General features: G+C 50.5%; 6 protein-coding genes, 1 long non-coding RNA gene, 2 other non-coding genes and 1 pseudogene across 20 annotated transcripts; 5 read left to right on the top strand and 5 right to left on the bottom strand.

Moving 5' to 3' along the window:
* The first annotated feature begins 15729 nt into the window (after positions 1-15729).
* Positions 15730-20186, top strand: SHFL (shiftless antiviral inhibitor of ribosomal frameshifting). The gene is made up of 8 exons (XM_059696877.1): positions 15730-15995; positions 16465-16588; positions 16733-16782; positions 18314-18352; positions 18541-18690; positions 19119-19222; positions 19351-19505; positions 19889-20186. Exons 1-8 carry the CDS (start codon positions 15975-15977, stop codon positions 20107-20109), a joined length of 864 nt encoding a protein of 287 aa, XP_059552860.1. The 5' UTR covers positions 15730-15974; the 3' UTR covers positions 20110-20186.
* Positions 20145-27025, bottom strand: ANGPTL6 (angiopoietin like 6). Its single transcript, XM_059696878.1, has 7 exons — positions 26912-27025; positions 25762-25848; positions 23028-23595; positions 22193-22367; positions 21497-21684; positions 21152-21422; positions 20145-20571 (listed from the first exon to the last, which is right to left on the bottom strand). The coding sequence occupies exons 3-7, from the start codon at positions 23586-23588 to the stop codon at positions 20381-20383; spliced, it is 1386 nt and encodes a 461-aa protein (XP_059552861.1). The 5' UTR covers positions 23589-23595; positions 25762-25848; positions 26912-27025; the 3' UTR covers positions 20145-20380.
* A 1095-nt stretch (positions 27026-28120) lies between these two features.
* LOC132235079 (suppressor of SWI4 1 homolog) lies at positions 28121-34762 on the top strand. Of its 3 annotated transcripts, XM_059696875.1 has the most exons (13): positions 28121-28232; positions 28320-28490; positions 28985-29086; positions 29273-29323; positions 29426-29596; positions 30305-30381; positions 30571-30678; positions 30965-31088; positions 31170-31248; positions 31359-31488; positions 31559-31722; positions 31800-31883; positions 33556-34762. In XM_059696875.1, exons 1-13 carry the CDS (start codon positions 28215-28217, stop codon positions 34656-34658), a joined length of 2382 nt encoding a protein of 793 aa, XP_059552858.1. In that variant the 5' UTR covers positions 28121-28214; the 3' UTR covers positions 34659-34762. The 3 variants fall into 3 exon arrangements, with proteins under 3 accessions (XP_059552858.1, XP_059552856.1, XP_059552857.1); XM_059696873.1 differs by lacking the exon at positions 33556-34762 and having other exon boundaries at positions 28157-28237; positions 31800-32159; XM_059696874.1 differs by lacking the exons at positions 28121-28232; positions 28320-28490; positions 28985-29086; ... (7 more) ...; positions 31559-31722; positions 31800-31883 and adding an exon at positions 32016-32507.
* On the top strand, positions 29129-29209 carry LOC132236351 (small nucleolar RNA SNORD105). Its single transcript, XR_009453281.1, has one exon. It is a non-coding gene; the product is annotated as a small nucleolar RNA SNORD105 (small nucleolar RNA).
* Positions 30416-30495, top strand: LOC132236361 (small nucleolar RNA U105B). The gene has a single exon (XR_009453289.1). It is a non-coding gene; the product is annotated as a small nucleolar RNA U105B (small nucleolar RNA).
* A 153-nt stretch (positions 34763-34915) lies between the features above and the next one.
* EIF3G (eukaryotic translation initiation factor 3 subunit G) lies at positions 34916-39157 on the bottom strand. Its single transcript, XM_059696876.1, has 11 exons — positions 39057-39157; positions 38884-38930; positions 38273-38356; positions 38075-38163; positions 37882-37941; positions 37003-37107; positions 36723-36912; positions 35779-35886; positions 35515-35651; positions 35332-35438; positions 34916-35040 (listed from the first exon to the last, which is right to left on the bottom strand). Exons 1-11 carry the CDS (start codon positions 39074-39076, stop codon positions 35025-35027), a joined length of 963 nt encoding a protein of 320 aa, XP_059552859.1. The 5' UTR covers positions 39077-39157; the 3' UTR covers positions 34916-35024.
* Positions 39158-45748: 6591 nt separating this feature from the next.
* Positions 45749-87321, bottom strand: DNMT1 (DNA methyltransferase 1). 8 transcript variants are annotated; one of them, XM_059696868.1, is made up of 38 exons: positions 87163-87321; positions 80494-80530; positions 79696-79803; positions 79290-79509; positions 77853-77928; positions 75925-76003; positions 74725-74759; positions 74165-74231; positions 72288-72322; positions 71728-71794; positions 68790-68824; positions 68408-68453; positions 68233-68313; positions 68047-68156; positions 64672-64790; positions 64047-64139; positions 63207-63358; positions 62862-63049; positions 62579-62759; positions 60982-61079; positions 60628-60775; positions 59226-59341; positions 58831-59035; positions 58623-58756; positions 56863-57036; positions 56453-56674; positions 54415-54607; positions 53326-53410; positions 53038-53166; positions 52607-52889; positions 51906-52047; positions 50491-50657; positions 49971-50148; positions 48716-48911; positions 48241-48404; positions 47907-48023; positions 46787-46891; positions 45749-46106 (listed from the first exon to the last, which is right to left on the bottom strand). In XM_059696868.1, exons 1-38 carry the CDS (start codon positions 87240-87242, stop codon positions 46071-46073), a joined length of 4701 nt encoding a protein of 1566 aa, XP_059552851.1. In that variant the 5' UTR covers positions 87243-87321; the 3' UTR covers positions 45749-46070. The 8 variants fall into 8 exon arrangements, with proteins under 8 accessions (XP_059552851.1, XP_059552847.1, XP_059552848.1 ...); XM_059696864.1 differs by having other exon boundaries at positions 45749-46135; positions 46801-46891; XM_059696865.1 differs by having other exon boundaries at positions 45749-46135; positions 46801-46891; positions 71728-71791.
* LOC132236319 (U1 spliceosomal RNA) lies at positions 80261-80414 on the bottom strand (annotated as a pseudogene).
* Positions 87322-104078: 16757 nt separating the features above from the next.
* On the bottom strand, positions 104079-112200 carry S1PR2 (sphingosine-1-phosphate receptor 2). Of its 3 annotated transcripts, XM_059696862.1 has the most exons (3): positions 111975-112200; positions 109901-109978; positions 104079-106524 (listed from the first exon to the last, which is right to left on the bottom strand). In XM_059696862.1, exon 3 carries the CDS (start codon positions 106480-106482, stop codon positions 105424-105426), a length of 1059 nt encoding a protein of 352 aa, XP_059552845.1. In that variant the 5' UTR covers positions 106483-106524; positions 109901-109978; positions 111975-112200; the 3' UTR covers positions 104079-105423. The 3 variants fall into 3 exon arrangements, with proteins under 3 accessions (XP_059552845.1, XP_059552844.1, XP_059552846.1); XM_059696861.1 differs by lacking the exon at positions 109901-109978 and having other exon boundaries at positions 111975-112197; XM_059696863.1 differs by lacking the exons at positions 109901-109978; positions 111975-112200 and adding an exon at positions 111653-111870.
* Positions 111146-113106, top strand: LOC132235077 (uncharacterized). The gene is made up of 2 exons (XR_009452972.1): positions 111146-111311; positions 111475-113106. It is a non-coding gene; the product is annotated as an uncharacterized LOC132235077 (long non-coding RNA).
* Positions 113107-122513: the final 9407 nt, after the last annotated feature.

Raw genomic sequence — 122513 nt, 5'->3', positions numbered from 1 at the left:
CCAGTCAGGGCACATGCTTGGGTTTCAGGCACGATCCCCAGTAGGGGGTGTGCAAGAGGCAGTCGATCAATGATTCTCATCATTGATGTTTCTATCTCACCCTCTCCTTTCCTCTCTGAAATCAATGAAAATATAACACACACACACACACACACAGGAGGGAGGGAACTAAATAGTGGTTCTACATTCCACTTGAAGTGGTAAAATATTAATTCTAAGTAGACCATGCAAACTACAGTATGTATATTGTGGTCACTAGAGCTACCATTAAAGATAATAAAAACTCAATAGCTAAATTCATTCTAAAAATATTCAAATAATCCAAAAGGATGCAAGAAAAAAAGAGAGAGAGAAGAATAAAGCAAAGGAGATAAGCAGAAAATAAATAATAAAATGGTGGACCTACATTCAACCATATCCGTCGAACCTTGAGATGACAGCAGTCCTAGCTGCCACCACGGCTGCCACCGGTGAGAAACCTTAGCGCTGAGGCACTTTGCTAAGTAAGCTGTGCTCAGATTCCTGGCCCACGGGAACCACGCGGAAGTGACGGTTTGTTGTTTTCAGCTGCCGCCTTCGGGGATAACTTGTGACGCAGCAGTGGCTGATGAACACAGTGGCCATCTCTGGGAAACACAGCCGCCGCCACCTGGCCCGGCCAGCATTCCTGTGTGGCTGAGATATCTCAATGAGCCCGCATCAGTCTTCGCTCTCGTCGCAGGCCTGGTCTCTCTGCCCCGCTCAAGCATGGCGAAGCCTCACCCAGTGGCCCATGGTGAAAAGGTAAAGAGGGAGGATTTATTTCCAGACGGTTTTACCCCAGATCTCAGGGTCTGGTCACGTTGGCATGCACCTTACTTCTCCAAAAGGAGATGTCTTAAGAATGATAACCAGCCTTGGACGGTGTTTCCGGTTTGTTTGTTTGTTTGTTTTTGTTTTAAATATATTTTTATTGATTTTTTACAGAGAAGAAGGGAGAGGGATAGACAGAAACGTCGATGAGAGAGAAACATGGATCAGCTGCCTCCTGCACGCCCCCTACTGGGGATGGAGCCCGCAACCAAGGTACATGCCCTTGACCAGAATCGAACCCGGGACCCTTCAGTCCACAGGCCGACGCTTTATCCACTGAGCCAAACCCTGGTCAAGGGCATGTACCTGGGTTGCAGGTTGGATTCCCAGCCCTGGTCAAGACACCTTCAGGAGACAACCAATCCATGCATCTCTCTCACATCGATGTTTCTCTCTCTCCCTCCCTCCTTCCCTCCTTTGCACACTTTCTAAAAATCAATAAAAAAAATATATTCAGGTGAAGGTTAACCAAAAAAAAAAAAAGAAAGAAAGAAAAAGAATGCGAACCACAGTTTCCCTGTCTGCTGTCCACGTTCCCACACTGACTGCATTGCCCCACTGCCGCTCAGAAAGTCTCACCACTACTCTCTCCTCCATTGGAATGGCAGCTCCTGGTCTCTTTCCCGCTCCACCAGAGTAATTGTGGAGGAAGACTGTCCCATGACGTGGCCACTGCCAACCCTCAGGCCAGGTCCAGCACAGAGATTCTTTCCCATAAATCCCTTAGAGATCGTGTCTGACCCCTCCCCTCGGCCCCAGACACGCTGGTCCCGGGAACAGGCCCTGGCCCTGCCCCGGGCAAGTATGTAAGGCATTTTCTCCTTATGTTTTCCCCTTCTCTGGGGCAGCTCACGCCCCAGGCCCACATCCACCCTGCCCTGTCCTAATAGCCCCTTAGGACCCGCCACATGGCACCGAGGCTCTCCATGTCATGTTGCAGCCACCCAGGGCGGCCTCAGGTGGGGCTCCCGTAATAAACTCTCGATGTGATGATGGAGTGGCCGGCCTCTTTCTCTGGCCTCTCAGCCCTGGGACATTTTATGTCCCAGGAATGTCTGGCACTCAGCATTTACTGAATACAGGAGACCGGCCGTGGGGGGGGGGGGGGGGAGTGGAAAGTCCTGTTTTTCCTCCTTCTCCCACCCCAAGGCCAGGCCCGGAGGTTCTCGCACTCACACACCACCTCCTCTGCATACCGCCAGACGGCCCTCCACCCCACCAGGACGTCCCAGGGGGCCCTGTGATCTCTCCTTGATGCTCCTGGGAACTTGAAGCCAGAGTGGGTATCTCCTGGGTGTCCCGTTCTCTCCTCCAGCCCTACAACAGGCACAAGTGCTGTGGTCCCATTTTACAGGTGAGCAAACAAAGCCCTTCCGTGGTTCCGTCATGGACTCGGGGTCGTAAGTGGCAGAGAGGCATGTGGAACTCGATCTGAATCCTCCTCCCCCCTGCCTTAAAACAAAACTCAACACAAACTTTTTAAAAAGTATATCTTTTTATTGATTTCAGAGCGGGAGAAAGAGACAGAAATATCAATGATGAGAGAGACTCATCGATCGGCTGCTTCCTGCACGCCCCCTACTGGGAGTCGAGTCCGCAACCCAAGCACATGCCCTTGACTGGAATTGAACCTGCGACCCTTCAGTCCACAGGCCAATGCTCCATCCACTGAGCCAAACCAGCCAGGGGTCAACACAAACATGTATTGAGTACTTAAGCGCAGGCTCTGGTCTAAGCACTTCACACACATTAACGTCTTTTCTTCTCCCGGCAACTCCGTGAGGTGGGGGCTGCTGTGCCTCCCATTTTGTAAATGACAAGGCAGAGGCCCCGGAATGGAGCGCCCAGCAACAGTGATCCTCTTCTGATCCCAAACCCGCCTGCTCAGACACCTAGACATATTTTAAAGCTATTGTTGTTCTTTGAACAGCATTATCATGAAATCAGATAGAAAAATAAGTAGTTTAAAGAAAAATCGGGATGAGTATAGATCAAATTTAATGGGGATTAGCCCTGGCCAGTTCGGCTCAGTGGATAGAGCATCGGCCTGCAGACTGAAGGGTCCCAGGTTGGATTCCGGTGAAGGGCACCTACTTCGGTTGCAGGCTCAATCCCTGGCCCTGGTCGGGGCACATGTGGGAGGCAACTAATCGATATGTCTCTCTCACATCGATGTTTCTCTCTCTCTGTCTTTCCCCCTCCCTTCCACTCTCTCTCTAAAAATCAATGGAAAAATATCTTCAGGTGAGGATTAACAACAACAACAAAAATTAACAGGTGTTACCCCAGGGGCAAGGGCAATGAGATACCCTCTTCTATTATTATTATTATTATTATTATTATTAGTAGTAGTATTTATTATCATTATTATTTAAGAATACATGAAGAAATTCTAGCAAAAGAATTCCCCCAAAGGGAGACATATAGGAAAGAGAATGTGCCCCACCTTTCTCCTTCCTCAGGAACCAGAGCTGTCCACGATTTTCTCCCACATCCTGTGTCCCCTGGGCCCCCTGGTCACAGGCAAAACCATAACTTAATGCTTTCTTTTCCTGTGTATACACAGTTCCCCTTTCTAAATCAGACATTTCGTAATGTTTAACTTTTGCAATCAGGGAGGAAAAGGCAAAGGATCCTGTTGTTTTGTTTTGCGGGGAGGGAGCTATCCATGAATTTGAAATTGCAAAATTAAAATATAAAGAGATGAAAACGACCTGGCTATCCCAGCCCTCAGAGCTAAGGGGTTGGTGTGGGCACCTCATTCGCCTTCCCAGTACCTTTCCCTCGAGCTCTCTGGAATATAGGATCAAAGTTTAACTGTGGGCCCTGGCCGGCGTGCTCAGTGGTTAGAGCATTAGCCCATTCACCAGCATCATGGGTTCGATTCCCAGTCAAGGGCACGTACCTGTATTGCAGGTCAGGGTGCATGCAGGAGGCAACCAGTCGATGTGTCTCTCTTACATCAGTCTCTCTCTCTCTCTCTCTCTCTCTCTCTCACCCGCCCCCCACCTCCTTCCCTTCCACTCTCTCTGAAAAACAATGGGAAACATCCTCAGGTGAGGATTAACAACAAGAAGCAAGCACAGGTCCCTGATGGGTTGTTTGACGTCTCCTAAATCCAGTGTGTATTTGACACTAGCAGCACATCTGGATTAAGACCTGCCACATTCAAGGGCCCAGATGCCAATGGCGCCCCTGTCGGGTGGCACAGGCCCACAGGGTTTATCCATATCAGCTCCCGGCACCCTCACAGCAACTCTATTCCCATCTCAGATGGCAACACTGAGGCCCGGGAGGGTCAGGCACTTGCTCAGAGAGCCAGCCATGGACTCAAACCCCGGCTGCCTGGTTCCAAGTGCACCCTTGACCTCTGTATTTCTCATCTTCAGGTTCAGCTTGAAGGGGCATTGCAGTCAGGGGGCCACGCCACTTCTGAGCTGGTACCCTGCACTGATTGCTTCATCACTCTGAAACTCAGGTTCCTCGTCCGTGAAAGGGACAGTGGCACCTAAGAAAGAAGGCTTGATAGGCTCAAGCCTAGAGGACAACCCAGTCAGCCTGGCACCCAGCGAACCCTGGATACACTCGGGGTACTTTTGCTGCTGTGATTTCTCCACTCACCGAATTGATCTGAGCAGAGCCCCAGACGAGTTACCCCACTTGTGCACATAATGCATTCCTGGAAATGTGTTTGAAGCCGGTTTTGCAAAACTCGAACAACAGATCCCTGTGTTGTAAAGGGCATTCTATTTACTGAGCACTACGCAAATTATGAAATCCCAGATTACTTCTTACCAGTTAAGTGTCATTGTCAACGATACATTTCCATGCCCCGGCCAGTGTGGCTCGTTTGGATCGTCATCTCGTACACCAAGAGGTGGTGGGTTCAACTCTCAATCAGGGAACATACCCAGGTTTCAGGTTGGATCCCTGATCAGGGCCCATGTGGAGGCAACCAATCGATGTTTTTCCCTCATATGGATGTCTCTCTCTCTCAATCTCTCTCCCACTGCCTCTCTCTAAAATAAAATTTAAAAGTTATATTTTAAAAAAAACAAAAAACAATAACAAAAAAAGTTCTATTTCCAGGGTTTCAGACATGTTGTTTAAAAAATAATTGGATTAAAATAATAATAATAATGATAATTGGATTTATCATACTGTGCATATTTTGGTTCTAATTACAAAAGTGATGGAAGTTTGTTGCTGAAAATAATTCAATTGTTAGAGAACTATGCAATGTGGAAAGGACAGGTGGTGTGGAGACCCACATGCAGAAATGCCCACAGGTGGTTTATGGTGCCCAGGAAGGGACAGTGCCCCCAAGGTTGGCAAGGCCCCAGCTGTCAAAGTGTCGGAATACAGAAAGTGAAAGAAAGGGTTGGTTCCACATGTGCAATGCCTTCGTAGGTTTCGCCAAGTTGCCTCGCCAAAGGTTCTGCCAAGCATCCGGGCCGGAATGGCCCCAGTGAGGTCAAGACGGCCCCAGTGAGGTCGAGACGGCCCCAGTGAGGCCAAAACGGCCCGGGTGAGGTAGGAATGGCCCCCGGTAAGGTTGAGATGACATCTGGGGCCGGAATGGCATCAGTGAGGTCAAGATGGCACCGGTGAAGTCGGGATGGCCCCAGTGAGGTTGAAACGGCCCTGGTGAAGTTGGGACGGCCCCAGTGAGGTTGAAACGGCCCTGGTGAAGTTGGGACGGCCCCAGTGAGGTTGAAACGGCCCTGGTGAAGTTGGGACGGCCCCAGTGAGGTTGAAATGGCCCCAGTGAAGTTGGGACGGCCCCAGTGAGGTTGAAACGGCCCCGGTGAGGTCGAGATGGCCCCTTTGATGTCGGGACGGCCCCTTTGAGGTCGGGACGGCCCCTTTGAGATTGAAACGGCCCCGGGGAGGTTGGGATGGCTCCAGTGAGGTTGGGACAGATAATGGGGACCAGTATAGACTGATGAACAGGGGTAGATACAGAGGCAGAGCAGCATTGAACAGACTGTCAAACTACAGTGGGAAGCCTGGGGAGGGTTTGTGGGGGGGAGGGGGGTTAAGAGATCAACCCAAGGACTTATATGCATGCATATAAGAATAACCAATGGACACAAGACACTAGGGGGTAGGGGAGGCCGGGGGAATGTCAAAGAGGGGAAAAAGGAGACATATGTAATACTCTTTGTAATACTTCAAGAAATAAAAATTATTTAAGAAAAGAAAAAAAAAGGTTCTGCCAAGGGACACCCTCTTCAACACTTTGGAGCTTTTCCATTTCCCACACCTCCATTTCTGGCCGTTCCCAAGGTCTTCATTTGGTCAAACTGAGGGGGAAACGGACTAGATTGCAAATAGTCAGTTGTGTCCACTTCCTCCATAATTAAACAAATGGTCACCAGCTTAGACCTCTACGGGTTCAGCTGAAGAGTTGCTTTCGGGTCAAGATTTGCTGCTGTTGGCACGAGCTTTACCTCCCCCCCTTCTCCTTAGTCACACTGACCTTTAGCTTCCTGCAATGAACCAAATCCCTTCCCACCTCAGGACCTTTGCACATGCTGCTCCCTCTGCCATGAACGCCTTCACTTAGGTAACTCCTATTCACCCCTTGAGCAGATTATGGCAATTAGAAGGGGGAAAAAACCCCACTGTTTTTCCATTTGTAATAATACTAGAGGCCCGGTGGGGTCCCTCAGCCTGGCCTGCGGGGATTGGGCTGAAACCAGCTCTCTGACATCCCCCGAGGGGTCCCGTATTGTGAGAGGGTGCAGACCAGGCCGAGGGACCCCACCTGTGCACAATTGGGGCCAGAGAGGGACCATGGGAGGGCTCCAGGGCATGTCCAGTCCATCTCGCCCAGTCCCGATCGGCCAGACCCCAGCAGCAAGCTAACCTACCGGTTGGAGTGTCTGCCCCCTGGTGGTCAGTGCACATCATAGCAACTGGTTGAATGGTCCAATGAATGGTGGGACACTTAGCATATTAGCCTTTTATTTTATAGGATGACCAGCTTCATAGTGTTACTATGAGGATCAGAGGAGATACATAGTTTAAAACACTTGGCACAGTGTTTCAGAAAGTTTTAGGATTCAGCCGAACCGGTTTGGCTCAGTGGATAGAGCCTCGGCCTGCGGACTGAAGGGTCCCAGGTTTGATTCTGGTCAAGAGCATGTACCGTGGTTGTGGGCACATCCCCAGTAGGGGGCGTGCAGGAGGCAGCTGATCGATCTCTCTCATTGATGTTTCTAACTCTCTATTCCTCTCCCTTCTTCTCTATAAAAAATCAATAATATATATATATATATATATATATATATATATATATATATATATATATATATAAAGTTTTAGGATTCAAATCAAGAAGCACCTCCCCAATGAAGCCCTCCCTGACCACCCTACTCAGGTCAGGTTCCCATGTGTTATCCTTTCTCATGGATCTCTCCATTTGGGAAGGGGGGAATATACCATAAATATGATTAAATAACTGCTTGCAATATTATCTGCTTCATGTTTCTCTTTCCCATTAAGACCATGACTCTGGAAGGGCAGAAATGTGCCCAGCACCAAGCCCTCCCCGTCAGAAGCACTTGATACATTCTGTCAAATTAATGAGTAGCCCTAGCTGGTTTGGCTCAGTGGATAGAGAATCATCCTGCAGACTGAAGGGTCCCGGGTTTGATTCCGGTTAAGGGCATGTGCCCAGGTTGTGGGCTTGACCCCCAGGAGGAGGCATGCAGGAGGCAGCCAATCAATGCTTCTCTCTCATTATTGATGTTTCTAGCTCTCTCTCCCTCTCCCTTCCTCTCTGAAATCAATAAAAATATATTTTAAAACAAAAAAAATTAATGAATGCATGGATCAAATAAGCTGCATCTGTGACTCAATTATACTAAAGTGTCAGAGGCTACACTTCTTATCACTGTTATCAGCCTATCCATTTCCGCCCTTTCCACACCTTTTTATAAAGACAAAGGATAAAATGTCGAAATGCTCACACCACTGCACAAACAAGCCACATCTGGCCAGGCCAAGATGGCCCCAAATCTCAAAACAGAATTATTGGTGGGTAGGCAGCGCCCCCATGTGATCACTGGGAATGTTTGATTTTGTGTTTATTACAATGCTATTCTGTTTGTCCTTCTAGATCAGCTCTCCCCCTCCTCCCCCAAGTCTGTGCCTGAGAGGCTGACAGCGTGGGCTGCTCCCTTGCCGGCCTTGTTTTCTGATGCAATCACTGAGCTCCAGCAGGAGAGGGGAGGGTGGGAGGAAAGAGAGGGCATAGGCTGAATCTAGTGACTCAATTTTAGAGTTCAGAGGTGAAACCCTGTAACTTCCCAGGCTAGGTCATAAAAAGACACTACTTTTGCCCTAGCCGGTTTGCTCAGTGGCTAGAGTGCCAGCCTGCGGACTGAAGGGTCCCGGGTTCGATTCCGGTCAAGGGTACATGGTGGTGGGCTCCATCCCTAGTAGGGGGTGTGCAGGGGGCAGCCAATCAATGATTCTCTCTCATCATTGATGTTTCTCTCTCTCCCTCTCCCTTTCTCTCTGAAATCAATAAAAAATACTATTTTAAGAAAGAAAAGAAAAGAAAATTTAAAAAGATACAACTTTCACCTGGTTTTCCTTCTCTTGGATCGCTTGCTCTGGGGAGGCCCACTGCCAAAATGGGCGTATACCCAAACATCTCCAGAAGGGAGAAATTAAGGCATTCCACCAACAATCAGCATTCACCTGCCAACCATGTGATGAGCCACCTAGGGAGCAGATCCTTCAGATGACTGACCCCAGCCCTTCAGATGACTGCAGCCCCCACAGACACCTTGATTGCAACCCTGTGAGAGACCCTGAGCCAGAAAAGCTTGGGAAAGATGCTCCTGGATTCCTAACCCACGAAAACTGTATGAAATAACGCTTGGGGAAATTCGTTATGCAGCAGTAGAGAACAACTACAACCGCTAACAGTAGCCCCATGCTTCTGCACCAGGGCCTTTGCACTTGCTATTGGCTCTGTCTGGAACTCCCCCCCCCACACACACACACACCTCCTTCAGGTCTTCCCTCAGATGGTACTTCCCATCACCTTCCCTGACCCCCTTTCTCCATCTCCCTACGTCTGTCTCCCTCGCTAGAAGGCCAGCTCTTTCTTTTGTCCCATGCTCTGTCCACAGTACCTGAAACAGTGCCTGGCACAGAGTAAGCACTCCATGTGGTGGCCATTATTATGAGAATCTAACATTCCTGATTCTTGTCATAGTTAGATCAGTCTCCCACCTGTTTCCTGCCCACTGGGTGTCCACCCTAACCAGCTGTGACCTCCCCCTCCATTGGTTAAGTAGCAATTGGCAACGATAATAAGAAAACCCATCCATGTCTCCCCACCTCCCTCTGGTTAAAAATCCCAGGTCTTCCGTACAACCTACAGGCCCCCATCCCTGCCTTAAAATTCCACCGTCAGCCACACAGAATCCTGAACTGTTTTTACAATCACTAATAGTCTCCACATCCACAAAGCTTTGGGGATCAAGCAGAAAACATTAGAGTAGCTATTTTTTAAAATATGTTTTTATTGATTTCAGAGAGGAAGCGAGAGAAACATCAATGATGAGAATTATTGATTGACTGCCTCCTGCACACCCCACACCAGGGATGGAGCCCACAACCCGGGCATAAGCCCTTGACCGGAATTGAACCCGGGACCCTTCAGTCTGCAGGCTGACACTCTATCTGCTGAGCCAAACCGGCTAGGACAGAGTAGCTATTTTTTAATCTCATTTTTGTTTGCTAAAGAATATCTTTATTGTTATGCCCAGATTTCAAGATCCCCAAGGAAACCACACCAGGGAACCAGCCAGTCCGATGCAAAAGCAGAGGGTCTCCTATACAAGCTCGCTTGGTCCCCCCCTTGTCTCCATTACTGGGTGCAAGAGAGAGCCCCGAATCCCAAGAGAACAAAGAATTTATAGGGCTCGGGGTCGGGGGTTGGGGCAGGGTGCAGCTAGGGTCTGGTTACACAAAGACAGGGGGGTGGCCAGCATACTTTTGGCCTTGGGCTAGTTTCCCCCGCTTTCCCATTGGCCGAGATAAGGGCAGGCTGAGTAACTGATACACCCTGCGGCTCTTTCTTGAAAGAGGGGTTAAGGACACAGCCATTCGTCCTGCACTGTCCTTTCATTCCCCCCTTGTCTTGGAACTTCCGGCTCAATCATGAGACGGACTGCATTTCTATTTCACCGTTGCTAGAGGCCCGTACTGGGCACACAGAACTATCAACTGAACTATTTCTATCTATTGAAATAGGATTTTTCTTCTTAAAATTCCTCCATGGCTATTAAAAAGCCAAATCAAGATTAATTTATCTACTGTCCTGATGTTTGCATAAACACAACAAGAATGGTAACTGACTATCTTTGCTGGAATTTCATGGTTGAACCTTAATGTGCCCCGTAGGGCCAGGAAGCCAAGCCATCCAGATGCCATCAGGCCTGCCTGCAGTATCTGCTGAGTTAGGTGAATCCCTCACCTGTAGCAACTCCACCTGAGCCCACGCTCCAGGCTTTAAGGCCCATCTCAGTAGCCCTCCTACTCGTTGCGGCCCAGAGTGTGTGGGGGTTCCGCAGGGATGCAGAGTCATCTTTACGGCTCCCCTTTTACTCTTACCAACCGCCAGTGATGGTAGGGCATGGGCCTGACGCTACAGCGCCAGCCATCTTCAGGGCTTCCAAGCAGGATACCAGGCTTTCTTCGTGGCATTCTTAGTGGCTTCAAGTCTTTAGAGCTCAGATAGGGCTCTTCAAAACATGATACTCCAGTCAAAGTTTTCCGTTAATAAAACCACTATTAGGAACCAGTCTTACTGAATCTATGCAAAGAAATGTACTTACTTAGCATTGCCAGATTTTGGAGGAATTACATAAGGAGAAAAACATACTGATTTACTCTAAGATTTTCTGACTTTCCTTGCTAATTTCTTTTCATGGATTTAAAACAAAACAGTAATTGTTGGTATAAAACCTTCTTTCTATGCATAACCATGCCTCAGACTTTCTAGTCTAAACAGGCTTTTTCCAGCTTTACTACCCCTGACATGGGCATGGTCACGCAGGCCTGCAAGACAGTATTACAGGCTGTCAACTGTTAGCTGTCTCTCAATAGAGACCAAAACCTGATGGGCACCCTTCCCTGCCCAGTTGGGCACCTGCCCCCTTGGCAGCTAGGCACCCTTTACTTTTGGGGGTCACCCCACACAGCTCCCTTCCAGGACAGCCAACATACATTCAAACCTGCAAAGGAATCAAAGGTTAATATAACATATCAATACAATGAAACATAATATTGGCATCATGGCCGCTTCAGGTAGCCAAATATTCTACTAAACATGTGATTCTATAAATGGTCCTTGTCTTTTTGGAGCCATGTCCATGAAGATGCAGGCATTATCTAAGTGTATTACACAGTATTGTGGGGGATCCTGGTGACAGGAGCGATCGCGAGTCATGTTACCGGCATCAGGCAGGTCAAGCACTCCGTAGCTTGAGCTTGAGCAGGTTGGGTTGATCTCTATCGATCGATGCTCCATTTGGTGATGAAGTCTTTCCGGATGGACCCAGGTTGTGATGCCGTCTACCTTGAGAGCGGTGGGGGTCGTCAGCCCCATAATGTAGGGATCCTTCCAACGTGCCTCTAGGGTCTCCCGGCGGTGCCTTCTGATGTAGACCCAATCTCCTGGTCTGTGCTGATGAGGAGTTGGGGTTGGGCTGGTCTCATAGATGGTGCGGAGGCGTGGCCAATGTCCTCGTGCGCCCTCTGGAGCCCTCTCAAGGAAAGAGATAGTTAAAGAAAAGCGACCCAGTCCTCGCCAGTCTCTGAGTCAGATTCCTCCTCTCTTGGAGAACTTCAAAGTCCTGATGGCTTCTAGGTAACCCTGTTTATCAGTTACAGCGCTCTGCTTTCTTGCCTTTCTACCAGTTCCCTTTGTGGCAGAGCAGCAACCAGGCCTCTTTCAAGGGAGTGCGCTAGAAGGGGTACCAGCCCCTCCTTTGCTAGCAGCAACAGGTACCAAACCCTTTCAGTACATTTGACCAGCTTCATTCCTGCCCACCTTTACAGATTCTAAGGCCCATTGTTTTCCTTTAACCAGCAAGCTAAATGACACTGGCCTGTATTATTTAATTCAGCACAGGCAGGGGGGAGGGCCCATGGAATCTCTGCCCTGAGGAACTGTGAGCCTCACCTTTAAATGCCCCAATCAGACTAGAAAAGCCATAAATACCTTTTAAATCTACCCTAGAATTCCAAAATCCCAACCTAGCGCAGAATATACTTCCACACTTACATGAACAAATAATTATACCCAAGTAGACATATAAACACCAAATAAACATCCATACTTACATCCTTTCAGTGAACAAATACTTTTACAGTCTTGGGATCTTGAGCAGACAGGAACAGATGGGGAGGGCTTCCTTTCTCACATCCTAGGACAGGACTTTTGACCTATGTCTCATCCAGATAGAAACGGTCCACATTTATACCACAAAATACCAACAAATCAGTTTCAGTTGTGTAGCCAGTCTGAGTTTTGACTTCTCTCTGGAAGTCTCAGAGATGGTGAATACCATCTAGAAGCTATTAATCCATTCACACAGTCCCCCAAAAGTTAAAGAGGAAGGAAAGAATCATTCAATGTCACTCAAGAGGATTTCGGCGAAACAACAAAATTGACAGATTAAACACATTGGAAAACCAAGGCCAGAAGTACCCTCTGACGTTTCAGGGGTACCAAGGAAGGAGAAGTTAGGCCACAACCAGCCCTTCTCACAATCCACCATTAGTGACCAGTCCCAGCTCACTGGTATACCATTCATTTAATATTTCTTTTTTTTCTTCTATTATACCAAGGCCATGCTTTTCAGGTAGCTAGAACTTTTAGCCTTAATTCTTAGGTGATTAGCAATACATTTTAAGAGACACAGAAATTTCACTAGTTAAGCAGAGACAGCATGCAATTTAAACCACAGCTTTGGGTAAATATATTATAGGTTAAACTTAGGCATATATTAGCTGTTTATACCTTTTATAAACATTTTAAAGAATATCAATTAAGTTTAAACTGGTCCTTGCATCAAAAATCTTCAGTTGAGGTCACAAAATCAATCCTCTCTTCTCAATCAGATTAATAAGCAAAGGCATCTTCAATTAACAGATTAACTTAGGCATATTTAGATCAACATTTCAGTATTATAAATTTCAATGCTTTTAGATGATTTGCACTTAAAAGTTTTAAGTCTCCAGCCAATAAGCCTGACATAGCTGCTAAAATGGTCACAATTTTCCTGTTGGGGAAGTCAAGAAACGAAACCATAGCTATTCACATGTAAACTTGACTTTCAACTTCCTGGTGGTACTTGCCTCAGGGCGGGAAATTTCAAAAGAGCTACTTTAAATTGCCTTGGGAAACCTGTCTGCATTTCTTTCTCAGGTTCATCTTCACCGTTTTTAAGACCAAAACAGTCTTGGGTTTTTATTCTGTACACAGCAAAAAGTCAAGTCCAGCTCAAAACTATGCGCACTCGTTTTTAAACTGGCCTTTTCCCTTTACATGTGCACAGAAATCCCGGATGCATTTATAAATTTGTAAATGCTTTTCAATTACAAGAAGGATTTTAATTTTAGAATACTTGGGGAGGGGGTGACCTGTTTCCACAGACCCTCACTCAGGCGGCCGCCCGACCGCCACACAAAGGAGGGGTGAGAGCAGCCCCCCTCCCTCCACATTCATCCCCCAATCTCCTTGAAATTATTAATCCAGCAAATCCACAAAATAAAACGGAAACACAAACAACTAAAGGGCCCAAAGAAATACAGCCTTCCAACTCCATGGAAGCAAAAAAACAAAAAAACAAAACAAAACGAAAAGACAGACGTTGGCTGCGCGCCAACCAGCAGGAGCGACCTGCCTTTTCTCAGATTGAGGGGTTCCTACAGACCTTCCGACTCCGCGGAAGCAAAATTTCCCCTCTTCAGATGGAGGATCGGGGCGCCCCCCCGACTCCTGCCTGTCTCAGATTAAGGGGGTTCCTACAGACCTTCCGACTCCGCGGAAGCAAAGCTATACCCCTTCAGACGGAGGATCGAGGCGTCCCTCGGCTCCTCCCGCCCGTGGCCCCCCCAGTGCGTCCACCTTAGGCCATGTGGGCTATTACGATTACAGATTTCAGACGTGAGCTCACACCGGACAGATATAAAACATACAATGACATACAAACACCTACCGCGGTCAGTCAGGCGGGCCCTCCGGACTGGGGGGGTCCCTCAATGGTGCTGGGGATCCCGGCGAGCCCCCAAAATGTTATGCCCAGATTTCAAGATCCCCAAGGAAACCACACCAGGGAACCAGCCAGTCCGATGCAAAAGCAGAGGGTCTCCTATACAAGCTCGCTTGGTCCCCCCCTTGTCTCCATTACTGGGTGCAAGAGAGAGCCCCGAATCCCAAGAGAACAAAGAATTTATAGGGCTCGGGGTGGGGGGGGGGTTGGGGCAGGGTGCAGCTAGGGTCTGGTTACACAAAGACAGGGGGGTGGCCAGCATACTTTTGGCCTTGGGCTAGTTTCCCCCGCTTTTCCATTGGCCGAGATAAGGGCAGGCTGAGTAACTGATACACCCTGCGGCTCTTTCTTGAAAGAGGGGTTAAGGACACAGCCATTCGTCCTGCACTGTCCTTTCATTTATGTAATAAACATAGTATTATAAAATAATCTACAGAATTTATTGGTATAACTGTCCTTGTATATTATTTGTAAGTAAATATCCAACTGGGGGTGAAGCTTCAACATTTTTACTGATAGGGGTGCACAATTGGAAAACAAATTTAGAATCATTTATCCTAATGCAATTGCCCTCCGCCCCCTGACCCCCGCCCCCGTACCCCACCCCCCACCCAGGACATCTGGCATTGTCTGGAGACATTTTCAGTTGTCAACCACTGGGGGAGGGGTGCCCCTGGCATCTAAGGGTGGAGGCCAGGGATGCAGGTCAACATCCTACAGAGCAGGCTCCCGCACAAATAACTCTCCAGCCCAAAATGTCACTAGGAGGTTGAGAAGCCTGGCCTAAAGCACCAGACTCTCTCTTGATTCCGGCGTCTTTGCACCGGCTGCTTCCTTCTCCCCACTCTTCCTCATCTAGCTAAATTTACTGCTAAAACCTCAAAGCTCAAGCCGCCCCCTCCTCCAAGAAGCCATCCCTGCCGCCTATAAGCTGGGCCAGAGCCCCTCCTAAGGGCCCCTCCAGCCCCCTCTGCCGAGCGGGTAAGAATCAGCTTGGATCCAGGGAGTCTCAACCTTCAGATTTACAATGCAAATCCCTGCAGCCGCTGACCGCCGGGTTCGGCCGCCTGCTGGGACCAGGTGCTTTTCTCAAGCACCTCCCCCATGCCCCAAGGCCTGTCCCTGGGAACCCGCAGCGAGGCAGCCCGGTGCTAGTTCGCCTACTAGTTTGCATGCGAGGATTCCACCCGGGGTCTCAAATCCTGGCAAATATACACACGCGCGCGCGCACACACACGCACACGTAGGATGTAGTCACTATTTTCATCCCCATTTTACAGAGGAGTACACTGAGGTTCAGAGGGGACCTGGCCAGAGACTCAAGAAAGACGTAGGGGTCCAGGTCCTCATTAGCGCCTGATCCTGGGGGGAGGGGAGAGGGCGAGGCGCTGAGGGACCAGGAGCTCGAGGGGGCGGGGGCGCGCACACCCGCAGCGGCCTGGGGATGCGGCCCCGCCCCCACGAGGGACGTGAAGACGCGGACCCCGCGCAGCGTGGGGACATGTGACCGACCGCAGCGGCCGCGCCGCCTCCCCACCCCGAGGTCTGCGCGCTCCGCCGCCGGGTGCAGACCCCCGCCGCCCTCCGCGGTTTGGGGCGCAGAGCAGAGGCGGAGCCAGGGCGGGGCCAGCGCTTCATCCTCCCCTCGCCACCCACCACCCACCACCCACCCATCGAAAGCGAAAGGGAAGGAAGGGCGGGGCCTGCCGGAGCCCCTCCCCTGCTCTGCGCGCGGCTGGACCGCGGGGCTCGTCCCAGCCGGGGGGCGCGGAGCGCGCAGTGCGGACCCTCGCGGGCACCTGCGCGGCGGCCACCATGTCTCAGGAAGGTGTGGAGGTAGGAGAGGACTGCGGCGGGGCCGGGGACCCGCGAACGATGCCCGGGAGGGACCAGGGCCGCGGAGAGGGCTTCGCACTTCCTGGGGACACCCTCCGAAGCCCAGACCTTCCCCCGCTGGCGCTCGTCCCCACTCCCCACCCCCGCAGGAAGGAGAGTGGCGGCCCCCTCCCCCAGAGCGACAGGAGGCCTCCTCGACGAAAAGCGGGGGCCGCAGGGTCAAGGGTCAAAGGCCAGGGGCTACCTGGCCGGCCTCCCTCCGAGCCTGGGAAGCTTGCCCCAGTCCGCACCCTCCCCCAGTGTCCAGTGAGGACTTTGGCTTTTTCCAGGAAATGCCACGGAGGATGGAGATGGGAGGTTCGGAGGCCAAAGCTAAGGGTCAAGTTCAGGCGGGGAGAAGGGTGTCTAGAAATGGGGGGAGGGCAGTGGCTCTCCTCCCCCCATCGGAGCCCCCCTGTCCCCACCCCAGCTGGAGAAGAGCGTCCGGCGCCTCCGGGAGAAGTTTCATGGGAAGGTCTCCTCCAGGAAGGCGGGGACTCTGATGAGGAAATTTGGCAGCGACCACACCGGAGTGGGCCGCTCCATCGTGTACGGTGAGCGGGCGGCAGGCTGGGGGTAGGGGGCATGGTCAGGAAGGCAGGTACAGGCCTGAGATCCTCTCTTGGGAGGGTCTGGGGACCTGAAACTCCCACAAGGTCTTTCAAGGGTCCTTCACTTACACTTAGTCTCCCCACCAGGAGTAAAGCAGAAAGATGGGCAGGAACTGAGTCACGACCTGGATGCCCAGGTAAACTGCCTCCTGCTCCTCAAAGGACAGGGTAACGGGAGGGAGAGCAGGGGGAACCCGGCCCGTCCATGGCGAGCCCCTCGGGGCACTGCCACGTCACAACTCATGGTCCAACCACATGTACTCACTCCTCAGTTGCAGGGAGCCTGCAGACAGATGTCCATTACATGCTGATGCTATTAAATGGGGGAGAGACATGGAACTGGGCAGTGACGGGAGCCAGGAAGAATGTCGTCATAGAGGAGGCGAGAGGTCAGGGAGAGCTTCCTGGAGGGGGTGTTGCCAACTCTTCAAGGCTGGAGGCTAGTGATCCCTGGGCATGGAGGGGTCAGAAAGGGTCGACCTGGAAGAGGGAATGGCTGAGCGAAGGAATGCAAACAGGCTGGGATGAGCAGGAGAGGGGGCAGAGAGGGGGCAGAGGAGCTCATGTGTTGAATGAATGAATGAGTGAATGAATGAAAGGCTTTGAGGCACAGGAACGTCATGACCACTTTGCCCTGTGGTGGCTTTGGTAGCTGATGCACTGTGGGTTTTGCCTGCCTGAAAAGCCCCGCATAGAGCTGTTAAAGAGTATAATAAAGCATGTATTATATTCTTGCATTTATACCTATAAAGAGTATGATGAAACATAATAGCGAAGAGCCCTGGCTGGTGTGGCTCAGTTGACTGAGCGTTGCCCTGTGCACCAAAAGGTCTCCAGTTCAGTTCCCCCTCAGGGCACATGCCCAGGTTCCGTTCCCAGTCGTGGTGCATACGGGAGGCAACTGATTGATGTTTCTCTCTCACACATCAATGTTTCTCTCTCTTCCTCTCCTTTCCTCTCTCTAAAATGAATAAAAACCTATTTTTAAATAATAACAGTAAAGAGTAGCATTGATTGAGCACTTCCCTTGCAACAGGGCTCCAGGAATTTTACCTGTTGACTCATTTCATTGCCACAGTGGCCCCATGAGACAGGTCCTGTTATTTATTGTCGTTTTACGGATAAGGCAACGGAGACACAGAGTGATGAAGTCACTGGCCAGGATTACACAGCATGCAGGTGGCAGCTGGGATTTGAACCCCAGCCACCCAGTCAGGGTCTGAGCTCTGAGATACCCCTCATTAGGGACCCAGCTGAAAGTAATGGAGCCAGGGGGTGGTACCTGCTTCTGTCTGAGCCCAGCGCTGGAACACTTAGCCTAAAGCAGTGTGGCCTCAGAGGGGCCGCCTGTCCCAGTGCCAACAAGTGTGTGGCATTTGCGAGCAGGATGGGAGCATGGGGTCCAGGCCTGCGCCACTGCACTCTCGGGGTGATCCCAGGCAGGCTGTCTCCTGGCTCTGGGTCTCAGTGTCCCCATCTGAACAATGAGGATAACAAGTATGCTCACCTCCCAGAACTGTGTAAGGATAGCAGGGGTCACGCACCTGGCTCTCAGCTAGTGACTGCTGCTCCATCAGCTCCTTGTGAGTTAGGGACCCTCCCCCAACAAACGAGGTGAAAGAGGCCTGAGCTGAATCCCCAGCCTCTGCCCCTGGTATCTCCACCCAGGACCCACCGGAGGACATGAAGCAGGACCAAGACATCCAGGTGTGTCCAGTATCTGGGAATGGGGGAGGTGGAGCAGGGAGGACCCCCATGGGGGAGAGAGGGGTACATCCTAGGGAAACGAGGGGGCCCATCTGTTGGGAGTATGGAACTGACATATGTTTATGTTGTTGGAGGAGGGCTGACCACCCTCTCGTGCTCACCACCACCCCACCACCCCCGTTCCACAGGCAGTGGCAACCTCCCTCCTGCCGCTGACGCAAGCCAACCTACGCATGTTCCAACGTGCCCAGGAAGACCTTATCCCTGCCGTGGATCGGCAGTTTGCCTGCTCCTCCTGCGACCATGTGTGGTGGCGCCGTGTGCCCCAGCGGAAGGAGGTGACAACCCAACCCCGGGCCTTGACTCCTTGACTGTCGTGTCCCCCATCCTCAGCATCTGAAGCTCTGACTGCAGATGTTCGGCCTCTGAGAGTTCATCCCCAATTCCCCACCCTGAGCTGGACTTCTGACCTCCAACTCGAGCTCAGCCCTTACCCCAGAGCTCTGACTCCACAGTTTGACAGCTACCGCAGAAATCAAAGCTGACTCCGAAAACACAACCCCAAATCTGGCTTCTGAACCCCCCTGACCAGTGATGTGCTCCTGGCAAATGCTTAAGAACCAACTCTTGCAGCATAGGCCTGGGATGGAGCCTAGACTTGTAGTGTTTACCAATTTCCATGGTGTAAATATTCCCACTTTGGCCAATATCAAGCTACCAGAGTTCTCTTCTGAGAGTAAGCCCACACCCTTCTCCACACCCACAGGTGTCTCGGTGCAGGAAATGCCGAAAGCGCTATGAGCCAGTACCCGAGGACAAGATGTGGGGTGTGGCTGAGTTCCACTGCCCCAAGTGCAGGCACAAGTTCCGGTGAGGATGCTGACCCCCACCTCGCCCCTCAGCCCTGCCCCACCCCAGCCCTGCCCTCCCTGCCTTGGCCCCACTGCAGCCCAGCTTCACCCTCACCCTCAGACCCTCATGGCCCTGCCTGCCCACAGGGGCTGGGCACAGATGGGGTCCCCATCCCCTTGTTATGGGTGTGGCTTTCCGGTGTATCCGACACGGATCCTCCCTCCGCGCTGGGACCGGGACACGGATCACCGCAGCACCCACACCCACTCCTGCTCAGCTGCTGACTGCTTCAACCGGCGAGGTAAGGACCTGGCCTGGCCTCCCCCAACTCTGGGTGGGCTACTTGGCTTTTACTTCAGCCCCTTCTTCCATGTCTTCTCTGGCGCCCCGAGTCTCTGTGGCCTCCAACGCTACCTCCCATTGCATCAGCCACCTTCCATGGTCTCGCGCATGAGGCTCTGTATTCTTGGTTCCTGTTTTGTCTTCTGAAGTCTCAGGTGATGCCCATGTCCCTGGGTCTCCTGTGGCTTTGACACCTGTGACTTTCACGTCTGAATTTCCTGTAGCTCTGAGTCTGTATCCTCAGCCCCTTCCCTCCCCAGAGCGCCCTTGGCCTCAGCCCCCTTGTCCCCAGAGTCTCATGTGACTTCAAGCTCCAGGACCTCAGAACCCCTCCTTTCCCAGAGCCCCATGTGCCTGGGACATCCTGCGCACACCCCAAGAGCCGGAAGCAGAACCACCTGCCCAAAGTCCTGTACCCCAGCGACCTCCACATCAGCAGTGGCTCCACGGTGGGCACCTGCCTGAGCCAGGGGAGCCTCCTAGAACACCTGGACAACCTCATCCTGGAGGACCTGAAGGAGGAGGAGGAGGAAGAGGAGGAGGAGGGTGGGCCCCAGGAGTGACCCGTGCCAGGTGTGGATGCAAACCAGACACAGTCTGTAGATACTTTGTGTTGTTATAAAATACGAGCTCAAACCGAGATCTGAGTGCCCTTGGGGAGCCACACGGGCTGGAGATGTTGGCAGGGGGATTCCTGGGTCCTCCTTTCAGAGTCCTGGGGAGCAGATCCACAGTGGGAGGGTCTGTGGGACGGGGCTCACACCGAGCCATAAAGGAGGTGTGGCCAGGACAACTTGGGCTCCTGCTGACAGACATCCCCTGGGGGACAGATGGTCACAGCCTCAGGGGCCGGATCAGCATGGCCGCCTTCTTGAGAGAGTAAGCCCCGCCACGAAACTCAGCCCAGTAGACCCCGTCCTGGTAGCGGTTGCGGTAGTGGCCACCACGGTGCCACACACCATTGAGGTTGGAGTGGGCACAGGCATGGTACCACCAGCCTCCCCGGTGGTACAGGGCACAGTTACCTGAGGGGAGAGAGAGAGAGTCCACGTCCTCTCACCATAATAAAAGCTTCTACCAGTACCTCACTAGTGCAAGGCTTTAGCCAGGCATCCCCTTCCCCACTCCCCCGCCCCCGCCCCCCCCCCCCCCCCCCCCGCGGGCACTTTCTTCTTCAGAGTAATGGCCTTAATTCCTTCCCTATCCCCTTACCAAAGTACAAGTCACACTTTTCCTATCCTTTCTGCAAACGAGGATCTCTACCTCTCATTCCTTTACCAGGGAAAAAAATCTCTACTTTCTTTCTAAAACAGCGGTTCTCAACCTGTGGGTCGCGACCCCTTTGGCGGTCGAACGACCCTTTCACAGGGGCCGCCTAAGACCATCCTGCATATCAGATATTTACATGACGATTCATAACAGTAGCAACATGACAGCTATGAAGTAGCAACGAAAATAATTTTAAGTTTCTGTTCTCTTGCATACCCTTACCAAAGAGAAATCTTACCCATCCCTTCCGTTCTTTGACTAGAAGTACCATCTCCCTTACTCCCCACCCTCCCCTTCCCTCCACCCCCCCCCCACACCCCAATAAGAGCTCCTTACCAGAATAGGAGTCTCGATCCCTATCCACAGTGCTGAAAGGCTTGTCATTGTGCCAGGAAAGAGAGTCTCCCGCATCTCCATGGTACTGGCCCAGCCGTAGGCGGTAGTGGTCACTCTCGGGCTCCAGGGAGAAACCATCATAGTGGGCGCGTGCACCGCGGCCTCCCCAATCCTCCAGGAGCACCAGGAGCTCGTTGTCCCCACGGCTGGTCAGCTGATGCACCGGTTCAAGGCCCAACCAGTGTTCCCCATCAGGCTGCCCGAAGCCCGCCTGGCAGGAAAGTCAGGAAGTTAGGAGCAGGTCCCCTCCCCTGCCCAGCCCTGCCCCTGCCTACCTGCGCTCACCTTGTAGTGCTGCCAGGTAGTGAAAAAGTTGACTGAACCGTCTTGCCGCCTCTGGATCACCGTCCAGCCTCCACCCTCCAGCTGTTGCTCACACCATGCTGACACCACATGCCGGCCCAGTCGCAGCTCGTACACGCCACTCTGCCCATGGCCTGCCCGGTGTGCCTCTGCACAATCTTGCCATGGGCCTGTGGGCACAGAGATATGGAGTAAGTACAGCCTGGACCAACCAACCCCTTATTGAAATAAGAGTCCTAATTTGCACTGGTCCCCTCACCAGAATAGCAGTGTTCTCTCTTCCATTCTCTCCTCAGAATAAGTGCTCCAGTACCGATTTCCTTACCTGAATAAGACTGAGTCACTCTTCTCTCACGACAGCACATGTAGATCCTGGAGTTCTTAAATCCCGGTAAAATGGTCTCCTCACCAGAATAAGAGTCCTGAACATGGCCCTCTGAACGAGCTCAAATTCTCACCAAAGTAGCAGTCTTAAATTCCCTGACCCCTCACTAAAATAAAAGCGCCTCCTTCCCTGTTTTCATACCAGAGTAAGAATTTTGGTTTTTATCAGAATAAGAGCCACAGCCCCTCGTTCAGTCACCAGGGTAAAATTTCCTTCAGTCCTCTCACCGTGAGAGGAATATACCATAAAAATCCTGGCTCATCACACCCCCAGCAGCCCTGCCCTCATCTTACCTGCTGGCTTGGTGGGGACTGCAGGGTGCCCTGCAGGTAAGGGAAAGGCCAGGGTCCCCTGCTGTCTCAGGGTCTGGTCTCTCTGGGACTCTGGGGCTGGGTCTAACCTGCTGTTGTCACTGGTGCCACCCACCAGACTGACCGGAACCACCGGTACCAGGGGCGGTGGCAGGACCTGGGTGACCAAGAGAATCATGTGATTGCATTAACCCTCAGCCCAGGCCACCTTGGTCTCCTCCATCTCCATCTCTCAGCATCCAGATGGGTAGGAGGTCAGGCAGGGGCAGGAACTGATCCTCCCCAAATGCCCAATTCTAGCTTCAAGGACAGGCAGAGTTGAGCTTACATTCCCGCTCCAGTGTGCACGGCTTAACTAATCCGTGCCTCCAAATCCTTTCCTTTAAAGTGAAAATAATGAGTGCCTGCAACAATGAGGAATAACTTACTGAATGCTTTCAACAACCCTGTAAGGTAGGGACTGTCCCAGAGCAACAATCTCTTATTCAAAACCCAGGCCCAGACACGTTCCAGAATTCAGAATAATATGGCAGGAGTTAGGGACAGTAATACACAGCCTGTATTGTAACATTACATAACATCTCCATAACATGGGTCTTTGGTCTTTATCCACATAATGTGCTTGCTTGAAGGGTTCTAAGACTATTCATATGACGTGGATAAGTAAAGACTTCACGTGACCACCAGTTGCGTTTTGACCCGAAGGATTGTAGGCGGGAAATGTAGGAATCTGGGTTTGGGAACTTTTCGGGTTCAGGAGGCCCATCTTCCAGGCAACGCGCACAGGGAGTGGCGGCGGGGCTGCCGCGTGGGTTACCTGCTGCCCGCCCGCGCCCCCCGGACACAGGCGCTCCAGGCGGGCGATGAGGCTGCTCTGCTGGCTGACGAGCTGCGCCAGCTCCCGGAACTTGACGTCCAGCTGGTGGAAGCGGAGGGCGGCGCGCTGCGCCTCGGCGGAGGCGTTGAGCACGCGCTCCCCGAGCAGGGCCAGCGCCGCCGCGGGCTCCGCCCCCGGGCCCGGGCCCGCCTCGTGCTGCAGCTGCGCGCGCAGCTGGCCCAGGCGCGAGCTCAGGCCGCGGCTCTCCTTGCGCAGCGCGCGCACCTCGCCCGCCACCTCGCCGTCCGCCGCCGCCCGCCGCTGGAGCTCGCGCAGCAGCTCCTCGTGGCGGCCCACGCGCGCGCGCAGCGCCGCCACCTCGCTGGCGTTCACGGCCTCCGTGGCCGGGCGCGCGGCCGCCGGCCCGCTCCAGCACACGGCGCCCGTGAACTTCTGCTGCGGGAGCACGAAGGTGTAGGTGCAGCGCGGGGCGCCCGCCCGCGCCCAGGAGGCGCCCAGCAGAAGCAGCAGCTGCAGCGCGCGCAGCCCGGGTGCCCACATGGCGGACCTGCAGGCAGAGGACGGAGGGGAAGGAGAGGGAGGCCCGGGAGCCCAGACTCGACCCCCAACTCTCAGGCCGGGCCAAATCCAACTGCTCCCAATGCGTGTGTTTACACCTGCGTGGCTCCGGGCCCACCCAGGCCCACCTCGGTCCTCCCACCCCAAGGCTGGAGGCTGCCTAACAACGGGATCCCAGCCAGGCCTCTCTCCACTGAGTTCCAGGCATCCTGCGGGGCAGCATTGGTTCAGCGAGCATTGACTAGTGCCTACTGTGTGCCAGCCTCAGTGCAAGGCGCTGGGAATACAGTCGGAAACAAAATAAAATTCCTGCCTGGTGTGCAAGGAACAAAATAAAGTATGAGGTTAATAAAGTTTTAGATAGCACTCAGTGCTAAAGATAAAGATCAGAGAGACATGAAGCAATTTGAAAGGAGGGAAGACCTGCTGGAGAGGTGACCTTTGAACAAAGTACTGAAGAAGGAAGCCATGGGGATATCTAGGGGAGAAGAGCAGCCCTGGCAGGGGGAACAGCATGTGCAAAGGCCCTGAGGCTAGATCACGCCTGATGTATTAAAGCAGTGGTTCTAACCTTCCTCATGCCACGACCCTTTAATACAGTTCCTCATGTTGTGGGGACCCCCCACCATAAAATTATTTTCGTTGCTACTTCATAACTGTCATTTTGCTACTGTTATGAATTGTAATTTAATATCTGATATGCAGGATGTATTTTCATTGTTACAAATTGAACATAATTAAAGCATAGTGATTAATCACAAAAACAATATGTAATTATATATGTGTTTTCCGATGGTCTTAGGCGACCCCTTGTGAAAGGACCCACAGGTTGAGAACCACTGTATTAAAGGAACCTCAGGAGGCTGGAACAGAAGCAGGGCAAGTATGGTTAGAAGGGGGTGAGGTGGGGTGAGGGGCAAGTCTCACTCAGTCTAGTAGTGGACACCCCATTTCCCATGTCCTCATCAAAACTGCCTGGTGCCACACCCATACCCCAACACCCACATGCCCCAGGTCTGCTGTGTCCCCCAGGTGTTCCCCAATTTACACAGGTGACCTCCTATGAGTGTCCTCACTCAAGGTTGTGTACTCATAGCCACCACCTCTGACCCCGTAGGGTCCACACACGGGCCCCATTGCCTTCATTCCTAGGTTCACACCCTCTGAGATGGGGACACACCTGACTCCCATGTACACTTGCCAGCCCAGAGCACACCTCACGTGTCCGCACATCACCCCTCTCTGTACTAAGTTCTATGACCTAACCCGCACGTCCTGGTGGCAACACGGGCACATGTCCATGGTCTTTATCATCACACACATTGCCTCGTTCACACATTCAGCAAACACTCCGGGTGCCTGTTGTGTGCCAGGAGCCGTTCCAAGCGATGGGGACACAGGCATGACCAACACAGGCAAAATCCCTGCCCTCATGAGCTTGACATCTTGGTTGGGAAAATGGACGACGGACAGGTCAGAGGGTGATAAGTGCTTAGAAGGAACCTCAAGCCGGGAAGGGGTGGGAGTCCTGGGCTGGGGTGGGTGTTTTGAATAGAAGGGTCAGGCCTCTATTTAAAGAGAAGATGACACTTGGATGAAGACCTGAAGGAAGAGAGAGAAGGGGAAGAGCATTTAGGCAAAGGGAACAGCAGTGCAAAAGCCCTGAGGTGGGAGCTTGCTTGATATGCCCAAGGAATAGCAGGGAGGCCTGTGTGGCTGGAACAGTGAGCGAGGGGGAGAGTGGAAGGAAGGAAGAAGAGAGAGGTGAGGGGGAAATGTGTGCAGGACCCTGAGAACCTCCAGGAGGACTTGAGTTTTACCCTAACTCATGTGAGAACCAGGAGGGGTTCTGAGCTGGGAAAAGGCCCGTTCACGACTAAACTCACACACCAAGCACGAGCTTCCAAGGGCAGCAGGGAGCAGGGTCCTCTCCTAGCGCACCCCCCGCCCCCCTCTCCCCCCCCAAACACCAGGCCCCACTCTACAGAAAAGGACTGCATTTTCTGGAGCTGGAGTGTGTAACACCCACTGCCTACCAGGGTCTCAGCCTGAGGTGAGGGGGAGGCCGGGGAAGCCCTCCAGCCAAGGAGAGGCCCAGGTCTCCCACAGGACAGAATCGGCCTCCACCTGCCCTCCCACCCTCCTGCCCTCTCACCTCTCACAACCAAGATCCTGAATCCAGCGAGGAGGCCCGTAGCAGGCACAGAAGTCAGAGGAGGAGCCAAGGGTCCAGCAGGGGCCTCTGAGCAGGGGAAGGGAAGAGGCCAGTGGGAGAGCAGGGGGGAGGAGACTTGGTAACCCCCCAGCCCTACCAGCCCCCCATCAGAGCCTGGGACCACAGCTGGGATGCTGAGCCCAGGCGCTCTAACTGTAAATATTTAGCATTTTCCGCCTGAGAATTGAGGCCAAATTGCCAGACCCTCCTGCCCAGGCCACCAGAGCCTGATAACACAGGTCAGTGCCCTGGACATTCCCCCCGTAGCAGAACACAGAGCGTGGGAGGCTGCAGGCCCCAGGAAGCCGGGAAGATTCAGCATCAGACACATGGACACGCACAGAAAAGGACAACAGCCAACATCAGCAGTGGCACCTGCTGTGTATTAGGCGTGACTCTAAACACTTTACACCTTTTATCTCATTTAATCCTTGCAGCCTGAGCTGGCTTCTATGCGTAGCCTCATCTTGCAACAGGGAACACTGAGCCTCAGAGAGGGTGAGTGACTTGCTCACGGTCCCACAGGCCAAAAGGGTCCACAGTGGGATCTGCCCCAGCAGCTTGGCTCCAAAACTTGCACATATATATCGCGACAGTCACACACCCCTTTGTGAGCATAACAAGACAGGCAAGCCGCTGCACAAAGCAGCAAAGATAGACAGATAGAATCTGTGTGTGCGTGTGTGTCTGGGTATTTGCCTGGCATGTGCATACACACGCCTTTTCCAAAGACGTAACTGGAAACATGACACAGATTCAGGCAGCAGTGTTCAAAATATGTGCGCACACACACACATATACATCACAACTTAAAGGAAAAGATCCTGGGGACTGATTGTGTCTGTACCTGTGTGCCAGACACTTACACACCCAGGTACACGCAGTCACACACTGACAAGCACAGAGATGCAGATCAGTGTGCTCCCGGTTGTCTAGTGAGACACTGATACCTGCCCCCACACACACCCTAGTGCACGTGTTTCCATTTGTCCACACACTGTCACATCCTCACACTGGGAAAGTCATGCAGGGACAGAAACAGGCAGAAGTCATCATCCAGCCATTTTTTCAGGGGTACGAAAAGACTCACGCAGAGCCTCCAGAGCACAGGTCTGGGATCTGCAACCCGTGCGAAGGCCTCCTCCACCAGCAGCCTTTCCTGCGTTCCGTTCCTACTGTCCTCAACTCGCAACCCAAGTGGACTCCTGGGCTGAAAGAGGAAATGGTCCTCCCAGATCTAAGAGAGGCTGCCAAGCTGGGCTCCAGCCTGGACTGGGGCCCCCCACCCGCAGCCCCCTCCAGCTTCCCCCATTGGCAGCAGAGAGAGAAAAAACCTCCTAAGTGACAGAGAGGCTGACATAAGCGCGAGTCTGAAAGACAGGGAAGGGGAGAGACGTGGGGGAAATGGGGAGACATGGGGAGTCCGGAGAGAGAGGATATGAGAGAAATGGGGTAGGGACAGGGAGAGAGAGAGAGAGAGAGAGAGAGAGAGAGAGGAGAAAGATGGAAAGAAATAATGAAAGTGGCAGAAACAAAGTTGGGGAAGAGGGAGACAGGGAGGAGACAGAGATGGGGAGGAGGAGGCAAAGTGGGGGAAGAATTGGGAGAATTGGGGAGGGGGGACAGAGGAAGCAGGAAGGCAGCTGGGGGAGGGAAGGCAGATGTGAGAGGAAGCAAATGGGACAGGGAGAGAGATGTTGGGGGCATCCCTTCCCCTCACCCCAAGGTTCTGGGGAAGAAGCCAGAGGCCTGAGGCCAAGACTGGGGCTTTGAGCGGAAACCGGAGATGAATTTTTCACCAAGCGCCGAATTGCTTTGAGTTTCCAGAGGTGATGTGGAGTTTCCATCCTCAGCTGGTGTGCAGACAAGACCCTCTGGGGAGGACAGCTGGCCCTCAGGAGCTGGGGGCCCAAATGAGTAATCGGCCATGGCGCTACTCCCTTTTCTGGTTGCTCCCCAAGTGCCTGGTGCCAGTGTGCCAAGCACTGGGCGTACGTACATCGTCTCTCTTAATTCACGAGTCAGGACTTAAATGACTTATCATATTCACTTTAGGATACATTAGAAGCCTCGGGGTGCAGACATTGGTTCTCAAAATCGCACCGCTGGCGGAAATGACCGAGGCGGGATTCGAACCTGCGCTTCATTTCTCGGAGCGCTCAAAAGCTGCGGAGCCGCGCGGCCCCGCCCCGGTTTCCATGGAAACAGCCACCAAGTGTCTCCATAGCAATACATCAATGATTTCCCCACCCCACCACGCTGTCTGATGCGTATACCCATAGGGTGACGTCATCGCTCAGCGCCGCCTCACGTGACCACCTCTCCAGCGCCGGAAGTGAACGGCACGGCGCCGGAAGCGGCCGGCGGAAGGTCCTCGTGGAGTAGACGCCAGCATGGGGCAGTCGGGGCGGGTGAGGTGCGGCAGCCCGGGAGGCGGGGAGCACGGGTGGGGACCCCGCGGAGTCGCCGGGCTCACCTGTCGCCTCTCGCCCCCGTAGTCCCGGCACCAGAAGCGCGCGCGCGCCCAGGCTCAACAACGCAACCTCGAGGCCTACGCCGCGCAGCCACACTCGTTCGTGTTCGCCCGGGGCCGCGCGGGTCGCGGCGTCCGGCAGCTCAGCCTGGACCTCCGGCGGGTCATGGAGCCGCTCACCGCCACCCGCCTACAGGTCTGCACCCTCCAGCCCACTTCCACTGACCGTTGAGGCTGCGAGGGTGCCGCCAGCCTCGCGGGGCCTCATTTTCCTCGGCTAGAGAAAGGGTCCCTTACGGGGACCGTCGTCCCTGCCTCAGCTTTGCGGGGCATGAACGCGCTCAGCTTAGGGCTTGGCCGGGTACCTGGAGTTTGTGGGTAAGAGGGGACTCTGGAATCAGCAAAGTTGAGTTGGAAACTTGACTTCTCTCAAAGGCCTGCAGCAAGTTACGTTTTAAACACGCTGGGCTTCTGTTGGCGCATTTGCAAAAGGGAGCGATGCTCGGTAAGCAAGGACAGAGGCAGCTCGCTAGTCGAGACAGTGCTCTAGGCGAGGCCAAGGGCAGTCCACGCCCCTCACCCCCTTTTCAGAAACATTAGATGCAGGAGAGGGCATAACAGTTTCAGCTTAGAGTCTTTGCTCAAAAGAGGAATGACTGATCATTTTTTTTTTCTTTTTCTAATATCCAGATACGCAAGAAAAATTCTCTGAAGGATTGTGTGGCAGTGGCTGGGCCCCTTGGGGTCACGCATTTCCTGATATTGAGCAAAACGGAGACTAATATCTACTTTGTGAGTGGATTCCTGCACCCATCTCCCCCATACCCTCCTTCTCCCCCAGCTCTCTTGATGAACCCATGTGCCTCTGAGCTGCCATGATTCTGGCTTCAAAGTAAACGCTCTGAAGAGATGGGGCCACCGTTCCCACTCCTGCTCCCCACCTGGATGCCTCCACCCTCATTGATTCTTTCTTTGTAGAAGCTGATGCGCCTCCCAGGAGGCCCCACCTTGACTTTCCGGGTCAACAAGGTAAGGCTCAGAGGTGAGAACCATGTGGGGTAGGAGCTGGGGTGGGGAATGACGCCCACCATGCGTGGCTGGTGGTCACCCCCTCCTCGCCCCGCCCTGCAGTACACACTGACACGTGACGTGGTCTCCTCGCTGCGCCGCCACCGCATGCACGAGCAGCAGTTCACCCATCCCCCCCTCCTGGTGCTCAACAGCTTCGGCCCCCTGGGCATGCACGTGAAGCTCATGGCTACTATGTTCCAGAACCTGTTCCCCTCCATCAACGTGCACAAGGTGGGCAGGGCCTGCGTGGGGGCAGGTGTGGGTGGATGGGGCAGGTAGCAGGTACCACACAGGTCCTAGGGCTGACTGCTCAGTCCTCACCTCCCAGCACTGAGGCTGAGAGTTCTGACTCCCAAGGTCAAGTCTCACTTGCATTCTATGTCATGGGACTCCCTTTGAACTGCCTTCCCATATGGCAGGTGGAAAACGCCAATGGTGCTTGCTTTTTAAAAAAAAATATATTTTCATTGATTTCAGACAGGAAGGGGGAGTGAGAGACAATCATGGATCGGCTGCCTCCTGGACACCCCCTCCTGGGGATCGAGCCTGCAACCGGGACATGTGCCCTTGACCAGAATCGAACCTGGGACCCTTCAGTCCGCAGGCCAATGGTGCTTTCTTGAGTGCTAGTTTAAGCAGTGTCCGTTGTGTTGTCATGCCCCACCTTAGGGGAACTGAGGCTGACAACTGAGGTTACTAGTCTGAGGTTAGTTATGGGCAACAGTTCCTAAGCCCTGGCACCAGTGGGCCTCAGATTCTGCTTGTTGGAGATGATCATCGGGGAGTTGGAGTGGGCGGCCTTGGTGGGCTGGAACCAGGTTTCTAGCCAGCAGTCCATGGACACCGCTTGCAGCCCCATCAGTCCCTGCAGGGCGTGGCCTGGCCTCCAGTACGCAGTGAGGCCTAAAGGAACTGACATGGCGCCGTGCCCCTTTCCAGGTGAACCTGAATACCATCAAGCGCTGCCTCCTCATCAACTACAACCCTGACACCCAGGATCTGGATTTCCGCCACTAGTGAGTACAGGCGGGGGAGGTGGGCTGTGCTGCTCTGTGTGCGGCTGATGACAGTGCTGCTCCTGAGACTCCGTGATTGCTCAGTCTCAAAGTAAACGCCCTGACGCACCATGAAAATGGGAGAGGGTAAGACTGGCCCCTGACTCTGTGACCCCTAACCCCCCACCTCACTCACTCCGGCCTCTGCAGTAGCATCAAAGTTGTCCCTGTGGGCGCAAGTCGTGGGATGAAGAAGCTTCTCCAAGAGAAGTTCCCCAACATGAGCCGCCTGCAGGACATCAGCGAGCTGTTGGCCACGTGAGGAAGGGGCAGAGTGGGAGGCTGCCATGGTCTAGGGCAGTGGGAGGCAAACTGCGGCTCGCAAGCCACATGCGGCTCTTTGGCCCCTTGAGTGTGGCTCTTCCACAAAATACCGACTTCTGCGCATGGGCCACGAAGTTTCAATCACGTTGTACATGTGCGCCCGCACGTGGTATTTTGTGGAAGAGCCGCATGTGGCTCGCAAGCCGTGGTTTGCCGGCCACGGGTCTAGGGGACCCCAGGAGCCTGGGGTTCCCTGCTGAGCTGTGTGTCCCTGGCACAGGGGTGCGGGACTGTCAGAGAGTGAGGCAGAGCCCGATGGCGAACACAACATTACGGAGCTACCCCAGGCCATCGCAGGGCGCGGCAACATGCGGGCCCAGCAGAGCGCTGTGAGGCTTACTGAGGTGAGGCCCAGTGGCTGAGGGGACTTCCTCCAGCAGCCCCAGCCCTGAAGAAGGACTGACTCTTCCTCCATGTCCCTCCAGATCGGACCTCGGATGACGCTGCAGCTTATCAAGATTCAGGAGGGTGTCGGGGAGGGGAACGTGCTCTTCCATAGTTTCGGTGAGGTCAGGGCTGGCGGGCACAGGGCCTGGGGTCTGAGGCCCCCCGAGGAGGGCTGTTAGGTGCAGTGGGCACACATGGATCTTGGTGAACCGTTTCTTCTTTCTAAGTGCACAAGACAGAGGAGGAGCTGCAGGCCATACTGGCAGCCAAGGAGGAGAAGCTGCGGCTCAAGGCCCAGAGGCAGGACCAGCAGGCCCAGAATGTCCAGCGTAAGCAGGAGCAGCGAGAGGCCCACAGGTGTGTGGTCGGCGGGTGGGGCAGGTCCCTGGTGCAGGCTGCTACACTGACCACCACTCCTCTCCTCCAGGAAGAAGAGCCTGGCGGGCATGAAGCGGGCACGGGCAGAGGCTGATGGGGACAGCGATGCTGAGGACCCTGGGGCCCCCCCAGAGGCAGAGAGGGCTGGCCAGCAGGAGGAGGAGGATGAAGCGGAGTACTTCCGCCAAGCAGTGGGCGAGGAGCCTGACGAAGGTGCTTGAGGGATCGGTGCAGCCGGGCACTGGAGCCTGTCCCTGCCCGGGTGACCCTGACACCATCTTTCTTCACAGACATGTTCCCAGAGGCCCAGCGGAGACGGTCCACCAGGCCTCCAAGCAAGAAGCAGCGGTTCAAGCAGCGGAGGCCAGACCGTGGCAGTGACCACAGGCCTCCAAAAGCCAAGGGCAGGCCCTGGGGTACCCAAGCCAAGCTGGGGCCTCAAGGGGCTGTTCAGAACTATGGCCGAGGCCGAGCACAGCCACCCAAGAGAGTGGCCTGAGGCTGAACGTGAGCAGTGGGTGAAATGCCCCAGATTGGGGCCCCAGAGATGCTGCCCTGGGCTCCTGCCTGGGTGTCCAGGTGCAGCCCTCAGTTTCCTTTCATAAAGGAGCTGGTTCCCCAACCTTCTAATAAACACTGATTTCCCATGAGGCAGAGGCTGCAGTTGGAATGAGGGGATCAGAGGCCACTGGGAGTTGGGCCTGGAAGTGTAGAATGGAGTGTGGAGCTCAGATTTGATCATGGTGGTTGGTCTGGGTCCTGGGCTCCTTCCCAACCTCCCTCAGACTGAGGTTTCCTGCCTGCCGAGGCCAGGTCTAGAGCGCCATGAGGAAGGAAGTGTGCAAACGGCTGGCTCAACAAGATCTGCCTGTGTGGGCGGTGGGTGGACCTGTGGAGGGAGGGGCCAACAGGCTGCTGTTCACTGGGGGTGGGACCCGGACACACTGTAGGCAGGAGCCCCAAAGGCAGGGCGAGGGCCATGGCGGACACGATCTCAGGTGAGGAGGGAGCACAGGGCCCTGGCCCCTGTGTACCCCGGGCTTGGGGTGGAGGTGGGAATGGGAGTGGGGATGGTGTAAGAAGCACGTCTGAAGCCAAGAACTAGAACAGGAAGGCAGAAGTGAGGGTGGAAACAGTCTGGTGAGGGAGGTCTGTGCACACCCTCCCTTCAGAAGGGACTTGTTCCTGGGGGTTTTACTTAAACAGTGATGAGAGCTATAGACTGTTTTGAGAGAAGATTAGCAGGGAAGGGGACTACGGGGAGCAGTGGAAATGTTAGGGTGGTCAGGACCAGAGGAAGACAGCCTTCAGGACGTCCGTGACTCAAAAAAGAGCCGCCAGCGCAAAGGCCCTGAGGCACATGTGCCTAAGAAAACCAGGAAGCAGACTGGCGGTTGCCAGGACCAGGAGATGAAAGCCAGTGGGTGGGAGCCAGACCTCCCTCAGGGCCTTGTGGGATGAGGCAAGCACTGGCTTTTCCTCCCAGGAAGGAGGGACCCCTAGAGTGGCCTCTGAGCAGAGGCACGGGGGCTGATAGGTGCTCACAGGCGCCCTCTGGAGGCTCGGGGAATAGATCAGGTGAGCGGAGCTGGGAGACCCGGGCCTAGGCTACTGTTGGTCCAGACAGGAGATGACGGGCTGGACACAAGTGCGTTAGGGGTGACAGATACTGAAGATGGGTGCTTGCTGGTGGATTGCAGTGAGGTCTGAGGGTCCCCTGACTCCTGTTCTCCATCCCAGTCCTGATGGCTCCCAGCCATTATTTCCAGTTTACATGGGTTCTTTGAGGGCAACAATTCCCCCTGGTTCTTCAAGGGTGCAGGACCCCAAGGGAGCCAAGGGAACTTGTCTTCTGACCGTTCTAGGCCTGATTCCCTCCATAGAAAGGAGCTGGACTCATCAAAAGTCCTCTTAGAAAGGGGTCATGCAGGCCTGGTGCCCAACAGGTACTCAGGCCTGACCGACAGCACAGCGCAGCTCTGAAAGCAGAGGCTGTGCTCAGCGAGGTGGGGGGCAGGGTTCACCCAGCCACACCCTCGCCCACAGGTGCCCCACCCTGCCCAGCCAACATCTCAGCAGCTGCTGATCGAATCCTCAGTGGCTTCCAGGAAGGCTTCCTGTGGCCCATTCTGGTGACCGAGTTTCTGGTGGCAGTGGCTGGCAACAGCCTGGCCCTCTACCGCTTCGGCACACAGGAGCAGCGCCCATGGCACCCAGCTGTGATCTTCTCAGTCCAGCTGGCTGTCAGCGATCTGTTCTACGCCCTGACACTGCCCCCGCTGGCTGCCTACTTCTACCCACCCAAACACTGGCGCTATGGGGAGGCCATGTGCCGCCTGGAGCGTTTCCTCTTCATCTGCAACACGCTGGGTAGCATCATCTTCATCACCTGCATCAGCCTCAACCGCTACCTGGGTGTCGTCCACCCCTTCTTCACCCGAAGTCACCTGCGTCCCAAGCACGCCTGGGCCATTAGTGCCGCGGGCTGGGTGCTGGCGGCCCTGCTGGCTGCACCCACCCTCAGCTTCTCCCACCTGACGACACCACAGCAAGAAGGCCGCTGCTCCGTGTCCAGGCCTGAGGCCTGCATCAAGTGCCTGGGGACTGCGAGTGACAACCAGCTCAAGGCCTACACAGCCTATAGCCTGGTGCTGATGGCACTGGGCTGCGGCCTGCCGCTGCTGCTCACCCTGGCAGCCTATGGCGCCCTTGGGCGGGCCGTGCTACGCAGCCACGGCATGACGGCAGCCGAGAAAATGCATGTGGTAGTATTGGTGGCCAGTGGTGTGGTGCTCTATGCTGGTTCCTATCTGCCCTACTTTGTCACACGTGTGATCAACGTGTCTGCCCGGCAGCGCTGGAGAGCCCGCTGCCCCTCCTTTGTGGACGAGACTCAGGCTGTGAAGGCATTGGACCTGGGGTCCTATGTGGGCCACCAGGTGACGCGGGGCCTTGTGCCCCTGGCCATCTGCATCCACCCGCTGCTCTACATGGCTGTAGCACCCAGCATAGGCTGCTGCCACCAATGCTGCCTTGGCTGCAAGGAGGGCCGGGCCTCAGAGAATGCTGAGAGCTCCAGCCAACCCCTGCCCCTCACCGCCACAGACACCAAAACCTTGGGGCCCCTGTCCCCTGCGCTGAGCCCATGACCTGACCTATTTTGAGCCTCCCCCCCACAAGGCACTGGAGCCCAGCAGCCGAACGGGTGAGAGAACAGCAGGGGTCAAACCACTTCCCCAGAGGCCTGTCATGGGAGCAGCAAGCACTCAGACCAGACAGGCAAGAGTTCTGCCCCCAGCACTAACCATGCGCAGGGCTACAGAGCAAACCTACGCAGGGGAAAGGGGAGGGCTGCCCCCACCTGCCACAAGTGGGTGATATTCATGTATAAACAGGACACGCATAGGGCAATTGGAGCCTTTTTATTGCCCTTGGAGTTCCCTGCTTTTGGAGGTCGTCTTCTGTCGCCACAGGGTCCTGGGGCCAGGAGCCAAGCAGCAGCAGTAACAGCTGGTTTAGTTGGTGGATGGCCTAGAGAGGAAAACGGGAGTGATGAGAAGGGAGTGTAAAGTGTGGGGGCTACAGGCCCCAAAGGGAGTCCCAACCGCCACCCCCCTCCTGCCCCGTGGGGCCTCAGTGGGGGCGGGGCAGGACATATGGAGCTCAACCAGCAGTGACCAGCCTGACCCTGGATGGCAGTGGCCCCTCCTCGAGATAAAGGACAATAAATGACTTGCACCTCACAACAGGCTTGGCAATTATTCAACTGGTGTGGGGCTGTGTCAGCTGTCACATGGTGATGGGGCAGGGGAGGGGTCTTACTTGGCCCACTCAACGTTGAGGATGAGGTGGTCGTAGCCAAAGCCGGACACTCCGGCAATGGCGCGGGCAGCGTCCTCACGGCGGTGGAAGCTGATGAAGGCAAAGCCCTGGGGAAGAGGAGAAAAAAGGGCGTTCGGGGCTCAGCCAGACGGATGACCCCTCCCCTCATGGCCACCAACCCACCTTGGACTGGCCGGTGGTCTTGTCCTTCGCCAAGTAGATGCGGGAGATGGAGCCGAAGGGTCTGAAGAGCTCTTGCAGGTCTGTCTCACGGGTGTCCTCTGACAGGTTGGTGACGCGGATGGTGGCATTGTCATCGGCTGGGCATCGGGCAAGGAGAAGCAGCTGTGAGTGGCCGGGCCAGCTCGGGCCCCACCCACAGGATAATCACTGGGTGCTGGGAGGTGCCTGCCCACGGGCCATCGGCAGGGTCCCTCACTGCCTCACCTCTGCGGTTGGGCTGCATGGACTCCCCACGGCGGCTGGCCCCATCCCGCAGGCTTGGGGGCACGTACTTCCCTGTCTTGCTCTGGGCCGCCTGCACAGGCTCCAGCTCTGGAAACCAAAAGCACAGTCGGGTGAGGCCTCACCCGAGCACAGCAGAGGGACAGACCCACCCGCATCCGGTCGGTCCCTCAGAGACCTGGTGGCCATGACATAAAGGTCACATCCAGGAAACCAGCAGCACACAGAGCAAGAAGCCTTAGGTGTTAATACGGTCTGAGGAGCCCACAGGGTTGAGAGCTAGAGGAATGCCCGCCTGGGCCAACACAGGGGAACACGAGCACATGGGGCAGGACAGTCCCTGGGTCCCACACACGTCAGGAAACAAGTATGCCGCACACACAAGTCAGATGGAGACTTGTGCAAACTCAAACTCACCATCAGCAAATCACGCTGAAGGATGTGGACTATGGACAGTCACGTGTGTGAGACTATTCATAGGTGTGCGTGTGCATGCACAAAAACACGCACGGTGGCAGCCGTGTCCATGGTGGACAGACACGGCACACTCAAGTCAGGACCATCACAAAATCAGCAGAATCACAGGGGCAAGTCACATACAGCGGTCCACCATCTCCCAATCACGCACAGTGCAGTTACACACACAGGATGCACATGGGTGATTCTCACAGCCCCCAAAAGGAAGCGACAGGTGACACCACCAGCAGTCACAGCAGCCACCTGGCTAAGTCTCTCTCACACACAGAAACAGGGACTGTGACCACAGCCTTCGCAGTGCTCACGCTGTAGTGTGGACGGTGACCAGAGGTGAGGGGCACAGCCCACTCAACACAATGCAGGTGACAACCTAGGACTCACACACAGCACCTCCCCACCCCACCCCACTTCCTCCCTGACCTGCCAGCCACACCCCCAGGCCCCGTCACCTCCAGGCAGTTTCTCCTTCTCGCCGGTGGACAGGCCCAGCTGCTCAGCCAGCTCCTTCTGCATGGGCCCCAGCGTGTCCTTGTAGGGACAGCGGGTGGTCCAGTGGTCGCCCTTGCAGATCCGGCAGGACACGATCTTCTGGCCCTTGAGCTTGTTCATCGGATCCTCCTCCTCCTGGCAGTTCAGATCCTGGCAGGGCAGACGAAGGCAGCTCAGAGGGGGAAGCCACATCACCACCACCAACCTGGCGACCGCCACCCCGCCCTGTTGCCCACTTACCTCCTTGCTGGTGATAAAAGTCATGGACACATCATCGCTGACCGTGGTGGTGGCCACATTGGGTCCTGGTGGGTCAAACTCCGAGTTCCCAAACTTCTTCCAGTTCTGGGCTCAGGGCAGAGCGGGGGACAGGTCAGGACAAGGGCAGAGCAGGCAGGCCCTCCCCTCTGGACCCAGGACCCACAGGAGCCCCTTTCAGGGTGTCTTGGCCTTAAATCCCCTTCTCCACCCTCTCCAAACGCGTGCCAGACCCGTTTCATGTCAGCTCCAGGAGGCCGGGGCAGCTCTCAGCCTCATGTTTTAAATGAGCCAACGAAGCTCAGGGGGAAACAGCTACACAGCCAACACTTCCTAGGGGGCCAGGCAGGGGGTGGACCAGCTCCCAACAGGGAGTGATGCTCAGAGGGATGCAGGGTCACTCAGACTCGAGGGGCCTTGGGCTAAACAACCTGAGCCTCAGCTTCCTCCCCTACAAGGTGGGGACCACAAATGCTCCCCACCTCCCTGTGTGGCTATGGGGGTCAAAGGAGAAAACTCCTCCTACGAAGCCTATGGCAGGGTCTGGCACAAAGTGTGAAGATAACTGTGCCAAATCTATTTATCGCTATCGCTTCTTCTGCTGCGACCACCTCAGGGGAGCTCTTGACTCTGTTCCTCCTGGTAGAGAAGCCAAGCAGAGTAAGAAACAGCCTCCCCCACGCCTGGACTTTTGGGGACCCCAACAGAGTGCCAACACCCCTGGGCCTCAGTTCTCCAATAAAATAGATAAACCGGTTACACTCTTCCCTTCTAAAAACAAAGGCAGTGGGAACAAGAATTCTTCATTCCTCTGAGTCAGCCCTTAGGGACCCCCAAGCCCAGGAAGGAGCAGGGTCTTACCTTCCTCCTGGCAACTGCCTTTGAGGCCTTCCGGGTCTCGATTCTGAAGGTGCGGACAATCTGCATGGGAGAGGAGAGGGGTGGGCTTCCTGTGCCTCAAGGCTCCTGGGCCCAGGGCACCTCTGTCACCGGCCCACCCAACACATACCACCCGCCCCTGGTCCGGGTGCCCCACCTCCTCGCCCAGCCTCACCTTGAACTTCTTGCCATCTTCGTCTATCTTGTACTCGGTTACTGTCTTGATGTTCCCATTGATGACCTCCTTGGGTGCCGGAAGTGGAGCTGGAACAGGGGAGGAGGCAGAGGAACTGAGCCCTCGGCCAAGGGGGTTAGGAGGGAAGGTGGTTAAGGGGAGCGGTGGTCCAGGGATGGAGCGGAGGGTGTCACTCACCTCCTGGCAGTAGCTCGGGCTCTGGGCTCGTGTCGCCAGTGGCCAAAGGGATCCCCTTGAGGAGCTCGCTGGTGACGCATTTGTCTGTGAGAGGCAGCGTGGGGAGAGGGATGGAGTGGAGGGGCAGGAGTGCCCAAGCTAAAAAGGGAGCTTTGGGATGATGCCCAAACCAGGAGCTGAAAAAGGCAGGACGGAGGCCAGAGGACTGGCCAGGAAGCGCCCTGGGACAGCCGTGCAGGGACCCGCGAGCTGGCGGTAATCACCCGGAGCAATCGCCAGGATAGGGTCTCCCTGGCATGGAGGCAGGGGCAGGCCACCGGGGCATCTGGGCGCTGGCACAAGGCCGGAGGCAGGCTGTTACAACCCCCTCCGCGGAGCAGAGGAGCGGCTGCGGACTTGGGCGGTGGCAGGGGAGGAAGAGGGGCTGGGGCCAGGGCACATCGGGACCTGGCGAGCCTGGCCATGTAAGGATGGCGCGGGCAGAGCGGGCTGTGAAGGGAAATGCGGGGTCTGACGGCGGTGACGAGGTGGGGGGCTGGAGCGGGCGGCAGTGGCCGGGCTGGGGGGGGGGGGGGGGGCCGCGGCGCCCCGGGGCGACCCGGCGAACTCACCGTCCTCTACCTCCTCCTCTACCTGGTCGGCCCAGCTGGGCTTCGAACTGCGGGGACAAGTTTGCAGAGTCAGCGAGGCCTGGCTCCCGCCGCCGCAGCTCGCCCAGGCCCCAGACACCCTCTAGGGCACCCCCAAGTCGCCTCCCGGCCCCTCTCCCCGGCCCTCAACTCACTCAAAGTCTCCGGTGGGCATTGCAGAACTCTTCCACGCAGCCCAGGCCCGGGCCAGAGACCGGAAGTACGGGGGAACAAGACTTCCGGTGCGTGGCCTACACCAGCCCGCCGCAGCGCCCACAGCGCCCCCTGCAGCCAGGGATGCCCGCTGTGCGAGCGGCTGGGCGCTGGGACCCAAGCAGGTAGGAGCAGACGCGTATCTCAGGGCTTAACCGATTACCTTTTAAAAAAATTTTAAATCCCAGACAAGAAAAGGACTAAAGGAAAACACACAAGAAAAAAAGTAAAAAAGAAAAAGAACCAAAGGGATTTATCACCGCCAAACCAGTATTACAAGAAATGTTAAAGGGACTTCTTCAGGAGCATGAAAGAAAAAATATAAAAATATGAATAATAGAATGGCAGTAACAACATACCTATAGAAAACTACTTTAAGTGAAAATTAATTAAGTGATCCAATCAAAAGACATAGGGTAGCTGAGTGGGTAAGAAAACAAGACCCTTACATATGCTGCCTACGCGAGACCTGCTTCAGATTGCAAGACACAGAGACGAAAGTAAAGGGATGGAAAAAGATATTTAAAGCAAATGGAAACAAAAGAAAAGCTGTGGTAGCAAGACTTATACCACACAACATAGGTTTTCTTTTTGTAATCTCACACGAGGGTGGTGAATTTTCCACTGATTTTTGTTTTAGAGCGAGTGGGAGGGAGGGAGAGAAGGAGAGAGAGAGAGAGAGAGAGAGAGAGAGAGAGAGAGAGATTGGTTGCCTCCCACACTCACCCCAACCGGGGAATTGAACCCATGACCCTTCAGTGTGGGCAAATGCTCTAACCACTTAGCAACACTGGCCAGGGCCAAACTAGACTTTAAAACAAAGGCTATAACAAGAGAAAAGAGAGACCCAACAAGTCCACCTCTGAGAATTTATCCTAAGAAACCCAAAACCCTAATTCAAAAAGACATGCTTGGGTGCGAAGAGATCAACCAAAGAACTTGTATTCATAAGCCATGGACATAGACAATAGGGTGGTGAAAGCCTGGGTGGGGGCTGGGGGCGGGCTAGAAGAGGTCAATGGGGAAAAAGGGGGACATATGTAATATTTTCAACAATAAAGATTTTTTTAAAAAAGACATGCACCCCCATGTCCACTGCAGCATTATTTACAATGGCCAGATACCAAAGCAACCTAAATGTCCATCAATAGAAGAATGGATAGAGAAGAGGTGGCACATATATACAATAGAATATTACTCCACCATAAAAAAGAGTTAAATCTTGCTATTTGCAACACCATAAATGAACCTAGAGGGTATTATGCTAAGTGAAATAAGTCAGACAGAGAAAGACAAATACCACATGATTTCACTTATGTGTGGAACCTGGAAAACAAAACAAATGAACGAACAAAACAGAAACAAACTCATAGATACAGAGAACAGACTATTGGTTATCAGATGGGAGGGGGACGGCGTTGGTGGTATAGTGATGAGCATAGCTGCCTTCCAGATGGGAGGGGATTGTGGGGATGTGTGAAAAGGGCCAAGGCATTAAGTTGTGCAAATTGCCAGTTATAAAAACAGTCACAGAGATGTAAAGAACAGGGAATGTAGTCAATAATATTGTAATGACTACGCCTGGGTCAGATGGGCACTACATTTATTTATCAGGGGGATCACGTTGTGAGTTATATAAACATCTAATCACTATGTTACACACATGAAACTAATGTAATGTTGTGTGTCAACTGCAATTTAAAAATAAAAAATTATTTTAAATTTTTAACTGTCAATTATACCTCAATAAAAATAATAAAATAAATAATACTACCAATAAAGCTCATTCATTGAGCACGTACTGTGCTTAATGAATCACTTCCATTTTGCAGCTGAAAAAAACTAAAGCTAGTCTTCCTTGTCCGGAGAGAACTTCTCTGGTTCAGATGAGCCAGATGTCAAGTGGCCCCCTCAACCACTCTCCCTTCTTTCCTTTGCAACATGCTTGGCTCTCTGATATCATCTTTTCCATTTATTTGTTTATTGTTCAGCTCTCCCTTTAGGGCATGCATTCTTTTAAAAAAAAAAAAATATATATATATATATATATATATATATATATATATATATATATATATATTATTGATTTTTTACAGAGAGGAAGGGAGAGAGATAGAGAGTTAGAAACATCGATGAGAGAGAAACATCAATCAGCCGCCTCCTGCACACCCCCTACTGGGGATGTGCCCGCAACCCAGGTACATGCCCTTGACCGGAATCGAACCTGGGACCCTTCAGTCCGCAGGCCGACGCTCTATCCACTGAGCCAAACCGGTTTTGGCTAAAAAATATATATTTTTATTTATTTGAGAGAGGAAGGGAGAGGGAGTGGGAGATAGAAACACCAATGATGAGAGAGAATCATTGTTTGGCCGCCTCCTGCATGCCCCACACTGGGGATAAAGCCTGTAACCCAGGCATGTGCCCTAAACAGGAATTGGACCCTGGCTTCCTGGTTCATAGGTTGACACCCAACCACGGAGCCATGCTGGCCGGGCAGGACATACATTCTCAATGTGGTCGACATGGCTCCCACGGGGGCCAAAATTAATTCTTGGGGGGCAAAAAAACCCTCAAATACTACAGTGGCTTGTGGCCTTCTAAAGCCAACCAACTCCCCCAAAATTTAAATAAAGCCAACCCATCCAAATAAGTATTTAAATTCCATAATTAGAGAGAAATGGAATATAATTGGATTGAAATTGATTTAAATTTCGAGATAATTCCATTTTTCCCTTTAGAAGGGCAATGATGAAAAAAAGTTTGAGAAACACTGCTCTAGAACGTCTGCCGCAGAAAGCAAACATTTGCCTGCTTTGCTCACCTCTGGGTCCCCAGCACCCACAGGGTACTTGCTCAGTTAATGGGCGTTTGGGGCGGGGTGGGAACCATACTATAAAGGATTTTTAAACCACACTAAAGAATGTAGGCTCTTTACCCTATAGGCTGTGGGTGGGGGTGAAGTCACTGACATATTCTGAGTGGTAACCCAGTGTGACCAGATGTTCTTGTGAGAAAGATTATTCTGGAAGCTTGAAGAGGATAGAGTGGAAAGGATGAATTAGCAAGAGGCCTGAAGGAGACTGGGGAGATTAGTGAAAGAAAGAGGGTGGTCTGGAAATAGGGATGAAAATATAAAGTTTGTACAAAGAAGCAATGCACATGTGTGCACTTGTTCAAACTTACTCCAAGAAATGCAAAATCCAAACAACATAACAATGGGGAAACTTTTAAAATGTGATGTTACCCAATAGTAGCAAAGATGTAGAGAAGCATTCACACACTTTGTCAGGGCATGAAATTAGGCAAACTTTTTTGGATTGAAATTTGACATCTACTAAAACTTGAACTGCACAGATGTCTTTTCCTTTGAGCCAGGTGGTAATTCAACCTGTGATGAAAACTTGTAAATGTTTGCAAAGATGTGAGAATATGATATCCACGCAGTATTGTTCATGATAGCAAAGCCCAGAAACCCCCAGGTCTCCATTCATAGGGGCTGCTTAAACAGATTGAAATATACTCTGCCATAATCGATGAGATGTTAGGAGGCCTTTAAGGAAGTAAATCCATTTGTGTTCATGTTCAAACAAAAGCCAAGGTAAGAGGAGGAAGCAAGATGTAAAATGGCATATATTATGGGAACCAATTTGTGTAAATTTTTAATAGCGTATAGATATGTAGATGTATGCATATCAGAAAAGGAATATCAAATTGTTCCTGAGGGATGCTTTGAGAGGAAGGCATCAGGGGAGAAAAGCTTCTTTTTTAGCCTTTTCTGTTACATTTAAAGTTTTTACCATGTGTATGTATTATTTTGATTTAAATGTAAATAGATACATAAATATGAAATCATTTACTTTATATACATTAGATATTAATATGTAGTATGTACTTATGTAATACATGTGAGATGTAACATGTGCATGTATTTTTTATTTTTTTATTAATTTTAGAGGAGAGAGAGGAAGGGGAGGGCTAGAGAGATAGAAACATCAAAAGAACCTGTAATCTGGGCATGTGCCGACCTGGAATTGAACTGGTGACCTCTTGGTTCCTAGGTTGATGCTCAACCATGGAGCAGGAGGCAGCTGATCAATGATTCTCTCTCTTCATTGATGTTTCTATATCTCTCTCCCTTTCTCTTCCTCTCTGAAATCAATAAAAATATATATTTTGCCTGAACCAGTTTGGCTCAGTGGATAGAGCATCCGCCTGCAGACTGAAGGGTCCCAGGTTTGATTCTGGTCAGGGACATGTGCCTTGGTTGCAGGCACATCCCCAGTGGGGAGTGTGCTGGAGGCAGCTGATCGATGTTTCTCTCTCACCCATGTTTCTAACTCTCTATCCCTCTCCCCTCCTCTCTGTAAAAAAAATCAATAAATATATTAAAGAAATAAAAACATATTTTTAAAAAGACTGGAAAACAAAGACTATGCAACCATCATGAATAAAAACTTAGCTAGATGTTGCTTCCATACACGTACCAACCCTGGAGAGAAACTGCGCTGCCCAGGTAAGATTAGCCACTAAACATGGGTGCTTCTGGATGTTTCCATTGGGCCTCATCTTTACTTCCCCTTTTTGTCTTTTTCTGTATGAAATACTTTTGTTGTTGTTGTTAATCCTGACCCGAGGATATTTTTTCCATTGCTTTTTATTTTTTCTTTATTAAGGTATTACATATGTGCCCTTATCCCTCCCATTATCCCCCCCCCCCCCCCCGAGGCAGGGAAGGCCTTTCTAAACAAGCAGAGAAATATACATCTAATCCCTAAAAATAGAGTCAATATGGCAAAGATATGACTCAAGATGAAAGCAACACACGCAGAGGTAAAAAATCCAATGCCAGAACAGCTCCCAAAGACAAAGTCCATGCACCTCAGAGGAGGAACGGGTCCTGTGGCCAGCAGACACATGGAGTGTGGAATCACTCCTTACAAAACGCTGAGGAGGCGTTCTCTCCTCCCCTGACAAGGACTAAGGGGTCAAGGGCAGGGCAGGCTGAAGGAAGTTGGTATTGTGGGAGGGGCAGCCACATGCTCTGTAACGGAAATAGGAACCCTTTTGTACTCGATAATCTCAGAACCTCTTGAGACAGTTCCCTGAGATGATGGAAGAGAATATGTCGGTGCAGTGCTGTTTGCAGCAGAGGCCAACACCTAACTACTCACCAGAAGGAATTTGGCGAGTTTAGCACTTGCATTACATTTAGTCCTTTAGTCTAGAAGACCTGGGCTCCTAGTGGGCGTTACAGGCGAAGGGCCTCCGAGGGCACCAGGTGTGAAAGTGCACGTGCAGGTCGAGCAGCAGGTGCCACTTACCCTCCTCCTGGTGGCCCTCAGGTCACGGGGCTGGTGATGGACGCTTCTTCGTCTGCTTCTGCTTTTTTTTTTTTTCTTTAAATATATTTTTAATTGATTTTTTACAGAGAGGAGGGGGGGAGATAGAGAGTTAGAAACATCGATGAGAGAGAAACATCGATCAGCCGCCTCCTGCACATCTCCCACTGGGGATGTGCCTGCAACCCAGGTACATGCCCTTGACCGGAATCGAACCTGGGACCTCTCAGTCCACAGGCCGACGCTCTATCCACCGAGCCAAACCAGTTTCGGCCTGCTTCTGCTTTGCTGGTGTCTTATAGCAAGTCCTTCCCCAAAAATAAACCAAGGAGAAGTTTTGTTCACCTTAGAATTCAGGACTGAGTTAGGCTGGAGGCCCAGAAAGCCCACCTCCAGGTTCTTCTTCTTTTTTTAAAATATATTTTATTGAGTTTTTACAGAGAGGAAGGGAGAGGGATAGTTAGAAACAGCGATGAGAAACATCGATCAGCTGCCTCCTGCACACTCCCCACTGGGGATGTGCCAGTGACCAAGGTACATGCCCTTGACTGGAATCGAACCTGGGACCCTTCAGTCTGCAGGCCGATGCTCTATCCACTGAGCCAAACAAGTCAGGGCCCACCTCCAGGTTCTTAAGCAAATAAGGGGTTTGTCTGGGGTGGCAGGCCAGGGCTCCAACTAACTTTTTTGTTAATCCTCACCTGAGGATATTTTTCCCATTGTTTTTTAACAGCGATTGGGAGGGAGGGGGAGAAACACTGAGGCGAGAGAGACACACACGCATTGGTTGATTGACTCCCACACACATACCCCAACTGGGGCAGGGGATCAAACCTGCAACCCAGGTACGTGTCCTTGACTGGGAATCAAACCCATGATCCTTCCGTGTGTGGGCCAACACTCTAACCACTGGGGGTGGCAGCCAGGGCTCCTCTCTCCTTGCTCCACCACCCATGCCAGGGGCTTCTGTTCCCATGGTCACAAGAAGGCAGCTGCACGGCCAGGGGCTACGGCCACTCCAAAGGCCTGCAAGGCCATGGGTTAGGCCAACCAAGACTATCCCTTTAAAAGGCCTCCCTGGGAGCTACACCAGCGAGTTCCACTGCAGCTCACTGGCCAGAACTAAGTCCCACAAGTTAACCCCCACCCTCCCACACACGCACGGGACACCTGAAATGATCTAACTCCATACAAACGCCTCTGTGGGCCCCTCAGCACTAAGGAACCCCTTCTCCTTCAGCCTCAGCTAAGAGGCGGCCAGAAGCTCCCTGTACATGAGTCACCACCCCAGATGGTTTATAGGAGCGATTTATTTGAAGAAATATTACAACATATAAAAACTACATAAAGTCTTAATTTCCACTCATACAGTGGTAAATTTGATATAATGCATAATAAAAAACTTTTAAAATCCAGAATGCACAAAGTACTGCACAATTCGATCACTAAGTCATTAGTTGGTAAGCAAACCTTACAGAACAGCTTCATGTCAGCCAAGGCCACAAACACCGTGTACAACACATTTGAACTGACAGATTTCAACATGTTAAAAACACAACATCAGTGCACATTGGGGATCCCTGGTGCCAGAAACACGGGCGCGGGAGCGGGAAACTAATCCTCGGCAGTTTTCTCCTCCTCGATAGTTTTCTCCTCGATAGTTTTCTCCTCGATTTTAACTAAGGAGAAAGAAAAGGGAAGTCACCACAGGGAATCTATACATCAGACTACAACAGGCGAACATCACAGACACATTAAGTCAGGAGCTACCTTAATGCGCAGGCGTCGGTGTTAGGGGCCGACTGTAAAAGAACTGTATCAGCTCTGCATGAACATTCTGAGCGTGCTCAAAGGTGCTCCCTAGCGTTTCCAGACTGCCTGCGTTAGAGGCTGGGGAGGCCCACCGGCAGGACAGGGGAAAGTGCCCCAAGACCCACCCGCTCACTGTGTGCCGGGTCTGTTCTGAGCACTTAACATGTGTGACTCGTTCCATCTCGTGGCAGCCCAGAGAGAAATGAGGCCACTCGGGAGCGTGTGCGACTCGCCCAAGCTCCAGAGCCTAGCAGTGACGGCAAACCTATGACACGTGTCAGAGGTGACACGCGAACTCATTTTTTTGGTTGATTTTTCTTTGTTAAATGGCATTTAAATATATAAAATGAATATCAAAAATATAAGTCTTTGTTTTACTATGGTTGCGAATATCAAAAAATTTCTATTATGTGACACGGCACCAGAGTTAAGTTAGGGTTTTTCAAAATGCTGACACGCCGAGCTCAAAAGGTTCGCCATCACTGGCCTAGAGTTATATCCTGCCTGCCTCAGCCCACCCACCTCACCATACCTGAGGCACTCTCTTGAGCCTTGGCCAACATACAGCGCTTGATCTCCAAGCCAATGGCTTTGGCCAGGGGTGGCGGCACGGCGTTACCCACCTGCAGGAGGGAAGGAGGGCAATGCCGAGTTTGGCACAGCTAGGGTCAGCGCCAGCCTCCACTCAGCACTGTGATGAGGACACTGGGCCCCTGGCCTCATGCTCACAGGGTCCCCAAAGCCCTTCCACCACGATAACCCCTCGCTCGGCCCTGCCCATCAGCTCATCCTCCCACCCCCAACACCAACCTGTCTAGAACCACCCACAGAGAAGGGGGCCATTAAAGGGCAAAGATCCAGATGTGGAAGCCACCTTGCTTCACTTTAGCTGAGTAGCTGCTTTCAGAGAACAGGACTGGGGGTTAAGGAGTGAAATGGGTTTTCTACTATGACCCCCAGGCGCTCTTAGCTTGTTAAGCCATGTGTGTGCATTACTTGGACGGAAATACGTTCAATTAAGAAGCCAACCTGACCTGGCCAGTGTTGCTCAGTGGTTGGAGCATTGGACCGTGCACCGAAGGGTCACGGGTTCAATTCCCAGTCATGGGAACGGAACGTACCTGGGTTGCAGGTTTAATTCCCTGGCCCGTCAGGGTACGTGCCAGAGGCAACCAATTAATGTAATGTGTCTCTCACATTGGTGTGTGTGTCTCCCCTCTCCCTTCCATTCTCTAAAAATCAATGGATGGGAAAAAATATATCCTGGGGTAAGGATTAAAAAAAAAAAGCCAACCTAACAACACCCTAAGAATCAGTGAGGAACTGTTGGTCCATCTTAACCCTTAGCAACAGTGACTTTTCACCACCAGACATTTAGTCTGCGCCGTCTCTGAAGTTCACTGTAGTGAAACTTGCCTTTTGGGGTAAATCTGCCTCAGAGCAGCAACCAACATGCTTAGCCCGTGAGCACTGGGCCCAGGGACAGGGACCCTCTGTCCTGGTCGTGCCCCCGCTGGGCCTACTGAGGCCAAACAGCACCCCGTGTGAGCTGTGCCCTCTGCTGAACCGCTCTCTACCCTGCTCAAGGGTAGAGAGGGCCTCCTTCCTGTCTGCCCTGCTCAAGGCCACGCCACTGACCTGCCGGTGCTTGTCCAGGATATTGCCAAACAGCCTGTAGGTGTCCGGGAAGCCCTGGGAGCGAGCACACTCCCGCACGCTCACCACACGGTGCTGCTCAGGGTGAAGCACGCGGCCCTGGGGGCGAGAGGCATGGTGGGGCCGGGGCACAAGACCGGCCACTGTGGGCAGGCTGGGGAACTACGCCCGGAGAAGTCCAGCTTTCGGCCTCAGCCGGTGAGCCCGTCTCCTCAGCACCAAGGCGGGAAGTGAGGAGTGCTGACTCCTGACAGGCCACTCCACCTCAGCCCGTGCCTGTCCCCTTCCCAGGCCTGACCCGGGGCCTCCATCCTACCTGCTTGCCCATGGGCTCGGGGTTGGTGACAGTTGTGCTGAAGAAGCCATCCCACTCGAGCCGCCCATAGAGGCCGGCCCAATGGTTGTGCCTGTTCCCGGTGTGGGGCAGGCACCAGGGGATGAGGGTGTTGAACTGTCTGGCCGTGGAGTCGCAGGCTTTGCCTGTTGGAAGAGACGGCTGCAATGAGGCTGAGGTTCCAGAACAAGAGGCCCGGGAAGTACCCACAGCATTCAGTCCCCCCGGGGACAGAGCAGCAACAGGCCCTGTTCCTGGGCACAGCTTCCACAATGCGGACCCCAGGCTTGCCCCACCCAGGGCCACTGGGTTAGTGAGCAGCAGCACCAGGATCTCCTCTGGGAGACCCCCGCTGACAGTGCTTTCACCCGGCTGGCTGCTGTGGGAACCAGGACCTGAGGGGCTGGGCTTCAGGGTACGCGGAGGGAAGCCACATCCGGGCACACGGGGGTCTCACCGCTCGCACAGGAGCAGACCCCTCGGAGGGCCCCCTTGCTGCTGCAGCCGTTCTTCCGGTCGTGGTAGGTGTACCGCAGCTTCCTGGTCATGGTGCCGTCTGAGAGCCGTACCTCGATGTTAGGCAGGTCACGCCAGTCTGAGCCCGGAGCCAGAGGGACATGCCGCATGCGGGCGGCCACCAATGCGCTCATGTCCTAGAAGTGTGGCAAGGCCCAGCTGTCACCCAGCTCAGGGGGCATCTGCAGTGGCCTGGGCACCACTGCTCTAGGCACTGGGACCACCACCACAACCAGGAACCCCCAAGGGGCTTACATCCCATTTGGGCAGACAGTTACCTGAATGAACAGCTTAGGGATTACACATGTGCCAGGAGACAGAGCAGGGATGCAGAATAATGTGGGGGGAACAGGTGAGGAATAGCTTAGGGCAAGTGGGGGGAGGGTGCCTGAGCTGAGCCCTGCTGTATTAGGAGCCAGCAGCTGGGGGCACAAAAGGCCAGGTTTGGCGTATCTGGGACAACATGCAGAGAACTGGAATGGCGAGAGAGGTCAGTCAGAGGAGGACAGTGACATTCTGGGCCTATTCCAGGAAGAGCAAGAGCTCTGATTGATGCTTTATATGATTACACTAGAGGCCCAGTGCACGAAATTCATGCACGGGTAGGGTCCCTAGGCCTGGCCGGCAATTAGGACCCATCAGCTCCCCATCCCTCCTCCTTCTCTCACTCCCTCAGTGCCCCCCCCCCCCCCACCGCTGGTCACCTGTCATGTTTCGCACTGCCCTCTGGTGGTCAGCACACATCATAGTGAGCAATCTCCCAAGGGGGCACTTTGCATATATATATATATATATATATATATATATATATATATATATATATATATATATATGCTGCAGAGGCATAGGGGATGGGGGCAAGAATGTGGTGATTTGGGCTTGGCCTGTGTGGCTCTGTGGTTGAGCACTGACCTATGAATATGGTTTGATTCCACGTCAGGGCACATGCCTAGGTTGTGGGCTCAGTCCCCAGTGTGGGGAGTGCAGGAGGCAGGTAATCAATAACTCTCATCACTGATGTTTCTCTCTCTCCCTTCCTCTCTAAAAATGACAGTGATTTGGGTTGGGAGCCAGGAGCATGAAGCTGGAGGGGCTAGGATCAGACCCTGCTTCCCACCCCAAGCCTTGGCTGGGCTCCCCCCAGGTCTGTCCCTGTGAGGCAGCTGGAAGGAGGGCCCTCTGTGGGGCAATGTTACCTTACAGATGTGGTCCCTGAGGATAGGCTGGTACTGCGAGCCCCGGAGCTGCCTCTGGAACCAGGACTGGGGCTCCCCGTTGTACGAGATCTCCAGCGCTGAAGCCCCATTCCGGATCTCAGGAAGGTCAGACATTGTGTCCCGCACGGTGATGGTTCGGAACGGACATGAGCTCAGCCTGCAATAGAGAATGGCGCTTCTGGGGACACATACTGCCGCTGTCCATCGAGTCACAGCTGCCATCTCCTGACGGCTGGCACTGCCCTCTCTAGCGAGGACAACCCAGCTCAGAGGTCAAAGGGCTGCCTGAGGTCACACAAACAGCATTCTTCTTAGACGGTCTGGGAAGGGGACAGGCTACACTGGGCTCTGCTAATGACTACAGCCAGGCATCTGGCCGCTGCTCTGCATGCGGTGCTCACTCAGCCGGAACTTGGGACTGGAAGTGGCAGAGTGCCGACGCCAAGCTTTCCCGGGGATGCCCACAGACACTGGCGCAGCAGGGTGAGGGGGCTCCTACCTAGTTACGTTGCTGACGAACTTCTTGTCGTCCACCACGACGCTCAGCTGGCAGGCCCGGGGTGCGAACACGTGCAGCGGCTCTGGGAAGAGGGGGAGCTTCTCCCCAGGGGCCGCAGCCAGGATAATAGCTCGCCTCCGTGTCTGGGCCACGCCGTACTGACCAGCCTGTGCACAGGAGAGCCACACACACAGGGTCAACTGGCAACTCCACTGGCTGAACCAAGGTCTGGGGTCAGTGACACCCCACTTCCTGGAGTGGCTGGCTGCTGCACAGCTCACCCGGAAAACCCCCAATGAATCCAGCAAGTTTACTCCCGATAAGTGAGACCAGCCCTGCTCAGTAGTTGTTGGTTAGAGCATCATCCTGATACACCAAGGTTGTGGGTTCGATCCCCGTCAGGGCACATAAGAGAATCAACCAACGAATGCATAAATAAGTGGAACAACAGACCAATGTTTCTCTCTCCCTAAAATCAATTTTGGAAAGAAAAAAAAAGTGAGACTAGATGAGAGAACCCGAGTCCAGGTGGTGACCATTGGAGAAGATGGAAGTGAACCCGGCTCCTTACAGAGCACCAGAAGGAGCCCCATGGTGTCAGCACTTGTGGAGAAGAGACTGCAGAGCCCAGACAGCCATGGATACAGGGTCAGAGAACACGGCCGCCAAGCAGGCTTGACCGTGAGCCTGGAGCCCCCCGAGGCTGAACTGGGGAGAGCTGTGCGGCCCTGGCACTCCCTCACTCATGGCTTCCCAGCCAACCTTCTCTCCCTTCTCAATAGCCATCTCAGTGTTAGTTAAGCCAACAATGCCTGAATGGATACAGTGGCTGCTTTCAGGTAAGGCCTACTCCTTATGGGTCATCCCAAATCTTTACCCCTGCCACTGGTAGCCACTGGGAGTGAGACCTTTTACTCTCTCTAGGTGTTTGAATGCACATGTGCTCACCCAAAGGAAACATTCGTTTTTACCCTGTAACAGCTTGGTCTATGTGTGGTTCTGCCAACCTGGCCTCACCCACCCTTCTGTGGAGATCTAGCTGCTGCCCGAGTATCAGACTCATCCACCACGTGCCCTATTCAGGAAAAAGGGCTGGAAACAAAGCAGCCAAGAGCTCCCTTGCATGCAGTCCCTGCTCAGTTACACAGGAGGATGCAGCTCTACCAAGACCCAAAGGGGCGGGCCTGATGGGACACCGGCTCTGAGCTTTCAGACCTGAATGCTGCAGGCTTCACAGGGGTGGGTGCGGCCTCACAGCCATCGCCCTCTCCTTGCCAGCCAGCAGGCTGCCCTCCCAGGTCTGACCCTTTGAGGCTATTTTCAGTTGAAGACAGTTTGCTGCAGTCCAGGGACTGCTGACCCTCCTCCCGCCCACATTCACCCTCCCGTCTCTGCCCCATTCCCCGGGAGCCCACCTGCAACACGCCAAAGGTGCACTGATAGCCCATGCGGACCAGGCAGCGGAGAGTGAGCTTTAGGACCATGGAGCGCTTGAAGGACACGAAGTTCCTGACGTTCTCCAGGAGGAAGTACCGCGGCCGGTAGTAGTCACAGTAGCTGTAGAAGGCAGGCGAGACCACCAGTCACCATGTGGATCGAGATAAAAAAGGACCCGCTCGCCGAAACCGGTTTGGCTCAGTGGATAGAGCATCGGCCTGCGGACTGAAGGGTCCCGGGTTCGATTCCGGTCAAGGGCATGTACTTGGGTTGCGGGCACATCCCCTAGTAGGAGATGTGCAAGAGGCAGCTGATCGATGTTTCTCTCTCATCGATGTTTCTGACTCTCTATCTCTCTCCCTTCCTCTCTGTAAAAAAAAAATCAATAAAATATAAAAAAAAAAAAAGAAAGAAAAAAAGAGAAAAAAAAAAGAAAAAGAAAAAAAAAAAGGACCCGCTCGACCAAAAGCCATTCCCAAAAGGTCAATGTTTGGCCGTCAAGAAGCGGGACCCCCAACTCTTAAGGTCTCTGACCAGCGGAATGCTTCACCTCGGCACATGGCCTTCAGCAGCTGCAAAGGCTACAGCAGTGACTGGTCAGCGGGCACATCAGCATCCAGCCCCAGGGGTGGCTGTCTAGTTACCCGTGTGAGCACTGAACAGAACCTGCTCCGCTTACCTGAGGAAAGAGACCACCAGGGAGTTCTTGAACTTGGAGTAGGTGCGAGAGTTGAAGCGGTTCATGCCACTGAAGCCTTGGCAGGGTGGCCCGCCGCACAGCATCTCCACGTCTCCCTTCTGAGGCAGCTTCTGGCCAAGGGAGTTGGTCACCTCTCCGGCCATGACCAGCTTCAGCAGGACATTGCAGTCCTCCGTGAACACGGTGGACCCGGGGTTGTTCAGCCGGAACGCCTGGGCCGCGGGGTCCCACATTTCAATGGCCCACAGTGTTTGTGAGATGCCTGGCAGATAAAGGGACAAAGATGGGCTCTGACCTCCCTGGAATGAGACTCTTGAGTCAGAAAGGCGACCAGAGCCAGAAAGCTCTTCCAGGCAGAATGTGCCCAGTCTGGTTGTGCTAGTTACAGAGAAAGACCTCGCGGCCTTTACCTGCTTGGTGGAATCCTTCCGATAGCCCCCCACAGCCAGAAAACACATCCAGGGTCCGCAGTTTGGGCAGCTGAATGTCCACCTTGGGTTCCTTTGGCTCACTTGTCTGAGATTTTGGCCTGCCTTTCCCTGGAGGAGATAGACCACAAATACCTTATTGTTTCAGAGACGGCCTCACTGAGTTGTTAACACAGAATGAGGTAACACCAGAGGCTGTTTTATACTGACCATAAATACCCGGTTTATAAGAGATGGACTTGAAAAGAACCCTATGGAGTGACAACATACCTTTCCCCTTCCCTTTCCCTTTGTTTCCGGGGCTACGGGCATGGTTGGGAGGGTCTTCAAAGCTTTTGTTCTTGGCATTATAGGCCTGGGAAGGGAAGAATCACAACAGTCTGGCAGAGAAACACATTGGTCACCTCTCTAACAAGTTAGTTTGATAAAGAGCTACTTAATTTCTCCCTGAATGTGGCCATAAACTATTAGCCATTAATAAGAGTACTTCGATTTTATTACATGCAGATAAATTGTATTAATACAAATATTCTGTGGTTGACTTTGAGATTCCTGCTTTTATAAGTGCCTGCACTACTCATTCTAAAAATAAGCAAGTGTTATACCAAGAGTCTCGTCTAATGAGGCTACCTACACTGGACCCTGGGAAAACAGACACGTGTCACTTTAAGTGTGCCCACACAGGAAGGCCATGCTCAGACAATTTAAAAGTAATCAGCTTGGTTAACAAACTCCTGGATCTTCTCTCAATAACTACGGCCAGCTGCACAGCGTGTGGTCCTGGCCTGGACACAGACACAGCTGAGGGACTGAAGGCCAGGGCTGTGTCTCCCGGGGAAAGGCCCCTTTCCCTAACTCACATCAAGGATTGGCCAGGCTGGAAGAGGCCTTCAAATACATGTTAGTTGCTTAGGACACTCAGATACTATACTTATCATTGTACGTTTTGTATTTCCTTAAATTGATTTTTAAAGAGAAGGAGAGAAAGAGAAAAATCAATGAGAGTGAAACACTGATTGGCTGCTCCTGCACAACCCCCAACAGGGATTGAGTCTGAAACCAGGGCGTGGGGCATGTGCCCTGATTGGGAATCGAACCAGAGATCTTTTGGTGCATGGAACAACACCCAACCAACTGAACCACACCAGCCAGGGTTCATTGTACATTTTAAAAAGCCAAATGAGATCTTTGCTTCCCAGCAATTGCTGTCAATTTGGTTCAAATAAAGGTTTATTTAAAAAAAAAGAAAAACAAAAAGCCAAAAGTTAAGTTTCAGACTTGAATGTATAATTAAACTGCTTTCTCAGGGGCAGTGAATTTGACCCAAAACCCCTCCCTCCCGTAAGCCCAGAGCATTACCTCAAGGAAGTAGAAGCGGTCGGGGCCGCCAGTTGAGAAGTCCTGCAAGCACCCCGGCAGGTCCTCCCCGTATTCCACGGTGCAGCGGCCCTGCACATCGCTGAAGTCCACCACGGCCTCCTCGTCGCTCCAGTAAAGCAGGTTGATGTCTGTATGGTAACTTGCTGGAGTGGATTTGTGGGTGTTCTCCGGCCTGCCAGCAGAAGAGTCTTTGTTAAGCAATTCTTTAAATCAAAAACATTTTTTTATTGATTTCATAGAGAGGAAGGGGAAGGGAGAGAAACATTGTTGAGAGAGAAACATTGATCAGGTGCCTCCTGCACACTCCCTACTGGGGATCAAGCCCACAACCTGGGCATGTGCGCTGACCGGGAATCATCTGGCGACCTGTGAGCCACACTAGCCGGGCAGCAATTCTCTTTTGCTGTGAACTGACAATGAGTTGAAGGTACCACATTCCTGGGGATGCTCCAAGAATCCATGGGTAAAGACCATGACCCCCAGTCAGGTCAGCTTGATAATTATCCTTAGTTGGCACTAGATACTATAAACAGTGGAATTCTTTGCAACAACCATGCCTTCCGTGGGCATTTCACAGGACTGGACAGCTTGGTGCTGTGGAGAAGCTAACCATTATGAAGAACTCAACATTAAACCTTAAGGGAGTTCGGTAGGTTGAGTCATTTGCTTGTTCTTCGTTTCTCCACTGCAACCCAAACAGACTGGCCCTGTGTCAAGACTATAGCTGCACCCTGGCCAGCTCAGTTGGTTGGGTGTCATCCTGTGCAACAGGTTTTCCGGTTTGGTTCCCATTCAGGGCACATGCCTGGATTATGGGCTCAATCCCTGGTAGGGGGTGTGAGGTTCTGCTCTCACATTGATGTTTCTCTCTCTCTAAAAATAAATTAAACAAACAAACAAACAAAACAAGGTGCGGCTGCCTGCCTCAGCCATGCTCTATTAAGAAGCATGTCTAGAGCTTCTTTAACTCACCTATACATCCAGACTTCTCCTTTCTTCCCCATTACAAGTGATCATTACAAGGACTTCAGAAAGTCTTTGATATACATTAGTCAAGAAGTGAAGCAACGTTATAACTATCTGTATGGCTTAGTTTCAGGTTAACTCCTAATTACTACAAATTACTAGGGTCCCAGAAAAAGACTCGGTGCAGCCAAGACCTTGGAAAAGCATAGAGCTGGGAGGGACAGGAGAGAGGGTGGAACCGTCATAAACAGAACCCTAGGTTCTCTGGGGCTGCCTCAGGCCGAGCCCAGGACATTCTCCCTCTGCCTTTGTCACATTCTGAATTGAGGCTTAAGGATTTCTTTGAAGATAGAACTCAGCAGCTTTAAAATAAGGTCTAAAAGCAAGGGTATGAAATATAATTTGAGTCGCCGAAACCGGTTTGGCTCAGTGGATAGAGCGTCGGCTTGCGGACTGAAAGGTCCCAGGTTCGATTCCGGTCAAGGGCATGTACCTGGGTTGCGGGCACATCCCCAGTGGGAGGTGTGCAGGAGGCAGCTGGTCGATGTTTCTCTCTCATCGATGTTTCTAACTCTCTCTCTCTCTCCCTTCCTCTCTGTAAAAAATCAATAAAATATATTTAAAAAATATATATATAATTTGAGTCGCTGTCAGCATTCATCAGATCATCAGAAACACTTGAGAAACAGCTACCTTTACATAACTTTTTTTATATCACCAAGGATATTTTTCCATTGAGTTTTAGAGAGTGAAAGGGAGGGGGAGAGACAGAGAGAGAAACATTGATGAAAGAGACACACTGATTGGTTGCCTTTCACAAGCACCCCAATTGGGACCAGGGATCGAGCCTGCAACCGAGGTATTTGCTGGTGCCCTTGACTGGAATTGAACCAGGAACCCTTTAGTCTGAGGGCCAGCTCTCTATAACCAAGAAAAACCGGCTAGAGCTCTACCTAACTTCGAACATCACTGTGTGCTATGTTAGAACCCATTTCAGGCAGAACTTTCTGGAAGTCTGCTGCCTCCTGGGAGAGCAGAGGACACCACCGACCTGTAGAACTTGTTCAGTCTGATCTTGATGTCTGTCTCATTGGGCTTGCCATTGTTCTTCTTGACACAGAAGATCTCTCGGATGCGGCCAATTCGGTATGGCTCAGGGGCGTCCAGGTTGCTGCCTTTGATGTAGTCCGAGTATTTCCGGTAGTGTTCTGGATACAGGTCTTCATTCACAGGCTCCTTCCGTGGGCGTTTCACAGGACTGGACAGCTTAATGCTGCAGAGTAGCAAACATCACACATAACTGAACATTAAACCTTAAAAAAAGTGGACAGTTCAGCATGACTGATCAGTGACAATGGCTCAGACAACAGCTGGTACAAGGGGTACAGGGTGGGGATATTCCAAAGCAGCTCAGTAGTGGCCCAGGGAGCCTGGCCTGGAACTGGCAAAGGGGGCGCTCACTTGAACGTGAAGGCCTCCGGGAGAAGGTACACGCCGTCGCCCACTCGGTACTGGATGCCGTCCTTGGAGGCCGAGCTGTAGAAAACCCGGTCCTCCAGGTCCTCGAGCAGCTCCAGGGCCCTGGGGATTTCCTTCTGCTTCATCTCAACCAGATGGGCACAGCTGGCGCAGAATCTGAAGGAGCCGAGGACAAGGGGAAGGCCCTGAGACGGCAGCCACGACCGCAGCAGAGCTGCTGGCTTACCCCAGAGCTGCTGGTGACCAAGAGAAAACACCTGCAGGTGCCTGAAGGCACTCGTGCTCCTGTACCTGATGCTCATACTGTGAAAGCACTTATTTGGGACCAGAGTCCAGGGATATATACGACACAAGAAAACATCAAGCCTGTCCCACTTTTGAGAATTTGCTCTAAAAACCCTAAGACATTAACAAACAGAATTTGGAATATGATAAAAATAAACCAGAAGCGAGAATACAGAGTGGTTCAGTTAGGAACTCAAAATATCAGAGCAGGCTCACACTATCTATACTAACAGCAGCATAATATGCTAATTAGACTGGATGTCCTTCTGGACGAAGCCATGCCAGGCGGGCGGGGGCTGAGGCAGCCACCATGGCAGTGGGGCCGAGCCCTTGGCACGAATTTCGTGCATCGGGCCTCTAGTTAGCTAATAAAAGCTGAAGAGGTATTTGGTGAAGTTCAATATTTCTGCTTGAAGGAGAGTTGGAGACTGCCTTTAACATGGAGATCAGGCCCAGGCCAGTTTTTCTCAGTGGTTAGAGCATTGGACCTTAGACTGACAGGCCATGATTGGATTCCTGGTCAAGGGCACGTACCCCAGCCTCAGTAGGGGCGTGTGCCGGAGGTAACCAATTGATATGTCTCTCCAAGTCGATGTTTCTCTCTCTCCCCCTCCTCCCTCCCTTACACTCTCTATAAATCAATGGAAAAAATATCCTTGGGTGAGGACTTAAAAGGCAGACTCCCTAAGAGCAGTCATCCACCAGTTAAAATGAAGTCAAAAGATCTCACTTAGAAGATAGCTAACAGCCAAAACCGGTTTGGCTCAGTGGATAGAGCATCGGCCTGCGGACTGAAAGGTCCCAGGTTCGATTCCGGTCAAGGGCATGTACCTGGGTTGTGGGCACATCCCCAGTGGGGGATGTGCAGGAGGCAGCTGATTGATGTTTCTCTCTCATCGATGTTTCTAGCTCTCTATCTCTCTCCCTTCCTCTCTGTAAAAAATCAATAAAATATATTAAAAAAAAAAAAAAAGAAGATAGCTAACAAAGGAAAACACATGAAATCTGTGGTATAGACACTGAACATGCAAAAAGGCGGATAATGAAAAGATAAATCCTACTCCTGGACAAGAGAGCTTCTTATGACGGTAACTCCATGCCCAGGCCAGCCATACACCTAAAGCCACTGCCCGTACACCAAAACGGTTGCAGGTTCCCGGTCAGGGCACATACCTAAGTTGTGGGTTCCACCCCCGAGTAGAGCACCTATAGGAGGTAACTAATCAATGGTTCTCTCCCTCCCTTCTTCTCTAAAAATAAAAAAAAATTGACTTTAAAAAAGTCCTCAGGTGAGGATTAAAAAAAAAAAGTTTTCGAAGCCAGGCTGGTCTTGGGTTAACGAGGAAAACAACCAGATAGTGTCCAGGAAGCAAACCCAGCAGACGGAAGCACGTGAAAAGCCAGAGGGACTCACACAGAAGCAGGGTGTCCTCCCCGAGAAGGTGACCAGCACTCACTTGTATTTGTTGTCCTCAGTTGGTTCAGTTTTTGGAGGGGACTCAAATCTTGCGTAGTCTTGATCATACCACAGCTGGTAGAAATAGGTCTTCCCGTTGTCCTCTTCCATCAGGGTCTCGGGATCCATGCCTCCCTTTGGGACAAGGATGCTGTGTCAGGCATGACCCCACAGTGAGGGAGGGCACATGAGGGACGCTAGGTACTCACCTCCATGGCCCAGTTTTCCGATGGAGCTTTATAGACGACCGTCACCTTGCTGTGAATGTATGACAGCTGCATGTCCTCACACTCGTCTACCAGGAACAGCTCCAGGGGGTCCGACGTGGCCCCCAGGACCGTGTCTGTGCCGGCACAGAACCAGTGGGCGTGAAACATCGGCCCTTGGCTGCTGTCCTCCCACAACGCCGTGACCCTGGTGTCAGAGGAGCAGAAGGGAAGGAAGTTCTAACGTCACCGGCAGATCTGCTTCGAGTTTACTTGGGAACTTTTTTTTTTAGTTTGTCTCGAGCAAAGACCTGCTGCTGCTATTCTTGCAAACAGGCATCTCCTACCTGCTCAAGAGAAAGTGTGTGCTGAGGCCAAGCAAAGGGAAATATACAAACCTTGCTAAGTACAGTGGTTTTGAAGAGTCATCTGGAATAACAGAGACACAGTCCCCCACTTTCAGGGTTTCGGAGTCAATGCACACCTTCTTATAGTAAGTCTTCTTGCCATCAGTCTGAAAACAAAGAGCTTATTTCAGGTGGAGATGGGTTTGAAGGTCCATGCTAGGCTTGGCGTTCTTGTTAATATAAAGACATAACCCATAATGATTTCGTTAAGAAGGCATGGCTACTGCCCTGGCTCCTGGAGAGCACCCCACTCCCTAGGCTGGAAGCACGCCTACTGCTTGTCGACTATCAGCTCCGCCCTGGCCAGTCAGCAGCAAATCAGAGCCCAACATTGCAGGTTAACAGCACCGGTCCCAACTATTCACTGTGGTCTTAAAGGCACATCCCATCCCCGGTTCCTTTCCGCCTCATTCCTCTTCTCCCACAAGAACTGATCCCACCTCAGGGCCTCTGCCCTGGTTCTTCCCCAAATCTTCATGGGACGGTTCCTCTCCCACCTTCTGGGTCTCAGCTCAGCTGTCACCTCCTTAGGAAAGCCTCACGGCCCCAGGCCCCTTCCACCTTTCTACCAGCCCAGGGGACACAGTCTGTCCTCCTGCCCTGGAGCATCAACACCACAGGGTGGGGGCCGAGTCACACCCAGGCCTGAAGCAGCACCCGGCAGAGGGAGGCCTCGCGCTTGCTGAATGAACTGACTGTATCTTTTACTTATGAACATCGAGAAAGCAGTGCTTAGGACAGTGATGGCGAACCTATGACACGCGTGTCAGAGGTGACACGTGAACTCATTTTTTTGGTTGATTTTTCTTTGTTAAATGGCATTTAAATATATAAAATAAATATCAAAAATACAAGTCTTTGTTTTACTATGGTTGCAAATATCAAAAAATTTCTGTATGTGACACAGCACCAGAGTTAGTTAAGTTAGGGTTTTTCAAAATGCTGACACGCCGAGCTCAAAAGGCTCGCCATCACTGGCTTAGGACGTTTGCTTTCTAACTTTGGTAAAAGAACTGAGCCTTAGATGGGGAGATGACCACAGAATGACCAGTAAGGGATCTGCTAGTGCCCAAAAGACACCCACTCCCAGGCAAGAGATGGTGACAACTCTTCAAAACGAGCTTGGAAGGGGAAGCAGCCTGACACCCTTAAACTGTGTCCGCTACCCATTTTGGAACTTGAAGGAAACCAAGTCTTTGGGCAGACAAACAAACACATTTCTTGTGTGTGTGGCCACGGGCCTGGACCATGGCCTTGCAGCCGGCCTTGCTCTCTCACGAGGCAAGCGAGCAGGATTCAGGCTGCTTAAGAGGCCTGGTGGCGAGACACCAGGAAACAACGTGCTTCCCAGGAGGGCGGCCGTAAGAAGACGGAGAACCTGCTGTGGGATTACCTTAACGGCCTCTCCAATCCAAGAGATCCGGTCCTTGTTCTGTTTCTTTTTCTTCCCCTGGTGCATTTTTTTGGGTGACGGCATCTCTGGGATATCGTCATCCTCTTCTTCGTCGTCATCTGCCTCCTTCATGGCCATGTTGGGACACCTACAAACTCATGTGTATAAGCAAGGCCCTTTTTATAAGTAAAACTGCCTGGGGCTGTTGGGGTCCCATAACAGGACAGGCCCGGGGACCATTCGAGATGAAGCACTGCTGCCTGTCCTGCACATGTCAACACAGTTACCCACGCACAGCGCACGGCCCTCAGCCGGCACTGTCCTCTGCTACCAGACATCACCCGCCAAGCCTACCTCCTCTTTAGGCAGGCTTGTTTGCTCCGGCCGCTACCACCGAACTTAACCATATCCTTACAGGCTTTACACGTTCCACAGTCGGGCTGCTGACAAACCTGAAAGATATTTAAAAAGTCAAATGACCATTAGTAACAACTGGTAACCAGGTTTTGAATGAATTACAATTTTAGAACTTTTATATTTAGCCTCATTTAGAGGTAAGGGAACTGAAGAGTTAAGAACAAGGTACCAGTCATACACCCCCCAGAATAGCAAAGGTTAAGCTGGGTATGCTGGTGTTGAAACATGTGGGGAAACTGGCTCTGCTCACAGGTTTTAAGTTGGTAGCACCACTTGGAGAACAGTTTTCTATATCAAAGTTAAGTATAGAACCCACACCCCAGCAATTCTACTTCAAAATAGGGGCAGCCCTAGCTGGTGTGCTAAGTGGTTAGAGCGTCGGCCCACAGACTGGAGGGTCTTGGGGTTTGATTTGGGTCAAGGGCAAATACCTCGATTGCAGGCTCAACCCCGCCCCCCGTTTGGGATATGTGCAGGAGGCAACCAATCGATGTGCATCTCTCACATCAATCTTTCCTTCTCTGTCTTTCCCCCTCCTTTCCATTTTCAAAAATAAATAAATAAATAAATAAATTAAAAATCAATGGGGAAAAAAACATATATATACTCAGGTAAGGATTAACAAAAAATTTTAAAAGAAATAGGGGTAGACACTGAAGTCTCGTTCAAGGATGCTGCTATATCATGATTTCTAATATCAAAAGTTGCACATTATCGAGGGGTAAGTTGGGACTATTATATAATGCAGCATGATGAAATAGCCAAAACAAATTAACTAGATCTACCTACATGAACACATAACATGATTGCAAAAAATACCAGTTATGTATATTCAAAAAAATTTTTAAGGCTTAGATACATGTGCTAGATGAAAAAAAGTAAAACCAAAACACGAATGGTAAGGATGTGCAAATTCCTGTTAAGGGCTGACACTGAAAAAAAAAAAAAAAAAAAAAAAAGCTCTGAATCCAGTGGACAGTGTGAACACAGGGCGGTAGCTGCTATATTTTTGCATCCAGGTGTTCGCCCAAAATAAGTCAAATAACAGATACCAAAATATATCCGATCTCTGGGTCACAGAAGATTAGGGGGATTCAAATATTTAAAATTCACAGAAAGAGATTTGTTTTTTAAATATATATATATATATATATATATATTTTATTGATTTTAGAGAGGAAGGGGGAGAGAGAGAGAGAGAAACATCAGTGATGAGAGAGAACCACTGATCGGCTACTACCTGCACACCCCACACTGAGGATTGAGCCCACAACTCGGGCATGTGCCTTGACCCGGAATTGAACAGTGACCCAAGTTAGTGATCGGGGCATTAACAGCAAAGCATCGGAGCACACCAATTTCAACAGCCGTCTTATCAACCTGTTTGTTCTCTGAGGCATGCAGTTCTCCCCAGATCACCAACTTCCTCCCAGCTTATGTCCTAGGGGTCACATGTGAACAGTGAGCATCTCAAACCAGAAAGAGAAAGTGAGTTGCTCAGATTGCACGGTGAGCCCAGCCCAGGTGAGGTTACCTCGCAGACGCCACACCGCCGGCGTTTGAAGGCATTCTCCTTGTCTTCTCTGTCATCCTTTTCGATTTGCTCTGCGAAGAAAGTGTCGAAGATCTGGTAGACCAGCTTGGTGGTGGTAGCTTTTGTGGGGCCTTTGTCCTTCTCCTTGGTGGAATGACTGATGGCTCGACGTTTTTCGTTTCTGGGAGAAAGGTTCCCATCACGTTAGCAGGCTGGGGAAGAGTGCGTGGGACTCTGCCTTCTCTGCAAGCAGGTCTTCAGTTTTATTCCCGTGCATCCTTACCTTCTTCCTAGGGTGACCCCAACCAACTTGATCAAGTCTCTCATGCAGGGGGTCAGGAAGATGGGCAGTTCATCACTGTCCCCAGCCGCATCGTAACTCTCTACTTGTTCCACCACAAACTGAGCGTGTCGAAGGAGAGAATCCTCAGTGAATCGATTCAGGTTGAGCGTGGAAGGAGGAACTGTGGTCTTTAAGAAATAACATCAGAAGTTTCTTAGGCTTAAGCAAAACTATTCTAATTTAACTAAAAAAGTTTCTGCTAATTCTAGACATGGGTTTCTCAGCAATATCTATACGGCATGTAAAAGGTGCGAGTCCCAGATCACAAATGGCCTAACCCCGTACCTCAATCTTATTGATCAGGTCCTCGTAGGTCGCATCACGGTTGTTCTGCAGGAACTCAACGACTATCTTACTTATGTAGATCTTCTCCTGCATCAAGTTGAACATTGGTGAGTACTCTGGGCTGGGCTCCATTAGGATGTATTCAGCATAGGCTACAGTGAACAGAAGATGTTGTTAGAAAGCAGTTTGAACCTGATGGCAGCTATGGTGGCTGAAGAGCACAGATGAGTCTATGAAGCTTATGAGGAGTCTAAGTCAGTGGTCGGCAAACTGTAACTCGCGAGCCACATGCGGCTCTTTGGCCCCTTGAGTGTGGCTCTTCCACAAAATACCACGTGCGGATGCACATGTACAGTGCGATTGAAACTTCGTGGCCCATGCGCAGAAGTCAGTATTTTGTGGAAGAGCCACACTCAAGGGGCCAAAGAGCCGCATGTAGCTCGCGAGCCGCAGTTTGCCCACCACTGGTCTAAGTCATTCCATACCCAAATGTCACAAACATCAAGTGCAATCAGAATTATTAGCGCATTCAGAGGTGGCCTATTTGAGCCGACTAGAGAACTGGCTGAGGAGTTTTCATTTCGCTCATCTCTGGCTTTTGAAATTTTGCCTGGGTTTGAGTTGCAAGAATATGACCTACTCGTATAACTAGAGGGTTGAGTCCAAGGCTGGTTGTAATTAATAGGAGAGGCCATCCCAGAACCCCACATGATCACCACATGTTTAGTGGTGTTCACGTGAGCTTGTTGAGACGTCCCAAAGCCCAACCAAGCCCCCGGGAGGACAGAAGCAAAGTCTCCTTTCATAACCCAGAACAGTCCACAGTTAGCACATACTTACCGGTGCTAAAGCCAATGAGAGCCTTTTCGCCTCCGTCAAAGCCAGTGATCCACCATTCAGTGATGGGGCCAAGGTTTTTGCCATTAACACCACCTAAGAGATGGAAAAGAGGACAGTTTCTTGAAAGGAAATGGACTCAGAGCTATGACCCATATCAAAATCTCAGCGGGCCCAAGTGGCACTCAAAGTGCCCAGCTGAGCTGATATCCCTTATCAGCCAAGCCAGGCAGTCCTCATCGGAGGCAGAGAGCATTTCTTTATAGCTGTTCAGAGACCGCAAGCCCTAACTCTAAGAGGCAGGAATTCCAGCTGAACAGTGCTTTGCAGGCGAGTTGTTTGTTTAAGATATCTGTCCCTGCCGAAACCGGTTTGGCTCAGTGGATAGAGCGTCGGCCTGCGGACTGAAGGGTCCCAGGTTCGATTCCGGTCGAGGGCATGTGCCTTGGTTGCGGGCACATCCCCAGTGGGAGATGTGCAGGAGGCAGCTGATTGATGTTTCTCTCTCGTCGATGTTTCTAACTCTCTTTCTCTCTCCCTTCCTCTCTGTAAAACATCAATAAAATATATTAAAAAAAAAAAAAAAAAAGATATCTGTCCCAAACATAAGCAGGGAAGTTCCACTTACCTTCAGGAGACGGGTCATCATCATATATCGGTTTTGCTGAACCAGAAAAGTAGAGCTTAATATCCTTCTCAATGAGCCCAGTGTCAATGGGGCACAGGTGGCCATGTTTACAGTACACACTAGACGGGCAACAAAGAGCGTGTTAGCCAGCTGACCAGTGAAGGCAAGCTGCAGCAGAGTCAAGTTCAGACACAAGTGACAGTGACTACCTGCAATTCCTAGACTCTTATCTTTCTGGTTGCCAGATCACTAGATGAGTAGTGTTCTCTGACCCAAACAGCTTCTACCTGACCCTCCCCCCGGTGCATCAAGAGTACAGGTAGCCCGGCCGGTGTGGCTCAGTGGTTGAGCATCAACCTATGAACCAGGAGGTCATGATTGGATTCCTGATCAGGGCACATACCTGGGTTGCTGGCTCGATTCCCCAGTTTAGGGGGCGGGGGCGGGGCGTGGTGGTGGGTATATGTGCAGGAGGTAGCCAATCAATGATTCTTTCTCATCATTGATGTCTCTATCTCTCTCCAAATATATTTTAATATCAATAAAATTATTAAAATATTAAAAAAGTACAAGTATCTGTAAAGGCAACACCAAGAGATCAGTGAGACAGTGAATGATGAGAAATCTCAGAGCAACTCACTGCACCTGCGCTTGGCATGATGCTAACAGAAACATCAGCTCTCAAACACATTCTACTCATAGTTGTGCGACCACTTCTACCTTGCTCCAAAACATTTTCATTGAACAAAATAAAGCCTCATACCCATTAAGCAGTCACTCCCTATTCCCTCTCCACCCCCAGCAACCACAGATCTGCTTTCTGTTTCTATGGATTTACCTCTGAAAATATTTCTTATATGGTTAGTTTTGTGTTTAATCAAGTAAAGCATATTGTATAATGTCATAAAAAGTGAGGCACATCAGGGATATGTGAAGGAAGGGCTTCCGCCTCTGTCTAGGGGTAAAGCTTAGGTTTAAGGTCATCCACGGTCCCACCATCCGGAGACAGTCCTTGACAGTTGGAAGAATGCTCCTCCTTCAGCAGGATAAATCAGGAGTTCTGCGTATGGGCCTGCTCATGCTGGCCTCAAGGTCGATGCTCCTACACTGGAGATGCCATGCTATCCCTGAGTCACCGGTGGGCCACATGGGACCTGTACAGGTCTCCTGAGACCATCTCCCACCACACTCCCCTAGTGTCAGGGCTTGGAGGCCAGAAATCCTCATCTTGAAATCTCACAAAACCTTTTTAAAAATAGAAATGAACACCGTGAGTTGAGCTCCTCGTGCCAGGCATGGGAGACAACATGGTAACAGCCTTGCTCTCGAGACTTGAAGTCCAGTGGGAAATATGGACACATATCAAGGGAGGGCACATATTGCAAACCCACTGAAAACAAGGATCCACAGCCCAGCCCACTGGACTGTAGACGTGACATCAAAGAAGTTGCAAGTCCTAGGCAGGGGCAGGACCCACTGGTTTACAGGATTGACCTCTCCTGACTTGTTTCCATCCACCACATTCAGCCCAAGTACTAGAGGTAAGCAGAGTCCCTTAATAACTCAGGCAGTCTGGCTCCGACGGCTTGATGCTAAAAGGCACACTTCTGCCGTAACCGGTTTGGCTCAATGGATAGAGCGTCGGCCTGCGGACTCAAGGGTCCCAGGATCGATTCCGGTCAAGGGCATGTACCCTGGGGGTTGCGGGCACATCCCCAGTAGGGAGTGTGCAGGAGGCAGCTGATCGATGTTTCTCTTTCATCGATGTTTCTAACTCTCTATCCCTCTCCCTTCCTCTCTGTAAAAAGTCAATAAAATATATTTTAAAAAAAAGAAATAAAAGGCACATTTCTCCTGGGAAATTTGTCTTTACTGCTACCCTCCGACCATACAGGAATGAATCTACAGCACACCATGTCTCGAGGAGGAAGCCAAGGGACTCCAGCAGCCCTGGCTTCAGCTAGTCCTCTGGCCTGAGGAATGCTACAGGAAGGCACAAGGGTGTGGACGCCAGCTACATCAACACAGCATATTTGGTTGTGCCATCAGGCAGAGGTTTGGGCCAGGCCCTGGGGGCCGCTGGTAGATGAACAGCATCCCAAAATGGACCAGAATCCTGATTGTATTGGGAGAAGGGCATACAACCAATCCACCACAGGGAGTGTGAGAAGTGCCACAGAAGAAACACTGGGGTCTTGTCCCAGGGCATAGGAACCCCTCAACCTGCTATGGGGCAAGGGTGTCAGAAAGGGCTTCCCAGCATTGATGTCCACCTGAGGCTTACGATAGGTATTACGGAGGTGCCCACTTGCCCCTATGATACTTCTTCAGGAAGAGAAACAGCATGTGCCTAGGCCTGAAAGAGACATGGGCTGGTACTACAGCCAAGTCACCACGAAGAAACAAAGTGAAGCCTGTTTTGCACAAAGCAACTGCACTTTCAGCAAGAGGGAGCTGACTAAATTGAAAGGTGCTGAAAAGCATGGGGACTCTGTTCACTCAAGGGTGTGTTTGAGCCTTGCCAAAGACAGAGTCCACACACCATGGATCATCAGAGAAAATCCTGGAGTCAATGCCATGGCCTGCAAAGCCCTGTATGATCTAGCCCTCTCCCCAGCCCCCTGATTACATCCCCTACCTCTCACTCCACACCCTGGCCCCCCCTAGCCCCACCAGCCTCATCACTTGAGTCTTCCATTGCCAACACATGCCCACCTCTGAGCCTTTGTACCTGCTGTTCCCTCCTCCTGAGATGTCTTTCCCTAGTTATCCCCTTGGCCTGTTCTCCCCACCATTTTTTTTTTTTAGAGAGAAACATCGACCAGTTGCCTCCTGAACACATTCCAACTGAGGATCAAACTGGCAGCCTGGGTATGTGCCCTGACTGGGAATCAAACCCGCAACCTTTTGGTACACAAGATGCTCCATCAATTGAGCCACACTGGCCAGGGCTCCCTACCATTCTAAACACAACTTCTTTCTCCTATCCACTTTGTGCTTTCCATGCTTTTTACTTGTGTTGTTGTAACTACTTGACAGGCATAACTTTTGTTCTGCCTCTATGAAAGCAGGGACCTGAAGAGCTATATTCATACACCTAGTGCAGTACCTAGCACAAAGCCGGCCCTCATTTGAATGAATGACCTCCAGAATATACACAAACTGAAGACTTAACATGTGTAGTTTTAATACCCTCCCCCCCAAAAAAAACCCCAACCCCCAGCAAATATCTACTATACTTCCACCAGGGCTTTGTGGCTTTTATCCATCTAGTGTTAGCAGCATAAGAAATGTGGCAGGTAAGGTGCTAGAGATATTAAGAACTTGGACATCTTTAGGGAAGTGCCCTGTCACAATGAAGACGCGTATCAGTACCTGAAGCACGTCAGTCTGTTTTGAGGAAAATATTCATAACTCTCAAAGCCAGATTCATTGGCATCGAAGATGGACAGTCTTTCATTTGTCAACATGGGTACCTCGTCCACCTGAGAGACATAGGACCATTAAGCAGAGGGGTAAGAGACAGGAAAAGAAAAAGCTGAAGATAGAGCTGGAACTTACTGCATTCGGGAGATGATGTTCGTACTTTAGTTCAGGGTCATCCAGGTACTGTCCACACTGAAGGCACTTTTGGAGCTGGTTCTGTGGGGGCAGGACACAAACGGTGCTCAGAGAGCCAGCTCTAGGAGCCCCGTTAGTGCTGCACTACCCGTTTTACCCCCAGATGCATGTTTACCTTGGGAGACAGTGCTGTTTTGGTTTGAGCTACTTTTTTCTCATCACTGGGGGAAAACAAAACAAAACAAAACAAAACACAAGATACGTTCTGAAATGACTGAAAAAAACGATCAGAATCCACTGTCAAAGTCATGCCTAAACCTCCTGCCACAGATGATTACCGGGCTGCCTAAGGGGCAAGGTGCTAGGTCACAGGTGTCTCTACCACACGAAGGGGACCTGCCCCACTGGGAAGAACTGGGACGTCTTGGTCCTGTGCTCACAGACCCCACCTATCAGACTTACAGCTAAGGCAAGTCACTGAAAACCTCTTTTCCTTTCTAGAACAATTCTTGTAATATCATTACCTGCTATGTATAAAGACAAAAATAAGTTCTTACGGATCTCTGGATGTCGATCTGCGTCTCTTCTCCTCCTAAATGGAAAATTGGAGTGAAGACTAAGACAGTATTCTTACAGCTGCATCATGCTTCAGAGTTAAGAATTTTACGTATGTGGTTATCACAAAACCTAGTCAAGTCTGGCTGGTGTGGCTCAGTGGATTGAGCGACTAAGCATCATCCCAGGCACCAAGAGGTTACCGGTTCGATTCCTGGTCAGGGCACATGCCCTGGTTGCAGGCTCGATCCCCAGCGGGGGCGTGCAAGAAGCAGCCCATCGATGTTTCTCTCTCTCTCACTCTCCCCCACTCAGTCTCTCTCCCTCTCCCTTCCTCTCTATCTAAAAATAAACAAAAACATTAAAAACAAACACCCAGTTAGAGGTAGGGAAGAAGGCAAAGAACCAGAGAGCCCAGGGCCTCCTCCAGTGTAGTCTTCTCAAAATCCTTACACCAAAGACTGCCTTAAAGGACGTGAGACCAGTTAACACACACACACACAACCCTTAGCTTCCTATACAAGCGGTAACTCAAAATAACTGATGAGGGGTGCTAGGGACTGAACTGTACCCCCAATTCATATACTGAAGCCCAAACCCCAAATGTGACTATTTGGAGACGGGGCTTTTAAAAAAGTAACTGAGTGTAAATGAAGTCACATGGGTGGTGGGTACTAATCCGATAGGAACGGTGTCCTTGTAAGGGGAAGGGAACCGGAGCTCACTCGCCCCCCTGTGCTCACACAGCGAGAGGCCAGAAATAAAGGCTCCACCAGACACTAACCCTGCCAGCATTTTGATCTTAGACTTCCGGTCTCCAGAACGGAAGAAAATGTCTTGTTTACACCAAACAGACTGTGGTATTTAGTTATGGCAGTCTGAGCAGACTAATACAGGGGGAAACGTATTCCTAGAATTATTGTGCATAAATGAAGAAATGATGGGATTAGACTATCACCACTTTGCAACTCCTGGTGAAATAATGGAATTAAGCAATGACTTAAAAACATTAGGTGACCAAAAAACAAAACAAAACAAAAATTAGGTGAAAAACTGAGGGGACTCTAGAATGAATGGGTGGATCAGGCACACAGCACCTGACCCCAGTAATCTATCTTAACACTATAAAAAGATAACTGTGGCCCTAACCGGTTTGGCTCAGTGGATAGAGTGTCAGCCTGTGGACTCAAGGGTCCCGGGTTTGATTCCAGTCAAGGGCATGTACCTTGGTTGCGGGCACAACCCCAGTAGGGGATGTGCAAGAGGCAGCTGATCGATGTTTCTCTCTCATCGATGTTTCTAACTCTCTATCCCTCTCCCTTCCTCTCTGTAAAAAATCAATAAAATATATTAAAAAAAAAAAAGAAAGATAACTGTGCCGTCTGGTGTGATGCAAGTCCTCTGGACAACAACAAAGCCCTACATCTGGTCAAGCATCGGTCAAGCCTCTGGACCTAACTATCAGTCTGCAGGGCTAGAGGAGATGTTAAATGCAACAGGAGTGCAAGGGGCAAAATCCAGAACCCAGAACTACAGATAAATAGGTTCCTTCCACATAATACAAGTAAAAGGAGACGGATAAAACTCTGGTGAGACAAATACCAACCAGATATACTGTACAGACTTTGTGTCCTGATTCAAATAAACTGAAAAAACAAAATGGAACCTAGCTGGTGTGGCTCAGTGGCTGAGCACTGACCCATGAACCAGGAGTTCAGGGTTTCATTCCGTCAGGGCACATGTCCGAGTTGTGGGCTCGATCCCAGTAGGGTGCGTGGAAGAGGCAGCTGACCAATGATTCTCATCATTAATGTTCCTCTCTTTCTCTCTCTCTCCTCACTTCCTCACTCTGAAATACACACACACACACACACACACACACACATACAATTTTAAAAATACACAAAAAACACATGGAGACTAGCAGGGAAGTTTGAACAAAAACTGCACCTCAATATCATTGTGCTATGATGATGAGATTGTGCCAAAGTTTAAAAAGAGTTCTTTCCACCCTATTGGGTTTGGCTCAGTGGATAGAGCGTCAGCTAGTGGACTGAAGAGTCCCGGGTTCAATTCTGGTTAAGGGCACATACCAGGGTTGCAGACTCAGTCCCCAGTCCTGGTTGGGGCACATGCAGGAGGCAGCCAATCGATGTCTCTCCTCCCCCGCCCCCCCCCCCAACCCATTCCACTTTTAAAAAAAAGAAAAAAAAAATCAATGGAAAAATATCCGAGGAGGAGGATTAACAAAACATCAACAACAAAAAAGTCCTTTCTTTTTATAAGTTCTATAAATATTTTAATAATATATCTGGGGTTTGTTGGCTAAAACATATTTGGTCACAAGACGGTATTTGTTGAAGGTTGAGAATGTGAGTTTCCTACCCTCACATTCTGCCTACTTTTTGGTATGTTTGAATACTTCCATAATAAAAAAAGCAATTAAAAATTTTTTTTATTGATTTTAGAGGAAGAGAGAGAAACATCCATGTGTGAGAGAAACACTGAGTAGCTGCCTCCTACACACCCCTGACCAGGGATCTCGCCACCTGCAACCCAGGCATGTGCCCTGATCAGGAATAGAACTGATGACCTTTTGGTGCACGGGACTACGCTCAACCAACGGAGCCACACCAGCCAGGGCACAAAAAAGCAACTTTAGCCGAAACCGGTTTGGCTCAGTGGATAGAGCGTCGGCCTGTGGACTGAAGGGTCCCAGGTTTGATTCCGGTCAAGGGCATGTACCTTGGTTGCGGGCTCATCCCTAGTAGGAGATGTGCAGGAGGCAGCTGATCGATGTTTCTCTCTCATCGATGTTTCTGACTCTCTCTCTCTCCCTTCCTCTCTGTAAAAAAATCATTAATAAAAAAAAAAAGCCACTTTATCATTCCAGCCAATGGGATGTATAAAACGTGGTAACAGTGGAAAAACAAGCCTTACCTTTTCATCCTCATCTTTTCCATCAGAATCTTGTGAATCTTTTTCAGGTTTCCGTTTGGCAGCTCTGCTGGTTAAACATATATGCCGAGTATTAGCTCAGAAAAACTAACCATATCGACAGCTTGCATCAAACAACAAACACCTCCTAATGAGAAAGCAAAATATTCAGAACACATCTGAGAAACAGATTCTTCCCATCCAAAAGAGAGCCCCATGTCACGGTGGCTCTAAAGGCACATTGCTGACTTGTAATCCTGAGACGGGGCTTTCAGAAGCCCCTTCAGACCGCTCAGATGTGGAAGGGCCTGATGAGCGCTGCTGGAAGCTAAGGGATACACATGACTGTGCAGAGACAGGAGTGCCACGCACATGCAGAAGGTAGGAAGCAAGAGGGCCCAGTTGGGTTTCTTATCCAACCCTGCCCCAACTAATCCAATCTCCCAATACCATCAGCAGCTCCCTGTAAACCTCCACATAGTCACAGGTCTCTAGAAGAGTTACTTTAGCAATTAACAGTACACACAGCACAGCACAAAGGTGCAAGCATCTGAACTACTTACAGATCTCTGGATTGACTTCTGCACCTCGTTTCAGCCTGAGAGGGAGAAGCAGGGGTGGAGAGATAAAGAGGGGAAAATTAGCCTCTGAGAAAGGCCTAGGCCAAACCTGAAGTATCAGTTAGTGACTGCAGTACGTGGAACTAGACAACAGAAGTTCTGGGCAGATACATGGGGTAGAGATGAGGCTTCAAATTTTTAACTCAGCTCCCTACACTCTACAACCAAGAGTTGATTAGGAGTTGGAAACTATTTCCGAAAAAGGCCTAAAACATTTCAGATTTGTAGGCCACATGGTCTGTGCCACAACCACTCAACTCTGCTTCTGCAGCACAAAAGCAACCAGAGACAATATGTAAATGAAAAGGCATGACAGTGTTCCAGTAAAGCTTTATTCATAAAAATAGAGGGGGCCCGGCCAGTGTGGCTCAGTGGCTGCGCATTGACCTATGAACCAGGAGGTCACAGTGCGATTCCTGGTTGGGGCACATGGCTAGGTTGTGGGCTCGATCCTTGGTGGGGGGATGTGCAGGAGGCAGCTGATCAATGATTCTCTCATCATTGATGTTTCTATCTCTCCCTTCCTCTCTGATATCAATAAATATTTAAAAAAAAAAAAAGACGACAGAGGGCCCTAGTTGGTTTGGCTCAGTGGATAGATCATCAGCCCGAGGACTGAAGGGTCCTGGGTTCAATTCCAGTCAAAGAATCGAACCTTGGTTGCTGACTCGATCCCCAGCCCTGTTAGGATGCATGCAGGAGGTAACCAATCGATGTGTCTCTCTCACATAGATCTTTCTCTCTCTCTCTAGCTCTCCCCCTCCCTTCCACTCTCTAAAAAAAAAAAAAAAAAAAAAAAAAAAATCAATGAAAAAATATCCTCAGGGAAGGATTAACAACAAAGAGTCCTTTCCTTTTATAAGCAGTTCTGTAAATATTTTTAAATATATTTTTATTAATTTCAGAGAGGGAGGGAGAGAGAAGGAGACAGAAACATCAATGATGAGAATCACTGACTGGCCGCCTCCTGCACGCCCCTTATTGGGAATTGAGCCTGCAACCCAGGCATGTGCCTTTGACCAGAATCAAACCTGGGACCCTTTAGTCCGCAGGCCAACACACACTATTCACTGAGCCAAACCAACCAGGGCAGTTCTGTCAACATTTTAATAATATCTGGGATTTGTTCATCATCAGAGTGAAGTGAAGGTAATAAGAATGAGAGTTGGCTAAAACACATTCGGTCACGAGACGATAATTGTTGGAGGATGATGAGAATATGAGAGTTTCCTACCCTATTCTGCTTACTTTTTGATATGTTTGAATATTTCCATAACAAAAAAGCAATTTAAAAAAAAATTTGGCCCTAACCAGTTTGGCTCAGTGGATAGAGCGTCGGCCTGCGGACTCAAGGGTCCCAGGTTCAATTCCGGTCAAGGGCATGTACCTTGGTTGCGGGCACATGGCCAGTGGGGAGTGTGCAGGAGGCAACTGATTGATGTTTCTCTCTCATTGATGTTTCTAACTCTCTATCACTCTCCCTTCCTCTCTGTAAAAAATCGATAAAATATATTTTTAAAAAATTTTGTTTTCATTGATTTTAGAGAGGAAGACAGAAAGAGAAAGAGAGAGAAACATCCATGTGTGAGAGAAACACTGAGTAGTTTCCTCCTACATGCCCTTTACCGGGGATCTAGCCTGCAACCCAGGCATGTGCCCTGACCAGGAATAGAACTGATGACCTTTCGGTGCATGGAACTATGCTCAACCAACTGAGCCGCACCAGCCAGGGCACAAAAAAGCAACTTTTAAAAAGCCACTTTAACATTCCAGCCAATAGGATGTATAAAACGTGGTAACAGTGGAAAAACAAGCCTTACCTTTTCATCCTCATCTTTTCCATCAGAATCTTGTGATTCTTTTTCAGGTTTCCGTTTGGCAGCTCTGCTGGTTAAACATATATGCCGAGTATTAGCTCAGAAAAATTAACCATATCGACAGCTTGCATCAAACAACAAACACCTCCTAATGAGAAAGCAAAATATTCAGAACACATCTGAGAAACAGATTCTTCCCATCCAAAAGAGAGCCCCATGTCACGGTGGCTCTAAAGGCACATTGCTGACTTGTAATCCTGAGATGGGGCTTTCAGAAGCCCCTTCTGACCGCTCAGATGTGGAAGGGCCTGATGAGCGCTGCTGGAAGCTAAGGGATACACATGACTGTGCAGAGACAGGAGTGCCACGCACATGCAGAAGGTAGGAAGCAAGAGGGCCCAGTTGGGTTTCTTATCCAACCCTGCCCCAACTAATCCAATCTCCCAATACCATCAGCAGCTCCCTGTAAACCTCCACATAGTCACAGGTCTCTAGAAGAGTTACTTTAGCAATTAACAGTACACACAGCACAGCACAAAGGTGCAAGCATCTGAACTACTTACAGATCTCTGGATTGACTTCTGCGCCTCTTTTCAGCCTGAGAGGGAGAAGCAGGGGTGGAGAGATAAAGAGGGGAAAATTAGCCTCTGAGAGAGACCTAGGCCAAACCTGAAGTATCAGTTAGTGACTGCAGTATGTGGAACTAGACAACAGAAGTTCTGGGCAGATACATGGGGTAGAGATGAGGCTTCAAATTTTTAACTCAGCTCCCTACACTCTACAACCAAGAGTTGATTAGGAGTTGGAAACTATTTCCGAAAAAGGCCTAAAACATTTCAGATTTGTAGGCCACATGGTCTGTGCCACAACCACTCAACTCTGCTTCTGCAGCACAAAAGCAACCAGAGACAATATGTAAATGAAAAGGCATGACTGTGTTCCAGCAAAGCTTTATTCATAAAAATAGAGGGGGCCCAGCTGGCGTGGCTCAGTGGCTGAGCATTGACCTATGAACCCGGAGGTCACAGTGCGATTCCCGGTTGGGGCACATGGCCAGGTTGTGGGCTGGATCATTGGCGGCGGAGGGGGGGTGGGGGGTGGGGGGCAGGAGCTGATCAATGATTCTCATCATTGATGTTTCTCTCTCTACCTTTCCCTTCCTCTCTGATATCAATATTAAAAAAAAAAATAGTGCCCCAACCGGTTTGGCTCAGCGGATAGAGCGTTGGCCTGCGGACTCAAGGGTCCCAGGTTCAATTCTAGTCAAGGGCATGTACCTTGGTTGCGGGCACATCCCCAGTAGGGAGTGTGCAGGAGGCAGCTGATCGATGGTTCTCTTTCATCAATGTTTCTAACTCTCTATCCCTCTCCCTTCTCTCTGTACAAAATCAATAAAATATATATTTTTTTAAGAAAAAGTGATTCTGTAAAATCACTGCTTCTGAGAGTTATTAAAAGTCACATTTTCGCCAAAAAACAAACACAACAACAAAAAACACACAAAAGCCCCCCCAAAACAGAGGGCCCTATCTGGTTCGGCTCGGTGGACAGAGCGTCTGCCTGTGGACTGAAGGGTCCTAGGAGTAGGAAGGAAAACAAGAAAAAAAGACTCCAGCGTTTCCGGATGGGGCTGCCTTGCCTGGGTCCGGGGATACATTCTAACATCTTCTCAGTCACTTTAAGTCTATTAGACAGTCCAAGTATATGGGTACCAGCAAATGTACCCAAAAAAGGCAGTGAAGAAACTTTAGCGCTAGCTCTACCTGCTCTTTTTCTTCTTCATCGCCAGAACTGTCCACATGGGCTCTTCCAGGGTCTTCCTCGGATCTCCGTTTAGCAGGGCTATCAAACACAGCAAAGCCAGCCGTCAGCTTGGCCAGACCTTAGACCTCCAGCAGGTGTGGAATGGCTTACATGCCCCCCCCCTCGGGCAGATTCAGGCCATGGAGGCCCACTTCCCTCCAAGGAGAGGCCTTCACCGGCAGGATGTTGAAAGAGGCTTCAAATGTAACATTTCTTTGAATGATACAGAATATCTCCATTTTGCAAATCCTAAGAAACTGTGAATGTAGACCAGGGGTGGGCAAACTTTTTGACTCGAGGGCCACAATGGGTTCTTAAACTGGACCGGAGGGCCGGAACAAAAGCATGGATGGAGTGTTTGTGTGAACTAATATAAATTCAAAGTAAACATCATTACATAAAAGGTCCGGTCTTTTTTTTTTTTTTTTTTTTTAGTTTTATTCATTTCAAACGGGCCGGATCCGGCCCGCGGGCCGTAGTTTGCCCACGGCTGATCTAGACCTTGTTCATTGGCTGCTGGTATCACAGAAGGGACATTACATGCCTCTGATGAAGTCTACAGAGCCATCTATGAAGTCGTCTCAAAAAAATAAAATAAAGCTGGAATTTGATCAAGCCTCTAGACCTAAATACCAGATTATAGGAAACTGAAATAAGAGAACACATTAACCACCAAGGATACAGTCAAACAGATCTAAAAACTCTATTGGACAAATGACACACTTTTTTCAAATAAATGGCAAGAAAATAAGAAGGAATCTAACTTGAAAGGCTTAAGGTATAAATCAACCAAACACTTTGCTACACACAGGGAAATATGAACACTGGCTATGTATATGACAGTAAGGAATTGTTATACTTTATAAGGCATGAAAATAGTATGTTATGTTTTGTCTTTTTAACTAAATGTTAGCAATTATAGTAAAATATGAATTAAAAGTTTGTCAGAGAAAGAGACTTTTTTGCCTAGAAATCTACTGAAATATTTACGGATGACATGTCTGGGATTTGTTTCCAAATAATCAAGTTGGGGAGACCTGGGGGGATATGAAGTTGTAATCCACTTGGAGTAACCCAGTTGGAATGTATGGGGTGTAAATGAAATGATGGCCAGGAGCTATTAACGGGTAGCACTAGGCGACGGGTTACTTGGGGGTGCATTTTACTATACTCACTAATTTTTTTTAAGTTTCCTATAGTTAAGAATAAAAATAGATGAAGTATTCAGAAATGCCATTCATACAGGGATATAAATACAGCACAGGGAATACAGTCAATAACCTATATATATAAAAGCCTAATATGCTAAGTGTCCCTCCAACTGTTTGACCAGTCACTATGATGCACACTGACCACCAGGGGGCAGACACTCCGACCAGTAGGTTAGCTTGCTGCTGGGGTCCAGTTGATCAGGACTGGGCGAGACGGGCCAGACACGCCCTGGAGCCCTCCCAAGGTCCCTCCTCAGCCCCAATTGTGCACTGGTGGGGTCCCTTGGCCTGGCCTGTGCCCTCTCACAATCTGGGACCCCTCAGGGGATGTCAGAGAGCCGGTTTTGGCCCGATCCCCACAGGCCCGGCTGAGGGACCCCAATGGTGCACGAATCCATGCACCGGGCCTCTAATTCTGTAGTAACCATGTACGGTGCCAGGTGGGTACTCAATGTCAGGGGGATACTTTATAAAGTTCCTGATTGTCTAACCACGATGCTGTGCACCTGAAACTACAACAAAATATTGAATATTAAAAAAAAATGCTGCTCATAAATGTCTAATGAAAAAAACTGCACAGGCAAACCTACGCAACATGGAAAGTCTAATTCCATACATGTTTTACCGAAAGCAGTTAGCCCCTAGAAAAGGCAGCTGTCAATTCATTATATACTTACCCCCTTGTGAAATGAGAGGTGATGGTGGTCTGCCTGGTAGACTGCCTTGTAATCCTGGGGCTAGGTGAGACTTCAGCTGTTTAAAGAAAAAGAAAGCCACTATGAATAAAAAAGTTTACAGCAAAGGTACAGTTCTTCAGCATGACCAAGTTAAGAGGATTAAGTGTCCTCCCCTTATTCTAATCAACAACTGTCTTGATAAAATTGGCAATTAGGCCCTAGCCAGTTTGGCTCAGTGAATAGAGCGTCGGCCTGAGGAGCAAAGGGTCCCGGGATCGATTATGGTCAAAGGTATGAACCTTGGTTGCAGATTCCCTGGCCCTAGTCGGGGTACATGCAGGAAGCAACCAATCAATGTGTCTCTCTCACATCGATACTTCTGTCTTTCCCTCTCTTTTCCACTCTCCCTAAAAAAAATTGATGGAAAAATATCCTCTGGTGAGGATTAACAACAAAAATTGGCAATTAGCACCTACCTGCTAGTTTTACACAAACTCTTATTGAGGGGTCAACCCCTGAACCAGACAAGGAACTTGAACCATCAAAAAGTGAAAGGGCTAAGCCTGGGCCTGTTTCTCAGTGGTTAGAGTGTCAACGTGTTCACCTAAAGTTCGGTTCCCAGTCGAGGGCACCTGCCTGGGTTGCAGAGTCAATCCCTGGCCACAGCCGAGGCTTGCGCAGGAGGCAGCCAGTCTATGTGTCTCTCACATAGATGTTTCTGTCCCTCCTTCCCACCCTCCCTTCCACTCTCTCTCAGAGGTATTGGGAAAAATATCCTCTGGTGAGGATTAAAAAAAAAAAAAAAAAGTGGCCCAGCTGGTGTGTCTTTGTGGTTGAACATCGACTCAGGAACCAAGAGGTCCCCAATTTGATTACCAGTCAGAGCACATGCCCGGGTTGTGGCTGGATCTTCAGTAGGGGGTGTGCAGGAGGCAGCCAATATCAATGTTTCTCTGTCTCTATGTCCTTCCTCTCTCTCTAAAAATCAGTAATACAGAAAATATATTTTAAAATGTTGAAAAAAAAATTAAATAGTGAAGTGGCTGAGAGCTGGACCTGAGCTCAAGTCCATGCTCTTTTGTTTGTAAAGATTCCAGAAGAGTTACTTTGACTACAAACTGGGAAGGAGTCTAAAAATAAATGTTTAGCTTCAATAGGCATATTAACAGAAGTAATCTAAGTATTAGTAGTTCCTGTTACCTTATACCTCATAAACTTAGTCATGTTTTGAGACCTAATGCCCAAGACTTGGTCAAAGACAAAATTTAGATCAGCATATACCTAAGCTAGTTAGGAAGTATAATTTACTAGTTAGGGGCATATACACGAAACAAGCCAGGAAGTACTGCCCAGGAGGACTATGACTCCGGGTCTGACTGTCCCCTTCTTTATGTGGCAACAGTCTCCATCAAGGTCACACGCGTTAAGGGCTCTTACACTTGGTCTCTCCATCAGACTTGCTTCTCCTGGGCGTGCAAGGTTTGGACATGGATTTGGGCGACTTGTTTTCCTCTGCCATTCTCACTCTGCGGTCCTCACCACTTGAATGACTCCCGTTTTCTAGACATCCATTCACTTCCCGACTGAAAGGATGAGCTCCGTTCTCCAAGGACAAATCTTTATTTAAAAGGGATTTGACTTTAGCCAGGTAGCCCTCCTACAGCAGGAAAGGATAATTTAAGTAGCAGTGAATGTAAACAAGTGGCAGTAAGAATAAGGAAACAAACGCATTTCCTTTATAACTATCAGGTAACAGGGGGAGCTGGGGATTACTCCACCTCCCTGGTCACGGACAAGCTGCATGAGGAGACGTTTCCTAGATGTCGGGATGCTGAAAACTTACCTCTGATAATTCTTCTTTATGTAATTTCGTTTCCAAATCACATAACTGATTCTTTATTTCCGTTTGCAGAAATTCATGCAAGAGATTCAATTTCTCCTTCACACACTCCTAAGGGAAGGATACAAGTTTAGAAGTCCCCAAACTCCCAAGCTACTAACTCATGGACATCATAATACACGATGATGCTGCCTGGTCACATAATGACTGAATGGCAGGCAATGCTGACTGCTGAAAACCCAAGGATTCACCAAGACACTTTCGTGATGTTTCCATGAAGATCAGATCCTATCATTTCCAGAACGGTGAAAAATAGAAAAGATCAGAGGTGAGACAGAGACATATATGGCGTATTAGAACAAACTGTGCTTCTGAAAACAGTGTGACCAAGACAAGTTATAGTTCAGAACTGATGGTTTGGAACTTAGATTGGTAAACTTGTCAACAAGTTACCAAAAGTCAACTGGTATTAGCAGTATTAACACAGCACATTAAACAAGAAGAATATTTCCAAGCTATCTCAAAACTTTACGGAAAAAAAACGATTCCACCTAAACTTTTTCAGGGGAGAGCACACAGTTGCCCACTTCCACGAATTATGCAGCTGAGTTTCCCACATTTGGGGAAATTGCCAAAGGCCAGCACATCCAGAGGGCAATGGGTAAGCCTCACCCTAGGAAAACCACCTTCCTGATCATGGTATCTCCCTGCCAGATAAGTATCCCCTTAAACCTTTTACAAGCTACACAATGATCTGTCAGTCACATTTGGTAGTAAAAATGTTTGAAGATAGTTGATTACCTTTTCTGTTAAGCTATCTCTTTCCAAATCTTTGAGCCTGGGGAAAGAAAATAAGGGAAAAGGAAAAAAAAACACTTGTTAAACAACTTTATTTACCTATAAGAATTAGTACCACAGTTTTAAAGAACTTTGGAAATAAATTTTCTTTTTTTTTAAACTTTTTTTATTGATTAAGCCTTAACAGCGGTTCTCAACCTGTGGGTCGCGACCATCGGAGAACACATATAGCATATCAGATATTTACATTACGATTGATAACAGTAGCAAAATTACAGTTATGAAGTAGCAACGAAAATAATTTTATGGTTGGGGGGTCACCACAGCATGAGGAACTGTATTAAAGGGTCGCGGCATTAGGAAGGTTGAGAACCACTGGGTTAAGGTATTACAAATGTGTCTTTATCCCCCTATTGTCCCTTCATCCTCCCAGTCTTGCCCTCACCCTCACCCCCTGTTGTCTGCATCCATCGCTTATGCTTATATGCATGTTTACAAGTCCTTTGGTTGATCTCTTTGGAAATAAATTTAACTTACATGAGTGTTAGGAAAAAAAACCCATAGTGCCCTTCCCCCTCCTCCACCCCCCCCCCCCCGCCCCCTGCCATGTCTAGAATGCCTCTTTTTTTATTGAAATGAGGTCCTTGGGGGGGAAGGGGGTAAGTTTCTTTTAATGATGGTGAGAGATGATACAGAAGTTCTATAACAATGCAGGGGTGGTAAAAAGTGTGCAGTTGTAATACAAATAAATACAATAATACAAGAATAAGCTATTTCCTGTACTCAACAGCTGTGAACCTACTTTTGCCCACCAGTATATATAATGTAAAAGGTCCTGGGAAAGGAAGCGGGTCAGAGTTGGGGTCTTTCTGTAAATTAAGTGACCTACAGGTGGTCTTTCTCTAGGTGGATCTGAGAAGAGCCAATAAGAAGGTACACCTCCTTGTGGTCAGCGTCACAATGAGAGAACCAGGGCCACGGGAGGCTGTGGGGAATAGACAGCTAACATTCCTAAGAGCTGAGGTGGAGGGATGGCCGCCTTCCAGTGAGGCCTGCATGAAACAGGGAAATGAAGGCAGCAGGGGTGCCACACAAAGGGGGAGACGCATGAAGTTAGAAGGCTTAGCTGGCACCTGGCCCAAAAGCTCATCCTTTGGAATGTTAGTACCTAACATTCAGAAGTGCAGCCATGAGTCTGGCTGGAAAGTCATGGTCTGATTTGATTATTGAAGAGGTGTCTTGCTTCTTTCGGGGGAAGGGAGAAAAAGAATAACGGAACAAGAACAGACACCGAGGAAAGGGAGGTTAGTGGAGACGCTGCTCCAGGTCCAAGTGCTGACTGTGGGTAGTGGGGCGACAACAGGTCTAACCATCGGGGTGAGCAACCGTCAGTGGAGTGGCAGCACCCGGGGCAGGGACCAGGCCTCCACTGTTTCTGGATCTTCCGGCCCAGCACCCACATAGACTAGGTACTCAGTTATCACCAGCCCAAAGGGCAGGAACAGAGCTTCTCCTGGGGGCAAGTGTTATCAGCAAAGCCAGGAATCTGAGAATAGGCTTTGTTGGGCCAGTATCTTACAGTAGCTGTTCCAAGTGGACGTGGACCCTGCTGCTAGCTTTGACCGTCACTCACATCTGTGAGTGCCTACTATATGCCAGGCCCTATTCCAGGCAACGAGCTGGGTGACTGGACACAGGCATTGCCAGGTAGGGACCTCCTGACTTGGGTGGTCAGGAAAGGCCTTTCTGTAACAAAAACTCTCAGCAGACTGCAGCTACAGCGGTAGTACAGGTGACCCGTAAACAACATGAGTTTGAACGGCACAGGTCCACTTATATGTGGATTTTTTTTCAAAATACTATAACCATACTTTCTCTTCCTTATGATTTTAATAAGTTTCTTTCCTCTAGCTTCCTTCACTATAGGAATACAGTATCTACATATATAAAAGCCTAAGTGATCATTACGACCTGACCGGCCGGTAGCTATGACACACACTGACCACCAGGGGGCAGACGCTCAACACAGGAGCTGCCCCTTGGTGGTCAGTGCGTTCCCACAGCCAAGCTCCTGCAGCCACCCAACCTCCCCAGTAGATGGGCCCCCATCAGCCCTGATTGCCGGCCAGGCCGAGGGACCCCACCCGTGCACGAATTCATGCACGGGGCCTCTAGTTAATAGGTAACATACAACATATGTGTTAGTCAACTGTTTATGTTATCCATAAGGCTTCTGGTTAACAGTAGGCTATCAGCCCTAGCTGGTTTGGCTCAGTGGACAGAGCGTGGGCCTGTGGACTGAAGGGTCCCAGGTTTGATTCTGGTCAAGGGCACATGCCTGGGTTGTGGCCTTGATCCCCAGTAGGGGGCATGCAGGAGGTAGCCAATCAATGATTCTCTCTCATCATTGATGTTTCTCTCTCTCTGTGAAATCAATAAAAATATAAAAAAACAAACAGACAGTAGGCTATTAGTTAAGTTTGGAGGAGTCAAAAGTTAAACTCGAGCCCTGAATAGTGTTGGTCAGTGTCAGCCCATGCACCAAAGGGTTGCAGGTTTAATTCCTGATCAAGGGCACCTACCTGGGTTGCAGGTTCAACCCCCAACCTGGGTACAGAGGGCAACTAACCAACGTATCTCTGTCACACTGATGTGTATGTCTTTCTCTCCTTCTCTCCCTCCCTCTCTTCCACTCTAAAATTCTGTGGAAAAATATCCTCGGGCCCAGCTGGTATTGCTCCGTGGTTGAGCATTAACCTATGAAACAGGAGGTCACAGTTTGATTCCAGGTCAGGGCACATGCCCAGGTTTGGGGCTCAATCCCCAGGTAAGGGATGCAGGAGGCAGCTAATCAATGGTTCTCTCTCATCACTGATGTTTCTATTTCTTTCTCCCTTTCCCTTCCTCTCTGAAATCAGTAAACATATATTAAAATATATATGTATTTTTAAAAATACAGTATCAAAAAAATAAAAAAAAACAATACAGTATCAGAGAGAGGTAGTGGGTGGAGATGGAAGAGGGCATAGGGGGGATTAATGGTGATGGGAAATAAAAGAAATTGAATACAGTATCAGAAATTCAGAACTCTTTGGTGGGGAAAAAGAGTAACCAGGCTACGAGTTTTAGAAATGATGTTTCCGTGAACAGCAGCTACCCCGATGGCTATTCAGCAGCTAGTAATTAAAACTGGCCCTCCAGAGAGGCATCAGAACTGGAGGTATTTATCTCCAGCAGGCACCCCAATTGCTGAAAGTAGAAGTCCCACAACCAGAGGAGATAAGGGGCCAAGAAGGAAAGAAAGGGGATGGGGAAGTGGGGCAATCAGGCGAGAAAGAGGCTCCCTGGTAGTAGACAGCAACACAAAAACCAAGGATACAAAGAATTAAGAAGCAATACACTGAGTTGAAAGAAGATAGAATGCCTGAGCAAGAGTAGGAGCGGACAGTTGGCATAAAAGCTAAGGTGGCAGTTGAAAGAGCAAGTCCAGGCCATTCTACAAGAAGCCAGGAAAAAAGGAAGTTTGGAATAAGCAGGCATATATCTCATCTCTATACAATGCTACTACCTGCCTCAGTATAAGAGGAACATGTTAGTGCTTTAAATTATGTTCCTCTAATGGAAATAAATGGCACAGCTAAGCACTGTAGGTTTCCGGAAAGGTGCTGCTCTACCAAGTTTACACCTATCAGCTCCGTTAGTCTTCATAATGCCTTGGTAGGTCAGGCCCCTCCACCCCATTTTACAGACAAAGCACCAGGAGGCTAGCCACACAGCTGCAAGTGGCGGGGTGGGATTTGAACCCGTGGTCTGCACCTCTAGAATCCGACTGCAGGGAGAACCAGAAGAGGTGAAGTCAGTTTTTCCCCATCCAATACCTACTCAGCAGGAGCCATGAAACTGGTTCAGAACTTCAAGACCTGGCTTAATCTAATCTCAGAATGACTGGCAGATAAGAAAGCTGTCATAATTACAAAGGCTAATTGGAGTTGTGCCCAGGTGGCTAGAATCATGTGTAAACCCAGGCTTCATTCAAGGGGAAAGTTTGACGTGCCAGCGTGTGAGTTTACTGTGCACCAAACAGCAGATACAATGAACAAGGCAAACATGCTCCAACAACAATCAACTCCAGAGCTGCCAGGCAGCATGCGAGGTGCGCGAACACCCGTCTCCAGCGTGGGGGAAGGCGGCCGTCTTTCTGAATACCATCTTAAGAACAAAGGGACGAAGCCCAGCCTCACACTGGTCACTCTGCATGGCCTCAAGCCCCGAGAACCCAAAGGCGGCCTGTGTGGCTTGCGGGAAGAACACACGATGACTCAGGCAACAGGACAGGAATTCTGGACGTCAGGCCAAGCGTACGGCAGTGGGGGTGAGGGGAGCGGCGAGGAGAGGGGCCGGAAAACCACTGGATCCAACTTATTTGTAAGAGGATGAGTTCCCACTTACAGAAAACAGACCTGAGTGGCAACAGGAAGACAAGTGGAAGACTATCACTTTTCTATGCAAATGATGGCAGCTTGGGCTGAGTAAGAAAAATCAAGTGGAAAAATGTGACTTGTCCTGAAAAGCGTGCTTTTCAGGAGACTTAAGGTAACACTTTCTTAAAAAATATATTTTTATTGACTTCAGAGAGGAAGAGAGAGGGAGATAGAAACATCAATAATGAGAATCACTGATCAGCTGCCTCCTGCACGCCCCCCACTGGGGATCGAGCCCACAACCTTCGCAAATGCCCTTGACCAGAATCGAACCCGGGACCCTTCAGTCCACAGGCTGACTCTATCCGCTGAGCCAAACCGGCCAGGGCAGGTAAGTAATACCTCAGTAAAGAAGTTAAAGACCAATCATTGAAGATACTTTGTAGTTTCTTTACATATGTAATGGAACTAACTATATGCGCATTTTAAAAGAAGCTGCCATATAAACACACGTTAGCAAAAATGACAGAAATGCAAAGCTAAGGACGGGTTCTAACCTCTGCTCCTAGAGTATTCTAACGGACTTCGGTTCCCCTCATATAACAGGTCACTCACCTCTAATTTTCGTCAATCAAGAGGCGTTCTACCCGCGTTTACAGATCTAAGAGTAAGGGAGTGTTTGATGCCACGGCTGTGTATTCTGCACACTGAAATTCAAAACGGACGAAAGGCTGCTGAGCGGATCTCCCACGCTGACGATTTCATCGTCTACCCCGGGGTCTACAGCGGAAACCTGAAAAAGCTGCCTACCTACAGAGGCCATTCCAGTTCCAAGTTAATATGGAACCCAGAGTAAACGGCAGATTGGAACGCTCACCGAACGTTCTGAATTAGTCCAGCCAGGCGGCGGCCTGGCCCAGTCTGCCCCGACCGACCGACGAGGTCAGCCGGCCCAATGCCAACGCGGGGCCTTTCCGCGGCGGGCACGTTCCCACGCGCTCCAGTTCGAATATCCACTTTATAATGAATATTGAATATATATCGTTCATGACACGGGCCCAAAGTCAAACAGACCAGGAGAGGTAGAGCGCTCACCATCGGAATAAAGAAGGCCAGCCCCGCCCCCCCCCCATTGGGTCTAACATCACGAAGCCAGAGGCGTTCCGAATCCCATTTCTAAGTCGCGCCGTATCTTGGGGGGTGGGGGGTTGGGGGGAATAGAGATACAGATTCTTCAAAAACACTCCCCGCTCTGTGCTTAAGAAGTATTTGGATGGGGGAGGAAGGAGGGCATATGTAATAACTTTCAACAACCAAGATTTTTTTTTAAAATAAAAGTGTTTTGACAATTTTTGTTTGTTGTTTTGTTTTTTTATCCTCACCCGAGGATAAAACTGATTTTGAGAGAGAGGGAGAGAAACATCAATGGGTTGCCGCCTGCATGCGCTCCGACTGGGGATCGAACCCGCAAACGAGGTAGGTGTCCTATCGGGGAATCGAGCCCAGGACGGAGCTCCAACCAACTGAGCAGCCACACGAGGAGCGGAATGACCAGAAAAGCCTGCTCAGTCTTCATGCTGCCGAAGCCCCGGCCCGCGCTGCACGGTAAGTTTTTTCCAGAATACGGACTTCCCAGCAGTTGGAGGTGGGGGGAGCCTCCCCCAAAAGACGGGACTCGCAAACCTGCACCGGCTGCACCCGAGCCCTACACCGCGACGAGCCCTAACCCGCGACGTCTGTCTTTGGTGGTCGCCATCCGGGTGTTGGTGCGGGACGCCAAGAGGTTTCCCTGAAACACCCCGGAGCCAGGCCGGCCAGGCCCCTCGACCCCCCCCCCCAACCCCCCACAGTGTGCACCGGAAGTGGAGGCCAAAGTGCCGGGCCGAGTGGTGGATCGGCCGTGGGCTGCCCACTTCCTGTACGACCAAGCTGGAGACAGGAGCCGGGCGGCTGTTCTGGGAAAGGGGTTCCCTGAAGCTAACTCGGAGTTTGCTCTATTCCGAGGTCAGAGGAGACCCCAAGTTTCCAGTCACGAGGGAACCGTGAAGGGCCTTGGCCCATTTTGGCGCCAAACTGCCCTAGACGCGCGCGACCGGAAGTCCCACCCTACCCGCGCCAACTGCCGCCAAGCAACCCCACGCATGCGCGCCCGTCTGTCAGCAGCAGCCAAGGGCTACCCAGAGGGGAAGCAACCCCTGCACCCCCAGCAACATGCCGCCCCACGGAGCTCGCGGTCCCCTGCAGCACCTACCGCCTGCGGACATCGTCCGGCAGTGAGATGGCCCGGGAGGCCAGCGCGGGCACCCGGGCCGGGGCGGTTCGGGCAGGCATCTTGGAAGCTGCAACAGAGGTGTCGGCAGCACAGGCAGCTCTGGCTTTTCGCGCGGAAACCGACAGGGAGGGGCTGGAGGAGGTGGCGCGTACCACCCCGGCCCGGGCATGGGGGAAGGCGGGACGTACCATGCTGAGAGAGCTTGTAACAGTTGCGGACAGACGGAGTGGAACCGGCTGTGCCCAGGGGTGCGCATGCGCGAGACGGATGTGCACCCCCGCGTGGAGCAGTGGACTTGTCCAAGATCCAGCGTTTGCTCCAAGCTTTTTGCCAGAGAAACAGTCATTCATTCATTCTTTCCAGTATGCTGGGAATAAAAAAGGGAGGATCCCCACGGGATTCAAGCATGTAGGCCTTGAATTCAAGTCCGCAGCTCCAATCCCATCTCTACCTGTTTGCTCGCTATAAGGACCTTGGGCAGGTTATTTGGATCCAGTCTTAGTGTCCTCATCTATAAAAAGGAGCTGGGCCCTAGCTGGTTTGGCTCAGTGGATAGAGTGAAGGGCTGCGATCAGGGCACATGCTCAGGTTGTGGGCGTGCAGGAAGCAGCCAATCGATGATTCACATCATTGATATGTCTAGCACTCTCCCCTCCTTTCTCTCTGAAATCCGTAAAAATAAATACATAAATAAAAAGGAGCTAGTCCTGGCCGGTGGGTTAGAGTATCAGCCCACACACGCACGGAAGGGTTGTGGCAAGGTCATACCTGGGTTGTAGGTTCTATCCTCGCTCCCATTAGGGTGCATGCCAGAGGCAATTGATTAGCCTCTCCCATTGAGGTTTCTGTCTCTCCTCCTTCCTCCCTCCCTTCCACTCTCTCTAAAAATCAATGGAAATATTAAAAAGGGGCGGGGGGGTTGGCTAATAGCATCTACTCCAAAAAATTATCAGGATGTTTAACTAGCACCAAGGATCTCAGAGACCTGGGCCACTTCTACAGTCTGTATGTTTAAAAAAGCACCAGAACCTTGTTTGAGTGGCTCAGTTGGTTGAGCGTCCTCCAGTGCACCAGAAGGCTGTCAGTTCATTCCAGGTCGGCCCACACCTGGATTGCAGGTTTGAGTGCACAGGAGGCAACCGATTTTTTTCCCTTCCTCTCTCTAAGAATGTCCTGGAGTGAGGGCATAAATAAATAAAAGGGTTTTTTGTTTTGTTTTGTTTTAAAGCACCAGAACCTGGGGAAAGGATAGTTTTCAACAAATGCTGCTGGGAAAACTGCATATTCATATGCAAAAGAATGAAGTCAGACCCTTACTTAATACCATATGTAAAAATTAACTCAAAATGGATTAAAGACCTAAATGTAAGGCCTGAAACTATAGAACTCCTAGGAGAAAACCTGGGGGGAGGGGAGGCAGCTTCACAACACTGGGCTTGACAATGATTTCTTGATTATGGTACCAAAAGCACAAACAATAAAAACTACAATTGACAAATGGGACTACATCAAATTCAATTTATACACAGCAACGGAATCAATCAACAAATGGCAACCTATGGAATAGGAGCAAATATGTGCAATCCCTGTATGCCATAAGGAGTTAACATCCAGAGTATATAAAGAACCCCTGCAACGCAAATAACCTGGTTTAAAAAATGGGAAAGGATTTGAATACACATTTCAAATTCTTTCGGAATAAAAGTTACACAGCCCTGGCTGGTTTGGCTCAGTTGATAGAGCGTCGGCCTACGGACTGAAGGGTCCCAGGTTCGATTCCAGTCAAGGGCACATGCCAGGTTTCGGGCTCGATCCCCAGTAGGGGGCGTGCAGTAGGCAGCCAATCAATGATTCTCATCATTGGTGTTTCTATCTCTCTCCCTTCCTCTCTGAAATCAATAAAAAGAAAAAGATACACAAATGACCGATAAGCATATGAAACGATGGTCAACATCACTAACCATCAGGGAAATGCCAATCAAAACCACAATGAAATATCATCTCACACCCATGAGGAAGGCCATTATCTAAAATGAAGTATGGCAAAGATATAGAGTTCGGAACCCATGCGCACTGTTAATAGGGATGTAAAATGATGCAGCAGCTACAGAAAAGTGGAAGTTCCTCAAAAAATAAAAATAGAACTACCATATGATCCAGCAATCCCACTTCTGGGTATATATTCAGAAGAATTGAAAACAGGATCTTAAAGAGATATTTGCATACCCAGCTTGATCACTGCATCATTATTCACAGCAGCCAGAAGGTGGGAGCAACCCAAATGTCCATTGCTAGATGAGTGAATTAAAAATGTGGCACCCTAGCCAGTTTGGTTCAGTGGATAGAGCATCAGCCCGAGGACTGAAGGGTCCTGGATTCGAATCCAGGCAAGGGCACATGCCTGGGTTGCAGGCTCAATCCCCAGTAGGGGGCGTGCAGAAGGCAGCTGATCAATGATTACCTCTCATCATTGATGTTTCTATCTCTCCTCCCTTCCTCTCTGAAATCAAAAATATGTTTTAAAAGAGAAAAAAAAGAAAATGTGGCATAGCCCGGTTGGCATGGTTCAGTGGTTGAGCGTCAACCTATGAACCAGGAGGTCATGCCTGGGCACATGTCCGGGCACATGCCCGAGTTTCAGGCTTAGTCCCCATTGGGAGGTGCGCAGGAGGCAGTGATCGGTGATTCTCATCATTGATGTTGCTTTCTCCCTCCCCCTTCCTCAATGAAATCGATAAAAAATATTTTTAAAATGTGGCATATACATACCATGGAATATTGTTCAGCCTTCGTATTATTAATATTAATTGTTGTTAATATCATTCAGTGCTGCTGTAGAAGGGAGGGAACTCTTCCCTTTGTGACAGCATGGATGGACCTGGAGATTATTGTGCTGGGTGGAACAGGCCAGCCAGAGAAGGACGGGTACCGTGTAGGTTCACTTATGTGGAATCTAATGAACAGGATAAACTGATGAACAGAATGGAACCAGAGGCATGGGTACAGGGAACAGACTGGCAAATGTAGGAGGGAAGGGGGGAGGGGGGCTGGATGAAAGAAGGTGAAGGAATCAGCCAAAGGACATATATGATAAGCCATGGATACAGACAATAGAGTGATGAAGGCCCGGGGAAGGGTGGCAGGGTGGGTGGAGGTGAGCAAAGCGGGGCGGGGTGGGGCGGGGGGGAGATGGGGACATCTGTAATAGTGTCAACAATAAAACAACAAAAGAACTAATTCTTGGACAAGTTGTCAAAAGTCAATACGTCTATCTCCATAGTAACAGTCAATTCAATCAATATAGATTTTTAAAAGGGTTTTAAACAAATGATTTGTGTAATTGTTTTTCTCTTAATAACCTATAAATGCTCATTTCAAGATTATCAATTAAAAAAAAAAAAAAAAAGGAAATCCTGGCCTTTGAAACAACCTGATGAACCTTGAGGTCATTATGGTAAGTGAAATAAACCAGTCTCAAAAGGCAAAGACTGTATGATTCCACTTACTGGAGATTATGTAAGGTAGTCAAACTCAGGTAGAGAAAGAACTATGGTGATTACCAGAGGCTAGTGGAGGGTAGAAAAGGGAAGTTGTCCAATAGAGCGGACTTTCAGTTTTACAAGATGAAAGTGCCAGAGATCTGTTGCACAACAGTGTTATGTAGTTAACAATACTGTTCTGTATTAAAGGACAGTATGTAAGTACTGTAGATGGCAAATACTATTTTTTAACCACAATAAAAAAACCCCACAAAAAACAGGCCTATCTTATTGTTAATTTTTGTTTGTTTTTAGGGCTGAGGTTTTTTTTTTTTAAAGGAGTACTTTATCTGCCATCACAACAACAGAAGTACCAGAACAGAGTTAAAAATAATGATATAGTTTTACATTTTTATATTACAAAATGTGTAAGCAAATGTGTTCATAAACACAAACATACACCTAGTTTCCACAACAGCTGGTAGGAAGGGGGGGAGCCTGGCCAGAAGTGGACCCTAGGCCCTCTGGTTGCTATGAGTTACCCACACATGGCAAGATCCAGGAGAATGGAAACATTAGAACTAAAGTTAATAACCATTAATTTAATATTTAATCAATGCGTATGTACTTACTGTACCCGGCTCTTTAGAGAAGTTATCTAATTCTTAAGCAAGCATTAAGGGAGATGTCAGGACCCCATTTCCCGTGGCCAACGACAGTTATTACAAAGGAGCCTGGCTCAGACGCTGCTTACCCAAGATCATAAACTCAGGGACCATGAACTCAGGTGTCTTTGGCTCCAAAGCCTGCATGCTAAACAGCCTGCTGTCAGGCCCCGGGATGCCAAAGGGACGCACTGGGGGAATTGGACTGAGGAGAGGGACAGAAAGGGGGTAGCAGATAGAAGACAATCTGACCAGAGTGAGGCTCAAGTCCCATAGACCTGTCAGAAGCCTGCATGGGGCCCCTAGCCCACCTTAGGAGAAGGGGTGCTCACAGGACCAGAAGGGAGGCGAGGGAAGCGGAGACACATAAGCAGACCAGCTGCTGGCCGGGGCCTCAGCTCACAGGAGAGCGCTGCATTTATTGGAGGCTCCCCTCAGGTGAGTTACCTTTGTAATCCTTTTGCAGCAGATAATTGACCCATTTTACAGAAGGGCAAAGGCTCGGGGACATAAAGACTTGCTCAAGAGCCCGGACAAGCTGGTGCCAAAGCTGGCTTCCAGCCCAACCGGACCTGCTCTCACGTGGCTCAGGGGCAAAAGCCAGACGCCATCTCTAACTGGTCTCCTCCCTCACATGCAAGACATGGGGAATATCTTTTAGTTCTTCCTCTGGAATTTAGCCCAGGTCTTTCTGCTTATTCCCCTGCCACCACCTCAGCCAGGACTGCTGTCGTCACTCACCCGGACGATTCTAGCAGCCTTCTCTCTGATCCCCCGGAACCCTGGATCCAAAGAGCTTTAAAACATTTTTTTGGCCGAAACCGGTTTGGCTCAGTGGATAGAGCGTCGGCCTGCGGACTGAAAGGTCCCAGGTTCGATTCCGGTCAAGGGCATGTACCTGGGTTACGGGCACATCCCCAGTAGGGGGTGTGCAGGAGGCAGCTGATGGATGTTTCTCTCTCATCGATGTTTCTAGCTCTCTATCTCTCTCCCTTCCTCTCTGTAAAAAAATCAATAAAATATATTTAAAAAAAAAAAACACACATTTTTTTGGAACATGCCGTTTTCCTCTTCCCCACCAAAGCTCTCATAGCCCTAGACCTAAAACTTAGCCCTTGAACCAAAATCTAAGTATTTTACTCCATTTACAGAGTCCTGCCTGAAGGCGTCTCCTTCCTCACTGAGCTCCAGCTTTGACCCACTTTTAGTCTCTCAGGCTCTTCTGTGCCCCAGGGCCTTTGCCTTTGCCGTCACTTCTGTCCAGGCCACTTTTTTTTTAAATCCTCTCCTGAGGATATATATATATATATTTCTTTATTGATTTGAGAGAGACACACAGACATCAGTATGAGAGAGAAATATCAATCCACTGCCTCCCCTACGCGTCCTGACCAGGGATCAAATCTGCAACCTGGGTATGTGCCCTGACTGGGAATTGAACTCGCCACCTTTTGGTGTGTTTGGGGATGATGCTCCAACCAACGGAGCCACACTGGCCAGGGCACCCAGGCTACTCTTCTGGGAGAGTCACACAACTCAAAGTTTGCTGCTACCCAAAGGCTTTTCCCTGCCCACCTGGAAGCAACCCTCACCACCGCTAGTCACTCTATCCTATTACCCAGTTCCTTCGTAGCATCTATTGTCAGAGATTCTCTTTTCGTCTATTGTAGTCCGTCGGCTCCATTCGAACAGAGCAGGGATCAGCAGGTTTTTCTATAAAGGATCAGATAGTAAATGTTTCAGGGTTTGTGGGTCCCCTCTCTCTGTTGCAGCCACCCACTCCTGCCATGATAGCATGAAAACAGCCATAGACAATACATCAGTGAAGCGGTATGGCTGTTCCAGTAAAAGTCCGGCATCCTTCCTGGGCTGTATTGACCAAAACAGGTGGTGGGCCAATCCCTGCAAAGGTTATGAGCTCCAGATGGTCTGCCTCCTTCACAGCCGATGCTCCAAGGACTCATCCATCGGAATCTAAATAGCAGCTGAATTAATATACAGGACATGGGAGGTACCTGATGCAAATGTTGGCAGGTATAAAGCCGTTTTCTTCCCCAGAACAATGTAATTTCCCTCTTACAAACAGGGACGCTGAGGCCCAAGTCAGCTCAGGTTTGTCTCTAATCCATGAATCACCTGCTTCATTCCAGAGTTTTTAGCTAAGAATATATCAGCTAAATCAATGGAGAAAGGATGCTCATGGCTTCAGGCATCTCCACAGTGACTGGTTGGGCCCCCAGACACCCCCTCCCCCACCTAGAAATGGGCTCCTCCCTTTAGCAGGACTGGAACTTCCAGAAGAAACCAGGTTCAGCTCTTGTGGGCATTCACTCCACCTCCGCCTCTTGGTCGTGTTCACAAACCCCTCACGAGAAAAGGCTTGTCAGGCCCAAGCTCCCTGCTCCCAGCACCAGTTACAAGGAAGAAGAGGCCAGCATCAGTGCTAGGGCTGGTGAGGGGGTTGTCACACTCTCGAGCCAAGGTCAGCGCTGAGTCATGCCCACATGCTGGGGAATTAGTCACAGCCATCAAGGTCTCTCGCCTGGAGCAAAGCCCGGCAGCCTCAAGGATTGCTGCCAAGCTAGGTGGGTTGTTTTTCAAACAGTCCTTGAGTCAGTTAGCCGAGCTTCCCTGGCCCAGGCCACCTTCCCCTCTCTCCTGAGCACTGGCCCAGCATCCTTCCCGGGCTGCCATTCAGCCCTCCCCCACCTCTTCTCCACATGGCCGTGGGAGGGATCTTTTCAGAATCCCAATCTGATCCTGCCATCTGCTCCCTAGCCCATCCCACACTCCTAGATGGCTTCTCAGTGCACTTAGGGTAACCCCAACCCCTGCAAACCTAGCCCTGCCACTCACTCCTTTGCTCACCCCAGCTGAGCTACATCCTGGATACTTCCAGCCCCTTCTTGCCTAAGACCTGTTGTAGCCAGCCTCTAATGGGGCCCCCAACATCTCTTGCCTCTCAGGATTCATGCCCTTGCGGAGTCGTCTCCCACAGAATCAAGGCCGGTCTGTGTGGCCAAGAGAATACGGTACAAGTAAAGGCATGTGACTTCTGAGACTAGGCCATAGAAGCCATCACACCACAAGCTTGTTCTCGTGGAGGAAGCCATTCTCACCACGTTGTAAGGATGCTCCAACAGCACTACAGGGAGGTCCACAGAAAGAGGAACCAATTTCTCCGCCAGGTGAGTGAGCCACGTGAGAAGTGCTCCTCCAGCCTCAGTCAAGCCTTCAGATGATGGTAGCCCCGGCCAATATCTGCCTGCACCCTCATGACCCACACAAACCCTGAAGGATAATACACGGGTATTGTTCTAAGCCACTAGACTCTGGGGCTTTTTGTTACGCAGCCACAGAAAACTTTTGCACCGCGATTCTCTTAGCCTGGAACGTCCTGCTGTTCTATATGTCCACGTCTACTTGGAGAATCTCTAATCATTCTTCCTATTTGGTCTTAACCATCACCTCCTTCACAGAGCCTTTCCTTTCCTCCTCCAGCCCTATCAGGTATCTGCTAGGCTCTTAGAACTACAGCCCTCTCTTTCAGAGCCTTTACCTCAGCTGGCAGCCACACAGTGGGGTGATGGTTTATGTCACTCATACCCCCCCCCACCTACGTCCAGCAAAGTGCCCAGGATATAGTTGGCATGCAATAAAGACTTAGGGAGATTCAAGGGTTAGGGTATGATGCCTGTTCCCCCACATTAAATGCTCAGTCTGCAAATATCCCTCAAAAAGCAAATGCACCCCACTTTGATTCACTTATTCTACTTACAAGAATTTCTCCCGAGAGCCACTCAACCACATGTGCAAAATGAGAAGCAGACATAGCTATTCACTAAGCCTTGACTATAGTAAAGAGGGAAAAACCTAGTTTTCCATCAGCGATGATTAGCTAAAGAAATGGTGTTCCATTCATACCATGACAGACCCCAAACAACAAAAAACAAAAGGATATTTGCTCACATAATATCATAGAGTTTCCTATCCGCAAGTGAAAATAAAATACAGATGTAGAACAGAATTCATAGAGTGCTGTTTATGTAAAAAAGGGGGAAGTGTGGGAGTAATTATGTATATTTACTCATCTCTGCATAAAACCTTGGAAAAGAAACAGATAACTTCCTAGAGATAAGAATGTTAACTAGAGGAATGGAAGCTGTGGGCAGGAAGAGGAATTCTTCTGAATATCTTTTTGCCCTTTTGAATACCGGAGCATGTGGCTATGTTATTTATGTCAAACAAAAACAACTGGCAGAGCAGTGGGGAAAGGATGGTCTTTTCAATAAATGGTGCTGGGTCTGTTGGATGGCCATTGGAAGAAAGTGTATTTTGATCCCTACCTCAAACCATAATGCAGTTCCAAACACTGTGCAGATCTAAATGGGAAAGCAAAGTCAAGAAAGCCTTTAAGCCCTGGCCAGGTAGCTCAATTGGTTAGAGCATCGTCCCAATACACTTGGGTTTTGGTCCCTGGTCAGGGCACATACAAGAAGCAACCAAGGGCCGAAACCGGTTTGGCTCAGTGGATAGAGCGTCGGCCTGCGGACTGAGGGGTCCCGGGTTCGATTCCGGTCGGGGGCATGTGCCTGGGTTGCGGGCACATCCCCAGTGGGGAGTGTGCGGGGGGCAGCTGATCGATGTTTCTCTCTCATCGATGTTTCTAACTCTCTATCTCTCTCCCTTCCTCTCTGTAAAAAATCAATAAAATATATTAAAAAAAAAAAAAAAAAAAAAAAAAAGAAGCAACCAAGGATCCATAAATAAGTGGAACAACAAATCAATGTTTCTCTCTCTTCCTCCCTCTCTTTCTAATTAAAAATAAAATATCAGCCCGGCTAGTGTGGCTCACTGGTTGAGTGTTGACCTATGAACCCGGAGGTCATGGTTGGATTCCCAGTCAGGGTACATGCCTGGATTTCGGGCTCAATCCCCAGAGGGGGCATGCAGGAGGCAGCCAATCAATGATTCTCATCATTGATGTTTCTCTCTCTCTCCCTCTACCTTCCTCTCTGAAATCAATAAAATATATATTTTTAAAGTCAGAAAATTTAAAGAAAGCTTTTAAAATAAGACATCTATATTCTCCATATTTGTGACTTTGGGATAGGCACGTGTTTAACAGGCCACAAAGCACGTTAATCAAGGAAAACATTGAGGCTATATTAAAATGAATTTGTTCATTAAAGGTTCCCCCTAAAGACAAGCCACACATAAATGCCGACCAAGCACTCATGTTTACAATACACACAGGACTCCTCCAAATTAGTAAAAAGACAGACAATTCCTTTTTTACTAAGTAGACAAAAATGCTGAACAGGCATTTCACAAAAGAGGATATCCAAACGGCAAGGACTCATACGGGAAGCTGTTCAACTTCATTAGTCATCAGGGAAATGCAAAGCCTCCATGCAATATATCAGCTCCTACCCACACCAGGATGGCTCTAATGAAAAAAGAAAATCGGCAATTGTTAGCCACAGCAGAACGCTCCTGTGTTGCTGGGGGAGTTGAACACGGTACAGTCACTTTGGAAAACAAGTTAGCTTTATTTACCAAAGCTAAATATATGCCTGCCCTATGACCCAGCAACTCCACTCCTGGAATGCGTGCTCACATCCACCAAATGATGTACAAAAATGTTCCTAGCCGCTTTCTTCACAATAGCCAATAACTGAAGGCCATGTAGACATCTAACACCAATAGAAACAATGACAGCTACCTACTTACACAGTGGAATATGATACTCTGGGGTCACAAACTTTTTCTGTAAGGGGTCAGAGAGTAAATATTTTAGAATTTGTGGGCCATACTATCTATCACAACAGCTCAACTCTGCCCTTGTAGAGGGAAAGCCGCCACAGATGGTTTTGTAAATGAGTGGGCATGGCTGTGTTCAATTTTATGTATTGACACTGAAATGTGAATGTTATTTTCACATGTCAAAATATTGTTTTCTTTTGATTTTTTTCTAATTGAAAATGGAAAAACCATTCTTACCTTCAAGTCCACACAAAAACAGGCTACGGGGTGAATTTGGCCTAGTTTGCGGAACCCTAGTATTTAGTATCGAGAATGAGTACTTGACAACTCCATGCAAAACTATAGACAAATCTCAAAAACAAACAAACATTCGTCTGTGTGCAAGAAAGCAGGCATAAAAGAGTACATATCACCTGATGCTGTTTATATAAGTCGCCAGAGTACTTATCCCCACTTCTCTCATGTACATACATCAAACTTGGGCTTCCTTTCTTTCTTCCAAGACCTTTAGCCCTCCTCCCCTCCCTCAGCCCAGCCCGCATCAGCCTGCCTGGGTCCCCACAGGCCATTACAGCCACCGGGCCCTAGAGAAAAACAGGGCTGAGACCTAGGTGAGTCACCCACCTTCTGGCACAGGAAGTAAAAGCACAACAGCGTCTGCTCCTGAACTGCAAGGAAAAGCGTCCACGCCGCACTGAGCAGGGATGAGAAATGGGCCCGCCCCGGCCATTATATCAGAGACACTGCACGTGAAGCTCCTCCCACCTGGGGAAATAACCACTAACTAACCACCCCCGCCTCTCCAAAGGCGATCACCAGGTTATTAACACTACCTGGCAAAGAGATGTGGCCAGAGTCTCCAATCGGCGCATTGGGGATGTCTCTAGAACAGTGGTTCTCAACCTTGGCTGCACATTAGAATCACCTGGGAATCTTTTTTAAAAATCCTGATTTCTGGGCCTCGTCCTCCGGAAATTCTGTTTCTTTGTTACTAATGTTGTGGCCCCAGGTGATTCTAATGTGCAGCCAAGGTTGAGAACCACTGGTCTAGAAGTTTCCTCACTCTATCAGCTGTGGCCTAGCAGTCCTGACCCAGCTGACCAGGGGGAAGGAGCCAGAGGGGCACATGCGGTTCTTCAAGCTGAGCTCGGCTGACATTCGGAGCCGGGTAATCTTTGTCATGGGGGACTGTCCTGTGCATTTCAGGGCGATCAGCAACGTGTCTGACCTCTACCCACGGTAGCACTGCCACCCCCCGGTGGGAAAACCAAGTGTCTCTATAATTGCCAAATGCCCCCTGGAGGTATGGCATCATCCTGGATGAGAATGACTGATTTAGCCACGAGGAAATGAGAAAGCAACGACCTTGTCCTATATTTCCTCGAGGCAGTATCTTCACAGTCCTTTATCGGCCCTCAGGCCAGCATTTGTAAGTCATGCATGATTCACATCAGAAGTGGTGCAGAGTAAAAATGCAGAGTCCTGCCCCAGGCTGGGTAGCTGAGTGGATTAGAGCGGTGACCAATACGCCAGGGCTGTGGGTTTGATTTTGGGGGAAGTACATTTGCCTTGTAGACAAATGAGAAAACTGGCCAGGATGTGAGGATGGGGAGACAGGTTAGAAACCCTTTGAAGACTGCTCATGCAGCGATGGGTCCAGGCAACAGCTGTTCATGGATGATCGGACCGTGCGGGAATGGTTGGAGGTGGGATCGGACTGATGGCCTCTGAACCCCCTCATCAGTCTTAGTCACCAGTAAAAGAGAGAGACATTGAAAGATCATATCCCCCTGCTGGAAGTTTCCAGCACCACCTGTAAAGAATTGAAGCCAAAAATTTCAATCTCAAATCTGACTGGGGAAGAGGAACATGACATAAGGGGATGCCATCAGCTAATACCAAATTAGGAAACTCACCAGGGCAAACAACCTGTTTCTTCAACAGATGAATTACTCAACCTCAGTTAAACAAGGTTAAGTAGGTGGTTAAGCCTATTGTTTAACAAGGGAAGGCTGTTAAACAATACTTAAGAAATTCAATAACTAATGTATGTGAAGACCTTATTTGAATTCTAATTCAAATAAATAAAATGTTAAAAAAAAAAAGAAAACAGTGGTTAGATGATCATGATTGTAGGAGGTTTATCATATAAGGGTAAGATTGAAATGAGAATTTGAAGGAATGTAAATTTCAATAAACACATGGAAGAAGAGAAAAATGTCTGAAAATGTATGTTAAATATACTGGATTGTGAATAAATTTGGGAAAGCAAAATAGATTGTATTGAAAAATAATAAAAGATATATCTATAAAAAAAGGAAAACATGCCCTGACTGGTTTGGCTCAGTGGATAGAGTGTCAGCCTGCAGACTCAAGGGTCCCAGGTTCGATTCCGGTCAAGGGCATATACCTTGGTTGCAAGCACATACCCGGTGGAGAGTGTGCAGGAGGCAGCTGATCGATGTTTCTCTCTCATTGATGTTTCTAACTCTCTATCTCTCTCCCTTCCTCTCTGTAAAAAATCAATAAAATATATATTTTTTTAAAAAAAAAAGGAAAATAGACAGATGGGGAAATTTTAACACTGATTGATACTTTTTATAAAAAATATATATGTTTATTGACTTTAGAGAGGAAGGGAGAGGGAGAGCTAGAAACATCAATGATGAGAGAGAATTATTTATCAGCTGCCTCCTGCCCGCGCTCCCCCCCCCCCCCCCCCCAGGGATAGAGCCCGAAACCTGGGGGTATGCTCTTGACCGGAATTGAACCGGGAACTCTTCAGTCCACAGGCTGACGCTCTATCCATTGAGCCAAACCAGCTAGGGCTGACTGATACTTTTGATAAGTATAATCATGGTGTTGTGCTTAAGTTGGAAAAAAAAGGTATTATTTTCTTTTGAAGATAAAAAGTGGCATATCTACAAATACAATGATGTGACGTCCTCCTATTTTCCTAAAGATATCCAGAGAGTAATAATTGATTCAGACAAGAATGGATGCTAAAGGAGTAAAAGTTTGATGAGTAACAGGCTATTTACAGTCTCCAAGTACCACCCTACAAGACAGTTAATCATTGCAAAGGGGGTAACGGTAACTTTAAAGTGGAGAAACTTGGCAGACACCACCAAGTGATCAGAGTTAGCATGGCTGGTAGGGAGGCTAATTGAGAAAAACACATTACTTCTGTGATAATTTTGCCAAAAAAAAATGCATAGCCTGAATGTAATCATGAGGAAATACCAGACAAATCCAAGTTGAAGGGCATTCTATCCAGTAACGGGCCTATATTTTTCTAAAATGTCACAAGGTCACAAAAGATAGAGGTTCAGAAACTATCCTTTATTTATTTTGATTTTTAAAAACTGACTTTTAGAGAGATAGGGAGAGGGAGAGGAACATCGATGGGCCACCTCCCACACCCCCCACACCTCACTGGGGATCAAGCCCACACCTGGGCATGTGCTCCAACCTTCAACCTTTCAGTGCACGGGTCAACGCCCAACCGATTGAAGAGACTGAAAAGATAAATGAATTCAACAAGTGCTCTGGGATTTTCTTCTGCTGTAAAGGTCAGTAATAGGACAATTGGTGAAATCTGGTAAAGGTTTGTAGATTTCCTGATTTTGGTAATTTTACTGAGGTTAGGAGAATGCCTTGTTCTTAGGAAACAAAGTATTTAGGTGGATAGATGGATGGTAGATGATAAATAAACAGATAGACTTAGGTAGATGGATGGGTGGACGGGTGGACGGGCAGACAGATGGGAGCCTGGATGTTAATAGGTAGGCATCTGTCCTTACCCAGACCAATTTCCTCTGAAACTCTTTTATATGAGAAATCCATTTCTCTCCCCCCACTTCCCGCAAGCCTGAGAGTCCATTTATTTGATGAACGTGGATGAAGTCTCCAGCCAAGGGTCAGGCACGCATTTCTTTTAAATTACTAATATTTTATTTTCTATTTGCAGCTGAGTCTAATATATTTTTTAATTATATTTTTAAAATATATTTTTATTAATTTCAGAGAGGGAGAGATAGAAATATAAATGATAAGAGAGGATCATTGATTGGCTGCCTCCTGCACACCCCACACTAGAGATCAAACCTGCAACCCGGGCATGTGCCCTGACCAAGAATCGAACTGTGACCTTCTGGTTTAAAGGTCAATGCTCAACCACTGAGCCATGCTGGCCAGGCACTGGGCTTAATCTTGATATCATTATTAAAAGAAATATTCCAAAATTATGAAGTGACATGTGGAAGGTACCATGTCATTCATAACAATGATATGGTGAGACTTAAGAATTTTTGTTGAATTGGTGGTATAATGCCAAGAGAGTTCAGCTGCCTGGACGCTGCAGAAACCAGAGGTGCACACTGTGGAATTGCTAATGGCAATCATGGCTATTTACATTTAAATTAATTAAAGTTAACATTTAGGCCGAGGCTGGTTTGGCTCAGTGGATGGAGCGTCGGCCTGCGGACTGAAGGGTCCCAGGTTCGATTCCGGTCAGGGGCATGTGCCTGGGTTGCGGGCATATCCCCAGTGGGAGATGTGCAGGAGGCAGCTGATCGATGTTTCTCTCTCATCGATGTTTCTAACTCTCTATCTCTCTCCTTTCCTCTCTGTGAAGAATAAATGAAATATATTTAAAAAAAAAAAAAAAGTTAACATTTAGTCCCTGCATCACACTAGCCAAATTTCAAGTGCTAAATAGCCCACAAGTGGGCAGGCTAATATGGCCTAGTTCCATCAATGCAAGAAATTCTATTGAGATTATGGAGTCTGGAACCTTCTTACACTGTGGTCCCAAGATGATCCCTGGAGGTGTTTGGTGAAAAACAGGCGTTGCTGGGGTCACTTCACCTATTCAAATCAGAATCTCTCACTGCAACGCCTAACCTAAGAGTCTGCATGTTAACAGATTCTTCCAGATGATTCTGATGCTTCCTAATATCCAACAGGCATTAGGGGGTTAGGAGGTGAAAGTCATCTTGCCTCCCTATAGGTTGGTCTCTCCCATTCTAGGCTCCAAGGTTTGAGAGATATGAGTAAAGTGGATCTTCAGGATACTGAGGAGGATCAGATGTGATTGCCATTTTCAATCAAGGCCTGCCTGGGTTCAAATCCTGACACTTCCACTCACATGCTACATGACCTTGGGCAGTTCACCTGCTCCCTCTGCGCCTCAGTTTCCTCAACCTGTTAGAGTGCTGATGAGAGTACCACTTACTGAAATGACCATCATTTGCGTTTGCTTTCATTTATTTCACAAACATTTATTGAGCACCTACTATATGCTAGTCACTGTTCTGGAACCAAAGAGTGAAGACAGAAACCAACCCCTGCTGTCATAGAACTAGCATTCTAAAGGGGAGATAAAAAATAAACAGGATGAAGCAAGATGTGCTCCAGGTTAAAAGAGGAGCAAGAGAGGCAGATAGGAAAAGAAACTAGCCCTAGCTGGTTTGGCTCAATGAATAGAGCGTCGACGACCTGTGGACTGAAGGGTCCCAGCTTTGATTCTGATTAAGGGCACATGCCAGGGTTGTGGGCTCGATCCCCAGTGGGGGGGGGGGGGGCGTGCAGGAGGCAGCCGATCAATGATTCTCTTTCATTATTAATGTTTCTAGCTTTCTCTCCTTCTCCCTCTCTGAAATCAATAAATATATATATATATATAAAAAAAACAAAACTCATGTATGCTGAGGCCAGAGGCCTCACCCAGGGTATGATATTTGAATATAGATCTGGAGGCGAGAAGAGTCACAAGGATGTCTGGGGACAGTCATTCCAGACAGAGGGAACAGCAGGTGCAAAGGCCCTGTGGTGGGGAGCCAAGTGTTGCTTAACATGCTAGAGACACAGTGGTGAAGAAGACTGATGCAATCCTATCTTCAAGGTTCTCATATTTTAATGGGGGAAAACCGGTAAATTGTTATATAAAATACTGCCAGGTGATGGGCTAGATGGGGAAAGGCAGGCTTCTACAAGGAGGTGGCATTTGAGCAAAGGCCTGAAGGAGGAGACGGTGGAAGCATGGAAGTATTTGGGGGAAATTTATTGATTCTTGCCTGGCCTATGCCTCTTCCTCCCAAACTCAACTAGGCCTCAGATTTGCAGAGATTGTGTCTGCACTGCTGGCGGGAGGGGAATTCCAATGGGGGCGCAGGCCTTTCGGCCTCTGGCTGCTGCCTGCCTCACTCCTCTTTCACTGATTGCCTTAGTATTTGTGCTGGCGTCGCTGGGCGAGGCTTCAGCTTGGGCTCTGTGTTCCCCATCAACGTGCAGCTCTTCAAAGGAGCCACAGGGCCCTGTGCCCCTGGGCAAAGGAGTGGGGTGTCACCCTGGAGCTGAGCTAGGTACCCACCCTCCAGCTGTGTTCCATCTGGTTCCACGCATGGCAAAGAGGGGGTTGAGGAGGATCAGATGTGACTGCCATTTCCAATCAGGGACTACCCAGGATGAGAGCTGGCAGCATCTCAAGTCAGCCCACCTGAGCTCAAATCCAGACAGGGGCTGCTCCAACGGGCTGTGTGACCTGAGCAGCTCACTTCACTTCTCTAAACCCACGTCTCCATCAAGGAGTCCTGCTGAGTCGCGTCTACGTGCCTGGAAAGTGCTTAGTCAGCCATTTCTCTGGGGAATGCTGATCTCTGGAGGACCCTGTGGGCCACTGGGCCCCAAGATAATGTCTCCAGCTCCCAGGGAGAGACATGTCCTTGGGTTGGAGAAAGGGGTCCCCACCAGCCGCCAGACCCTTCTTTGGAGGAAAAGAGGAAGGCCCTGGACAACTGTCCTGGGGAAATGCCAACGTTTTCTCAGAAGCTGCTGCAACCCTGGTCTGGGACACGAAATGGGAAGACTGGCAAAGGGTGGTGAGTTGCTGGGGCAGCAGCCACCCTCCCCCATCCCATCCACCCCCAGCCACAGAGCGATAATAGGAGGGCTACCACCATAAACCTGAAAAGACAAACAGGCATCAGAAAGAGAAACTGAACCGTTTATTGGCCTGGGCCTGGTCTCAGACATGGGGCGTGGGGGCATCTGGGGAGCTGAATAAGGGGAGACAAGCCCCCAACTGGCTCCTTGCCCCCCAACAGGCCCTCCCAACCTTTGCATTCACAAGAAATCGTTTTGAGGCATGAGGTTTCCGTCCCCAGGTGAGCTGCAGCCCAGCTCTCACGTGGGGGCATGGGCCAGCGATTACGAAGGGGTCTGTGTGGGGCCGGACCTCTCTTTGGCAGCTTCAACACAGACACAAGGAGACAGAATAGCATTCATTCTGGGGAAACATGGGCACAGGTCGCAGACGTCACACACGCACACACGAGGACACGCACAGACACGGAGAGACACATAAATATGTTCGTACCGCAATGACCCTTGTCTCTATCCACAGGGTTTAGCAAAGTCCTTCTGGAGCGGGTTGGGGGAGAGCCCCCACAAATGTCCTCGGCACCCCCACTCCCTGCTCCGTTCACTACAACCTGAAAGGAGGCACAGTGGACTCAAGCTGCCCTGCCTTAGGAGAGCTGGTACCTCAGCGGGGGCTGGCGGTGGGAGTAGCCTGGGGGTGGTTGTTTTGGGGGGAAAGGTGGAAGGGTCCTGGGCTAACAGCTCCCCCAGAACTTTCTCAAGTTCCATGCTGAGCCCTCCTCAGCTCCCCAGACAGGTTTTTCCAGCCCTTGGTGATTATTTCTCTGTGCCCCAAACAGTACGACTGGCCGATGAGGTCTGAGAATGGGGTTCAGGCCCCCCTATCCGTGGTTTCCTGGCATCTCGTGGAGTAAGAGGAAAGGGAAGAAGTGGCCAAAGTACCAGCTGGTGACATTTGGGGAAGCTGTGGATTTGGGCTTGGGGAACTACTAGCTGGGGCTGCCCAGACAGTAAGGGAGGAAGCCTCCAGCCCCTGGGGCACTGGGTCCAGGGAAGGGGCCTGAGGTTGCCAGGAGGTGGCAAGGTGGAGGGTCAGACAGTTGTGCAATGAGATCCTTTGTACCACATTGTAAATTGCTCCTGCCCTGAGTTCCTCTTGAGTGCCTGCCTGCTGTCACCCAGGCCCTTTGCAGGTAACCTCAGACCTCCCCGGAGCCAGTTCTGAAGGGGTCACGCCAGTCACCGCCCTGGTCTCCAGGCCTCTGCTGCAGCTCTTTCTTCCAACAGGTCAGTGCCTCCGCTGGCCATCCCAGGTATGAGATATTTTCAATATCACCCAGGTCTGTGGAGTGGGCCACCTTGCTCGGCAGCCCCACAGCTGTCTGAGGTCACGTGGCACCTCTCCAGGGAGCCCTCTGCCATGGCCTGGTTGTCAGCCCACATGTCCCTCAAACCACGGTGTTGCCCTCCAGCATCGTAGGCGACGTGGGCATGTGGGTGCCCCTCTCCAGTGAGCTAGAGCTACGGAGGGGCAGGAGGCGGTGATGTGGGGTCCCACCCCGCCGTCCTTGCACCCCCGTCACCTTCCGGCAGCACTGCAGGGGCCGCAGCACCTCCCGCCGCAGGTCCCGGCTACGCCACGTGTAGATGACAGGGTTGAGCAGCGAGTTGAGGGTGGCGAAAGCAAAAAAGTAGTGGGCCTTGTAGAGGATAGGGCAGGAGCGCACGGGACAGGCGTAGTCCAGGAGGAGGATGCTAAAGGCAGGCAGCCAGCACACAATGAAGACCCCTAGCACGATGGTGACTGTCTTGAGAAGGGCTAGCGTCTGCGGGCCAGCCACCTCGGCATGACTGGAGCGGACCACGCAGTAGATGCGGACATACAGAACGACGATGGCCGACAGGATGACAGAGAAGATGGTGACCACGCAGAGCACGTAGTCTTTGGTGTAGAGCGGCAAAACGGTGGAACAGGTCTCGAGGTGATCCAGGCAGTTCCAACCGAGGATGGGCAGGCCCCCGAGAACCAGTGAGATGAGCCAGGAGGCCCCGATCAGCAGCAGCATGCGGCAGCTCTTGTCGCTGCCGTAGACCTTGACCTTGGCAATGGCCACATGGCGCTCGATGGCGATGGCCAGGAGGCTGAAGACAGAGGCAGAGAGTGTGATGAAAGCCGAGCCCTCACGGGCAAACCACTGCACGGGGGTCAGGTGCACGGTGACAGAGCCCGAGAGCAAGGTATTGGCGATGAAGGCTACGCCCGCCAGCAGGTCCGAGGCGGCCAGGTTGCCCAGGAACAGGTACATGGCTGAGTGGAACTTGCTGTTTCGGGCGACGGCGATGAGCACCAGCAGGTTCTCCACCACGATGGCACAGCAGAGGATGATGATGAGGACCAAGGCCACCTGGCGGGACAGTGTCTGCGGGACGTCGAGTGTCTCCTTGGTGTAGTTATAGTGCTCCAGGACCTTGGTGGGGCTCAGGTACTCCGAGTACAGGCTGCCCATGGTGGGGCTCAGTGGCCGGCCGAGGCCATGGAGCTGTCAGAGCTGCAGAGAGAAGAGACGGATAGGCAGGTCAGTGCTGTGGATGCTGCCTGGGCTCTGACGTTGGATGTCTAGGGGTTGAGTCCCAGGGCCATCCCTCCTCGCCGAGTGGCCACCTAAAGTCAAAATGAGCATGATCCCTGCTTTATAGACGGGAAAGCCAGAGAATCAACTCACTTTGCCAAAGTCCCAAAGTTAGTAAGTGACAGAGCCAGAGCGACTGGCTCCAAAGCCTCTAGAGCAGCCGTGGGCAAACTACGGCCCGCGGGCCGGATCCGGCCGGTTTGAAATGAATAAAACTAAAAAAAAAAAAAAGACCGTACCCTTTTATGTAATGATGTTTACTTTGAATTTATATTAGTTCACACAAACACTCCATCCATGCTTTTGTTCCGGCCCTCCGGTCCAGTTTAAGAACCCATTGTGGCCCTCGAGTCAAAAAGTTTGCCCACCCCTGCTCTAGAGCAGTGGTTCTCAACCTGTGGGTCGCGGCCCCTTTGGGGGTCGAACGACCCATTCACAGGGGTCGCCTAAGACCATCGGAAAACACATATATAATTACATATTGTTTTTGTGATGAATCACGATGCTTTAATTATGTTCGATTTGTAACAATGAAAATACATCCTGCATATCAGATATTTACATTACGAATCATAACAGTAGCAAAATTACAGTTATGAAGTAGCAACGAAAATAATTTTGTGGTTGGGGGTCACCACCACGTGAGGACTGTATTAAAGGGTCGCGGCATCAGGCAGGTTGAGAACCACTGCTCTATAGCCTCTAGGCTACACTGTCTCTCAGAAGCTCCCCCAGCAGCATGAAGGACACCAAGTGGACCTCCAGAAGCCTTGCCCGCCTACCCAGAGGTGGAGCTGTGGGCAGGAACCGGAGGGCTCGCCCCTTTTCTCAAATACACCGGAGCCTGGGGCCTCGTGCCACCTGCCAACCTGGTCAGAGAGATGGTTGGTGCCGACAGCACCATGCCTGCTCATGACCACCCACGGCCCTAGATTTCAGGCTGGGCGTAAGCCTGGAGGCTGTGGGTGCTCCCAAAATAAGGTCTGGAGGAGAAACCAGGCTGGCCCTGAGGTTCCAGCATCCCAGAGGTCATGTCACCCCAGAGGACAGAGGCCTGGAAGACAATCTAGTGTCAACGCCACACCCCCTCTGACATGCTGTGGGGTCTTGGGTAAGTCAGTCGGCGCGCAGCCCCAGTGCCGTCATCTGCGCAACGGGGGAGAAGCAGGCCCACTTCACCGGGTGACAGAAAAATCCTGTTGAACAATGCAGGAGGCAGCCTTCACATGTAACAAGCGAGAAATAAATACGATTAGTTCCCTTCTTCCTGCCGCACTCTGCTGGGGACTAGCTGCCCTCCACCCAATCTTTTGGGAGGGGATGCTGACGGAGCCAGCCCAGCAAGATTCCCAACAGCCTGTTCTCATCAGCACCATCTAGCCCTGCCCTTGGACAGAGGGTCCAGAGGGATAGGCAGGGCGCTGGCACCCCCTCCCAGGCAGGATGAAATCCAGATGTGAGGCCCCTAGAACAAACAGGGTGGAGTCCTGGTTCCCCAGTCACATCCGCTGTGGGGAAGGCGGGGAGGGGGTGATGGGATGGGGGAGAGAGACACCGGAGTCTGGGAGGTCCTGGCTGGGAGGATGGGGCAGCTGTGCCGAAGTCATGTGAGAGGTGAGGGGGCGTGCAGCCCCGCGGGGAGGGGGGCAGTATTTGTTTCCATGAAAGCCTGAGTCACCCCCTCTCAAGGAAAACCAATCCGTCCAGGAGGGGGCGGGAAGAGGTGCAGAGAGGATGCAAGGCCGGCACCACGGCCGGCCTCCCTCCAGCTTGGGAGGGAGGTGTCTCAGAGGAGCAGTGCAGCCTGCCTTTCACGAGGGGAACCATTTGCTAAAAGGGGGTGGGGGATGGGGCGCAGGAAGAGCCTTCCCCAGGTCCCTGGAAACATGTCTGCCAAGGCCTGGCAGGGACCACGTGTGCGTCAGGACCCGCCTTCCAGAAAAGGCTGGTTAGGCCGGTTCCCTGTGAGCCCGGGGAGTGAAGGGGGACTTCCGGGGTCGCTCGGCTATCTCTGTCACCGTCACCGGTGCCCCCTCAGGGTGGTGGCCCGGACCTTGGCCGGACAGAGAAGCAGCTGCTCCCCTTGGGCGAAGGGACATCCGTCCTAGTTTGGGAACAGAGAAGGGCTTGTGTGCATCCCCGGGGCTGCTGCCCTGCCCAGATCGCCACACAGAGGCCCCTTGTTCCTGCACAGGACAGAGCTCTGGCGCCCCGATGCCCTCTGCCCGCTGCAGGCTTAGCCCTACCAGACCCACGGTCGGGCCAGAAACAGCCCGCACCCTGATTGGCTTATTTTCAATTCCAGGGTATTGGGCTATTCGCTCATTGGCCTGAGCTTCCCATCTTCGGCTTCTGATTGGCCCAGTTTGGGAGCGCTCAGCAGCTACCACCACTGAACTGGTCCTTTCCTGGAGGCTGGAACTCACTGCTTTCCGAGGAGAATTAAAACTGTGTGAATGTCCCTGGGGAGAGTTTGAACTGTAGTCTGACCGCCAGGTCATCCTAACCAGACATCCCCAGGCTGCCCTGGCCTACTGGGACCCTCCTGGTGTTTAACATTGAGAATCAAAAACCCATCACTGGCCTGGGAAGCACCCTTGCTAGTGGGGCCAGAAGCACAAGGGCGTGTCCTGTGGCTGCCCCCTCCTTCCCTGAAGGAGGGCCACCACCCTCTCCAGTCAGGCGGCCAAGAGAAAGATTTATGGCCACTTCCTGGAGAAATAAGAAATGGGTTCAGCCCTGGCCGGTTTGGCTCAGTGGACAGAGCACTGGCCTGCAGACTAAAGGGTCCCAGGTTCGATTCCAGCCAAGGGCACATGCCTGGGTTGTGGGCTCGGTTCCCAGTGGGGGGCGTGCAGGAGGCAGCCAATCAATGATTCTCTCTCATCATTGGTGTTTCTCCCTTCCTCTCTGAAATCAATAAAAATATATATTTAAAATAAATAAAAGAAATGGGTTCAGCCCTCGAACCCCAGGAACTGACCAAAAAGTCTGTCTCTTCCCTGGGAGGGAGGACCAGGGCACTGCACCCTCATTTTCTGCAGCCCCAGGAGGCTTGTAGGCATCCTCAGGCGGGGTGGCTCTCCGAGTAAGAGAAGGGGAAACTGAGGCCCACACGACAGCATCTTCCCAACTAGAGTTTTGCTAACTAAAGCAGGAGCTTAAGGTAGGTTGGTGCTTTCCAGAAAGAGGAAGCCAGCCCCGAGTTGGGGCTAGCAGATGCATGCCTCGCCTGCTTCTTCTCCCTGGGTGGGCTCCCAGGCCTGGCTACACACCGGGCCTGTCTCCTGCTCACCTTTACCAAGGCAACCCTGACTCCCTCCCAGAGGCTCCGCAAGAGGTCACTGGGCTCGAAACCAGGGAATGTCCAGGCCTGAAATGGAGCAAGAGGGACAAGTGGGAACAAGAGGCAGGGTTGGGAAGGGCAGGGAAGAGACACAGATCAAGATTGTTCAGGGGGTGATTAGGAGGGAGGAAGGCAGAAGGCAGCTCCGTGCTTCCAGGAGCCCCTCCCCCGAGCTCCACTGAGGCAGGGCCTGTGGTTCGGTTCCCCATGGTCACTCACTGATCCCATGCCTCTTGCCTAGGGCAGCGCGCCCCAACCCCCACTTTCCTTCGGTTTCTCTTCAGCTGTCAGGTCCCTCCTACACTGCCATTCTCCATACAGCAGCCTGGGGAGCTCCAATATGTCACTCCAAATTCTTCCATGGCTCCCCACTGCCCCAATCGCGCGGCCCCTGGCCAGTTAGCTTCCTCCCACTCTCCCCCTGAGCCATTCCACTCCAACCACACTGGCCTCCTACAGGCCAACCCCACCTCCTAGCCTTTGCCCCTGCTGTTCCTCCACCTGGCATGCCCTTCCCCCAAATCCTTGAGTGGTCTTCGTTCCCCCAGGGGTCTCCTCATCTTTCAAATTTCAGTTTTAAGGTCACTTGCTCTGACCCCTGGTCTAGTATAGCCGCTGTCTCCTCAGAGCATCCTGCTTTGTTATCTTGGCAGCACTTAACACTTGTGAAAAGCATGATTTCTAGTTTTCTGTCTGGCTTCCATCGTAGAATGTGTCAGCAACCAAGTCCACTTGCAGCCCCTTTGGATGGAGACCTCGCATACACACGGTGCTCAGAAAACATGTGGGATGGATGTGGATAAACAGATGGACGGATGGATGAATGAATGAACCGACCAACCAACCAACCAACCAGCCAAGGAAAAACAAATGAGGCCCCAGTGGGCCAGGGCGGGTGGAGGCGCCTAAGTTCAGCCCAGCCCCAAACAGCAAAGAGGGCCGGAGACGCCCCGGGTGTGCTGGCAGCCTCCCTGCTGGGCAAGCCCAGATGCCCAGAAAAAGGCGACAGGACCCGCCCCCGCCCTTGGGCCACAGTCTCAGCCTCCTTATCTGGCGGTGGAATGTACGGTATCCACACTTGGGCTGCTGGGGCCGCACCTCCTTTCTCTTTCGCCATACACACACACAGCATCTCCACAGCTGCCAGTGGGGTTGGGGGACGCCGCGCCGTCCCGCCAGGTGACCTGCCCCAATACTCCCAGAAGACATGGGGGTGCGGGTGGGGGAGATCCCAACCTCAGCCGCACGGCAAGCGCCGCACCGGTGTCGGTGTCGCCCCACAGGGCAGACTGTGGGCTCAGCGCGTGGCGCCCGGAGCATCTGACTAGAACAGAGTTTGGGGAGGGGGTGGAAATCCCCGGTGAGTCAACTCGTGCCGGGGGAGGGGGCGAGGTTCCGAAGCTCTGCTGGGCCTGGGACCCAGCGGGGCCCATGCCGCGCGCGCCTGCACCCCCGCCCCATCCCCGGGCCCCAGGGGGGAGGGAGAGGCGCCGGAGCCACAGTCACGCTCCCTTCTCTTCCAGAACAAAGCCAGGTCCCCGCGGGGGACCTGAAGACGACTTGAGGAAACTGAGGCAGAGCGCCAGATGTGCAGACGGGCCGACTGCCCTCGCCAGGGGCCCCGCCCCTCGGCTTGGCGGCTCCGCGGCGCGCAGCACCTTTTGCTCAACCCGAGTTAGCCAAGAGGGGCGCCCTACCCACCTCCTACGCACTCCCCAAACTCCCCGGCACGCTGTCCTGTCTCCCAGTCTCCGGTCAAAAGGGCTTGGATTCCGCCTTCTCGGAGCCAACTTCCTGCCGCTGGGTAAGCGCAGTCAGGGGTTCGCGGCCGAGCCCGTGGGGGGCCGCCTGGAGTCGTGGAGAGGGCGCACGACGACCACTCCCCGGTGCAGCGGGGGCACGGCGACGCGTGCGCGCCCCCGACCCCGGCCAGGCCCCCCACCCCCGCCGCCACGGCTCGGATCCCGCGACCCGAGAGGACCGAGCCCGCCTTTGATTCCTCCCCCTTGCCACGCATGCTCACCTGGCTAGGCGGACCCGGGTCCCGGCCCTGGCCGGAGGGGCTTTGGCATCAGCGTTCCCGGGACGGCCTCGGCTGGGGCTGGGGCTGCCCGCCGGGCTCGGCTGCGTCCCGGGGCTGGGGACTAGACGGAGCGGGGGGCGGGGAGAGGCGCCGCCTTGGCCCCCCCACTCGCCCCGCCCTCCTCTCCTCCCCTTTCGGGAGGCCGCAGCAAGCAATGAATTCCAGATGTGGTCTGGCTGCCCGGCGCGCGCGGAGGCCGGCGGGGGCGGTGCGCCAGTCCCTTTGTCCGCGCCCCCCCCCCCTCCCCCGGGCCCTGCCCCTCCCAGGTCCTCCCGTGAGAACCAGCTGGAGCTTGACGTCACTCGGCCCCGTGACTTTATGTCCCTCCTCGCCAGGTGGCCTGAACCTGAAACAGCTGTCTGCAAGTACAGATTTATTCTGGCCCATCCCTGGGACCCTGGAATTGGAGGAGAGCACGGGATCCCCTTTACTCAACAAGGAGCCACGAAGCACCTACTGTGTGTCAACGCAGCAATCAGCCACCAAGGCCTATTGTGTGTTCATTTAAAAAATAATCAAGTTCCTACCATGTGCCACGCACTGTCCCAAATACAGAACTGATTTTTGCCTTGATGGGATCCCAGAATTCCGCGCTGCCTCCTGTCCCCTAGAAGACGAAACCCACAGCCTACCTGCTGTTGCCCATGGCTGCCCCGCCCTCGCTGCCAGGTCCAAGTTGTACCCTGCCTTCCAACTTGGGGCCCATCCTCTATCTGGTTCTTGAGTTTCCCCCTCTTTTCCTCATTCAGCCTGCACTAGTTGTGAACATGCATGAGTAACCTGCTTATATGTTTATTTACCAAATACATGAAACATCTGGTAGGTGCCAGACACTGTTCTAAAGGATAGAGACAAATCAGGGTACAAAACAGGTAAAACTCCCGGCCCCTTGCGACTGATGTTCTACCTGATGTGTGCAGAATATCCAGAATATTGCAAGAAGAAACTGGTAAATGTCCTGGGGGAGGAGGCGGTTCCACTCTGTGAATCCTTTGTACCTTTTGGCTGTTGTAACGTGCACATTATTGTACCATGTTTAAATATTCCAACAATAAATTAAATTAAAAATTAAGCCTGCTTGCCCAGCTGGTGTGGCTCAGTTGGTTGAGCATTATCCTATGCACCAAGAAGTTGCTGGTTAGATTCCCTGTCAGGGCACAGGCCCTGGGTTTCAGGCTTGATCCCCAGTAGAGGGCGTGGAGGAGGCAGCCAATTGTTTCTCGCTCATGTATGTTTCTCTCTCTCCCTTCTCCCTCTCCTTTCTCCCTCTCCCTTCCTCTCTCTAAAAGATACATAAAAAAACATATTTTTAAAAAAATTAAAACTGTTTGCTACCCAGACAGTGCAATAAAAAGAAGGGAGAAGGTAGGTGCTTTAAAAAACAACAACAACAATATTATGAAAAAGGGTGTCTCCACTCGCACGTGTATTGCAGCATTATTCACAATAGCCAAGACATGGAAACAACCTAAGTGTCCCTCGGTGGATGGCTGGATAGAGAAAATGTGTGCCCTGGCCGGTTGGGCTCAGTGGATAGAGCGTTGGCCTGCAGACCAAAGGGTCCCAGGTTTGATTCCATCAAGGGCATTTACCTTGGTGCAGGCTCCTCCCCGGCCCAGGCCCTGGTCGGGGCTCATGCAGGAGGCAACCCATCGATGTGTTTCTCTTACATCAATGTTTCTCTCAGTCTTTCCTTCTCTCTTCCACTCTCCCTAAAAATCAATGGAAAAATGTCCTCAGGTGAGGATTAACAACAAAGCAGAAAAAGTGATATATGTTTTTCATATATATATAATGTTCCATTTATAATTTCATATATATAAAATATATGTAATGGAATATTACCTAGCCTTAGAAGTAGGGAGTCCTGTCATTTGCAACAACATGAGTGGACCTGGAGGGCATTATGCCCAGTGAAAAAAAGTCACAGGGAAAGACAGATAGTGCATGGTGTCACTTGTATATGGAATCTGAAAAAAGAAAGTCAAACTCACAGAAACGGAGAGTAGGAAAGTGGCTGCCGGGGGCTGGGGGGAGGGAAATGGGGAGAGGTTGGTAAAAGGCTACGAGCTTTCAGCAGTAAGATGAAATAAGGTCTGAGAATCGAATGTGAAACATGGTGACTATAGTTGATAATATTGTATGATATTGAAATGTGCTGAGAGTAGAACTTAAATGTTCACACACACACACACACACACAACACCTCACAAAAACAGATAAATAAGTGAGGTGATGGATGTATTCATAAAATCAATGGGAGAACTCTTTCAGAATGTATACGTATATCAAATCACTATGATGTGTGCTTTAAATACCTTATAATTTTTTTATGTCAATACAGCTGAAATTAATGAAACAAAAAAACTAAACTGCTTGATACCTTCATAAAGGGTATTGAAAAGCAAAATGATGAAAAAGGAAATTAAAATGGACCCATTAAGCCCTAACCGGGTTGGCTCAGTGGATAGAGCATCAGCCTGCAGACTGAAGGGTCCCAGGATCGATTTCTGTCGAGGGCACATGCCTGGGTTGCGGGCTCCATCCCCAGTAGGGGGCGTGCAGGAGGCAGCCCATCAAAGATTCTCTCTCGTCATTGATGCAATATAAAAAAATATATTTAAAAAATGGACCCATTAATGCCTATTACAAAATTAAAATGGAGTAGTCTTGTTTGTACTGAGTGAAATTGTCTTCAACGTGTTAACTTCAAAAAAAGCACAATGTAGAACAGTTTGCATTGTTTGCCTGAACTTCTGGGTGTATTTATAAGGGCTGTATAAATACTCACACATTTGCCTCTCTGGGAGAAGGCACAAGACACCCGTCACAGCGGTTAACCTCGGAGGGGAACTGAGCGGGGGGCAGGAGGATAGGTGAGAGGGTGTCAAACTTTTCATCCTGTGCCCTGTAATACTGTTTGAAATTTTTAGTTCATATTACCAATTCAAAAAATTTACAAAGACATAAAAATTAAATAAAAGGTAACAAATCACCAGACGTTTAGTTGTAAAAATCATTCCTGTAATAATAATAATAATCAATATAAATATGCAAAGCACTGTTAATAGAGATATTGATATTATTATTCAACTTATCAATACTAACAAATTTATATTAAGAATAAACGTGTTGCCCGGCCAGCATGGCTCAGTGGTTAAGCATTGAACTATGAAGCAGAAGGTCACGGTTCGATTCCCAGTCAGGGCACATGCCCTGGTTGCAGGCTTGATCCCCAGTGTGGGGGCATGCAGGAGGCAACCGATCAATTATTCTCTTTAATCATTGATGTTTCTATCTCTCTCTCCCTCTCCTTTCCTCTCTGAAATCAATAAAAACAGCTTTTTTTTTTTTACACTATAAGTGCAAGTTCTTTATAAAAAAATCTTTATTGTTGTAACTATTACATATGTCCTCCATTTCCCCCCATTGACCCTTCTAGCCTGCCCCCACCCCAGGCTTTCACCACCCTATTGTCTGTGTCCATGGGTTATACATATATGCATACAAGTTCTTGGTTGGCCCTAACTGGTTTGGCTCAGTGGATAGAGCCTGTGGACTCAAGGGTCCCAGGTTCGATTCCGGTCAAGGGCATGTACCTTGGTTGTGGGCACATCCCCAGTGGGGGGTGTGCAGGAGGCAGCTGATCGATGTTTCTCTCTCATTGATGTTTCTAACTCTCTATTCCTCTCCCTTCCTCTCTGTAAAAAAATCAATAAAATATATATATAAAAAAAAGTTCTTGGTTGATTTCTTCCCACCCACCCACCCAATAAAAACATATTTTTAAACAATTAAAAAAAAATAAACATGTTGCCCGGGCCCCATTTTCTCAGTGGTTAGAGCACCAGTCCAAGAACTGAAGGGTCTTGGGTTTGATAATTGGTCAAGGGCATGTATGTACCCGGGTTGCAGGTTCAATCACCTGCTGTTCAGGGCAAGTACGGGAGGCAACACATCTCCGATTTGATGTTTCTCACATCAATGTTTCTCTCTCTCTCCTTTCCCCTCTCTCTAAAATCAATAAACTTATCCTCAGGTGAGGATAGTTTTTAAAAGTATTTAAAAAATAAACATGTTGCCGAAACCGGTTTGGCTCAGTAGATAGAGCGTTGGCCTGCAGACTGAAAGGTCCCAGGTTCGATTCCGGTCAAGGGCATGTACCTTGGTTGCGGGCACATCCCCAGTGGGGAGTGTGCAGGAGGCAGCTGATTGATGTTTCTCTCTCATTGATGTTTCTAACTCTCTATCCCTCTCCCTTCCTCTCTGTAAAAAATCAATAAAATATATTTAAAAAAAAACATGTTTACATGATTAACAAAGAAATGCATAAAGATTATATTAATGCTACATATATGTGTGCAGCATATCCTATATAATAAAAGGCTAATATGCAAATCGACTGAACAGCGGAACAACTGGTCGCTATGACGCGCACTGACCACCAGGGGGAAGACGCTCAATGCAGGAGCTGCCCCCTGGTGGTCAGTGTGCTCCCACAGAGGGAGCTCTGCTCAGCCAGAAGCGGGGAGTGGGCCTAAGCCATCAGTCGGACATCCCCCGAGGGGTCCCAGATTGGAGAGGATGCAGGCTGCGCTAAGGGACGCCCCCCCCCTCCCCCCAGTGCACGAATTTTGTATCCGGGCCTCTAGTATATTCATAAAATGCTCTGTGCAGGTTCTGGTGATGCCTCCTGGGTCTCTGCCACCCAGACCTGACAGTCTGATGGAGGAGACAGTGAAGAAGCCAGACAGTTCTAACAGCGTAACAGGGCTTTGATGCGGAGATAAGGAAAGAGACCGTGGCTTTGCTCCTTTTCCTGAACCAGATTTCAGCGTCCACTCATTTCAGGGTCAGATCTTGGGGTCCACTGACACCTCAGCAAAACCCCACTGAGTCCTCTGCCAAGTGAAATGTCTTGCCTGAGCAACTGCTCGAAGCCAGGTGTTCAACACACAGGGGACAAGGCAGAGAGCAAACTGGGTCTCTTCTCGACGGGGAGCTATCAGAGCGGAAATCTCAGCTCTTTGTGGGGACCTGAAGGCTGGGGAGGAAGTGACCCCCCCCACACACTTGCCTGGGCTGGCTCAGCAGTTTGCCATTCCCCCCAGGGACCTGGGGGTGGGGATGATGTCAAGGCCACAGACATATCTGGCGTCTGTTAGAGAGACCATGGCTACTAGACAAAGGTGATATCCTCAGAGACACAGAGATACTCCCATAAGCAACTTCCGTCCCCTCTTCTCAGCCCTCCCACCGCCCACTTCTGGGGCAGCACAAGGTCTCCGCTGGGTCAGCTGAGGGAACGGGCTGGAGAACTGGAAAACACGGGAGGCCTGGATTTCCTGAGTCGGCCGGGGTGGGGGAGATGGGGTCACAGGGAGAGCTGCTCTAAGGGGGCTCCTGAGAGAAAACAGCGGACGAAGGAGGAAATGACCCTCCTCTTGGGGAGCTACCAGGAAGGGAAACTAGAGGTGAAGCGCCTCAGAGCAGCCTCCACTGATGATAGGGCCACTGACAATGGCTAATGCGCACGTGACACAGACTATTCTGAGTGCAACTCTGAACCCTCCCAATCCTAGGAGGTGGGGAATATTATCATCATCCTATTGTTTTAAATCGGCTTTATTTTTAGGACAGTTTTAGGTTCACAGCAAAACCGAGCGGAAAGTACAGCGATTTCTCATATACCCCCGCCCCCTGCCCCCCTCAGGCATGCAAAGCCTCCCCCTCTATCAACATAGCACCACAGAGGTGCTTTGGTTATCATTGATGAGCCTACGTTGATACACCATTAGCACCCCAAATTCAGAATTTACACTGTGGTTTGCTCTTGGTGTTGCACCTCCTGTGGGTTTGATGAAACATATAGTGACTTGTACACATACAGAACGGTTTCCCTCCCCTAAAGATTCTCCGTGCTTTGCCTATTCATCCCAAACCCCTGATCTTTTTTTTTTTTTTTTAAGATTAGTTTATTGATTTTTAGAGAGAGAGGATGGGAGAGGGAGAGAGGAAGGGAGCGGGAGAGAGAAAGAGAAGCATCAATGTGAGAGGGGAACATCCATAGGCTGCCTTCTACATGCCCCCTACTGGGATTGAGCCCCAAACCCAGGCATGTGATCTGACCAGGAATAGAACCAGCAACCTTTTGGTGCACTGGATGGTGCTCAATCCTGAGTCGCACTGACCGGGGCACCCCTGATCGTTTTACTGTCTCCACAGTTTTGCATTTTCCTTCTCACCCCAATTTAAAGATGAAGAAGCTAAAACAAACAAACAAACAAACAAACAAAAACCTAGTTGCCCCGCAAAAAAAAAATAAAAACAAAGATGAAGAAGCTGAGGTACACAGCAGTGGGAGGATTTGAATTTGTTTATCCCCAGTCCTGATGCAGCGACCCCCTGCCCTGTCCCAGAGGGTCGGGCGGAAGGATGATGGTTACTACTCAGGACCACATGGGTCGGTGGTGAGATAGGATGTTCTTCTCTGTGATCCAGGTGAGGGAAACCCTCTGATCTCTGATTCTTTGAACTCCCCCAGATCGAGGGGGCCCAGGCCTGTCCTCAAGCCTCTCTGGGTCTCTACTGTCACCCCACCCCCAGCTCTCCGCTTTTGGCAGGAGAAACTGCTTAAAAAGAAGTGTCTGAGACAGGTCCCAACTTTCTCATCATCACCCCGGCACTGGGGGAAGGGGCCCCAGCTGCAGAGAAGCTTTCCAGATGCCGATCTTGGCAGACGCTTCCTCCATCCATGGGCTTGGGGCCCACTTTCAGCTTCAGGGATGGGCTGAGTTCCTGCCACGTCTGCACCAGATGCAGTCGGGGCCCTTCCAGCCTGGGAAGGGTGGGCTCTGTCTTCCGGACAAGGGACCAGAGAGGCAAGCCGTTAGGGGGAGGGGAACACCTGAGACCCACTTCTCAGGACCACTCCCTCTTCCCCCCCCCCCCCCCCGCCCTGCCGCCACCAGCATAAAAGTAATGGCTGACACATTTTTACCGTGCCAGTTACTGTCCTAAACATTTTGCAAATATTGGCTCATGAAAAGCTCACGGCAGCCCTGGCAGTTTTGCTCAGTGGTTAGAGGACCAGCCTGCAGAAGGGTCTCGGGTTCGATTCCCAGTCTAGGTCATGTACCTTGGTTGCAGATTCAATCCATAGCCCAGTCAGGGCATGTGGGGAAGGTAATAGTCTCTCTTGTATCGATGTTTTTCTCTCTCTCCCTCTCCTCCCTTCCTCCACTGTCTCTAAAAAAAAAAAAAAAAAAATCAATGGAAGAGATACTTTCCAGTGAGGATTAAAAAACAAACAAACATCACAGCAGCTGCCCTAACTAGGGAATGTAGACACACTGCAGGCCCTCCTTACACAGGTCACTCAGGAATATATTTGGAACCACCAGTTCCAAAAGGAAGGAGCCAGTTATAAATAACAACGTGGATGAATCTCAAATGCACCATAAGGAGGGAAAGCAGCCATACACCAAAGGCTACAGGCTGTATGATTCCATTTCTATGACATTCTAGAAAAGGGCAAAGTATAGGGACTATGAACAGACCAGTAACTGGCAGGGCCTGGGGGTTAGGGAGGACTTGACTACAGAAGGGGGAAAGTTTTTGGTAATGGAACCATTTTATGTCTTGATTGTGGTGGTGGTTACATGGCGATATATGTTTGTGGAAACTTGCAGAACTGTACACTGATAAGGGGAGACTTTATTGTCTCTAAATTGTATCTTAAAACAAAAACAAATAAAATCCCTCACAGCTGCCTTACATCAGAAAAATAGAAATATTTCAAACAGAGGGGATTTAATACAGGGGTTGGTTACATAGATACGAAACCGAAGTGTAAACAGGGTGAGATTAGAAATTAGCACATAGGGCCTGGCCAGTGTGGCTCAGTGGCTGAGCGTCGACCTATGAACCAGGAGGTTATGGTTCAATTCCCGGTCAGGGCACATGTCCAGGTTTTGGGCTCGATCTCCAGTCGGGGGTGTACAGGAGGCAGCCAATCAATGAATCTCTCTCATCATTGATGTTTCCATCTCTCTCCCTCTCCCTTCTTCTCTGAAATCAATAAAAATATATTTAAAAAAAAAAAAAAAGAAATGAGCCCTGACCGGTTTGGCTCAGCGGATAGAGCATCGGCCTGCGGACTCAGGGGTCCAGGGTTCGATTCCGGTCAAGGGCATGTACCTTGGTTGTGACCACATTCCTGGTGGGGGGTGTGCAGGAGGCAGCTGATCGATGTTCCTCTCTCATCGATGTTTCTAACTCTCTATCCCTCTCCCTTCCTCTCTGTAAAAAAATCAATAAAACATATTTAAAAAAAAAAAAAAAAGAAATGAGAACTTAGGCAGGCCTTATCCAGTGGGAGATGTTGCCAAGAGCCGTTGGGAAGAAATATTCTGGCTTCTCCCATCCTCCTGCCTTCCAATCTACCCTCAGTGCCTGCCATTGGCAAAATCTGGGCAGAAACCAGTGGACAAGGGAAATGTTGTGCAGGGGTCAGCCCCTAGCCATGGGACAGGGTCGGCGGGGGAAGTGGGTGTCTGAGGGTACACAGGCTCAAGCTGGACACACACCATGTGAGGTCGGGTCAGTTACACCTCATTTTACAGAGGAGGAAATTGAGACCCAATGAGCCCATGTGCCGTCCCCAGGCTTTCAAGCCCTGAGGAGGGTCTGAATTTCTGCCAAGACCTGACTGGAGTGCTGGTTCTGTGCCTTTTTTTTTTTCTTCTTCTTTCTTTTCTCCAAATTCCTATTGCGGTTAAACTGAAGGTAACTAAAATGGCATGGAAATGACTATGCAAATCAGGCCCATCCTGGGGGTGGAGGGGTGACTCAATGGGAGACTCCTCCTCCAGGGCTTGACAGTTACCCACAAACTGAGCTGCAAACACACAGCAGATGTTCTGGCAGGTGGTGAGGGGGCACTTTAGACAGCTCCCCCCAGTAGGTCAGATTCCCCCATCAAGCCTGCACCCATGCTCTGCATCTCCTCAGGGCTGCCCCCAATATTGCAGCCTTGCGCTCTGGCCTTTGTGAAAACCTTTGCACAGTGATTGGGGGGGGGGCCCCTAGGAAAGACCAGATGTTGGGGGGCCCTGCAGTTTATGATGTGTCTTCCCTAAATTGCTATCATGCTTGTGGCCAGCAGAGTCACGAGGCTGATACTGGAGACAGAGGCTACCTGCCGTTGAGCCTTTGATCCACAGCCGTGAGCTGGACATGTTGACCTTTGACCTCCACCAAGGCTCAGGCCAAGATGGCCAAACTTTGAGCCTTGCAGTATGCAGGTCTCAAGGTCATTATTTCTCTTTCATGAAAGGCTCAAAAATCAATATGCCGCCGCGGGCGGGGGTTGGGGGGAGGTGCAGAGCCCTGTGCAAAGTGCTTTCTCTACATCCTATTTGTTCAATTACTGTGTGTGGAGAACATACTGGGTGCCCTTCTTAGCAATGGAGTCCAGCAGTGAAAGAAACAAAGAACGCTGTCATCTAGGAGCTGACGTTCTAGTGGGGGAGACAGACAAGCATCAGGAAAATAAGAACTCGGTGTCGTCTGTTAGTATATGGTGAACGTTCCGGAAACAAATGACAACTGGGAAGGCAGCAGAAAGTAAGGTAGGAAGGGAGCAGTGATTTTAGACCCAGTGTCAGCTGAGAAGGTGGCCTTTAAGGAGATGAGGGAGTGAGCCATGAAGACATTCAGGGGAGAGTGGTGCAGGCAGAAGGAATGACAGATGAAAAGGCCCCGAGACTGGCATGGGAGTGACAGGTCTGGTGACAAGACCATTGTGGCCAGAAACCAAAGAGTGACAGAGGAGGAGGGTGGGAGGCGGTGAGGACAAGTCCTGAAGGGCCTTGTCGGATGCAGGGAGGACTTTGGCTTTGGCTCTAAGGGAAATGGGAAGTAAGAGGGTTCTGAGCAGAGGAGGGATGTGATCTGATTCCTGTTTGTAGGTTCCCTCTGTAGGAGAGAAAGGACAGTGGGGAGTATAAATGGAAAGAAAGAGAACTCTGATCCTCCACACAGCTCAGGGGGGAAGGTTTGTGTGTGTCACACTTACTAATTAGACCCCTGGAAGAGCTAACCACTTGCCGATAAACATGCGGCCAGTTAGCAGCAGCCCCTGGAGTTGAACCTGTGTCTATGTGACTCCAGTGCCATTGGGTAAATTATCATTTACTGGGTACCTTATGTGCCTGTGACTTCAGGGGGATAGAGACCTTAATACAGTGGGAGTGCTTTCTCTGTTTCTGGTAATACCTCTGCAACAGGGCAATGAGAAGGGATTGGCTTAAGAAACACGTCGTGAGCCCCTACTGTGTGACAGGCACTAGGCTGCATGCTGGGCTATAGCAGGGAACAAAAGGGAGCAAAATTTCTTTCTGACTTGGAACCTGGCTGGCAGGGCTCTGTGGCTGAGCATCAACATATGAACCAGGAGGTCGAGGTTCAATTCCCGGT

This window comes from Myotis daubentonii, chromosome 5 (assembly GCF_963259705.1).
Source record: "Myotis daubentonii chromosome 5, mMyoDau2.1, whole genome shotgun sequence".
NCBI lineage: Eukaryota > Metazoa > Chordata > Mammalia > Chiroptera > Vespertilionidae > Myotis > Myotis daubentonii.
The sequence above is the reverse complement of the archived record's forward strand: the minus strand, read 5'-3'. Positions and strand labels throughout refer to the sequence as shown.

Bases quoted from the DNA above. Each gene is read 5' to 3' on its own strand.
- SHFL (XM_059696877.1), top strand. From the start codon at position 15,975: ATGTCTCAGGAAGGTGTGGAG. The intron at 16,783-18,313 runs GTAAACTGCCTC...ATCTCCACCCAG, and splicing joins GTCACGACCTGGATGCCCAG to GACCCACCGGAGGACATGAA. The intron at 18,353-18,540 runs GTGTGTCCAGTA...CCCGTTCCACAG, and splicing joins AGCAGGACCAAGACATCCAG to GCAGTGGCAACCTCCCTCCT.
- ANGPTL6 (XM_059696878.1), bottom strand. From the start codon at position 23,588: ATGTGGGCACCCGGGCTGCGCGCGCTGCAGCTGCTGCTTCTGCTGGGC. The intron at 21,685-22,192 runs GTAAGATGAGGG...CTGTGCCCACAG, and splicing joins AGTCCCCACCAAGCCAGCAG to GCCCATGGCAAGATTGTGCA. The intron at 21,423-21,496 runs GTGAGCGCAGGT...CTTTCCTGCCAG, and splicing joins CTACCTGGCAGCACTACAAG to GCGGGCTTCGGGCAGCCTGA.
- LOC132235079 (XM_059696875.1), top strand. The intron at 29,597-30,304 runs GTGGGCAGGGCC...GCCCCTTTCCAG, and splicing joins CCTCCATCAACGTGCACAAG to GTGAACCTGAATACCATCAA. The intron at 30,382-30,570 runs GTGAGTACAGGC...CGGCCTCTGCAG, and splicing joins GATCTGGATTTCCGCCACTA to TAGCATCAAAGTTGTCCCTG.
- EIF3G (XM_059696876.1), bottom strand. From the start codon at position 39,076: ATGCCCACCGGAGACTTTGA. The intron at 38,931-39,056 runs GTGAGTTGAGGG...TTGTCCCCGCAG, and splicing joins ATGCCCACCGGAGACTTTGA to TTCGAAGCCCAGCTGGGCCG. The intron at 37,108-37,881 runs GTAAGACCCTGC...CCCTGAGCCCAG, and splicing joins AGGCAGTTGCCAGGAGGAAG to AACTGGAAGAAGTTTGGGAA.
- DNMT1 (XM_059696864.1), bottom strand. From the start codon at position 87,242: ATGCCTGCCCGAACCGCCCCGGCCCGGGTGCCCGCGCTGGCCTCCCGG. The intron at 63,050-63,206 runs GTACGGGGTTAG...TATTTCTTAAAG, and splicing joins ACCTGATCAATAAGATTGAG to ACCACAGTTCCTCCTTCCAC. The intron at 52,048-52,606 runs GTAAGCGGAGCA...TGCCTTCTACAG, and splicing joins CTGGTGGTCTCTTTCCTCAG to CTACTGTGACTACTACCGGC.
- S1PR2 (XM_059696862.1), bottom strand. From the start codon at position 106,482: ATGGGCAGCCTGTACTCGGAGTACCTGAGCCCCACCAAGGTCCTGGAG.